The 144,179-nt window shown below is 41.8% G+C and overlaps 1 protein-coding gene across 2 annotated transcripts; it reads left to right on the plus strand.

Moving 5' to 3' along the window:
* Window positions 1-47,098: 47,098 nt before the first annotated feature.
* On the plus strand, window positions 47,099-108,778 carry SLC7A11 (solute carrier family 7 member 11). 2 transcript variants are annotated; one of them, XM_072862071.1, is made up of 13 exons: window positions 47,099-47,673; window positions 50,639-50,765; window positions 54,798-54,913; window positions 62,663-62,788; window positions 65,001-65,100; window positions 68,222-68,266; window positions 93,801-93,924; window positions 95,107-95,210; window positions 95,708-95,804; window positions 98,805-98,954; window positions 100,666-100,843; window positions 102,464-102,545; window positions 106,366-108,778. In XM_072862071.1, the coding sequence occupies exons 1-13, from the start codon at window positions 47,397-47,399 to the stop codon at window positions 106,508-106,510; spliced, it is 1,671 nt and encodes a 556-aa protein (XP_072718172.1). In that variant the 5' UTR covers window positions 47,099-47,396; the 3' UTR covers window positions 106,511-108,778. The 2 variants fall into 2 exon arrangements, with proteins under 2 accessions (XP_072718172.1, XP_072718173.1); XM_072862072.1 differs by lacking the exon at window positions 102,464-102,545.
* Window positions 108,779-144,179: the final 35,401 nt, after the last annotated feature.

Raw genomic sequence — 144,179 nt, forward strand, 5'->3', positions numbered from 1 at the left:
TTGGACAGTGTGGGACCTGAGCATGATGTAAATGGTATGGAATAAGGGGTGGAGAATGTGCTGGTTTTGCTGGGGTAGAGTTAATTTTCTTCACAGTAGCTAGTATGGGGCTAGATTTTGGATTTGTGCTGGAAACAGTGTTGATAACACAGGGATGTTTTCGTTATTGCTGAGCAGTGCTTACACAGGGTCAAGGCCTTTTCTGCTTCTCACCCCACCCCACCAGCGAGTACGCTGGGGGTGCGCAAGAAGCTGGGAGGGGGCACAGCCGGGACAGCTGAGCCCAACTGGCCAAAGGGCTATTCCAGACCATATGGCGTCATGCTCAGCAATAAAACTAGGGGGAGGTTGGCAGGGGGGCCGCTGCTCAGGGACTGGCTGGGCATTGGTTTGTTGGTGGTGAGCAATTGTTTTCATTTGCATCACTTGTCTTTCTTGGGTTTTATTTCTCTCTGTTACTTTCCTTTTCCTTATAATTTATTATTATTATTATTATTATTATATGTCAATTATTAAACTGTTCTTATCTCAACCCACAAGTTTTCTGACTTTTACCCTTCCAGTTCTCTTCCCCCCATCCTGTTGGGGGGGGAGTGAGCGAGCAGCTGTGTGGTGCTTAGTTGCTGGCTGGGGTTAAACCATGACAATAGATAAACAAACAGTTTCCCCTATAATTTAATTTGAAATTAAAGTTTTCAAACACAGCTACCTCAGCTTGTGCTGTTTCTCAATGAAGTGCTGCTTCTGTGCACATGTACAAACTCTTCAATGCATAAAAAATGGCTTCGGCCCAAATGAAATCCTACTGGTGTGTTCTACAACTTTATTTTCTATGTGTTTGCATGGGCCAGATTTTCGACTTTATTTTGCATTTGCTCAGCTGCAAAGTACGGGTTCAGAGAAGTTTTCAAGTTCAGAGGACCCTACAGAAATAAACTATAGCCACAGAACAGGGGACTGAGTTGGGATTACAGATGACTGAAATTTTCTAGTGAGTGGAGATAACAGGAATGCTCTGTACGTTTAGTTTCAACTAAGGATAATCAAAACTTCCTTGTCTGTTAATTTGTGAGCGATAGAATTATCTTTAAAAACCAAACAAACAAATAAACAAACCCAAAAAAACCCAAAACAAAAACCAAACGGTAAATCAGACAACTCTGCTGAAGTATCGTCTCAGTGCTGGAACTTCCTAAGCTAGTCTAAATGGAAAACATTAATTCGTATTTTTGTATTTATAAAACTGATATTTCAGGCCACAAGATTTACCCTTTGTGCCTAGAGTGAGCCCAATAGTTTATGCTTGAATTAGAGGCACCTGGTTTGGTACAAAAATCTGTTGTGGCTAGTTCTGACTGGCTTATGCCACACTCTTTTAAAGATGCAATTCTCTACAGTTTTTCTCTGTTGAAAATACATTTCTTGTGTTTTAATTGTATCATGGATTCATATAAAAACATTACAAAACTATAAGCCAATTTAATGCTTATTGTAAATGTCATTCATAATGATACTCGTGTCACAATTAGTTTCACCACTGGTTTCTCTCCACCACGTCAGAGAAGTATATGAGCTGTTGACAAGTGCCAACATTTAATCAGAGACCTTTGCAGCTTTCTGGAAGCCCTGACTTGTGGAGGGAAGACCCTCATTTTTTATTAGAAAGAGAGGAGAGTGTGTTTTAGATCTCTTGGCTCAGCTGTTCTGAAGGAAAAAGCCTGAAAATACGAGCTTAATTCCTCCTCAGTATCCAGACACCACAAGACAAAGGGATCCATCATGAGAGAGATATTTTTAAAAGGCATTTGAGGAAGGGAATTGTTTCAGGAGGGGTAAAGGCTGACTAATGAATTTATAATGCCAGGAACTGGCAAGACTGTCTGTGTTCTGGAACTGACTTCAGCCTGTGCAACTGGAGGCACAGAAATGACTTCTCCCTTTTATCTTGTGTGTGACAGCTAACAATTTAATCTGCTCTGTTTGTTCTGCAGGTTGGATGCTCTTCCTGGTTAGTGGATTACAGGAACAAAAAGCGCCTGTGCTTGCAAAACAATTACTCTGATCCTCTGATTGTTCCTGTGTTATAAAGCAAGATAATCTTTCAGATATTAAGCAGATGCATTTAGGTTCTGAATAATCTGACGCTCAGCAGTGTGCTAGGTGTTCTGATCACCCAGTTGCGGGCCCACGTTTCATTTGGAGGTCACCTTAACAAAAAGAGGTGTCATATGAACAATAACTTGGCATGCCTCTTTGACCAGTTGCTTACGCAAAGTTACTTTATTTCCCTTTCAAAGAAAATTCTTGCTGAAGTACGAGATGTGAGGTTTGCAGGGTCTTGGCTGATTCAGGGTTGGCTACTATGTAAAACAGTGTTGGGCATGACCACAGTCTCTTCTGATCCTTACATCTTTTACACCAATTTGTAAAACTTGAACAGGAATGCGTGAGCAGGGAGGAGTGGACTGGAAGGGACGGGAGCTGGATTTTCTTCAGTGCCTGTTTGTCCCTGGTGGGACGACTGTTTGCAAAATGAGCAGTATCTTCTCCCCTTTTTCAAAGGGGAGATGATAACTCCTTCTGTAATAAACGTTCGTTTCCTTTAACTCATCTTCTTTGTCACTTCAGTTGCCCCTTTCTCATGTCCATCGTTTTACAAGAGTTTTGTTTCAGTTTGGTTGTTGGTGGACAGAGGAGAGGAAATGAGCTCTCCTGTCAGGGAGGGAGGGCCAGGCTGGCAGATGTGCAGCACCACTGGTGGTGCAGGTTGTCTGGGCACCATCAGCCGCTGCTGCACTGCTGGAAGTTTGAGAGAGGCTGGTGCCTGTGGCATTTTACTTTAGTTCAGATGGAGGCCTAATCCTCATAGAGATGTGCATCAGGATGGCAGCTGAGGCTGTTCCTGGCCTGCCCTCCTCCTTCCCGAAGAGCCCTAAGGGCTGCCGCCATGTGAACCAAACCCTTCCCCAATTGCCCCCACTACTCCCTGATCCCCAGCACGGAACAGCTGCTCCCATTGGCTTCCACAGATCTGTGCTTGTGAAGGAGTACAGGCCTCCTTCGTACCCTGTCACACTCTTTGTTTGGGTTAGGTGCTGTAAAGGTAGGCGCTTCAGCATTCATTCACTGGCTTGTCCTCTCTGCATCTTTTTTTTAAGGGTATCAGCTTGTATGAGAAGAGGAAATGGACAACTGGCCCTGTTAGAATTGCCACACAAATTGGCACTGTATCATTTCCTTGTTTATGTTCAGATAAACTTTGTTTTCTGTCAGTTTTATTATTCAGACGGTGTGAATAAAATCTGACAGTGTAACAGAGCACTCGAGACATGAATAGTGTGCTTTAACACTAGCTTGAATTCACTGGTTCATTAAATAAAGGATTAAAAGAGCATGCCAGTCCAAAATCAGATTGTCATATTTGCAGTGACTTGGATGCTTTGTTGCCTCCGTCTCTCTGTGTGCTTTTCAGAGAGTCTTTAAGTCACAGGAAAACCACTTTTACTTGCCCACACTTTGGCTTCCCCATTGCTTTGGATTTTTAATCCCAAGGTAGCCGAAGCTCATACACTCCAAGTCTAGCAAAACTCATTGTCTTTGCACCCTCATTTGTTCTCATTAGTATGTCTCTGATATAGAGATTAGATATCCACATGATTAGAAAGTGGCTCAGCTTTATGCAAAACTATTCCTTCTCCTTGAAGGGTGGTAGATTAGTGTTGTCTAGCTCTTTGGCTGGAACCCTTTCCTTCTCCATCTTTTCTCCTCAGATATTCCACTGTCAGAAGAGGGAGTGCAGTGAGAACATCACCAGTTGAGAACACTTTGTCCAGATAATTTTGATTTTGTGGCTTAACATACAGCAGTTTTAGGACTATGTATAAAACCAATGAGGCATATAGACTGTTAGAGGTTCTGAAGGTCTCAGGATGTGGCTTAATTGTTTTAGAAACGAATCAGTTGGGATATGAGTGTAAATCTGTCTTCTTGTCAGTCTCTGTAGTATAGTCTTTGTGCTTCTGAGGAAAATGTTTGATGTTTCAGAGAATAAAGAGGTAAGACAAAATGCAGGAAAGCTTGTTCTTCATATTGACTGGGGGATGTCGCAGATAAAGCAGCAACACAATTTACTGATTTGTGCATGTTGTCATATTCATGTTAATTTGTTATCATTTCTGAAGTGGCAATATCCTTAAAATAAGTATAGTTGTTTCTAATTGGCTTCTTTTTAAAAAGCTGTGTTCAGTTCTTCTCTTCAGCTTTCATGCTTACACCTCAGACACGTTGCAGTGAAGAAACTTGGTTTGTTCTTCCAGACATCATAAATTATAGCCAGGATAGGCTTCTGACCTAATATAAACATATATGCTAGTTCTTGATGAAATAGGTAACACTTAGCTATTTTTAGTAAGCCCCACTCATAGTCCCATTAAGTCTTTATTTCAGTAGCCTGCAATGGGGATCATCTGAAATCACAAGACTGGGATCAGAATTAGAAAGAGTATTAGGAAACTGAAACTGTTGCTATCTCCCTCACTCCTACAGAGCTCACAAGGGAAGGATATCATGTTGAGGCTGCTTTTCCTACCTACCTCACCAAAAGCAGTTCTGAAATAATTTTTATTGTGTTGTACTTGAAGACAGTGATTGAAAGCCTCTTTGCAAGTATATTTTGTTAAGCAGGCAAAAGACAATGCAAGGACATTTTGGAACTGCTCTCCATTTTGCCATTGGTAGAAGATGGGGTTGTTTAGCAATAAAGGTTACTAAAGAGGCAACTTACCTACACACTGTCTCTGTCTTCTCTCTACAATTACATACTCTCACACACACACCATGTTGTCCAGAAGGACTGTCTGCATGCAAATAAACTGCAAAACCACTTCCAAAGCTATTGTAAGAAAGGAAAACAATGTTCATGTTTTATCTTGTAATTCCTTCATATCAATCACTGGCTTGCACCTCATGTTTATTATTCATATGAGGGGTTGTAAGGTGGATCATCTTTCCTTTTTTATGCAGGACAGATTCATTTTCTCGTCATGGATTATAGATACAAAGGGCTTTTGTTTATAAACCCGTTATGTAAACTCTTCACCCTGCTTGTAGTTTATAGAGCATAGACAGCATGATTCTCTTCCCACTTACCTAAGCCTTAGACTGCTGTAACTCACGGGAATTCACTTAAGTTATTCCTGGTTTACAGTACTGTAAGAGAAGAGTCTGAACATGCTTAGCTTTATGAAAATGGAACAGGTTTGCAGTTCACTGATACCTGGCATTATGCATTCTTGGAACCTTAAAATTACACGTGTCTTGTAGGAAGGCATTTTCTTTGTCAAAACACTGCTAATGGAATTTGTTTTGGAGATGAGGATCTACACCATTCAAATGGCAAGCTTCCAAGTCTCTGCCACATTGGGTTTGAAGTGCAGTGATGTCTGGAGAAGAGTACATTTATTTTTTCAGCCTGTACTGCTTGCTTTTGGAGCTTTTGGATTTCCACTACCAAGGTTTTCACCCCAGTGTTCATAGAAAGGAAACCTAGATGTGCAGGCTATATCCAAATTAGATGCAAAGTTGTTATGTGCCAATATTGCTTATGAGAATGCTGCTGTGAAATTGTATGTGTTTTGTACAGGACTGCATTCTTCATAGGTCTGGAGATGGTGGGATATGGAGTCTTTTCTCAGCTGCCTCTGAAGCTGACTTGGCTAGTGGACATTAGCTAGCTTCCTTCAGAAGCTTGGCTAGCTTCCCTCAGAAATCCTTCATGAATCTTTTTGGTAACATCAGTATCTATCTGTCAGACCAAAGGCTGAATTAGTGTGTAGACTGGAGAAACTGTTAGGGATGACTGTATGGGATGGGTGGCATCATCTACCTGACCTGCCACTGCTTGTGCTGTCACTGCCACGGGCAGAGAATCCTCTGCTCCAGATCTGCCTGAACGGCACCATTCATGTGCTTCCCTTCCTTTTCTCTTTTCCTTTGTCTTGAGTTGTCTGTTTTGACTGTGCAAGTCAGGGGTCCTTAAGGAAAGTCACCTACCAAGATCATCAAATCACTGACTTATGTTAATAATAACGTAAGAACATTAGTAGATCTGTATTTTCTATCTCTGAAGGAAATACATAGGGAACAGAAGTTACTGAACACTTGGAAGGACGTTTAGCTGAGAACATTGCATCCTTTTCAGAAAATCGCTTCTCTGACTAGCGTCGAGTCATTTCTTGCATGACCCCTGTATCCTACTGGTCGTCTTGGTATGTTTTTCCTACATTACTTGTCCACACAGTGCTCTTCTGTTGCATTATTAATGGCAACCTTTTCCCTGCATGCTGTCTTGTTAGTCAGCCATTGTTTTGACCTCCTGGCCTGAGTTATCCAGGAGGAAAATGTCAGTGGACAAACTTGTAGCTTGTTTGGTGCCCCTTCAAGAATGCTGCTGTTGTTTTGTGAGGTTTTTTTTCTACCTGTGGTAATTTATAGCAACTGCCACCCTTGAAAGTGCAGAGCACAAAGGTGAGCCTATAATTATGGCTAAAGGCAGATCCCTGAAATGTTGAGCTTTGCCCTAGTGCTGTGGTTTGCATCAGAATTTCAAATGAGGCAAGTCCGTCATCTAGGAGAAACAAAACAGAAGCCGGAGCCCATAACCAACTAACTGACCAACCAACCGACAAACACAACTCCCTGCTTGACCCAACACGTGATCAGAGAAATGTGAGCACAAAAGCTTCCTCTGGAGAAATGTTTGTGGATGGCAGCTAGCATTTGTCTTGTGCCGTGGTATCTAAGCACAACTGGATGATTAAGGTTTGCTTTTTTTCCACAGGAAGTGTATAATGATTGCCTGATGTTCACCAGTGTTTCTTGCAAGGTAGCTGTCAAGCTGCTGGGAATTCCAGATCGGAATAATAATTGCAGGATTTATCCTAGCTCTGCCGGACGATGGTACTTTCCTAATGCTTCCCCTGAGCTTTGTTTGAAGTCTTTTGAGAGTCTTTCTTAGACGGAGAAATGGAGAGAAATACTTGTTTTGCTCTTCTAGCAATCTCTAGATAGGAGAAGGGTTATGAATATTAAATTTTCTATCTGGACATATTTTTACCCATTTGCTGTTGCCATTTTCCAATAAACACTTCATTATAATGAATATTATTGAAGGCCCTGGCATATGATCACTAGAAGTGGCAATAAATATTTGGAGCTTAATGTTGAGCCTGTCTAACGGAACAGAGCATTTCTTTTTGACTCCAGTAACTTTGGATCATGCCATAAGTGCTCTCTCAGACTTTTGATTTCTGCTCATCTTTCTGATGAAATCTGATGATCTTAGTGTAGCTGAGATGCTGAGAGTGTTTGAAGAGTGAGAATAAAAGGAGGAACTGAGTTATTTGACAGTAGATCTGATAGAGAAGGAAAAGAATAATGTTGTAGGAAAGGAGATGTAATCTTAAATATTTACAGCTCTGTTGTCGATGTCTCTGGACTGATTTAATATGGCATTATAAAAAAAGTAAATTGTGCCAGACACACTTTCATTTTATATGAAAAAATAAATTTAGTTGCAATCCAGTAAATGTTTAGGAAAGTAACAGATATTGTCTTGTATAAAGAACCCAAGATCAATATCACTAACTTTTAAAAGGGACCTAAAGTTGTGCTTTTATTGTGTGTTATAAATAATATTGTCCTTAGTATTGTGTCCTCAGGCAAACAGATTGGGAACTCTTTAAGGAGCAGAATTTGAGCGCAGCGTGCTCAGGTTCTTGTTCCCTGTGTCCAAGTTCCACATACTTCCATATCCTTATTGTGTTTGGTTTTTTTTTCCCCTGAAAAAGTTTACCTCCTTTTTTTTGGGATGGCTGTATTTTCTAGGGTTACTTCTTTGGCCCTGGTTCAGATAGATATAGCTAAAGAACAAAATATCGCCTTCAGAATATTCCTTTTAGAGCTAAGCAGGGATACAGTGCCTGGGATATCTACAAAACTAATTTTTCGGTTCTTTTGGTGGAAGAACAAAGTGTAAAGTAACTCTTGTAGTTTTATGTGTAAAAGATATTGTTTTGTGAGTGGAGTTGAGGAAACCAGGCCTCTTCCTGCTAAGCACGCAGCTGTTGAAATGAATGGGTAGGTTGTAGTTTCTGTACTGCTCATATACAATTTGGAAGCACTTTTGTGTACCAGCACACTCGGTAGCTCAGTACAGGATTCGTACTGAGGTAGAAGTGGGTCCTGAGTGGTTTTATAGCCACCATGACCAGCGTTTTTCTTCTGGCCAGTGAGTGGTGAAGAGCCCACAGCTCTTACCACCTCCTCAGACCCAGAATCAGAAATTCTGGGCAAATGGTACCAGCCTGCCTGCTTAAGAGTGCGGGCAGTTTTCAGGCAGGGCAGAAGTGAAGAAGCTGTTGTTTGTTTCCACATAAACCCTGTTTCAGGTGTTGAAATGTTTCACCAGACAGTGGTCAGCCTAACCCAGGGTGGTGTCCCAAGAGCTACCAATGTCAAAAGGCTTGTAGAAAAAGTTGCAAAAACTACCCTGGATAACTTTTCCAGAGACAAAGCACAGCTTCTCATTAGCTGTTTTCTATACGTTCTTGTCTGTTGGGTATATTTTCACATTGATGTAAGGATCTATTTGGGATTTATATGTACACTGTTAGATCCATGTCCCCAAACCTTTGTCTTTGTGTTTTTAGTTTGTCAATTAGATTTAAATATAAAGCGCCCTGACTGCCAATTTAATTACATTTTATTATTGACTATTTTTCTGGTAGTATGCTGTCTCTAACTGTCCAGGCTGGCTTCTGAAGGCAGTAATTAGAAACATAGCTCCAAGGGCAAGGTTTAGAGAGGAAAGACTCTGAATGAAGGGTCCATGCTGAAGGAGGACAATAGTTGTCAATATAGGCAGAGCAAAGGAGTATGTTGTTTTTCCCTGACTTTTGTTTCAATTTTCTTCCACGGCACATTACCATGCAAAGTTTGCCCAAGCTCTCACACGTCTAAAGAAGACCTCATGTACATATATGCAAATGCAAATTGAAAAAAAAGCCGCTACTGAAGTAGTTAATTTAAATAGCCTAATAATAATTTAAATAACCTGTGAAGTTATAGTAGAAATATTATACAAAAATATGCATCTCTAGAAGATGCTTATTGGGCCTCAACTGATGTGTGGATACAGATCAGTAAACATTAAATTTGTTATTTCTGGTTAGTCTTAGAAACCCACCGAAACACTGAACTATAGCATAAAAGAACACATGTTTAGGGTCGAGTTTGTGCTTAAAGCAAGGGCTCAGCATCTGTGTAGAGCTTAAATCTCCCTGTCCCTGTGAATTCTTCCCCAAATCACTGTCCTTTTTAAAGCCTGGAGCAGATTTGCCGGCACAAGTCAGTCCTTGGGCAGAGAGAGCCGAACCACCGCCCTCCGCCGGGGCTTGCTTCCAGGAGGGACCACTGCCATCCTGGTCCTCGGGCACGGCTGGCCACTCAGTGGGGCCGGCGGCTTTGTCAGGAATGCAGCAGCGAATTAACATCAGATGGCTAAAGCTGTTGCTGCCCGTAGCTGTCTGTTCCACCCCGCCGGTGGTAAACCAACTTTGATGTCAGGTTACCTTAAAATGCCGGGCTGAAAATTGGGGTGAGTTAGGAGTTGATTCCTGAGTGGATCAGACATCCCTGCCTTGGGGGCAGCAACATCTGTTAGGCAGGTGGGGAGGAAGGCAGGGAGTGGTAGCGGCTTCAGCTGTCCAATTTTCATCTGCTGCGGCATGTCTATTGGAGCCCTGCGGTCACAGGTTGCCCTTGATTAAAATGTCCTTCCCAGGCTGAGAGTTGCTGCTCGTTGTTCTCAATGGGATTGAGGTTTACAGGATCAAAGGTTCTGGCTTTGCTTGACATATGGCCACAGGCCTATTGCAAAAGCGAACTCTTCCTACCAGATGAGCCTGAGCTGAGTGATTCTTTATCCAGCCCTCAGCATGGGGAGAGGGAGGACTGCAGTTTGAAACTCCAACAGCTGCCTTTTCTTCCTGCTTTTTCAGTTTTTCTGACATCTTCTCCACCTTACTGGATTTGTCAATACCTGCGTTTAATTTTACAAAGTTCAGTTGTTTTCTCTGCTGATGTTGCACTACAGTTTTCTAACATGTTTCAGGAAATTTTTTCCCTGTTCAGACCTTAAAGACAGTGCTCATGCAGCTGCAGGCAGTGGTTAGCCATCCAGATACCACAGGGTTAGCCGGGTCAACAGTGTACTCTCTTTTAGGATATCCCAGTTGCTTTCAATCTAAGGACCACCTATTATGGACAAAAATCCTTGGTCAGTCCTCAACATGGTAGCCAAAATGGTTAACTTTAAAAATTTGGGTGTAATTTGAATTTTTTTCTGCTTTGTTTGGTGGCTTGCTTTTATCTGTAGGAGTCGCTCTGTGGTATTATTAAAAATGATAACTGTCATTTATGAACGATTTCCTGATGTCTTGCAGACAACAGGCTGAGGAATGCCGCTCATCTGAAAAGCCTTGCCAGAGGCTGAGAAATTTCAGTCACAGCTGAAGTCTTTATTAGTAAACCAGAAGTTGCTGAAAGTTGTTAATTTTGCTTGTATTTTCTTGACCCACCTCCCAAACTCAAATAAGATGGAAGGAGTTGATTTACCTGATGAAATTTGTCTGGTGGCATACTGCAGGACTTTACCTAGGCTACACCTAGACTATATGCTGGGGTCAACTATAGCATATCCAGGTGTCCTCTGCATAGAAGCTAGATTTCAGGAGTCAAAGATCTCTTGGGACACGTGCAGATGCAGAACTGGAAGAGCGTATGCACTCCTGCCTTGGAGAGGAGTGCATGCTAAGCCTGGTAATACATATGTAGCTCAAACCTCTTCTGTTTCTGCTTATGATGACAAAAATAGCATTGCTAAATAGTACTGCCTTTCTTCCTGGCATGAAATCCATTAAAAAGAAAAGACAGACATTTGTTCTTGTCTTTTATGCCGAAGAAACTAATTGCATTGGATGTGGTGCTGAAAGAAGGAACCGCAGCATCAGGTGCTCTGGCAGTACTTATTCAGCAGAGACGAATAAGGAGGGAGAACATGAGAAAGCAGAGGTAAGCGACAAGCCTTTTCATGAGGGGTTTCATCAGAAACAAAAATGTTTCTCCTTGGTCCTCTTCCTAATTTTTTTTTAAATTGTTTTCCAGCCATTTCCTCTTATTTATATGTATTAGTTAGTGAGAAACAGAGGAGTAGTACTGCTGGTGCTCAACCCCTGCCAAAATGTAAAAGCTGGAGTGGAGCTCCTCTCAACTCCCATTCACTCTGAGCACTGGAAAAATAAAAATGTGGATACTCAGAACAGGCAAAAAAAAAGGAATAGTCCCAGTGAAACACATCTTTATACTCTCCAAAACTTTGTTCTCACAAAAGCCCCATGCTTTTCCTATAGCCAGTTCACATCCCATTATTTTACAGTTATGAGATTATTCTTCTTCTAAGATGCCGAATCAGATGCATACCTTAGAATAGGAAAATATTAGGCCTGATGTATCTATGCATTCATTTTTAGTCTGCCAATAATAAGCCAAGATTGACTTGGCTCTGTAGAAGTACAGGGCTAGATTCAGATTAGTTATACACTGATTACACTTGCATGATAGGAAAATTCTGTTCAAAGCTCCAAAAGAAGTTGCTAGTTCTCTGAAATAAAATGTTCCCCTTCTATATTTTCATCTGCTCACTTTCTGTTCTTCCTTTTGCAGATCCCCTAAATGAATGAAGGATTGTTTGTTTTCAGTTAATTGAAACTATTAACTAGATCATTTCATTATCCCAAGTTTATTGAATTACTCTGCTTCTAGAGTGAGTAAGAAAGATTTGATCAGGTAAATACGTATAGCTCAGGAAAGCATTCATTCAATGTGGGAGTTGGTATGGATTTGTGCCAAATTTTATTTTAGATTTTTTTTTTAGTACAAAAGGCAAGATGTGAATAAAGGTCATCAGATATTTAATCTGTTTCTATCTCTCTGAAGTGAGTGCTAGTGTTGCATTAGTCAGGTACGGTGTTGGGTGTGTTCTTACTCCTTCCATTGCTTCTTTACTCCTTTCCTTCTGATCAGGGCCTCTCTCTCTTCTTCTGCCTCAGTTTAATGGATGAAGATAACTAAAACAGGTGGTGTCTCCCGTGGGATTCCATATGGTTTAGGATGGAAAGGGCACCACAGCTGCAGACAGACTTGCACTAGACCCCTAGCAGACTCCCCCAAACCTCTTTTCCACATAGCCCTTGCTACACAGCACGTCCCAGCGTGTCTAATTGCACTGTAACGAGGGATTAAAATCCACAGCTATGACCTGCCTCAGCAGGAGAGCAGGGAAGGGGGAAGGTTTTGCCAGTCCCAAGTCCCGAAGTGCCAGGCATTTCTGACTCCTTTCCTCCTAGCCAGTCTTCCCCAACTCCTGTGTTCATATGTTCAGCTTCGTATTTTTCAGCTTCCACTGTAAGAACTGCTACTGAGGGGATGTAAGTAACATTGTCAACCAAATGTTTTCATTATCACCTTTGAAACTTTGCTATTACGCTCCATCACTTTTCTCATTCAGATCTGTTATTCTGAGGGCGTGCCTCAGGGAAGCGTTAAAACAACGTATTGACTTCTGGAGCTCCCGCCTCTCTTCTTTCTCTAACAAGCATGGACATGAGTTTGAGACCCAGGCAGGGTGCACGGAGCCATCACACCAACGGCTGTTGAGCTGGGCTCCCTGCTCTGACTTTTAACCATGTCTGCTAGAGCCTGCTCTCGGACTCTGCCTTGCCGGCACCCAGGGCGCAGGCAGTGTCAGATGGCTGCCCACACGCCTCTGCCTCACCTCTGGTCTTGGGTGGCCTTTTCCATCATGTTCTCAGTTTTCTTCCTAATAATTCCTGGTTTCAAACAATTTCTCTATCTTGTGATGCTAAGCCAGCGTTTTCTACAGTGGCTTCAGGACGTCCTAGTGGTACTACCTAGTTTAGAGCCACAACTGTGCATGTGCGTTGAGGATTACTGTTTCCAGGTGTACCACGAGGCACTTGCCAATGTAGAACTTACCACGCGACAGGGTTATAATACATTAACATGCAATTTTTTGCCATTCTTTGTAGCCAGCTTAGGTTTGATTCACCTGAACGATTTTGTGTCATGGACAGAGTTTGGCACTTTGCTGTCTTCTCTCTTCTCAGATTAATGATTTATGCAGACACTTGGGATGCAGAATGGGGTGTAGGACAGACCCTGCTGGTAGCCTCCCTCTGCTGCAAAAACTGGCCCTTTCTTTTCCTATCTTTTAACTGGTTATTAATCCAGGAAGGGATCTTCCCTTCTCCTGGGTACTTTTTATGAAGTTAACTGGAAGTTTGGGTGTAACTGAGGACAGAATGTAAACCTTTGGGTTCAGAGGGGGGCCACAAAAATGATCCGAGGGCTGGAGCACCTCTCCTATGAGGACAGGCTGAGAGAGTTGGGGTTGTTCACCCTGGAGAAGAGAAGGCTCCGGGGAGACCTTATTCTGGCCTTTCAATACTTAAGGGGGGCTTATAAGAAAGATGGGGACAGACTTTTTAGCAGGGCCTGTTGCAATAGGACGAGGGGTAATGGTTTTAAACTAAGAGAGGGTAGATTCAGACTAGATATAAGGAAGACATTTTTTACGATGAGGGTGGTGAAACACTGGAACCGGTTGCCCAGAGAGGTGGCAGATGCCCCATCCCTGGAGACATTCAAGGTCAGGTTGGACGGGGCTCTGAGCAACCTGATCTAATGGAAGATGTCCCTGCTCATTGCAGGGGGGTTGGACTAGATGACCTGTAAAGATGCCTTCCAACCCAAACTATTCTATGATTCTAAGTTAATTAAGCAGGAGGAATCTGGATTGTGTTTGTCTTTTCTTCTTCGGGAAAGAAGTTGTGAGTGGGGTAGAGATTTCAAAAATCATGAAGGAACAAGACAATATCCTGTGCAGGCAGAAAAGCATACCTCCTTCAGATGGTTCAGTCTTTGTTGTGGTGTCTTGGAAATAGCATGGGTATTTCTGCTAAGCACTCTGCATCATTAAATACTGTAAGCTCTTTGCATTATTAATTGTTCTCATGTTCTGTGAAGCAGGAAAACAGCCAAAGGTGCATAATCTTAATTCCCAGTTCCCTTATATAATTTAACTAGTATTCAGTGACCTTTAGTTGGAGAATGATTTTTCAAAAGCCTTTTCAAAACCTATTTTTTACATGACATCCATACTTTCAGCTATGCCTGAGATTTTGCCAAGCTTAGGGGAAGGTCAGGACATTATATAAAACAGATCATCTTGCTTCTAGCCACACTCCAATAAAGAAATAAAATAGATCAATAAACCATGTTGAAGCCATTATAATCCAGATTTTGGAAATTCCTGTTAGCAGAGCACTTGTGGGTATTAACAGAAAATATGTTTTCTTTAAGGATGAGTGGCGGCAATAGCTGCTGTCACTCGGTGACTGAGAGCTTTCTCTGCACGCAGATATCATGCCCAGCTCAAAAATGTGTCGTTCAGGTGGCAGTCTTGATATGTGCCTTATTATGGTCAGATTGGTAGAACGAGAAGTATGTTAATACTCTCATCACCCTTCAAACTAAGTTAACCCTTTTTTGGAAGCTTGGAAATTTTTCACAGAGAAGTTTGTATCTATGTAGTTCTGATTGGGAAACCACCTTTTTTTTCCCCCTGTTAAGATAAAAGGTCAAATTATTTAACCTCTGTTTGCTTGAAGGTACTGATGGACAAATAACAGAGACATAAATAATAACAAAATGATCAAATTCGGTAATATGTCATCAGTGATCCAAACAGCAGAATTCATTGCGCTTTTTAAATAAAAGCAAACCAAATTCTTTGTGTATTCCAGAGCAAGGCATTCGCCAGGGAAAAAGAAAATCCAGAAAGCGCTTAATGCTTGACTTGCTGTGGCATATTTCCTATTATAATAATGAATAATTCCAGCTGTCACCTGCTGTATTTTCTAGCTATTCACCTTTTATATGCATAAATCTTCAAGAGTAAGTTCAGGAAATTAAGATAGAAGCAATAATAAGAGAACAACATTCACTATCTTTTTTAAAAAAAGTTTTACTTGATTTGAATGGATCCTGTTATAAAAAACGGTCTGTATGTTGCACATTTTGAACTACATCCTAGGGTGATCATCCATATTTCAAAGAAATGGAGAAGAGCATAGAAATGTGAGCAAGAGTGATTGATTTATTAATTTTTAGGGAAACTGTTCTATCATACATTATTCATGTAAGAAAGAAAACCCCACGTGTGAAACAGTTGAAATACAGTGAAATGTCTTAATCTAAAAAATTTTCAGGTTTTAAATGAGCTTAATTTTTCTATAGAAGATATTCTTCCAATTCCTCTCCTTGTGATGCTCATAGAACTGTAGGCAAAACTTAATTACTCTGTCCTGAGAAGGCCAGGACTGAGTAGTCAGCAAAACAAGCGACTAATGTCTGATTCATTCTAAAGTAGTTGAGATAAAGCTCCTATAGGACTATGTATTTATTTGTTTATAATGTTCCTAGCCCAAAATGTTTTGCTGAGCACTGACATGTTGGGTAACTTGTGTTGTAAGGCATGTGTTAGTTTCCTATAGCTCTGGTAATTATAAGTGCAAGAGGTCTATAAAGCAGTAAAGTTACTCCTTCTGCCAGGTGAGGATTGTTTTCCAGGGCAGATGTTACACCTTGTTATGGTATTTAATATCTCATGGGTTCAAGTTTCCAGAAGAGCATGCGAGTAACTGTGGTCACCTCCAGCTTCTCTGTGAGAGCAGAAGAAACTCAGCAAAATGAAGGAGAAGTCAACCAGCCCCCCTTGAGCATGTGGGCCATGAGCAGGAAGTTTAATGTGTTTTCCTGTTCTCCATTTCAACCCATTATTCTCAGTCTTATCTCTCATTACTTCTTGAAATTTAATCCTTACACATATGAGTAGTTAATCCTAATGGATGTCTGAAGGGTGAAGCATTATATGCCAACGTGAGGTGTCAGTCCTTGAGGGTATAAAATGGGAGTATGATTCTGTCCTTCCTCAGGAGACAACAGGCACATGCAATCCTTTTTGGTGTTGTGCTGGGAACAAAATACATGACTTTTATGTTTGAGTTCTAAAGCCCAAGGCTAAATTTACAGGACTGACAATTGCTATAGATGTAGTGCTCTTTGTGGAGTGATCAGACTTGTTCTGGAAACTGCTGACATGGATCTCTAGCTCAACAGTTTCTGAACTTAATTTTCTGAGTAAAGTCTCAACATAACTGCTAGAGCCATTAAATAACTTCTGAAGAGATTTTGACTTGCAATGAATTTGTTACAGTTTGGAGACATTCCCAAAGTAAATGCCGTCTAGGTTTTACATGATGTCACATCCAAAGCATATTCCCCGAAAATGGACACACTCTAACTAGAGGAAGCAAATACAGAGAACGGACTTTTGTTTGCCAGTTATTAAGAAATTTAACTTCAAAACTCAAGTACTTTTTTAAAAAAGAAAAACATATGCTGCTCCAATAAAGATCCTCAAATAAGTCTTTCTTAATAACCATTGTTCCTACCCCCATTAGCACCTAGAGCAGATAGAAATGGAGCTTATAAGTGCTGGAGAGAGAAGATCAGCAAAACCTTTTCTGTCACCAGTTCCAAAATCTTTCCCTTTTAAAGCATATCCAAGCATAACAGCAGTCTCTTTCTCAATAGGTTAAGTAATCTTTTTTTATTTGAAAGACTTTATTTAATTGTGTACTGTTAGAGGGCGACTTGCTGTTTTCCAGTATTTGTTTATGGGGACTTTTATTGCAGGAAAGTTTTTAGTTGTTGGTTTTTTTGGTAGGATGATTTAAAAATTTTTTTTATTCACTTCCAGAAAACTTTAAATGTGAGGTCTTGTAAACTAACCTGTATTTTCATAAAGTGATAGGTAGGATTGCAGACCTCTATTTTAGAAGTGAGGTACAAAGATCTATAGCTGTGAAGTTAACAAGCTGTCAAGCATTAGGCATTTAAAAAAATGAAACTGTTGTTTACCATTAACTGTCCAGAGATACTGAAATACAGGCTTTGCACCAGTTTTTAAGAAGTCCAATTCTGCAGTACAAGGGGCATTTATTTACATTTTCTTGTCGCATATTTTTTAGTATTATGAATAATATCTTTTTCCTAGATATGTAAAATATAATTGAACCTTGAATATATGTCTGAAAGCATTCTGACAGCAAGTAGTCATTATAAATAGTGCATTAGTGGGCCTCACTTGAAGCTGAATAGTATTGGATTGTTTATACTCCACAAATAGGAATAAGATACTATTTGCTGATATAGAGGACCATTCCTCGTGAAGGTGACTTTGCAAGCAGAGCTGTCTGGAAAGCAGAACTTACTGTCCTGAGTGCAGCACTCTGCCGCTCCTAATTCCCGGACTAATTTTGCTGTGTGGCTCTCTGCTGCTGTCAGTCTGTATACCAGCTCGGTTACCACCGGCTCAGGAATCTCCACCCAGGCCTCCACTGGACAGTGGGAGTTTGCCCTTTGCCTCTTTGGCTGGGATTCATTTGCTCAAATGTAGACCTCTATGGTGTGTCTCCATCTGAGGAAACTGGTAGACTCCATTTGCAGTCAATAGAAAAAAGGACGAATGTCTGGGGCATAACTGATCTCATTCTGAAGGTAGATATATGAAACAGGTCACAGAATCACAGAGTCACAGAATCGTAGAGGTTGGAAAAGACCTTTAAGATCATCGAGTCCAACCGTAAACCTAACACTACCAAGTCCACCACTACACCATGTCCCTAAGCACCTCATCCAAACGTCTTTTAAATACTTCCAGGGATGGCGACTCAACCACTTCCCTGGGCAGCCTGTTCCAATGCTTGATAACCCTTTCAGTGAAGTAAAATTTCCTAATATCCAGTCTAAACCTCCCCTGGTGCAACTTGAGGCCATTTCTTCTTGTCCCATCACTTGTTACCTGGGAGAAGAGACCGACCCCCACCTCTCTACTACCTCCTTTCAGGTAGTTAGTAGAGAGCGATAAGGTCTCCCCTCAGCCTCCTTTTCTCCAGGCTGAACAACCCCAGTTCCATCAGCCGCTCCCCATCAGACTTGTGCTCCAGACCCTTCACCAGCTTCGTTGCCCTTCTCTGGACACGCTCCAGCCCCTCAATGTCTCTCTTGTAGTGAGGGGCCCAAAACTGAACACAGGATTCGAGGTGCGGCCTCACCAGTGCCGAGTACAGGGGCACGATCACTTCCCTAGTCCTGCTGGCCACGCTATTTTTGATACAAGCCAGGATGCCATTGGCTTTCTTGGCCACCTGGGCACACTGCTGGCTCATATTCAGGCGGCTGTCAACCAACACTCCCAGGTCCTTCTCTGCTGGGCAGCTTTCCAGCCACTCTTCCCCAAGCCTGTAGCATTGCATGGGGTTGTTGTGGCCCAAGTGCAGGACCTGGCACTTGGCCTTGTTGAACCTCATACAATTGGCCCCAGCCCATCGATCCAGCCTGTCCAGGTCCCTCTGTAGAGCTTTCCTCCCCTCAAGCAGATCAACACTCCCGCACAACTTGGTGTCATCTGCAAACTTACTGAGGGTGCACTCGATCCCTTCGTCCAGATCATTGATAAAGATATTAAACAGGACTGGCCCCAACACAGCGCCCTGGGGGACACCACTTGTGACCGGCCGCCAACTGAAGTAAACTCCATTCACCACCACTCTTTGGGCCCAGCCATCTAGCCAGGTCAGATGACCCTGGCCCTAAAAATGCCTTTTTCTCTGCTGTCTATTAACAGAGTCTATGGTGCAATCTAGAGTTGAATGTTATGAAGCCTACCTTACATAACCTGTCAAAGCTTAGTCATCTAAACCTAAATGTTGGCAGTTAAATATATGTTTGGGGGAAATTCAGAATGGCCATAAACCCAGGAGAAGTGTTAGCCTGCGAGGCAGAAAGCTGTGAATATGAATATTCACCTACTGGAGGTCAAACCTTGCTTGAAAATGTTGGCTTTTCTCAGTTTACCATCTTGTAAAGTATAGCAATACTGCTTTCTAATTGCAAATGATTTTGTGCTCTCCATAAGGTAAACCAAGCCTACAGCCACAGTCATAGAAGAAATAGACCATCAAGGTATGGCAAGTCTTACTCTCTTCACACTGGCCATTAAAGATAACTTGATACAAAACCTGATGTATTGATCCTGATTTTCATGTGTGTTACTGTCTATACCTACAGGACAATAGGATATTAATTACTGCAATTGCTATTTCTGAATGTAACCTTATTCTGTAAAAAGAATATTTGGTACCTCTTTCCCTTCACTTTCTTTGCAAGTGTGTGTATGGAATTGGTCATAAATAGCTCCACCTAAAGAAAAAGGCTGAGGGGTACTCTGTTTCAGGATGTGTCTGTGGAATAAGTTTTGCATCTGTAAGATATTTATCTTATAGTGCAGCTCTTATGCATTGACCTTTTGGCTCTGGGCAATGTTAAAAATGCTGAATTGCCTCTTAGATGCAAAACAGCAGCAGTGTCTCAAATACAAGCTAAAAGCACGTCACTAATAAACGATCAACTGTCCTCTGTTAACAGAAGCAGTCTGAAGCCCTTCATCCAATTTAAGTGATACCTGTAATAGAAGTTCTCAGTTTGGCCATTGGAATCTAAATCACGCAGGATGAAAGCACGTTAAAATGGTGAACTAACATAGCTGCTTGGGACTGCGAGAAGGAAAAATTAATAAGAGACCATGGGATCAAGGTTGGCTAGCTGTGATTGAAAATTAGAAGTGTTGAGCACTGTGTGATTTCTTTGGTGTAAATGGAATGAAAGCAATTTTGAAAGCTTAACAAGTCTGTCTCCCTGTTGCTGTTTGTAATTCAAAGCAAGTGTCTTTGCTGGTAATTTCTGCCAGAGTCTCCTGAAACCCCAATAGTTAGGGAGAACAATTCTGTTTGTTTTCTAAATTCTAATCTTTTTTTCTTCTTATTCCTTCTGAATGTGGGATTCAGGGTTAGAGAGGAAATGCAGTTTGAATGGTATGAGCAGGGGCATCTAGGTAACTTGCAGAGGAACTCTGCAGCATGCCCTGGAGTCACAGATCCCCTTTCGAGATGCCTGGGGGAATGTGCCACAGCTTCTGGCTAGTCTGGGTGCCTGGATTTCTTTTTGGTGGAGTTGGGATGCAGCTGGACCATGGGCATGGGCATGGAAGCTGCAGTTTGATTCTTTAAATTATGCCTTGTTCTGAAGTGTCTTGCAATGCGATCTGTCCCAGTCTTGTCCATTTGATATATAAATTTGAGAATTAAATATACTCAATCTCAAGGGCGGTCTAACTTCCATCTGCTTAAATGCGCATGCATTTGGTATATTGTATTATAGAAGTGCAAGAAGAGGAAATCTGACCTTTTTCTAAGATATTTTTCTAAGATATTGAGTGTCCCAGTGCCAATGGACTGTGATGGATGGTGCAGTATCAGGAGTAGTACTGCTACGAGGAATGTTTTTACAAGCTTAAGGTTTGCAGGCAGTGAAAGACAGATGAAAAAGAAGTGATTCAGGTGCTTAACTGTAGTAGACACCTATATCTGCTGATATAACCTCTGTATGGTTGGCAGATGTGATACAGGGTCTATGGGATACCTGTGCCCAGCTGGAACATCAGCTGAGGCAGGAAGATATCTGAAAGCATTGCAAATGGACTAGACATCAGTGTCTCGGCACGTGAATTCCTCTTGAAGTGGTGAGAATTTAACAGTGACCTCCTGGCCCTTCTTCTGCTTTATTAAGCTCTCCTTAGTATGACTGGTTCTGATCTCTTCTTCCCTTACTGGCAGAGTAGTACTTTATGTCTGCTAGCACTTGTTTTAAAAAGTCAGCAAGGCCAAATTTGGGGATAACATTTTGGCTATCACTGTTATAAGGGAAGGATAGCTGGGTTGACACATTTTAACTGGAGCATAATTCATACTCAGAACCCATAAGTTCTGTAATAAATAGAAGATTTTCATGTTGTATTGGTTTTCAGTTCACAAAGAGGGGCTATATGCTCTTTAAATTGCTCTGTGGCTTTTCTTAAGACGAGTGTAAGTGAATAAATAGGAAAACATCACAGTAAGGTTTCCAGAAGTTGTTTAAACAAGCTCCTCTTTGGTTCCATGGTATATCAAATCTGCCTTATAAAATGGCAGCTGCTACAGCTGATAAAAATATAAAAGCTATGGTACAGAAAAAAGGTCATAAGTTACCTTAGTGCCTATACAATAGTTAACTACTGACCAAGAACTATCTGCCACAGAGAGGTAGTAGTTTTTTAAGTGCATGGCCAACACAATCATTTACGCCTTTGTGTAGTCAAAGCAAATAATTCCATTTTATTTTCAGAGAGAACGTGTGAATTTATGCCTATTTTCAAATTAATTATTTTATATTGAAATAAAAACAGCAAACATATTGGTTCCCTAGATACAATACCGTTTTCCCCCTTAGGACAAGATGAATGTACAGAACTGAATGGGAGATGTGAGCTGCTAATGCACCACTTAATTTCCAGCAATGCCTTAAATGAAAAGGATTTAGTCTTGCAAGACTCTGTAAAGCTGGGTGAAATTTTTCAGTGAAAATGGGGGAAAGAGGGGAATCTGTGACATAAATAATTCCTGGTTTTGGACAAACTCTTATTGTGAGGACTCCTATAAGACACAATGTGGCCTAAAGTCATCACGCAGGAAATTTAGATGTGTGAGGGCCTTATGAAAATACAGTTAGAAATGCACTTCCAGACCTAGTAGGGAAAGGCAGAACTACTCAGGTAAGAGAATACTACTTGGAATAATACCTCCATAATTCTGCTTGCTGATTAGGTGTGCATTTATTGGCAATTGTTGTTGTGCTGTTTTCCACACCTCCCCCCCCCGCCTGCCCCGTACTTTCTTTGTACTTCCCAGTTCTTCTTTTTAATTAGCTCTCTTCTTTGGTCCTAACATGTAGGAGAATTAAACTAGGCTCTTCAGGCTGCTAGTAAGATCAAAATCTGTAAAATGAAATGGAAGGTGGAAACAAAACTTTGTTTGAACATTAAACAAAGAAAAATAATTATGATGAAGATTATAATAATAAGATGAGTCCTCAATTACTGCAGCGGTGTAGCCATGAAACTATACAAAGGAAAAAAAAATCCACCCTAGCATGTCTCATTTTAATTAAACTGTGTCATTTTTAAGTGCTGCCATAAATTTTACCACCAGGTCTATAAATCCTGACTTTGGGCCTAAGTCTGATTTCAGATCAGGAGGTGCTATGTCCACACAGGTTTCTGTGGATTTACTTCAGAATAACTTTGATGTAGGAAAGGACTTTTGCCTCTTGTATAGACCAAAACAAATATAATACAAAGAAAGCAGCAGTTGAAAGAAAGCAGCTGCAGAATGAGAGTATCAGTGAGCCTGTATTTTAGGTGCTACAATTAAACTTTTTCCCTTCATGTACCTTTCTTCAGTGTGTCTATGGTGATGTTTAGTTGCTAGATAGAAGGGGGTGTGTAGACATAAATAATCTGTGAAGCCCACTGGAACTGGGATGTGCTAGGAGCTCATAAACTCTTCTGCCTGGAGCCCAAGAAAGGCTGTCTGTAAAATAAGATAGGTGATATTAAGGAAAACATACAGTAAAATTTGATGCAAGTTATCCTATTGGGAATTTTTCTTCCTTGATTGAAAAGTTTTAAATTTAGAAAGAGAAAAGTTGTTCCCAGGACAGTCTAAAGATAATAAAGTCATTCCTTCAAGTGTTTACTGTGTCTTCTGAGAGAAAAACCTCATATTGGTGTGCTTATTTTAACTTACTGCATCTGCACAGCATATGGAAAGACTGAGCTATACAAAGCTACCTTTGACCACCCCTGAAATGCGATAGTCATTAACAGTCACTTAAGAGTGTGTGACTGCATTGACAGGTTTCACAGAGGACATGGAGAAGGTAGGAAGGGAGGGGAGCAGGGGGCCCGCAGGAGCTGCCAGTTGTTGAACCGCAATTACCTGAGTAGAAATCTAATTAGGGCGCTGTCACCGACACCGTTGATTTTATAAAGTTGCTACCCGATCTTTATTGATCCTAACTGGACTCTGAATTTATTGTTCCTTTGAAAGACCAGCTATTTTCTGTAAAGCCTGTGATGTGCTTTTTGGAATAATCTTAGGTGGTGGCTTTGGGATGGGGAAATGCTCCTAAAGCATATGATGATTTTGGATCGTTCATGTAGACAATAGACAGCTTCAGTTTTCTCTCTTGATAAGACACCGTCCTTTCTTATATTTTCATGGTAGAAAACTGCCTCTGTGATAGTGAAGAGATGCTATTGGTAACTCTGCAACAGGTTGGTGGAAGGCAGGAAGGTTATCTCTTGGCTCACCACATCCCGCAGGTATGCAGGCAGTATTTTTTCAAAAATTGCTCCTGTGCTGCAATCAGCATGTTTGTGACCTTGCAAAATGAAAGAAGACGTACATACTTGTTCATCTTCAACAGGCTTTCATTTTTGCGATAAGAACAGCAGTTTTGCTGGGTCCAAATTACCGTCTCTGGGCACCATGAAAACTCTAGGGGATTCACTTGTAAAATCAACCCTTCAATGAATATACATAGAGGTTGCTTTTTTTGTGCAGGTATGAGACTAGCACATCCATTTAGACCAGTGAGAGACCTTTGTTTTAGGAAAATTCTTATTCTCCACAGGGGTTTTGTTATATTTATGCAGTAATTTTTACTCACATAAAGCTACATTTAGTTTTATGCTTTTTTTAATTTTTGTCTTCTATTGTAAGCCTGCTAATAGAAACTTTGAACCTGTACAGCCTCCTCTATTTTTGTGCATTTGGGAATAATTGGAATTTTTCCATCTTTCTCTGTTGGATTTTAAAAGCAACACCATCTTTCCCTTGCATCAGTGCTGAAAAAGCATGTTATAACTGAGGTGCAACTGCAGACTTGAGTAATGACTTAATACCCACCCTCATCTCCTGTTATATGACCAGAAGAATAATGTAATTGGACTATAACATCATTTTGGAAACTTATCAGTGGGATTAAAGGGAGACCAGACATATTTTGGCTAGTGTGTGACTTTCAGAGATACTTCACACATTGCAGAAAGTTATTAACAGGTTATAGCAGCTATGAAATGTATTTTAAAGGAAAGCTAACTGTATAATTATTTGGCTTTGATGAAGCTGCTGCTGGTGTCAACTGTCTAGCACTAATCTCAACACTACTTTGAAGCAGAATGTAGATAGCTTTACAGTCTTCCATTGTCCTACAGCTAGAAGTACTGGTGCCAGTATTGCCTGATATCACTGTTAACACAAAAAATCACTGCCTGCCATGGTAAAAATAATAATAATTAAAAAAAAAAAAAGGCGCAGCCAAGCATATTAGAGACTTCATTGTCAAAAGCTATCCGCAGGACACAAGATAAGAAGTACTTACTGCCATGTCCTCATCACAAAGGTTGTGCTTTAGCAGTTTCCTATTCAGCAAAAAGCTAGCATTGGCATCCCCCGCCATAGCAGCAAGGTGACCGCACAGCTTAGCCTTTTGCTCTGGTCATTCACATGTGGCTAAAGATTCCCTTGCATGATGGATTTTTTCCATATCTTTTCTTACTGTAGTTATTACAATTTTAGAGTTGCTGAATGTTTTGGCCTCAGTTGCAGCCTAAGCTGATCCACTTTCTTTGCGTTCTATTCTGATATTATTTTCATCTTCTTTTGGCATACTACTGTGTTTGGGGAGACAACTTTAAGTACCAAAAGATCAAGAGCTGGGAATGTGACCGTGACAATTAAATGTTATTAAGATTTCCTCCTGCTATGCTATAAATTAGTGAAGATGTTTCTATGAAAAAGAAAATATTAATCTTAACATGAAGTGGAGGTAAAACTAAAAAAAACCACGTACGGTACTGTTTAATCACCTATAAAGATGATGAATAATTCCAGACATCTTCATTTTGATTTTAAGTATGCTTAAGTGTGTGATGGACAAAGAAGTGCTAGCAGCAAAGTCAGAACAGGTAGAAATGCTTCCTCATGGACCTCAAATCTTTTTGACCTGACATTCATGACATGCAGTGATATGCAATTTCCAGAAAGAAGACTTGAGTATGAGGCAGCTGTCAGGCGAGAGTGAGGAATGCACGCCTGTATCGTGTTATGCTCCAACCTTATAAAATGTCTGTCTCCCACACTTATTCATATAGAGAGTTTTCAGCAGAGGAGCAGTACAGACGCTATGCATTGAACTGTAGACTTTAAATGGAAAAAGTTGTCTGCTGGCCTGTTTTATGTGCTGTAGTTAAAGTAGACTTTAAACACAGGAAGAACCGAGCTTTAAACAGAAGACCTATTCTGCAAAGTAATACTGTAAAAACCTGAGGAATAAGGTGCTAGAGTTGTCTCAGCTTCTGTTAGGTATTCGGAGTCATACGTGCTGTCCTTAGAGGAAAATGAAACAGAAGTCCATTTTTAACATAAAATCCTGCTAGCCCTGACCCAGTGACACAACTCCGGAAGATGTGCTGTTTTGTGTGGTCAAAATGGTCAACAGGTTTGTTTAACTAAGTGCTATTTGCTGTCCACATACCACTGTTGTCTCAGATCCTATGTGTACTCATGTAACTCCTCTGAAGTCAGTGATGTTTGCATTGACTTCTGATGTAATTGGTGGCACGCTCTGAGGGCAGCGGTCTGGTGAGAGCAGAACTGTTGAAAGAAACAGAGCCAAGGACTCTTTGCAAAGCTGGGAGCTGGGCAATGTGTGATTGCGTATATGAGATCAAAACATTAGATGTAGAGTAGAAATGGAGCTCCAGGTCTTCATAAAGCTGCAAATGGTAATAAAAAGTGTATTTTTGGAGATGGTCAGGAAGGATATTCTAAAGCATGTCACTGAATATTCTTCCTCTGGCCTCTTTTATGCATTGAGTAGAAGTCCCCACTATTGCTCTTCCTCAGCACCTGTGTAATTTTTCTCATTTATTTTGTCCTGATTTGTTGCAACTGTAGTAATTCATAAGACATCTCTGTTCATAGGTGGCCTTTGCTTAGACTCAAGTGTTGTCTGGTACCGTATTGCCCCATACTTTAGTATTACTATGACTTAGAATCTTTTTTTCTCATAATTCTTACTACTTCTGTGCCATCAGCAACTTTTCCCTGTTTTACCCCATTTCCCACTTCGTCAATAAAAACAGCAAAGAGCATTAGTGTTATTACAATTCCATTGAGTGTATTGTAACTCAATGATCTTCTGGCTTAAAAAGCACTCTTTTTCAGTTTTTAATCTGTAACAAAACTGTCATTTTATTTTTCTTAATTACTGAACTTACTTTATTGCATTGAATGCAAAAAATCTGTAAAAATCTTTTTGAAACTGAATCTGAATCTATCTTCCAGCTTCTGTTTCTGTTTTAGGAATTTCTTGGAGTTATCCAGAGGAGGAGAACAAATCTCATGCTCAGAAATTTCTAGTGAAAATTCTCGTGTAGCGAGTGTCATGCTCAAATGGCTGTCATCCTACTCATCTCAAGTAGTGTAGAGTTATGCGTTTATATATACATATATATCCTATATAAAGTACCAAGAATCTAATGTTTTGGTAGAATTTTGTGCACACGTTGGGTTCATACTCTAAAACCAAACACACAGAGGAGACTAACTGCAACAAATTTATTGCCTCAGCATCTACCTACGGGGGTAAAAACTCTGCAGTTTTGTGATACATCACAATGTTTCTCACTGTCACCTCTTGTTTTTCTGAATACGTCTATGCACTATTGTGAAACTCATTAGAAAGCTGGGCTGTTTTTCAAAGCCAGCCGCTTCCTTGCTTGACTGGGGTGGAGGCATGCAGGACTAAGTTGTTTCTTCTGTGATTCCTTTTATGTTCCCAGGGTCTGCTAGTCCCAAGTATGAGCAAATTGTGCCTATCCATGCTTCTATGGGTAATGATATATTTTTTTCCATCCAAGGGCAGCTTTTTGCATTTTTCTGCCTTAAACAAGATTTTCTGCCAAATGTTGTCCATCACCATGTCATAATAATACATCTATGTCATAACAATACATAGTGTTACTTTTGTGTAGCTGGAGAGAAGCTTGCCGTAGATTGGATCTAGCATAATAATGTCTTGACATACACTAGAGTACACACAATTACTTCAACTGATAGGTAACATCCATGGGAAAAGCTTTTCCTAGAGAGATGGAGCTTAAAAATAACCAGTGACCTCTGACTTTCCATCTGGCTGCACTTGGTTTAAAGCTGGGCTGTGTAATGCTAGATAAGCAGAGGAACTACACCACCTTTTGTTGTGAGAGCCTTTTATAGCCCAGACGGATTATATGGATGTGTCTGAAAAGCAGAGGAGCTCAGGGACAGGTCCGAAAGACAAGCACAAGAGGGGGAAATGATGCAATTTTTTCACGTTCCTCTTTTCCCTGTAATAGGCATACCCTCCAAACCCTCTTTTCCATTTTTCCCAGTGTTGTTTCCTCAGTTATCAACGTTTTCTCTGCCCAAAGACATGCCCATGCCAGTGTATTTGGCAGACTACTGGCTTTACTTTAACGCCAGGTGTTACGTGGATGGGCGGTCCTGTTTCTTGTTTTTGTTATGCCACCATTATCTGACCGTGGAGCATTGTAAAGGGGCCTTGTAGCAGATATACTCTGCTGTTTACCTCACCTAGTTTACCTAAGTTTACCTCACCTAGATGACTCCTTTTACTCTCCTTGAGTGTTATGGGGTAGTTCATCTGGTAAAAACCTCATTCTGCCACCTCCTCTTCTGAAGGAGCTTGCAATTTATCCCTCTTGTTGATGCACATACGCACACGTCTTAAATGGGTTGGTAGGTAATCATTATCTTGAAGTGGCAGGCAGTAATTGCTGTATTAAAATTCTATGTAGCTTATTTGCCGTGCAGGACTGCAGGAGAATTATATGTACCTCTCCAGCAAGTTGATTAGACATGCCTTAGGCATCATCTTTTCCAATTTTTAAAAAATTAATCACGCATAGTTTTCATATTAACTTAGAACAGGGCAAGGAGTGAAAACGAGACAGTTCTTGCAGCATGCTCTGCATGTTCTGTGTCTTTTTATGAGCCCAGTCTAACCTCTGTCTGCCTCTGATGACCCATACCTGAAAGAAGAAAAGGAGACGTATTGTAATGAATCCACCTTCTCCAGGCAGGGTTTCTATTCCTTGTAGAAAAGATGCAAATGAAAAAAAAACATCGGAGTTGCTGAGCATTCGTGCTGACCTTGCCAGCACTGGAATGGCTATGGTAACATACGTTAGCGTATGTCACGACGTTAACACGGTGAAGGTGGAGATGCTGTCTAGCAGAAGTGCAGAGTATTTGCATAGTACAAAAAATGACAAATGACATAACCTAAGCCTGCAAAAGTACTCAGCTGTTAATGAATCTGTTTCTACACCAAGGATTTTGCTATCTGTATTTGGGTTGACAAAGTGATTCATTCTCCTCTCCTCTGCCGATGGATATAGTTGTAATGGCAAGCCTTGTGGTATAGACAGTGTCCTCTCAAAAGAATAGGAAGTCCTCTCAAAAGTATAGGAATTACAGCAGTCTAAAGAGCTGCTTTTTCACATCTAGCAATATCTGGGGGAAGAGACAGAGGCTAACATGGGCTTTAGTGCTCACCCATCTTTACATGGCTGATTGCAACAATTTTAGTGAAGCAGTGATGATCTTGCTCAGCTTCCCATGTTATGAGGAAGTCTTTGGTTCTGGTCCATCAGTAGAGCTGGACGAGGAAGCATGTTGTGCCATGTGGCTTTATTTTCCATAGCGTTGGGTCCAGCTGGGTTTCGAGAACTGACTGAGTCTTGTTGATGTGTTTATACTACAGATGGGAGAGATGCCTGCCACGTCAATGAACCGGTGTGGATGGACAGTGGCACTGGAGTAGCCACAGCAGCATGAATACCCAGGGTGAGAAGATGCCTCTGTGTGCCCATGGCATACACGGTAGTCTGGCATACAGAGTGTAGTCTGGCATACACAGTCTCATGTCATACGGAGTACTCTGAGGAATTTCTGTTGTGTAGGTTGGTTTACATTTGTAAAATAAAGGCCCAGTCCCTGCCTGAAAGGGTTTGCAGCCTAAATCCTACTGAAATACATGGGACTACTCAGCAGATTAAAGTTAAGCATAGGAGTCACTGGGTAGGCAGTGGGACTTGTGATGTTAGCTGTGAATACAAGAAAGGGGAAGTGGCAGGTGATGAAAAGAGAAGTCCCAGGATTCTCCCATGGTCCATGGTCATTTGGAGGCTATAAATTTTTTTCCTCATTTTAAAAGCAGAGTGAAAAATTCCCTCTTGTTTGTTACTCACATGGGGGAAGTTTTGAGAAAATTACCAAAATTTTACATCAGACAACCTGACATGCATCTAAAATAAGCCCATTTTGCTGTTTATAATTCATTAATGTGTAATGATTTTCACAGCAAACAGTGATGCCACAAGCACAAGATTATGATGAAAGTTATGAAAAAAGCAATAGAAGCAAATTACATATTAATAATGGGTATACTGAACCCAACAGACAAAGGAGGGTGGACTGCTTTCTATTTAAAACAAAACAAATTGCTTGATAGCCATGTAAAAAATAAAATGATCAGTACCATCAGCATCTCTGTGGTTACATGCTGATATTAGTCAGTGATTATTTCGTTGGACGAGATTCTGGAATAACCGTAGTTAAATCACATAGACTCAGCCATGCATTTCTTTCTGCACTGCTGTGCAGAAAGCAAATGTAACGATCGCTTCCCTTTTTCTTTCATGCAGCTTGTGTAGTATGATAAATAAATTTACTGTGTTCCTGATTACTACTGCCAGCTGGTAGAGTTACTTTCTCAGTGGAGGTGGTTTATATTATAAGGTTCAGCATTTTCTTGATGGTTCATGACAGAGGTTGTCGTGCAGCCAATGCACGTTTCTTGGAACAACTGCATGCAAGAAGCGGCTTATGGACCTTCATCCCTGTGTCCTCCCAAGAGAACATGAAGCTGAATCTTTCTTCCTTTTAATTTGGTTTCTCTGTTTTTCACATGTAACCTATGTACTGGGAGTAACAGTAGAGTGGCCAATTTCAGTGTACAAATGTTATTTGTTTCAAAATGAGGATCTGCCAAACTTACTTTGATCCATGAAATCTGTCTGAATGTGCTTTTTTTTTTATTAATTTGCTATTGGATATATATTGAAAAAGTTCATGGCTGATAATCTGCTGAAGTGGTGCTTTTTATGTCTAGAAAACTCTACCTGAATAAGCAGGAGTTTAAGATCTCTGTGAGAACTGAACAGCATTCAAATAGTTAATGTCTTAAACACAGCAAACAAGTATCTCTTGAAGGGTATTATTGCTCATTAAGGTCTTGTCGTGGTTTAGCCCCAGCCGGCAGCTAAGCCCCACGCAGCTGCTCGCTCGCTCCCCCCCGCTGGGATGAGGGAGAGAATCGGAAGAGCAAAAGTAAGAAAACTCGTGGGCTGAGATAAGAACAGTTTAATAATTGGAACAAAATAATAGTAATAATAATAATGAATTGTAATGAGAAGGAAACAACAAGAGAGAGAGAGGAACAAAACTCAAGGGACAGAAAAAAAAAAAAGATACAACAGCTCACCACCCGCCGACCGACGCCCAGCCCGTCCCCGAGCAGTGACCACTACCCCCCGGCCAACTCCCCCAGTTTCTATACTGAGCATGAGGCCATATGGTCTGGAATAGCCCTTGGGCCAGTTGGGGTCAGCTGTCCCGGCTGTGCCCCCTCCCAGCTTCTTGTGCACCCGGCAGAGCAGGGGAAGCTGCAAAGTCCTTGATCAGTGTAAGCACCGCTTAGCAACAGCCAAAACATCAGCGTGTTATCAATATTATTCTCATACTAAAATCCAAAACACAGCACTATACTAGCTACTAGGAAGAAAATTAACTCTATCCCAGCCGAAACCAGGACAGGTCTGAAACATAAATAGCCTCTCTGGTGTAAGGTAATTGAACAAAGAATATATGAATTATAAGAAATGAAATAACTACGGTGAAAAAAATCCTGCTTATTTTATTCTGATATCCAAATTACCCCATTTTTGGAGCCATATCTGAGAGGAGAGTTGGCCCAAATCAAGCTCACTTGCAAAAGGGCATGAGGGGAAGATATTGCACTAAAGCAGTAGTCTGTTGGTTCATAAGTATAGTGAGATCAGACTCTCACTGTACTAACGTACCACTTCTTCCTATCTACAGCTCAGATTGGCTCAGCCAACTTTGTACTTCGAGAGAGTTTTACTAAAAAAAGTGAAATACTATTTCTTTGAGGTTTTTCTGGGGGAATTAGTTTGAAATATTTAAGCACTACAAAGGTTTCTGACCTAAATGAACAGTATAAGAGGCCCAGGGGTCTCCTTTACCTTTGGCTTTTTTTCCACCTGGAGAAAACTTAATGTAATAGTTACAATGTGCTATAATCTGTCTCTCAGAGGTCCCATTCAGAAATTTATCTTCCTCATCTTTGACATTTAAATCTGACCACTACTTCCTGAGGAATTTAAAAGGGAAATGTTGAGATGTTCATAGTTTAAGTGAGTACAGATGTCAAATTGCTTTGTGAATGATATTTAACGATGTTAATGGAAAAAAAAATCCTATGACAGAAATTAGTGAAGATCAAGTTTTGTTGTTTTTTTTTCTTTGTTCATGTGTTTCCTTAAAGTTGTTGAAAAATACATCTTAGAAAACTTCCCTCTAAACTGAAAGCAAGGAATTTAAAGAGCACAGTGTGGGTTTTTGTTTTTATATGAGTGGATGGTCTAAAACAAAAGAAAACATTTCAAGCAAACATAAAGAAAACATCTTTTTTTCTCCAGAGTTGAAATACGTCTGAAAAGGGCTTATGCAAATTCATGGTGGAGATGTGTTCTGGCAATTAAAATAGTGATAATTCAGATGCAACTTTTGTGTCAAGAAATCTTGGAGCTGCAGCTGTAGTCAACTCTTCGTGGTCTGCAGGCGGATGGCGTTTGTTGGGGAACCCGATGTGCCAGGCCTTGAAGAACTGCTGCGGGGGTGGCATTGAGCAGCAGTTAATGAGGTAACCAGAAATGACTTCTTTGTTGTGAAAAGTAATGTTCCTAGAAGAGAAAGGTGGATAATACTGGCTCAGTATTAACCACAGACCTCTGGTCTCACTTTTTTCCCACTAGAAAAAAAACCTTTGTATTTTTTCTTTCCCTTAACTTTTAGTTGAGAGTGCACCAAGGGAACACATCAGGTTATCATGGAAAGGCTTCAACATGAAGAAGTATACAACTAATTGATTAAACCATTCAAACCTGGAAAAATGATGAGATCTGTTAGTTACAATGTTTGTTTCTCCAATTTTCTTGCCATTCGCAGCCAACCTACTGTGTGTGAATAGTAATGCTAGAACTGGGCCAAACTGGATGTCCTTAATGTTTTGGAGCAGTAGATGAAGGTGAAAGCTGGCCAGCCGATGGGACGAGGCTGCACAATGTCCAAAAGCAGCGGTGCTGTGTTCTGCCTCGGTGGAGGTGTCACTCTGAAGGCTGCCTTTTCGTGTGATTCACCCAAAGCATTTCTCTTTTATTTCTGTCTGCAATGGCTTTGGATACTAACCCAAAGGTGTTTTTCTGACTGAAAAGGTTTTGTTGATATACACACTGGGGACAGGAGAGAATGCAGAGATAAGCATGCAACAACTGAATTGTGTAAATGAACAGTTGTGACCCTGAGTTGTTCCAGTGGTTCTGTGATTTAATACTCTGCTTCGAGTGAGATTTACTATGCAGTCTGCATCCTCAGAGTCTGTAGCACAGAATTTCGTTGTGCTAGATGCATCTGTTAAATGACTTCCAGCTTCCTTTATGTGTTATTCCAAAAGGGGGAAAATAGATGGAATAGGAGGGAAAAAAAGAAAAGGTTTTATTGCAGGATAGAAAGAAAGGAGGATTAAAAAAATGGAAAGAAAGAAACTGGCATTTGCTAGTTGGCTGTTCATGTTAATCCTCTTTAACACACACGTGACTTCAGCTGGAAAACCTCTCACATTTTTCAATCCGTTGTGGAGCAGCGAGCTTAGTGACAGTCATAAGAACCTTTAAAAATCTCTAAGCAGTTTCTAGCCCCTCTCAGTGTCACTCTCTGACTGTAGGCTGGCAGACTGGCACTGCTCAGAGACCTAGGACCAAATGATAAATACTAGCCCTGCTTCTATATATTTCAAATAGTCTGTTGTACCATGACTAGTGGTTCAAAATGACATGTCAGAAATTGATGTGTGAATTTTAATGCCATTTTTTAAAAGAGACTGTATTGGGTTTGCGTGGCAAGGTTTTGGTAGTGGGGGGGCTACAGGGGTGGCTTCTGTGAGGAGCTGCTAGAAGCTTCCCCCATGTCTGATAGAGCCAATGCCAGCCGGCTCCAAGAGGGACCCGCTGCTGGCCAAGGCCGAGCCCATCAGCGACGGTGGTAGCGCCTCTGGGATAACGTATTTAAGAAGGGGGAAGAAAACTGCACAAATGCAGCTGGAGAGAGGAGTGAGAATATGTGAGAAAAACAACTCTGCAGACACCAAGGCCAGTGAAGAAGGAGGGGGAGGAGGTGCTCCAGGCGCCGGAGCAGAGATTCCCCTGCAGCCCCTGGTGAAGACCATGGTGAGGCAGGCTGTCCCCTGCAGCCCATGGAGGTTAATGGTGGAGCAGATCTCCACCTGCAGCCTGTGGAGGTTAACGGTGGAGCAGATCTCCACCTGCAGCCTGTGGAGGTTAATGGTGGAGCAGATATCCCCCTGCAGCCCGTGGAGGACCCCACACCAGAGCAGGTGGATGTGCCCAAAGGAGGCTGTGACCCCATGGGAAGCCCATGTTGGAGCAGGCTCCTGGCAGGACCTGTGGACCCGTGGAGAGAGAGGAGCCCATGCTGGAGCAGGTTTGCTGGCAGGACTTGTGACCCCACGGGGGGCCCATGCTGGAGCAGTCTGTTCCTGAAGGACTGCACCCCGTGGAAAGGACCCATGCCGGAGCAGTTCATGAAGAACTGCAGCCCATGGGAAGGACTCACGTTGGAGAAGTTCAGTGAGAACTGTCTCCCGTGGGAGGGACCCCACGCTGGAGCAGGGGAAGAGTGTGAGGAGTCCTCCCCCTGAGGAGGAAGGAGCGGCAGAGACAATGTGAGATGAACTGACCCCAACCCCCATTCCCCATCCCCCTGCGCTGCTGGGGGGGAGCAGGTAGAGAATTCGAGACTGAAGTTAAGCCTGGGAAGAAGGGAGGGGTGAGGGGAAGGTGTTTTTAAGATTTGGTTTTGTTTCTCATTATCCTACTCTGATTTGATTGGTAATAAATTAAGCTAAATTCCCCAAGCTGAGTCCATTTTGCTCATGACAGTAACTGGTGAGTGGTCTCTCCCTGTCCTTATCTCGACCCATGAGCCTTTTGTTGTATTTGCTCTCCCCTGTCCCCCTGAGGAGGGGGGTGACAGAGCAGCTTTGGTGGGCACCTGGCATCCAGCCAGGGTCAACCCACCACAGAGACTTAAACAGAATTTTTAGATTCAAAGTAGAATTTAATAATTTGTAGCATGTGCCATAAAAAACATACTCTGGAATTCCCTGATTTCAGTTGTTGAGATATTTCAGAAGAGCTACCACAAGTCCTGGAAGGACAAAGCAGAGCATAATTACAAAGGCTTTCCCTCTTGAATGACCACAGAGGTAATAAATAAATAAATAAATAAAAGATGTAGTACGATAGATCATTTTGTCTCTTGTGTTGTCAAAGTTGGAGTAGGTTCATACATCGTCATTTGCAGTACTTATCCAAATTATTTTTAGACGTCTCAAGGAGCTGGATTTTACTACCATATATGCCCAGAGCTACAGACACGGGGTTATTTCAGTTGTATTTTTCTTTACTGGGAGGTATCTTAAATGGATTATCAGGAAACATGGGCTGACTGAGAACACTTTAACAAATAATTATGGCTCACATAGCCTGACAATATGGAGAAACTGTATGACAATGGTTTTAGACCTTAAAATGAAACTTTTACCTTTGACAATTCAGAAGAAAGACCAAAAAGCTAGAAAAGAAAGAAAATGGTCAGGCTTGGGTTTTTTTTCCCATTAATTTTTCTGTATTATCTAAGCATAAGAACTGAAAAGAAGAGTGGACTGCCTGAAATGCTACTGTATGCTGAGCTTAAGTGGAGTTTATTTTTATCTCTTTGATGGTATCATACTGTTTTTATTTTGCCTAAATTTTTAACACAGCGATAGTGATGAACTTTACTGATGATTTCTTTCGTATTATGAGAAATGAGATATGTAAGTGTCTGGAAACACTAAACAAGTCATTTAACTCTCCACAGATCTCATCAGTTATGAGAGCCTGGATTTTGCTGTGTATATGTGCTTCAGTTGGATTGATTGCCAATAAACATTGTAAACCTATAGAAACTGAACGAAGGGTGAAACATGGAGAATATATCTGAAAAGATCTATTTTGCATGATGATTGTGGGATGACATGTCATGAAGATGTATGAGGATGTATTTTGTCATACCAAGGTATTATCGTTAAATCAAATTTTGATTAATTGATGCTGACAGACTCTTCTACCTACTTGATTTCCAGGTCCTAGCTAGTATTAATGAGTGCAATAGCAATTTTAATACTGTGTTTTATAAAGGTGTGTCAGTTATGGTTTCATGCACAGCTTCTTTGTGAACTCAAAAGGTCATCTGTAAAATTCACATGTGCATGTAAATTTAAAAGACATTTATTTTTTCCTTATAAAATGATGCAGTGAGAGTGATTAAAAAGCATCCTGGAAAGTGAGACATCATAAACAGAGGGAAAGCCCTTTGGGAATGTGACCCCGAGAAGTCTGGGAACCTGGTCCACAAATCCTACTGCCACTAAAATTCAGGTGGCAGGTAGTAAAACTCAGTGCAAATGTTGAATTGTATTTGAAATGATTTTTATTTTTTTTTAAATGAAGCAACAGTAAAGCAATGTATGACTGCACTTAGATAAACCTTCTGCCAGGTGATATTTTAAAGATAAAACTTATAAAGGGACAATATATGAACGGAAGCAGCTAGGCAGGGTGGGGGAGTGGCCATCAATTTATGCACACAACTGCATTTTCAACATAATTAGCTGTCTAATTGAGCATTATAATTTAACTGACACATTTAAACATGTAATTTATTTGAATGCACACTGCTTGTAATCTGTTTATAATGTTTTGCTCTTCAGGGTGGTGTCAGACTCTAGAAGATGAAAATATCCTTCTAATGAACAGAAAAAGAACCAAAAGGAATATATTGAGGAGCCCTGAATGCAAATCAATTTCTGTAATTTCAAATTGGAAGAGGGGTATGGAAACAGAAAAGCCATGCAGATAAAGTTAAGTACTGAGCATAACTGTATGCAGCATCTTAATTTTAAATACCAGAGGTGATGTACTGCATTTCATGTTATCAGGTTATCATGCAAAGCTGACTAGTTTAGCTGGCAGCTAGGTAGGAAGGAGATTTTTGTAACCGAGAGGTTTAAACTGTACCTCTGTCTTGTCTGGAGGAAAGAAGCGTCCCTTTCTCAACGTGATAGATGTTGCCAATAGGTCAATGTTTATGCAGGGGCAGATTCTGAACCTGAAGTTGACAGGCTACACTGCAAGGTGATCACTGAAGTAGAGGGTTTTTTTTTTTACTTCTGCACTGATCGTGCTGGAGTGGTGCTGGTGCCTGCCTGCCATTTTGGCTGCTGTTTCTGTCCTGCAGTCCTTATAGCAATGCCTCAGGTATGGCTGGCTCTTTTCATATCTGAACAGGGACAACGTCATATAATCCCTAGGCTCTGTTAAAATACACACAGAGAGTAGCCTGTCAACTGGTTGCAGAGAAAGGAGCCAAAAGTCCCTTCATTCACGCTTGCTTGCTTCCTGGTGTGCTCAAATATTCACTCTCTGGGTGATAGCTAAGCACCTGGACATTTATTTTCAAGGAAAAAACAAACCAATGCATATTTGGTTTTGTTCCCAGATTTTTTTTTTTTTACTTTCAGGCTTTATTTGCTGAACAAAATAGTTGCAGGTTTCCTTTTGACCCAGTAAACTTTTGTACTGTTACACCTCATTATATATTTTGTGGTGCTGAGTTTTGAATCTGCTGCTTCAATTACAGAAACTGCCAACATATGAAAATCCAGAATATAGAGGCTGAAGCATTCCTGCTTTTTAGCTTTGGAATTACTTTTGCATACTCTGACAGTTTCCCCTTATAAACTAAGTTGGTGATAGCTACAGTTATGGAATGCAAGAAAACTAATGCAAAATTTTACTGCCAAAATAAAGAAGAAAACAACTTTTTCAAACCAGAGGTTGGGACAATTCCTGGCTTTTCTCCCCACCTTTCTCTCTGCTCTCCACCCTCCCAAGTCAGTAATTATCAGAAGTGGAGGAGAGGAAGTAAATACAAGGCTGTGCGAGAGGAAATAAAGAGGTACGGGTCTTTTACCCCAAGGAGTTGCAGCTTTCTTTCTGACAAGACATATTGTGATTTCATGTCATCTGACTTTATTATGCTCCACGTAGCATAAGAGGTGATGGAAGAAGTTCTGCCCCTGGTGTAAGTGAGGTGAAGTGAGGTAGCTTCAGTCTTTAGCCTAAGTGACGGAAAATTGCATTTGTATTGTTTGTTTAAATCAAAAGAAAATGTACTGACTAAGCAGATGATGCATTGGACTGTTTGGAGTGGGAAGATTACTTCATTTTCAGATTGAACAAGATTAATTCACTTATTAGGAGATCCTGAAGCTTATAGAGGTGGATTTTGCACATCTGGATAGATAAGGCTGGGGTAGGATAAGCTCACAAGATAGAATTAAAACAGGGTATGTAAAAAGCTCTCCCAAATCTCAGAGAGACTCATCTGTCACTGTGGCTTCACTGTGTTGGTGCATAGGTTCCCAAATACCGGGTTGCATGTGTGTGCCATGCAGAAGACAAGAGGAGAGGGAACTCTTCCAGGAAAACTGGACTTTGTACCCTTCCTGGGGAGATGAAAGTAGAGTTAAGAAGATGGGCAGTGGCTCAGAGCATCGTTTCTCATTTCCAGTTCTCTGACAAAGTAATTGTCAGGAGGTTGAATTTCAATTTTGTCGCCCAGTGTGTTCAGAATAGCTTTTGTCAGGAGAAGCAATATTAGAAATATAATGCAAAATACATGCTATAAAATAAAATTCTTTACTACTTTGACCTTTCAGTCCTTTGCGCTGTGCTTCATGGTGATATCCTCCATTCTGTGGAGATTAGCAAGGCTGTCCGTACGAAGAGGAGAGCCCGTCAAAAAACTCTCTACTCTGGTTACTTTTTGACTGTTAGTGCCTCTTCTGTTCTTCCCTGATGATAAAGGAGAAATGAAGCCTTTCCCATTTGGAAGGGGAGGACCAGCGGAAGGGGAGGATCAGTGGAATTACTCCCAAATTACTTGCAATAGAGTAGTTCCTATTTTAACGATATTGCTCGTTCTTGCTGTGTTGTCTAGAGAAAAACAGAAATTCCTGTCTTTGCACCCTGAGTTGAGTTGACTCTGCACTGGAGGGAAGCAGATGTGGCAGCCCCCAGACTAGCTTAAGAAATGGCACCAATGGCAAAAGGCAATCGGTAACTGCTGTTTCCTCACTGAGATTTCTGCTTGGTTTGCACTAGTGTGGACACACAAGGCTGGCTCAGCTGGTTGGTCAAGTCCTCCTCCAACGTGCAAGGCTGGCATAGCCTGAGGGGCAGGCAGGACAATAAAAAGCTCTGGATTAAACTGCTTTGCTTGGTGCAGGCTTACCTGAGCTGTCTGGGATAATGATGGGTACCTGGATCAAAGAGTGAATTCTACATTATTCATGGAGATTCACTGAGACTTGGGCATTCATTGCCCCCTGGAAAGGGGCATGGAAAAATAAGAGGAAATTCTGAATGGCTCCTACTTTAGGTCAGAATTTAGAGAGTGTGCTTTAAGTGGGAGAAAAGGTGAGAAAGAAAGATGAAGAATGAAAATCAAGCAACAACTAATGGCAAGATATCCCTCATGTACCAAACTCACTACTGTCAGAGGAGGTGCCTTTAAATCTATATTGTTTTCAGAAAACCGAATTGGGATATTTTCCCTAGTTTCTCTGAAAGGGTTAAATAAATTGAAGTTAATTAATTATTAACAAAAAATATACTCAGATAATTAGGATGATCTCTCTGCTTAGACTATACTCCTATCCAAATAAATATTTATTCCAATTTTTTGTTTAAATTAAGAATAAATAAAAGCCTGCATTATGTAACCTGAATAGAAATTGATACAGGAGCAGGGCAAGTTTCCCCCGACTTAAATTTCTGTGGTACTTTGACCTATTCTCTGGTAAGTTTTCACATGATTTACAGTGCAGCATCCTTCTGTACTCCCTCTTCGAGCCTTCTGTATGCAGGAGGAGTACCTTTTACAGGGAGGTATTGTGCTACTTGAAAATGACCATAGTTAACTTCATGTACTGTTTTTACTCAAGTACAATTTGTACTTTGACTCATAAAGCTGATGGGGTACCCTGTAATGGAGATATTTATATACTCAGGATTGTATACTTAAGGGGAAGGTCTCTTCTGTGTGTGACAGGTTATGCAGTGGGCAGGATTTGCTTTTGCTATAGAGATGGCTGACTATGTACATTTTCTACTCTATATATTGGCTCCAAATTTCAGCAGTGTGTGTGTGTGAGAGAGGAGCGGGAGTCTTTTGTCCCACTGAACCCCTCTCTGCCACCCTCTGTACAGTGAGGGGCCTGGACCCTCTGGAAAAATATGAGCAATACTGATTATATCGATTTATTTTAAGGCAGGAGTCCTCAAAGGGTGCTCTTATAGAGTCCTCTCAACTCTCCTCCTTGAAGTGCAAGCAAGATAACAAAGATGAATAAAACACTGTAGTTAGTGTCTGTCTTCTTGTAAAAGAGGCTATGATAAAAGTGGAGGTATTTCGTAGAAGAGCATTCTCTCTTAATCTTTGGACTAGATTAAATGTGGGAGGGATGGAAAAAGGCTAGAATTGGTGCATTATATACAGAGGGGGTTGAGCTGTTGGCTGTTTGTAAGCTTATATGTGAAGCATGAATTTGAAATGTACTTAGAAATCCATGTCACTACTTTTTGTTGTCCTGGAGACTTGACTTCTGAGGCTCTGGATAACCTGTACCTCCCCACAAATGTGGTGAGGGGGAAGAGGGCAGATTTCTGACATGGTAGCTGTTTTGCACAAAATTTTAAAGTCTGGAGTAGACAAGACGGAGATACCCTCGTCATGCCCACAGCCTGCATGCGTGTTGTTGTACATTGACTTCATAATCTTCTTACTAAATGTCACAAAACATGATAAAATTACTAGGCTTGAATAGACAGTGTCTCTGAAGGATGTATTGTGAATGTGGAAAAGAGGAACTTTGCTTTCAAAGAAGAAACAGAGGCTGACTTCAGCACTAAGATGCTCCCCTCTGTTGAAATGTGGGATAATATATGGAGCTGCACTAGTACAAACTGCTGAAGCGCCTTGGCGGTGCTCCAAACGAGTGCCCTTTCTGATGGAGTTTTTAATACTTCAGGAAGACATAGTATGTGCATTTAGATGCCAATAAAATGATTCCCTGTAGGATCCATAGGCTGCATTTCAATGCTAAATTATGATGACAGTGTGAATGATTGACCACCAGTCACCAGTGAAGCATTTCTGCACACACGTGCTTTTGCTTTTCTGCAGTTTAATCCCTTCTTCTGGTAAACTCTGTGACTGCTTCAGCCCTTAATTGAGATGCTTCTGTCCATCTCTCTCGGTGCACATGTTGTGCCATTGCTCCTGATGCTAAAGAAGCCCTAACCACCTGGCAGTTTATTGACTGGAGCCTGACCTCATTGCGTTCATGACCTGCAAGAGGCCGCAGCCAAGACTTGTTTGGTCTCCAGACAAAAAGCTACATTAAATGAACCAAAAGAGAAATTCATAGATGCAACTATTGCTGCATCTGGCAATTGAGAGAGGAATGAGGAGGGAAATAAAAATCCCATTACAATTATTCTTGGGTAAGAGTGTGGTTTTCTGCTTCAGAAAAATCAAATAACTTTGAATGTATGCTCCATCTCGTCTAAGTTGTATGCAACAGGAGGGGAATGAGCTTGCTAAACCTGACAGGAAAGAAGGGTGACCTTCTGTTAAGGGTGAGAATAAGGAACTGGAGTTCAGATTAAGACAAGTGATCTGAAAGATTTCCCCATAGAGTGGTCAGTAAATTAAAACTTTGCTTAAGTTCTCAAAATTCCCTTTTCCAAGATTTTGGATAGATTATTTTGGTAACAGAATTCAGTGGCTCAGTCTGTCTGTCACACCTGTGAGTTAGGATAAGTATCATTAACTCTTTTAAAAAAAGGAAGATTTGATTCATAGTGGAAAAATATGATTCGTATAAAGTACAGCGCCTGGCCAAAGAGAGGAGTAAGGCAAATGCCCTAGGGTCCTGTTTCTTATATACATGATACTGTATAAATTTTATGAAGAATACAATAAAAGCGAATAAGGAGTAATTAAATAGCCAAGTCTAAATTTGATAATCTAGGCAGCTGTTGCATGATTGCTTCACATTATAAGCTTTTTATCTAGTGTGAAGAATTATTGTCAGAAAAACAGAAAATGAGGTAGGAAAGAAAACGTTCTTGGTGCTACTTCTGTCTCTATCTTGATTTTTGTAGAAATCCTAATTTTTTTCAGAAGTGCTGAGTAATTCTGTTCACATGCCCAGCCTAGCCTGAGACAGCTCAAGTAAAATCCTGACTCCCTGAAGCCGACAGCAATCTTGCCGTTGTGCCAGGTATGTGGCACATGCAGTTTTGACAGAAATTTACCCTGAGGTCTTGATTTCTTGAAAGCCATGGGGTATCTCAATGTTTGTATCCAAAAGCTGAGGAACAATAACATAGTGACTCTGCAAACTGTTGACTCATTCTGCTGATGAGAAATGCAAATGCAGAACACTCAAGAATAATATTTACATACAGCATTGCTTAGGTTATAATTGCATATATCCTGAATATGAAAAATGAGATGGTATAAAGCACAATCATATTTTCACATACACAGGGCTTCAGTAAGAACTGGCTTTCTCTCATGTGGAGCTTTCTTGCTTGGTACCAGGTCCTAATGGTTCTTGTCCGCTTAAAAAAAAAAATCATTAAAATGTCAAACTGTTCAGCCAAAATCATCGTGCTTTTTGAAATAAAGCTTTAATAGTGAGAAAAATAGGAAGGATTTCTGAAATCCCTTTTTTTTTCTTTTCCAGCTGAAAATTGACTGGCAGCTATCAGCAAATTGGAGATAGGGAAACTTTCAGAAGTATTTGCCCTCTAAACTGCTATCATTGTCTGCAGTCTTCTTGGAACCAGACTTCTATTTGCTGACTGCACAGGCATTTTGTTGGAAGCTTTTTACTGAAAATACAAGAAATAACATTTGAATTGCTTTTGGATTTCTTGTAGGATTTTGTCTTATTTTTAAAGCCTCTGAGCTGGATGTGCATTTCATTCCTTTTCATTTTTTGTTTTTCTTCTAAATATCTTCTTTGTAACCAGCACAAAGTGGAATGCAAAATAATTAAGCAAGTAGTTTGTGAGTCTCTAACTACAAAGTAACACTCCCCCAACATTCTTAGTAATTCCATTTTTAACTAAAGCTTTGACCTGTGGTAGAGACAATAACAAATTGTTCTAGTCTTCTTGCAGTCCAGGGTTGCATTATAACTTAAAAACATGTCCCAATCTACTGACATTTTTGTATACTTCATGGTGATACTATTCTTGCTTAATTCCCAATGACACCTTAGTTCTTAAATTGCTTACAGATTTTCCCCCCCCCCAATGTTAGTTAAACTGTTTCTCAACACTACAAAAGGAGCAGCAAATCGCCAGTCAAAACTTTTCAATGCTAGATTATCTACATGAAACAAATATTTTTAGGTGTTTTGCCCTCCTTTGACATTTGAAACCAGACTACCGCCTTCCTACAGGGCTGCTTTCCGAGGCTCACAAACAACTCGGCATTATACAGAAAAGACAGCTTGGTTTTTGAAACAAATTTTTCATGCCATGCCACCCACACAAAAGAGTTTGGGGCTTTCCTTGCCTCTTCAGTCTTGATATACTTCCTTTTTTATTCCCGTGTCTCCAGTCAGTGTGGCAATGTGTGGCCTGGAGGCTTGGCTTGTGTGACTCTCTGGATTTGCTCGATGCAATAAGCTGATATACAAATGCCTGGAAGGATTGTCAAGGTATGCTCACTACACCTAGAAATTAAGGAGTTTTTGTGGGTTTGAGAAGTGGAAACTCAAGCCCAGGCTTGAATTTTAGGTCCTTCACTTTGCTCTGTGTGTGTTGTAACGTTCCCATAAAGGGGAGTGCTGTGTGTGTGTGTGCATGTGCTTCGTAGCATTCCCCAGGGGAAATATCAAAATTGTAGCTTCTTTGGAATCAGAGATACAGCTGTGTCCAGGTATTTGGCACAAGCTCTACTAGTGTGAAAAATGGGGGTGCCCCTGTATCAGGCATGTTCAGCCTGTGAAACACTGTAGTATCGTTATTCCCTGTGATGCTCGAGTATTTAATTTGCTGGAGTAGCGTGGTGCAGGTGACAGAAAGGTTATGTTACACACACCGTGAAAGGTCCCAGCAGCGCAGCTGGTCCTGGTCGCCGGAGCCCACTGATGGCAGCAGGCAACCAGCACGGGGAGCTGACTCCTTCGGCTAGCGGTTTAGCTCTTTGCAGGGTGTAGGTGCAGGAGAACGCGCGGGCTCGGCAGGTAAGGATTTCTATTTGAAACAGACAGTGGATAGGTAGTTCAGGGCTGACGGTGAGATCCAAAAGGAAACCATTTCACAGTGATGATCTCGGTTATGCTTTAAAATGTTTGTTCAGGAGAAAATGTTTATGGACTGGGGAAAAAAAACAACCAGAGAGAAACAATAAAAGGCTGTGCACAATGCCAGCTGCCATTAGAAGTTGAAGGTTTATTTTCAGAGCATCGTTTTTAGAAACATTGCTTCAAATAATGTCATCGGTCTAAAGAAAATTGCACCTTATACCTTTTTGTTCTCTTTTCAGAGTGGGTTTTTATGGAAGAACAGGGCTGTTCTGAGTGTTGGACAGGTTAAGCCCTGCGCTTTCAGAAGAGCTCTCTGAAAAGACACTGAGCCTTGTGTGTTGCGGTTGCATAGTGATACCATGGTCCTTGCTCTCTGATGAATAATTCAAATGAAAGTGGCTGGTGGGCTACAAATAATCGGAACAGATTTTGTGAGTATACTGTATAACAGGGAGCAGCAGACAGTAATGGGCTTTTTCCAGCTTCATGCCCTCCTCAGGACTGGGCTCAGGTGATGGAGAATTCTCATGAAATTTCCAGAATATAACAAATAATACCCCAACACCAAGTAAGTATTCCCTATCCTGGGTGGAACTGATAATTGGAAGTAAGGCTTGAACTCAAAGGAGAAAAAGTGCTCCTATTTTTTTGTTTATTTTTAGTGGATAGCATTGAGAAGCGGTGTACGCAACAATACTCACTGGGAAGGCTACAAATAACGTGATCACTAGCAAGCTGCCAGGATTTACGAACGAGTTTTCTGCATCCAGCCTTCCTTAGTTCCCACCTTAGAAATTTCACTGGGAATTTCACATGGTCCTAAGCTTTGCGTGCAAGTTATCCCTATACCACAGAAGAAGCAAGCACCCTTTTCTCTGTGTGGGAGAGTGTTAATAGCTATGTCCAACGGGCAAACATGCATTCTTCTGGCTAGTGGTCAAATGAAATTTGAAAGCCATTATACTGTCCAGTGTTTTTACTGAATACTGATGCAGACGGCTGGATTGCTGGGAGCTGCCTCGGGATCATCTGGGGGGTTACTGAGCTTTTGGTTTGATCTTGAAACCGTCTTCCTGTGTAAATAAAGGGTAAGCATTAGTCAAGAATTATTACCTTAAAGTATTAGATATTTTAAGATGTCATGTGTTTCTTCATTAAACAGCCTTTAAAAAGAAAAATAAAGGTCATCAGCCCAACCTAGTTCTGCGGTTAATGCTTTTTCCTGGTTTATCTAGGTTTGATCTAGTTACTTACTTCAGGCATTTATAATCTTATTGGGGGGCAGCCTATGAAATATACATCAGGGGAAAACAATTCTGCATAGCACACCACCTACTCGTGGCGTTGCACGTAACTGGCGCCATGAAAATCGGCTTGGTTTGGACAGCGTGGTGCCCAGAGGAGGTCCTGCCCACGGCTGGTCTGTGCAGTCGCCTACGGCACACGCGGGAGGGGCGGCCGCCCGCTGCCCCGAAAGGTCGGGCACACGGCGCAGCGACAACGGGAGCGTGGGCTGTGCGCAGAAGGGAGGGACCAGCTGCTGTGCACATCAGCAGATGGAGGGAGAAGTAAGATGCGCTCAGAAAATAGGCAAGCACTACCAGTATGTAGTCAAAAGCTACAGTCGCTGTGGTGGTTACCTGTGTGCATTTAAACCAGATAAGCTTTTTTGATGCTTTCTTTTATCTCGGTGCAAATTATTGCAGGGGAGTTATAACTGACAATATGAGGCTTTAAACACACTGAAGTTTTACAGGGTGTTGATACTCCAGGATCTCCTCTTTCTCACATAAATATGAAAGCACAGTAATGCTCTGAGCTCAGTGCCTGCTTTTCAAATGATAAAATATTTTAACTGCTATCTTTTTTTTCCCCTCGATCCTAGGTCCTAATTAAGCAGTAACTGTACGAGCAGTAACTGCAGTAATCATTTCACTTTGCACTGATCTAATCTGAAGCCACGAGCAGCTGCAATAGTTATGCCACGAAGGATTTTTCCCCTTTGGCATATGTTGCACAGGCTGTCCCTCGATTAGGTTACAAGTGCTTGAAGGCTATTGATTTTTGCTCTGTTTTATGAGAATGCTCCTCTTTTTAACAGTTTACTTTCTCAGGTTTGGATTTGAATGATCAGGTCGTGAAACAAAAGTATTTATGCATCTGATTACCTGTTTATCTGGGCAGGGAAGCTCTGTGACAATAACACAACCCCCCTTCCCTGATTCCTGAGCCGCTGGAGATCCCGTGCTCTGGGGTGTTGTCCTCCCCTGCCAGATCACACGCACACGAGGTGGCTGTAAACGTTAACGGTGTTTCTCAAGAGGAAGCGGCGTTGCGGCGTTGCTTGCTGACATCCCAGAAACGCGCTGCCTGTATGAAAATGACTGTACTGAGGAAACCACCCCAGGTTTTCCTTAGGCTGATTTGGGTGTGTTGCTAGGCAACCCAGGGTGACAAGGGGGCTGTATGTATTCTTTGGGTAGGTGCAGGTCCCTATAGAGATTTCCAGGTAAGTAACATAGAGGCGAGAGAGGCTGCTCAACCGTGACACAAGAAGTTAAGCCCCGCAAACTTAACTTTCGTTAAGAGGACTTTTTTGAGAAAGAAATTGGATTAGACCCAGGGATGACGTATCCTGTTTGATTTCTTTTCCCCTTGCACTCTGACGAGCTTTGTGTTTAGGCAGGCTTTTGTTTCTGGCTCGGAGTCGCTTTAAAAAAATTTGGGAGTGTGTCTCGGGGTGTCGAGGGTGATGTGCTTAGCTCAATTGGCTCGGTTTGCTTGCGAGTGCTTTGTTCTTCCCACCACCCTCAGGTCAGTTGTGCAACATGCCCCTACCGTTTAAAAAGCAAAAAAAAAAAAAAAAAAAAAAGAGAAACGCTGAGTAATGCCAGAGGTTTCTCAAATGGCTGATGCAAACCTGGAGAATTTGCATCATCATTCAGCTGGAGTAACTTGGTATGACAAGAGCTTAAATACAAGTCCACGCGGAAGCTGAGCTGGTTTCCAATGATAGGGCAGTACCAACTCGCAGTGTGAAAGCGCAGGTGTTCCTGAGCAGTGCTCAGATCGCAGCAAAGGCTCAGATAGACTTTAGGAGCTTGCTACCTGTGCAGAGGAGCAGCTGGAAAGATAAGAGAGGGCAGAGGAAGAGACTAAGTAGTTGCTACACAGAGAGGAAAAAACCCTTGAGTTTCTGCTGCAAACTTTTTTGCTGGTGCTTGCCGTCGGCGTGCTGGTGGCACTGTAGCATGTTTAGGAAAGCTGCTGTAACCACGGTCTCTAATGGAAGCTACTTGCAGGGGCAAGCTAATGGCAGGTTGCCCTCTGTGGACAGCGGACAGCCAGCCCAGGAGGGAAAAGTTGTGCTGAAGAAGAAAGTGACACTTTTGAGGGGAATATCCATCATAATTGGCACTATCATTGGAGCTGGCATCTTCATCTCTCCCAAAGGCATCCTGAAGAACACGGGCAGCGTGGGCATGTCCTTGACCGTCTGGACAGCGTGTGGTATCCTGTCGCTCTTCGGTAAGTCCCTTAACAGTTTCCAGCTGGCCCGGAGGGGCGGCCGGTGGATTACCGCTGCCACTTGCCTGATTTTGCCATTGGATAGCAAGGCACGGCGTGGAGCCTGAGGACCAATAGGGCTACAGAAGGCTTTTGCTGCCTGATAGGTTGCGTGCCGGGCACAGAGCGATGCAACCCCTGTCCCCCCGGCGCCCGGTCGGTAAAGACTGGAAGTGTAAATTATTGTTTGTTTCTCGAGGGTCCCTAAATGGACGAGAAAAGTAACCGTCCATTTTACGCCATGCAGCGTGCTGTATGTATAAGGTTTTTCTTCTGGCTGTGAGAGGTAGTTTATGGTTTGCTTGTAAGGCCCCCGGCAGCTGGGGATGCGGGTCAGTCCGCTCAAACACCGGCGAAATGTTTAGACAGCTCGACTCAGTTCCCTAGAGGCTAGAGCGAGGTCTGAGAGGAATAATTCCCAGTGGACATAAGCTGTATTGGCATGAAAGGGAGCAAAATAGTAACACTAATAACCCCTCTCCCCAGTCCTGTATTACTGCTCTTTACTTCATTCATCGCTCACGATGTTGCTTTGAAAGATTGCGCTGCAAAAAACCAGTGTGATGGAAACAAATTTGTAACGCAAGTTTTATTGCTGGCCTGCCTATCAATCATGACAGTTTTTACTAATTTTGTGTATTTTTAAAGAGTATTAAATTCTGAAGAATGCCACTTTGTTTGTTCTGTACACAAAGCCCCCATTCAGAGTGGAAAACCCCACCCTGGCCTCTGCGGGACAGAGGGTCCATTGACCTACTTAATGAGTTAATCTCAAAGAAGCTGAAGAACTAACATGAGTATTGGCTTTATTTAAAACAGAAATGACTTGTTTTCTGGCAGGAGGTAAAGAGGACAAACACGGACTAACACGTGTCTGCTTAATAGGTGGAACATGCAAATGCCTCCCTGTGTAAATTGGCTCTGAGCTTAAAAGAAATACGGACTCTTTACAGGCTAAGCCCACCCAAGCCAAACAGACAGTGCAAGCAAGTTAGGACCCGTTTTGGTCAAATGTTAAATGTTGTGGTGCAATGTGCAGCATAATCTGTTGTACAAATGTGGAAGTCCTGCCTGTAACCAAAACTCCCCTATAAAGACAGACCTCAGATACAATTTGTAACCCTGTCAGAAGACCTTGGTCTTTTGCTTTAGTCAAAACAGACTTTGCTTAAGCATTGCATTTTTGGCTTTAACTTTAATAGTAGTAATTTTCTGGCTGTGAAGTAAAGTCTGTACAAAAAAAAAAAAAAATCTCTTTTATCAGACGGATTTGCTAGGTCATTGTCCAGATCTCAAGATATGAAGAACTGTGTAATTTGGCCCAGCAAAAGACACTACCTCTTTCTCTGAATGGACCTGTTACAGTTATTTCTTCATATTTTTTTTGCCATGGGTGTTCTTAATTCTCTGCATGGCTTAATTATAGCAAAACCACATGCAAAGATCACTTAAGGTCTTGCTGAGGCTGTGTGTGTAACATGTATCGAAACACCATTTCATTTCATTCTGAACCTCAACAGAAGAGGCTGGCAAGAGAAAACCTATCCATAGCTTTTTGTTAATGTGGCTGTAAGAATTCCTTTAAGTACATTTTCAGGTAAGCTGAAGAATAGCAGATAAAAGCTGCCACATTTTTGCAAAGCCCCAAACAAAGCAAATGAATAAGGATGGAATTTGTCATAATGTGGTACAGCTTTAATGGGCTTGTACATGTTACGTGGTTTTGACAACTGTAGTTTTCACCTTAAAGTGCTGCAGCATAAAAGCATGCAGGGAACAGAGCTGAAATGAGTTAATATATGATGCTGGTCTTAACTCTCTGTGATGCGGTGTTTACAAACAAACTTTGTTACTGTTTTCATCTGGCTTCTCAGACTCTTCTAAAAGGGCTGCCCACATTTATTGGATGTGGTACACTTCTCTACTGATGTGGTCCACCCATGGAGCTGAGAATCCACTGGCTTTGTGACTGGGTGATGGCTCATTAAGCCCTGCACAGCAGCAGATGGTGCAGGGGTGAAGAAGGCTTCACGCAGGTCCTCATAGTTGCAGCGTGCTGTTGCCTGCTCCGCAATGGCAGAAGCCACGCGTTGTGCCGGCAGCAGCCTCGGCGAGCTCTCTGAGAGCTGCCTCTTGCTGGGAATGCCACTAGCCCTTGCTCCAAAGGGGCCTGAACCACTTCTGCGTGAACTAATGCAGCAATGTGATGATGATTTGGGTTTTATTTTAGTCGGCACCAAAGGATGAAATGAGCCTCCTGCTACGAAAACGTGGTGTGTATTTAAGGCAATGCAGAAATGAACCGAGCTTTCATTGCATCAGTAGTACACAACAGCACTGCACCAGTGTTGAAAAGCCAGGGCTAAGCCATCCCCCGAGTTTTGTACAAAAGATGTTGGAAGTACTATTGAGGAAAATTCTTAATCTGCAATTCTTGCTTCCGTATTTTGGCCAGTCAATTCCTTTGCTTGTGGCTGAGGAGGGAAAATAGTTTTCAGGCTTTTCTTCAGAGGCTGAGCCAGGCATCTCTGAGGCTGGAAGGAGGTGATCCTCATTTGATAACAAGCAAATGTGTCAGAAGGCTTTCACTTGGCGGCGCAGTCAGCCTGGCTGGGGAGCCGGGGTAGCTGGTGTGACACGGCGTTTTGTTGTCCCTCTTCACGAGATACGGATGAGTAATGAAACACGTTGATAGCAACTAGTTTGTTCAGTGGCTTACATGTAAATGTAACTGGATATATGTACAGTTTGGTTAACTGCAGGTCTAGCTGAATGAACTAAAATTACAAAATTACTTGAAAAAAATGATTAAAGTGTATCAAAAGTAGTTGTGATACCACAGCAATGTAAACGATGGTTTAGCTTATAAATGTTTTGAAAGATATTTTTGGATATCTCTCGTGATGCCACAGTTTAATTCTCACAGGTGCCCTTTGCTATGCTGAACTAGGAACATGCATTAAGAAATCTGGTGGTCACTACACCTATATCCTGGAGGCCTTTGGCCCATTACCTGCTTTTGTGAGAGTCTGGGTTGAATTACTCATCATTCGGTAAGTGTTTCGTGGCTTTTCTGTGTTTCTTTTCTGATGGCAATATGCTTTTCAGTCATAAAGAAAAATCTTCAATACATGATGTGCAAAATGAATCAAATATATCTTGATCAATGAGCTGTGTTCTTTTAGTATGGTTTCTTCAGAGAATTTAACAATGCTATTTTGCTCGTCAGCATTGAAACATTCAAAAAGACATATGTGTATGTATAGGGGGAAAAAAACAAAAGAAAACTGCCTGCCACACAAATTCAGTTACTTGCTTTCGTGCTACTAAGCTTACTGTATCCATTAATGCCACTAATAATGCTAATACCCATGCCTATATATAGTATAGTGGAAGAGGAAAGTCACCTTTACCTTTTTCTCAGTCTTGATACTAGCTTTTGGAGCAGTTGCTGTTGTCTGTGGATACAGGAATAACTCCTGGTGAAGCTATTGCCCAGTAGTTTTCAGACTTAGGGGCACCATGTGTTCTTTATATGTCAATCCAGGTGTCCCCCCCCCCCTTTTTTTTGTGGGGTGTTGGAGAACTTAAGCCTTGATAACTGTGAAAAGCACTAACTGGCCAAATAAAGCAACACTAAGTCCTTACATATCTAAAATGTCCAAAGTATTGTTTTGCTGTGTAAGCCTGTGGCTCGTGCAGCCCTTGACAGCGTATAGGTGAATTACAATATGAAGATGCTGAATCATTAAATCATATCAAATGTGGCCCTTGGAATTTTTTAATTTTTTTTTTTTTTTTTTACAGTATCATTGAGACCAGAGAGCTTGTTACACATAGAACAGGGCAACTCACTTATGCAAAGTGACTTCGGGAATGCTCCATTCTTGCCTCGGGCTAGTTAGCACTCCTTTCCCCTCTCTTCTGCAATCAGCAAATTAGTCACAAAAGCGCAAGCCTCATTTCAAATCACAACTATGTTTACATAATACTAACAAGTTCTAGCATCGGCTGTTGAGTTTAAAAGCACTGACAGTGATGAGTCTTTATGAATCCATAAATCCTTATCTTGTTTCCGGAGGAAATCATTGTGTATCTCAGATGGTCCCTCACATCCTCCCCACCCATAGGTAACCTTTGAATTAGCTGGTTAATTTCCACCAAATGTGGTGAAAGAGCAGATGTCTTACCCGTATTAACTTTTTGCCAAAAAGGAAAACCAGATAGAGGAAACAGACCTATGTTTTCACTGTGAGCAGCACAGTGCTGTGAATGTAGCTGTATCATTGCACATCACAGAATCAACAGAAGAGAGCAGTGTTAGAAATCCCCCTCTTAACCTGCACCTGACTAGGCAGGGGAACCTTATTAACCTAGGCACAAATACCCAGAGGAAACCAGGCTTCGTAAAGTTCTCTCCTCACAAAATTATTATTTTTTTACTTATAACAGTGTCCCAGGAGTGTCATGAAAACACTCTTAGTCATCGTGATCTGCCCCACACCCAGAAAATAATCATCTTGCATGGGAAGGAACATCAGTGGATTCTTTAATCATCAAATCTGAGAGGCAGCAAGGGAGGCGTACTTGTTATAACTTGCGATGATCAGAGTGGCACTGCTGAAACTCTGTAGAGTTTTGTATCTGCCTCCTGCATCGGTAAACTAATTGGCTGCTGCTTTCAAAGAAGTTGAGACCTAATATGTATCTAGGTTTTTTTCAGTAGATGAAGTTGCACACACAATTCTCAGCTAAGCTGTTTTTTCTTCTGAAAGACGGCAGGATTATCATACCCACGGGCTGGCGGAGCAGCCGCAACAAAAATAAACATTTCCTGCTCTCGTCTACCTTTTCAGCCACTATTTTACAGTCTAGGACACACTTAAACTCTGCCCACATCCTGGTTAAACCGTGCCAGCATCACCTGCTATTTAGATGTGCCTTACACTGCGCTGCTCCTCATCCAGTACAAGTAGCAACGTTTTTCTTCCCCAGAAGTCAGGTTGCAGGTATCTTACATACCTTTAAAAAAAAAAAAAAAAAGCTAGTTTTCAAACAAGTGAAGATGACTGTGTGAATGTATTGTCTGTAATGCCTAATGACGGTGGTTGCTAAACACGGGCTGGGTGAGCATGCGCTGCCCAGGGACTCGCTCACCGGCGGTATGTGCTGGGGCTCTATACCTGCTCCTCTCCTGCTGCCTTTTTGTGCTCCTTGCCCTTCGGTGAAAGCTGCTGACGCGCTTTCCGTCCGCTCCTGAGCACACAGCTGTTAGAGGGCTGCCAGTCTGTCTTTAGGATTGCAATCAAAAGGAAAACGCCCCATTCCTTCAACTTCCACCTCCATTGAGCGACTACACTGCCAGCAACGTCTCCCTCCAAATGTGGGACTATGAGACAGCTATTTATTAGAGGTATAATTTAGCAGCTATGTTTTTAAAAGCATAGTGGTGTGGATAGCAGCGACTACCTCTTTAAAAAGGCCTTCTTAAAATGAGAGGGAAAAATCCACGTTCTGGAAAAAGGAGCCAGGACTGAGCAAAGAGGTCTGGGAAAGCTCCAAAGATCTTATCTTTCATCTGATCTAGGACACTTCAAACTACTTTTGGCAGGCTGCAGTATTCAAAAGCCGGAAGCCTGGTGTGATCATCTTACGTAAATTAGAAATATTGCACCGAGGTAAAGTCAGTAAATGTACGTGTAAATCCAGCACAGAGGACATTCGGTCCCTGAGTGAAGACAAAAGTTGCAAAGCCAATTGTTGGCCAACGAAAGGAACAGTCCTCGTGTGTGGGGGACGCTCAAGCAGCAGCCCTCACTCGTCCATGCAGAAACTTTCCGAGGAAGATACTTCTGTTCTGTGCTCCTCTGCAGTTTGGTCCAACGCAATGTGTGACATTTTGGTTGAGTCATAACACTAAGAAAGTGGGGTTTGTTTTAAGGGTGACACTCTCTTGTGGAAAATTCCTTTATCGTTCGATGGAGAATGATAACGTCTCTGCAGAATTTTTACACTGTTCCATAGCATTTTTAGCAACTGTATTTTTATTAAGATTCTGTAACGTGACGCATTCTTTTATTAACTGCTGTAGATTTTTTCACAAGAAATTTGCATGGAATCTTGTTTAACTCAAAAATCCTTTGGGGCAGAATCATATGCCCTTTTGTCCTTATTGTGAGTGAGTGTGCGATGAAGCATAGATGCCACCAGCTGTCCTAAGAAGGGTGAAAGTGTCCTCCTGAACCAAAAGTGAACAGACCACTGGAACTGTAATATGCAGACAGTGTCTGATCTGAGGCACAGGGTAATTTGCTGTTCATATGTGCCAGTGCTAAGGCTTCTGGCAAATATTTAGCTTGTCTTAAAGAGAAAGGCTGTATGAATATTATGAGTATTTCAAATTTGTAAATGCAACAACTGCTTGCTTGCCTTTCTTCACATTCCTCTGTTTCATGGTAGGTGATTTCTGTACTTCGAGAATTTTTTGTCTCACTTGCAGTGCTAGGATGTTGTTAGTCAATAAAAGGAGAAAGTTTTGTTTGCATTTTAGGAAATCCTATTTTCATTCATTTTTTGCATTGTCTCAGATTTTAATAACAGACTTGGGTTGGTTTTGGATACTTAGTAAAGCAGAATTCTCAGCTTGATTGAAATTAATTTGCTTGCATTTCTGAGGGGTGAGATATACCTGGCCACTAAAATTCAGTCCTCAATGACTTTTACGCAGGGCTTTGCCCATGTAATCTATTTCTGGCCATGTTCACTTCAAGTGAGTGAATGACAACTTCTATTGATACCTTTCCTTTCTGTTTATGGCTACTTCACAACATGGAAGTTGTAAGAGCAATCCTGGTAAGAAGCGTTGCTGTCAAGATCAGAACCCCTGAGCAAAGCTAAACTGCTCGTGGTTTCTGCTACAATCAGAAATCATGGTACATGGCATCATAGTTACAAGCAGGCACTACAATTAAGTACGGTTCACAGTCCTGTGATAGTAAAGTTACAGCACGATCCCATAAGAATATTATCTATGTACTATTGCAGATTAATTCTGTGATTTTTTGTTGTTGTTGTTTTTACTCCAGCCCTGCTGCCACAGCAGTGATATCATTGGCATTTGGACGTTACATTTTGGAACCTTTCTTTATGCAGTGTGAAATCCCAGAACTTGCGATTAAACTTGTTACAGCTGTTGGCATCAGTAAGTATCCAATTTTAGGTTTCGGGAAAGGGTAAAGATGATGTGAATTGGAAAAAAAAAGTAATCGCACACTGAACAGGTAGTCGTTTGATGTGAATCATGTGAGTCACAAAATGACTGTGCATCCAATGCCAAGGGCATCCGTGTGACTTTTTGTCTGGGTATGTGTGTTTGTGAACATATGCAGTAGTAAAAGGAATAGCAGACTTTATTAATAGCAGGGAAAATCTATTGCCAAGGCTGATTCTGTTGCCACTTGAATTAATAGCAGAACTCTCATTACTTTTGTGGAAGCAATTTCAGTCCCTAAGAGGTGGTGAGCCACTGCCAGAGATATGGAAGAATGATTACCTGATTTTAAGTGCTTTGCTCTACCTCTGTTCTAGGAGGCAGTTGAGTGCCAAGTATGATGCCACGAAGAAATGTAGTTCTCTGGAGTGGAGCACAAGCAACATGAGATCAGCTTCCCTAGTCCCGCTCTGTCCTTCATAGCAATAAAACTTATTGAGGCACTTGCGATTCAGGAAGCAGGAACCCCACTGATGACTTTGGGAGCAGGGTGTACAGCTTGGTGAAAATGCCTGTCTGTTACCAGCAACTTGTCCTACTCTTGCTGACTTTGCAATCAGTGTAAAAGGGACCATTTAGGGCTACAGAGAACCAGTAATTGCCAGTGGAAGGGGAGAGGCTACCCTGAGACCAGGAGCTTTACAGTGTTCCTGAGTTGGTGTGGGAGGCTGCATGAAATGGGAAGGCAAAATCCTGACGCGAATGGGACTCTGGAGCCCTGTGCCTGTAGCGCTAGAGGCTTGTTTCCAGTTCTGTCTGGTCACTGGTGATGATGCTCCTTGCGCACACATATTCGCATTCAGCTGTGCTGGGAGGAGAGTGCAGAGTAGACCTGAGTAATTCGTAACAGATTGTTCCTTTCAATTTGGTCAGTGCACATATCGGAACCAAAAGGACCGGAAAAAGGAATTAAGACATGCAAAATGATCAAAGGCACACAGGAGACCCCTTTAGTTTTGCACAATAATAGGTTCAGATGACTTTTTCTTTCTTTGGGGTAGGGAGTTCAACTGACATTGAAATTTCCCATCTCCGGGTTACTGTGGCTTTTTGTAGGAGCTCTCTTGATAAGAGTTCCCTTCTGCCAGGAGTGTTAAAAAAATCAGTATGTGACTCCATTTCTTTCTAACTTAATTATGCACAAACTATAGGTTTCATAGGAATAATTGAGTTAAGGGCTTGAATTTTGAGGTCAATGACTTTTTATAGCTACATCTGTCTAAAATATTTCAGTGCAAGGTAAGGGTGAAACAGATGTTCAGTAACTTCAAGGTCACTGAGACAGAAGGAATGTTAAGTGAGGACTCCATCAAAGCATTTTGTTAAGTGCATGTGATTCAAGCACAATAAGTGAACAATTTGACATAGGTTTTTATTGCTTTTAATTTAATTGAAAATCTGCGTGATAAGCCAGGGCTTCGCAAAGTAATTAAACAAAGAGGTAGCATTGCAGGGGAGGTGGAGTTACGCTGAAATAATTACAGCCTAAAGGGAGAGAGGAGCTCACAGCAGACTGCTCCTATGGTGAGCGCAGGTCCGTACAGCGCAGGTGGGATGAGCTGTCATTTCCCCAAAAGAAGGGATTCTTGTAGAAGGTTTGTAACGGTGAATGGGACAATGCTGAGGAAAACAGTGACATGTCAGACTGAGGCTTTATCTTTATTCTTGGCAGCATGCTCTACAGTGGAGTTTCATTTGTAGTAGGTTTTGATCGTATGCTACACTTAAGCTCAGGAATCCCAGAGTGTATGACTGTTATTCTTGTATGGTAAGAATTAGCTGTTGTGGTGGTAACTGTTATGAATGTTCTGTATTGTGCACGGAGGCAGAGTGATAGGTAAGATTAAGGCGTTGTTGAGCTGAACAGGCACATTAGAACCCTGAAGATCTTATAATCCAATTTAATGGTGCCAAAGGTAGTGTTTGCTTCCACTGAAAATTTTAAGTTAATCAGAAAGTGAACTGACGTGTCTTTTGTCTTCTTATCCACCCCTGGTCCCTTCTCCCTCTTGTGCCTGATGCTTACTGCGTATCTGTCTTTATTGCATGGAGAGAAAGGTAGTGGGAAGCACCATTAAACTCTGTCCTTGGGTGAGCCTTTGTTCTGTAGTTTTACCTTGTCTTTTCTGATCATGCTAGAAAGGGCAGGAAGAGATTTTGAAAAATCTCCAGGTCATCCCCTGCCCCCAAACACAGTTGGCGTATCTAAACAATTTCTGACAGTTGTTTGTCTAAACTGGTCTTAAAACCTCCAGTGAGGGAGTTTCTAAAGCCTCACCTAATACTGTAGCCCAGTTTTTTCTATCCTTGTCACAAGACAGCTTTTCTCATTTTTTTTTCCACCTAAACCTCCTTTTCTGCAATTTAAGCATATTATTAAAAGGTTGCCTGATATGGATGCAACCAGGATTATGATGGGGAGTGGCAAATACTGTTGCTCCTCTAGCAGCTACAAACAAGTACCCCTCACAGAGGGGCTACAGCCCATTCTGCTCCCCACCATTCAACCTCAGTGCCTCTGCAATGCAAAAGCAATGATGGTGCTGTGCAGAAGATGTAGATTAGATGAGAGCTAAAATGGAACTACTGGGGATGGTGACCTTTAAAAAACCCCTCATTCTTGGTTTATTATTTATAGGAAAAAAGCATGTGCTAGGCACAAAATTCCCCTCAAAATCACATCTGTTGTGAGCAATTTTGAACAATCTGTAGAAGCAAATTTTCTGTTCCACAATATGGTGCTTTCTTTTTTTAATTTTATTTTTTTAAAAAAAAAGCAGCCAACCAAAAAGTCCAAACATTTCAATGGCTCGGTAGAGAGAAGGATGCTTGTGTGGAGGTTCTCTTCAGATACCCCAGCTTTCTGAACCTCTGAAGCAAAGGCTGCCTGTTCTTTTCAAATTTACAAATCACTTTAATTCACTTGGCATTTCTCAAGCGAATCTCTGCAAGGAGAAAAAACTGGGCAAACACTGGATATGTATCTCAGTCTATCTGTCAGTCTGCCATAAACTTTTTCGAAACTCAGTCAATTTAACTGCACCTGAGAGAAGAGCAGACATCTCAAAGATATCTAATTCCTACAATTTTTATGAAAATAAGTGGACAGGTAGAGGAGAGAGAACCTGGACGTGCCCCAGCATAGGGAAGGACAGCTGCCTTCTAAACGCCCAACTTCGCTTGAGTTGGACACAACAGCCCCAGGACACAAAGCAGTCCGCCTTTGTTCTGATGCTGAAGATGGTCTTTTTAGGAGAAAGTGTTAAAAATTCCTTTCTCTCTTTAAATGAAAGCTAGTAGACTCCATATTTATTGTTTCTTCCAATGAAGAAACATCCTATCACCATGCCTATCACCATTGCAAAGCATAATGATAGACAGTGCAACCCCCCCCTCTATTCATATATTGCTTTATTTGTATCTTTTAATTCTTCTCCTAATGGTAAGCTTAAATATATTGGTAGCAGGAATAAATTATACTGTGCGAAGGTATTGGACTGTACTATCAACATGTAACCTGAATAGATACGCAATCTTAACTGAACCTGTTCCAATCTTTTCACTTGGCCTCCATATCAGAAAGCAGATAAACAGGTTTCAGGTATTAAAAACTGTGAGACTGAAAGCAGGTTACCAACTCGCACATGTTTTTAAAGTTTTTACACCCATTCATGCGTATTTTGGGCATTTTATGCTGCAATAATGTATAATTTCACCCTTTTTTTGGAGGTCTGCCAAAAACCACAAATACACCAAACTAAGGCTGTTAAAGGCAATATTATGCTTGAAAACCAAGGTCAGCTCTACAGATCTGTCAGCGCTTGCTGGCAAATACTCCAGCCCAAAGCTTTATTGGCATAAATTTGGTGTGTATGTGAGTCTATATTTAGTTGCTTTTTTTTTTTCCCATCATGGCAGATGTTACAGACATCATTCTCTACCGCTGACAGTTTTCAGACAAGCAGTTTAAATTAAGACATCGCTTGGCTTGCAGGGGTAGCAAAAGCTGTTCTGATGGGTGCTTTTGTGCCTCCTGTGACTTCGTTTTAATTGACGCATTAGGATCTGCAAATTGAGGGTATTTTTTGCTTTCCGTGAATGCCTTGACCCTAAAAGCCTGACAAGTTAGGGGAGGGCAGTTTCCTTGCTTTCCTGCTGAGGCAATGGTATATATATTCTTGAAAAGTAGGCCAGGATGTAATGCTTACTGCTGCTTCTCCCATTAGATTTTGTTATCCATCTATAGCTGTGGCTGTGTGAAGGAAAGAGATTGTGAAAAGCAACATGATTTGTGTTACCATTGTGTTTGATGGTTCATGAACCCTGTTTTGTTCTCCCTCCGTATTCCCCTTGGTTAGGATTCATCTTGCTTTTAGTTAGGTGTTTAGCTTAAGGTAATTGTCTGTGCTCCCCATAGAGTTAGTGGAGAAAGAGGGAAAGAGACACTTCCTGAAGGCAACTCATCTCATCTGAGACAGGGATCTGAAAGAGGTGTTATTATTCATCCTCTGGAGGTAACTGTCTCTTCATTGAGGATGCAGCCACACTAGATACCTGACTTTTAGTTAGTAAAGTTAGAGATGGGTCCTCCTTTCACTGTCCTTTTGTCTGGGGAGTTGCTGCTTCCTTCTGATCTTTGCTGTGATCTTGTATCAAAGCGTCTGCAATCAGTTTCTTCAAGTATCTCCATAAGGCCCTATTCATAGAAGAGACGTGCTGAATAATGACCATAGTCCCAAGATATAATTTCCTTCTTGAATTCTGGCACAGTTGTCATATTCCTTTCCTGCTCTTTAGCAGCTTTCTTCATGGCTCCTCTTCTCTATTGCCTTTCGCTATCCAGTTGCTAACACAACCAGTATGGTGCTGATACGCAATAGCAGTGTAAGCCCCACAACCCCATATGTCTGTTATGCACATAGAACCGCTAAGACTAAATATTATAAGAAGACTGTAAATTCTTATAGCCTCTTAAGTCCAATAAAATGAAATTCCAAAAAATAGCAAATTGGTCTCAAATCTTCTATGAACTTAGGTCTCAGCCCTGCAACCTGAACCACTGTATTTATGCAGTTGTCCAACTCTGCAAGGGCCTTACTCTTATAAAGGACCATCAAAACTAACGGCACGTGCAGGTGTAGCATCCCTTCAGCTTCCTGATTAAATGCAGGTCCTTGCAGTGTCCGTCTTGCTTTTGCTATTTGATTAGAAAGCCTCAGATGAAACATTTGCCTGGCTTGAACTCACAGCTGGGGACAGAGAAGGTTTTAACACAGCCTGCTCACAAGCAGGCTGTCTTCATGAAAATACCAGCCTTCATTTTGTTCTTTCAAGCCAGTGTAGCTCTTATACAGATCTGGGGCTTGTGACTTGTGTGTGGCTGGCCAGCAAGGAAGGTTATGAGCTTCCATGTGAGTTCACATTAGTGTCTGTACTAGTTTGCCATCCAGTGACATTCTCATATGTGTATCAAGAAGGTGAAACCGATGCATTAGAAAACCTTGAGGAGGGCTCTCTGCAGGGAGGATGCTCACATTACCTATTCTGACCTGTGTAAGGTAACAGACCGACTGCTGCAGTCAGCTTGAACTCTGAATAAGCTGGAGGTCAAATTGCAGATACTTTCTTACACAAAACTCTTCCTTGACATTTTCTTGTGGCCTCGTCCTTGCTTCGGCTTCTGGGAAAGAAAAGTATGATATCCTGAACTTTCTAGGAAATTTGAAATAAGCCAGTGCTTGTTTATGGCACTGGATTTTCTTTATAACTTAAACACTATTGGTCAAATGAATATTTTACATATATTTTGCTTAAATGACAGTTGTTAACCTTCCTGGTAGTCAAGCCCTAGGAAAAGAGGGGGAGCCCCAATCAGCGCTAATGTTCAGCAGCAACCTAAAGGGATCTTTCAACATTTAAATAAGTGAAGATATCTCAGGGTTGTATTAGGACAATAGAGTAATGAATCAGGCCCCTGGGATTTTCTGTTTCGTGCCAAGTATAGGTATACATGGAAGTAATAAAGCAAAAAATAAGTATTTGTATCTCAAATGATACTTTGCAGAAGTCCAGGTGATTTCTTTGTGACTTAGAAAAGAATGCCTCAGTTCTGAAATATGGCAAAATACAGAACTGGAAAAAACATTTTGACCTTTAAGATCTTTTTTTGGTGAAAAATTCACATTAAGTGATGTTGCAAGTTTATGTTGACTTTGGTAAATTGTTCATTTGAGAGTGGGGCCCTCTCTTTCCCAAATAAAAATTCCAGAAAATAGTCTTTATGTTTTTAGCTGGAATTTTTATTTTATTAAAAATAACTAAAAAATACATTGGAATCCAGATTACTTGGAATTTTCTCCCTTTTCCATTAAACCAAAACTACTTTTAGTTTAAACTAAGAAGAAATTTTCATGATATATTTTTTGGCCTTTCCAGTGAACAGAATCTGTATAAAAGACTTGGGGTAAATCAGCAGGTTTTGCTGCCAGAAAGCTTGTACCGTGCCAGATTTCCAATGCCAGCTTATACAAACTAGCTCTCAGACTCTGGTGGGAGATAGCAACTTGTGTTTTTATGCGTCCCAAGATGTGTGATATGGCTGATGATACAGGCAAACCAGTGCTCTTGAAAAGAGATTGAAGTACGGGAGGACTGTGATGAGGAGCTAATTCATTAGCTCCATATGATGGCAAGAAAGAGAAGATGAGTGAGGAGCCTTTTTTGACTATGTTCGCCTTTCCCTGAAGCAGAGGGGGAAGGGGGCTTTTTATCTAGTGAAATGACTCACATTTTCCATTCTTTAGGTAATTTTTTTTTTTTTACTATCTAAACTCCTTTATTGATTCTGTTTTGCCAGGGTGATTGTTTAAATAAGCTAGAATAACTGGCACTTGAATGATAAGACCTACTGTCCTCCTGTCGGTCAGTGCTGTAGTAAAGGCCAGAGGATGCCCTCCCCAACCCAGAAGGAGATGCGAGCCGAGCAGGCAGGACGTAAAAGCCCTTCTCGCTTATCCCTCTATGTGTTGGTGAGGCGCAGACCTGGGCTTCGTTTTCAAGAAGTAAAAAGTCTCTCTTTCTTCACCAACTCCCAACAAGGACAGGGACATTACTTGCACTCTGCCTCTCCTGCGTCTCCAGGGGTACGGCCGTAAGGGAGGAGAAAGAGTGGAAAAGAGGAGTGGGGGTAAATAAGGTAGTGAGTAACAAATTATGCGGGGCCTAAATGGGGGTGAGAAAGTTTAATACGATTATTAATTGTTATTGTTTTCTCAAAATGCAAATCTCTACTCAAACTGGTACTGATACAGAAATCTGGACAGGGGTTGGGCAATTAATCTTCCATGCCAGGCAGGGTCCTGCCAGCCCATCGTCTACCAACAGCTAACAATTCTGGGTAAACGAAGCTGTAACGTGGTGAGGAGGGAGCCAGGCAGGGAACGGAGAGACGGATGGGCCGCGCAGTGGGTCAGACAGAGGGGCTCAGCTCAAGCCTTTTGTGCGGCGTCTGGAAGGGGAATGTGAGAAGTGGGAGGGCAGCAGCTGGAGAAGATTATCGGGGTGTATTTCCTCTAATGCGTCAGGATCTACTGTGTGGGTGGCCTCTCTGCTGGCAAAGAGTTTTGTGGCGATTTCAGCAGCATGAGTATTTCTTTCTGACTTTTCTTTTTCCCCTTGCAGCGCTGGTGATGGTCCTGAATAGCACGAGTGTCAGCTGGAGTGCCCGCATTCAGATTTTCCTTACCTTTTGCAAGCTTGTAGCAATTCTGATAATTATAGTCCCTGGAGTTATCCAGCTAATTAAAGGTATGAAATGAAAAGTAAATGCTTTAAAGTGCTTTTATCTTTACCCTCCCCAGTCTTTCCCCACCTGTCTCCACCAAATAATGCTTATAGCAGCAAAATCTCTTAATTAGTCTGTGCTTGTTTAACTGAAGGTCTGTACTGTCATATAATTGATTAGAAGTGGAACTACACTGGGATGAACTGGTATTTCCTTCAGCATGCCAATGAGTCTATTCAGATCAGACTCGTTTTTCAAATGAGCGAGAGGATTGCTCTTCTCTGTAATTTGCCTTTGGCATGAACTTTGTGAAAGGGGCAGGATGGGTTTTAATGACAGATGAGCATACCCCTCCCCAAAGCGCGTGCCTAGTCCAGGCAGAATATGTCTCCTTTAAGTGGGCTAGTGCCTAGTCCTGTTCGGTACTGGGTATGTGGTGGCAGAGGGGGCTCAGAACTGGGGAACATATGAAAGGAGCAGTATCATGGATGCTGTTCTTCCACTTTGGTGATGTAAATTGTGAAGTTAAAGATACTGTACGGGCAAGAGAAACTGTAGTTAGCTGTTGCTTTCATGGGCTTCCTGCCTGTAAGTACTGAATGCTCATGCTGCATGCATGCTATACTTCTTCCAAGTGAAAAACTAAAGCATACAGCTAAAGGCAATAGTCTGAGGCTAACCCAAGCGTAGGAAAGGAAAGCAGAAGTGTTTTGAGGGCCAGAATTACTCCACAGACTTTATCGACATTGCTGCATAAGCAAGGAGTGTGAGAACACATTTGTTCTCCCCAGCAGCACCCATCCCGGACACGACTGCACAGGCCTTTCCTTGGCTCTCCGGAAGTCGTTTGGGTAAAGCCATGCTGGCAGAGAAACCCTTTTCACTGACATATGCCCAGCGACCTGAAGAGGCTTTTCCATGACAGCCCTCTCAGCAGCGGGCGTGAGAGGGTGTCAAGCCCCAGCTCCCTCTCCTTGCAGTAACGCTAGACAATGGCTACACAAAGCACCAGGAGCCATTCAGCGCAGAGGGGCGGAAAGGGGAGCGCTTTTTAATGAATTGGTGGCAGATTTTATCTGACAAAAATTATCACAGTTGTTGGCTCTGTCCCTGGGGATGCTCTTTTATGATGCTTCACAAAGCCTCCCATCTGAGTCAACAGCACCGCATTAGGCTCTGCCGTGAGCTGTTTCTCAGGGACAGGCGGTTCTCTGTGGTTAGCAATAGGCTCTGAAATAAAAGTTTTCCTGTGTAGCACTCTGATTCACTATTTCTGTTTTCATGTTTTTCACTTCCTTTCTGGCAGTTGCAATGCCTCTTCCCTCACCTCCTTTCATGTGCAAAATTTCTCTCTGTTCCCATCCGACCCATTTTTCCTAGACCTTTGAAGCAGGCCAGACCCAGGTTTGGATGGGTTTTGCTGCCCTTAAGTAGCTCAAATAATGTCCCTGATTCCCCACTGGGACCTTCCTCTGGCCACAGCTCTTCCCTCACCCAAAAAGCCTCCACTTCAGTGGGCATTTTGACTGACGACTCAGTAAAAACTGAGTAAAGGGTAGAGGATTTGACCCATTGCTAATTTAAGTCTGAATGAGTTGTGCTTCTTCCCGCTCCTTTTCTTTGGAGGGTCATTGCTTCTCAGGAAATTTGGGATATTGTAGGGAGGTCTTACATACCATAGAGTACCTTGTAAATGAATAAGAGCATAACACAACTCTTACATGTTGGCATTTATAGATATGTAATTCTTACTTCGTGACTTTAATGTGGTAGGGAGTTACTAAATTTTTCAGTGGTAGAAATGTTTAAGATATTGGGTTTGTTTACCTTAAAAATGTTTCTTGTGAGTGAAATGCTATCAATGTTCCTTCTGATTAAAATGTTAAACAAGTGAGATTTTCCACAGCAAAAACTACAGACCTCATTCTGCTCTTTCATGTTATGTAAGTCACTGCTGGAGATGACAGTGCAGTGAGTGTCACCAAGCTCAGAATGCTTTGAAAAAACCTAATAGGTCAAATTTTGTTATTGCATGACTAGGAACGCCACAAAACCTTTTACAATTGCTGGTAGATTACAGCTGCAAGGGTTGGGTCAGAAATTAAGGTCAAGGGCAGAACTTGAAGTCAGTAAAATGGGTGATCAAATGCTCCATGGTGTGATTTATTTATTTGTTTTAAAGTAGTAGGTGACCAAAGAGCTTATTTCTCAATATTGTTTTTGTTGATGTTGCAGGAGAAACAGAGCACTTTAAAAATGCTTTTGCGGGGAATGATGCCAGTGTTATGGGACTACCACTTGCTTTTTATTCAGGAATGTATGCCTATTCAGGCTGGTAAGTTGTTGAAACGTATAAGTATTTGTCCTGAAAACAAACACTAATATGCTCTAACAAAGACATTCATTTATATGAAGAAATGAGTAGCACGTTCTGCATCTTTTGCCAAACTACATAATGTAGTAAGGGTAGATCTCACTACTGTTCCATATGCTCAGTAGTTATTCTGCAAGCAGCTCTACAAAGGAAAGATTTTCCTTCTCCAGTGTACAGTAGGTAAACACACACTGAACACTAAAAAAATCAAACTTTTATTTCTGTTCTGAAGACTAGAAATAAAGGCAACAAGAAAGGAACTTTCTTAAATTTTCATTAGGTATTTTGATAAAAGCATAAAAGGGATAATGAAGCTTTAATTGTTGTTGAACAAGTCAGTAATTACATGAAAAACAAATCTATGAACTGTTACAAAGGTGTGTGGACCTCAGCCTTTGCTTTGTAAAAGCAGTATTTGAGGAATAAGAAGAGAACCACAATAACATCAGTATAGACCACTAAGCAAGGTAAAAATCTAGATTCTTATGCCTCTTGCTCTGAGACAATTGGACCTCACTTAACCAGAAGTGCAACTGGGTTCCATAGAAGTCAAGTGCTATTGACTGTGAGCAAAGATATGAGAATCTGCCTTCAAGTATCCTGCTCAGAACTTTCTTTCAAGTTCGTTCCTTCTCCCCCACCAAAGTACACAGCAGCTGGTTTGAAAGGTGCCACCGCTCTTCGAATCTGCCTTACAATTTATTCCTGCTTAGCGAGGGCTCCGCATTGCACAGTGCCAACGTGCTTTGCAGCAGCAGTGTGGGGCAGGGGAGGAAAAGACTACAATGCACAGAGTGGGCTTATTTTGAGATAGCTTTGTCTGCAGGTCTTCCCTTTCCTTTCCGTAGCCTCACAGGCAGCCACGTTCTTTACCTCGCACAAAAGGCAAGGGCTGAGAGATAAGGGTTTTATTTATTTAATTCGGAGGGACAATGGGCTGAGCATTTGAGTTCTCTGCCTGTCCGTAACTCCCCGGCTGCAGGAGCATTATAAACATGCACACTGAAGTAGTGAACAGAACTTTTATATTAAATGGTGGGGGGGGAAACCCAAGAGAGTCCAAAGCCTTTATCTGTGATAGACATATAAGAAAAGAGCCTGGCATTTTGAAGCCTCAAAGAAATGGAACTCATTATGCAGAAAGTCTCTACCTTCTTCCCTCTCTCTCATATAACGGTCTCTGACTCTCATATCCATACATGTGATGGTTTCTCACTTTTCAAATTTTAACCTAACTGTATGTTTTTGTATGAAGGCAATTTCAAAAGCTCTTTAATATTATTCATCACTGATGCACAGTTTGTTTACTGTAAAATACTACGTCAAAAATACTGTTATTCTGTTGCTTCTTTCCTATTTCTTTCCATTTTCCACCTAACGTTCCAAACCCCAACAATAAAAATCATCTCTGTTTTTCCTTTATAGCTTCTGACTTTTATTTCAAGGTCCTTATTTGCCACTTATAAAAGAAATTAGTAGGAGAAGACCTAATTTGGCTAGTGGTTCTTCCCAGCTGCCGATTTATCTTTGTCACCAGCTCAAATTGATTGCCTCAGAGCACAGAAGAGCAGACCATTAAGTGGAGTGTCAATACCCTTGCACTATCAGTTTCATGGGGCTAAATCAATCCAATAAGCTGAATGTGAAGGAGTGTTGCAAGTGTTGGTGTTGCATCCCAGGACGCAGGCAGAATTTTATGCATAGCCTATGAGACTATTAACTTTTAATGATACAGTTTTAAAGAACAAAACAAAGGTGCTATCTCTTATATGTGTGGGTTCATCCTGCGAAGCGCAAGCGTAGACTATTGGGTATATAAAATGCTGGATGAAAAAGGACAAGTAGAGAAAAGAATGCAAGGAAGCATGTCTTTGCATCAATAAAAGGACTGATGCAGGGCTGTCAAATTACTTCTGTCTAGAAGCAGGACTAAGACCAGAAAGAAGCAGCTGAACGTCTTGCTCGTCAGAAGCCACCTCTCCTTTGAACCGTCCCAACCTCCTCTTTTGTGCTCTGTGCACTAGCAAGTTTAGAAACAAGTACTGCGGTTGTTGTATAAGATGGCAAATCTAGTTTTACAGAATTTCATGCTTGGTCACAAAATCATGTTTTTTAAAACTGTGAGCCAGCACTAACTTGTTCTGCTAACCCAGATCTGGTCCAAGACTTGTGATGGAGAAAAGTTCCCAGACTTTCTGCCAGATCAGGTACCATTTGTTTATTCACTGTAGCACTGCTGGGTCAGATATCATTTGTCTTCTTGTACCTGTCCTAAAAGTAGGAAGCCAGCATAAGCATAAGCACTGTATTGACTGCTCTGTTTAATTAGCCAGGGTGTGACTTTGTGCCCGTATCTGAGCCAGGCACATCTGTGTGATCCGATGATGCACAGACCTAGTGCTAATAAATGCAGAACAGAGGGTTCAGTGACCTTGAGGCTTCCAGTTGCTTTGTATGCAGGGCTGCGCCCGGTGAGAAGTTCCTATGAATTCCCATACGTAGCTGTCTCTTGCACGCTGCTGGAATATGACCAAAGTGCAACCTGTACTGGAGGTTGTGCAAGAGCACGCAGGATTAGCAGCCTGGGTTTGTGATCGTGTATGACACACCCGTGTCAAAATCCTGCTTTTAGGAGGGTTTTTTGGAGGCTTCATTCATTTTATTGTTAAGAAGTCCTTGCTGAGTACCCTATGAGAATTTTTGCCAATATAACCTGAAATTGTAAAAGCCTACAGCCACAAATGGAATATGAGGCTTGAGGGTGCGTGTGCGTTTGCATATAGGATTAGGGTAAGCCATAATTTGCCTAGTTTGCCGGGGAAAAAAAATTCATTTCATTCCACACCATTACATAGCTTTTGTCTTTTTTCTGCTTTGCTGTCTTTTCTGAGAATTCCCTTCCTGAGTGTGGGGATGAGGGAAGGTTAAATCTCTGACTCTCCTTAATCCAAACATGGGTCTGCAAAGTCCACTATAATTAACAGCAGTGCTTAACTAAAAGCATCTTCTTGATTCTTTGGGAAAGAAATAAAGAATCAAAATCTACCAAGCCCTTATAATATATCTTATAATTCTTTTTTAGGTTTTACCTCAATTTTGTTACTGAAGAAGTGGAAAACCCTGAAAAGTATGTACCTAATGTTTTTCTTGACTTTTGAAAAATGGTCATAAAATTTAAAATGTTATAAAAGTAGCGATCTTCAGAAATTCTGCATGCTGGTCAAGTTGCTTGCTTTCCAGCAGATCTGATATCTATTTGAATTGCAACTGCTTGAAGATTTGCTATTTTTGGCCTGTCGTGACCTTGTTATGTATTCTGCTTTTATGTGCACAGAAAGCAGAAAACTAAGTAGATCTCCAGGGCTCTGATTCTCCCTCTCAAGATACAAGTAACTATCAGTGGCTCCTTTCAGTGGAAGTTACTGGTATCCTGTCAAGGAAATCTTGCCCAAGAAACTTATCTACTGCAATGTATGGCAGTTTTGCTATGTTTAAATATTAATCAAATACTTAGTTCTACTTGTTTTAGATGTCTCAGAGTTGCAGGATCTTGAATACACATAGCACAGCATCCTATCCAATTAAGCCTAACAGGGGATATTGGTGGGAGTCTGTTTCAAACCAGAGACGAGTACTCTCACAGCGCCTGTCTGTAAAATATGGAAAGAAAAGCTGTCCTCTTATGGAGAGTTTGATTTGGCAGATCTATTTTGGTACATGCAACCTGTAATAAAACAATATTAACCTTTTTTAAAAATTAAAGAAAATATGCCTTGTCAAATCAAATTTTGTTCTTTGAGGAAATTAACAATTTACTTGATTAAAAAGAAATGGGTAGATATCATATTCTTTGGTTTTTAAAATAAGATACCTGGCTGGGTACCAAATAACTTACTGTTTAAAAAGACCCCCAGCACTGTACACTCAGAGAATATAAAGCTCCATATCTGAGACATGTAAAGAAAGAAAGAAAAAAAAACAAACAGCCATCAGTGGGGAGCATGTGGAAGGTTTTTAGTTGGTTTCTTCAAAGTCTGAACCAAGCCTGGTGCTGTTTGGAATTTTCATCAGAGGCCTGAAAACAATTATAAAGAAATTGATGATAAAACATGAGGATGGCAGAAAGACTGGCAGATTTCCATTGTTTCAGTGCCTTTGAGGGGTCTTGGGTGTTAACGGGCTCTTCAAAGTGATCAGGATATGTATACCGAGGAAGGTATGACTGGAAGCTGAAACCAGACAAATGCAGGTAGAAAATACAGCATTAATATTTAACAAGGTGGTTGACTAATCATTAGCACAGACACCTACGTAAAACTGGGTTTTTCACTGGTAGTCTTCAGTTCAGACAGAACACCTTTTTAGAAGCCGTGCGTTAGTAAAACACAAGTCATTTGGCTCAGTGGAGAGCAGCTGGCCAACACTTCCCAGGCCTGGGACACACAAGAACGGAGGCTAGATGATCTAGTAGCAAATCTGGGTTTAAATACCAAGGAGCTGTGTGCTTTATAAAGTCAGGGGAGGAAGACATTTAAAAAACCCTACATTTTTTTACTTTTGAAAAATCATTGTGTGGCAGACTGACTTGAAAAGAAATGTGAAACTAAACAAAGGAGTGAAGTGATTCTGGTCCAAGACTTTGACTGCTTCAGGAAATTCTGGGGAGATGGATTAGGAGCCGGAGTCTTGGTGATGTGATCAAAAGCACTTGCTAGAAGCAATATAATTTGTAAGCTATCATGTGGTTACCATCAATACTGTGTGATGTTTTTAAACATGCACGTGCCTACCACCCTTTGGGACTTTTCATACACTTAGGTGTCTCTGCAGTCCTTTTAACTGTATAGTGATTAACTGAAATTATTGGTAATTTTCATTACAGCTATTTTGGTTTCTGTTGACTTTTTTTTCTTGTGGTCTTAGTCAGAGGGCATATTTTTGAACATATTGCCCTTTGCTGCATAGGACAGAAAGGCATACTTCCTTTTTTTTTTTTTAACGCCCATTGAAGCATGTTGTATCACATAAGAAAAGTGGTGTGAGTTAGATTTGGGGGTTTTCTTCATTGCGGTTGGGGTGTGAGGCAGGGAGACACTCTTTTCTGCCCCCATCTCGGGAGAGCTTCTCTGTTCTCCAGATTACCCTTCAAGAGCTGCTGACGCCAATTGTGCTGCCAGTGGGGATGCAGGACCGGGGGGCAAGCCACGTAGCCTGGCTGGTTTGGGGTATTCCAGGATGGCTCTGGAAAAACCAGCTCGGTGTTATACGTGCAATGTTGTTGCAAAGCTGTTAAAGCTTCTCTTCATCACTCTTCTTCTTGGGGTTGCACTTTGAGAGGATGAGAAGGGAAGATGCCCCAGTATTTACAGCGGGGTGCCTGGGATCACAATCTCCACGCACAGGTACAAACATACAGTAGAAGAGATTGGGATTTTAAACATTGCTAAATAAGTGGCAGGAGATGGCAGGGCAAGTGGATTGCTGCCTGCTGTGCTGATGGAGACCTCTGCACCACCTGTAAATGGGGCTTCTGGACTCCGCTAACCTGAAACAAGCAATTAAATGAAGGAGTTGGAATCTTTTTTTATCCAGTTGCCACCTGTGAATGGCTCTGTTGGAAAGACGTCCTGCTGAACGGGGGCCTGTGCCAGCACCGTTCCCAAAGATACAGGGCAAGGGAACAGCATGGACTAATCCCAGGGGCAACTGTCTCAGCTCCCACCAAACTCAGTGTAGGCATTAGGTGAGCCACAAGTCGTGCTGCTATTGTAGGTGCTTTTTTTTTGTATTTTTTGGGGTTTTTTTCCCCAGAAAATGCTCTCTTTCCTTTCATTCTGGTTGTAAGCCTTATGTTAAAGGTTGCATATAGTGCTGTGGAGGTATTATGTAGCTGTTTTTAAAAGGGAGGAGGGAAGTATAGGCTTGGACCACTTGGAGTCTGTAACAGCTCCAGGTGTGCAGTTTGCAATGTTTGTCAATGGTTAGGGATGCAAATTACTTACAGCGACAGAGGTGAACATGGTGATGCCTTCTGCACTGTGCATGCCAAGGTAAATGTTTGTCCGAGAATCAGTCACAGTTGTATATTTCCAGGTGTGCAGCAGCTTTTAAAGTAACTGACAGCTGGTGCTGAGAGGAATGATCAGCACCGTCCCCACGTGAACCAGCCTGCTGCAAACCCTCAGTGAAGCGTACCGAAAGCGTTGTGGGGGAGGACAGCACAGCTCCAGCATGGGGAATGCAGAAATGCTCTATCAGAGAGAGGAGTTGCAGCAGAGCTGCCAAGGGCCCACGTTTGTGGAGAGCTGGCTTTAAGCCCCTCTTTATGGGGTGAGTCCTGGCCTCCCACTCCGCTCTTGTGGTATTGTGGAGGGTGAGGGGGAGAGAGAGAGGGGTCAGGGCCCTAGGATATACCCTGAAAAGCACAGGAAGGTGGAAACATCTGCTTTTAGACCTTAAAGTTTTCCAGATAGGGATTGCTTTGTTTGCTGTGGTGTGTGCGGCACCAGGAAAGCTTGCTGGAGCACAGCAAGTGCCATTGGAAATGTAGGAGAGAGGCAGGAGAAGGGGGGATGCTCATGACCTCACCCAGCTGAAAGCCGCCTTTGTGCTCCCTCGGAGTGGCTGTTTGTACAGGCAGCAAGGGCTCCTGAAGGCTGTGGGAGTCTGGGTAGGTGCAGCAGCCTGCCCAGGTGCAATAAATTGCAGATTTAGGTCTATAAATAGGATAAATACTACGAGCCTGAGGCACCGAGATACCTAGACGATATGAAATCCTAGATAGAGCGAGCTGACACAGAGACAGTGGAAAGGAGCTAAGTGGAGAGGAAGCGCCCTTTAAATTACAGAAGGGAAAATGGAAAAAGGAAGAAAAAAATCTGAAAGTGAATGCCATTACTTTTTGAACAGATTTTTGGAAGTCGTGCTGAATTCTCACTTTGAAAATGTCACAGTCCCTTCTTTTGTATGAGAAAAAGGACATTATTATAACACCAGTTATAATAGGATGTAAAGGTAGCTGCTTCTGTCTCCTGCTAAACCCCCTTTTGATGTCTCATTTTTAAGCCTGGACTCATTTCTTTATTCCTCTTTGTTAAAAGTCCTTCGCTCATACAGCATTAGTAGGACCTGAAGCAACATGAAGTTGATGTTTGTTTTACAAGGAGCTGTGGTTGCAGTGTTCAGCTGCTTTAAGGTACAATTTTTTTTGAAAGAGCTTGAAATAATTTTATTATCAAGAATATGTGGAACAACGTTGAAGTGTAATAATAAATTTCTTTTACTTTTGAAAATTATGCTTTGCATACGTGTGCTGGGTCAATAGTGATTGCTGTTTGAAATGAAATATCTGAATAATCCTTGAAGCAGAGCTTCACTAAAATAACCTCATGTAGCCACGTCACATGCAGCTTTGATCTTTTGGATTTTCTTACATTATAAGGATCAGCCCTACTCAAACTGAGGTCATATTGTATTGTCTAAATAATAAGTGAATGAAGGAACAGCCGTGTCTCTGGGAGAGAATTTGTCACCTGAAAATTGACAGGAGCCGTGTTGCCTGGAGCAGTAAATTTAGAGGACTGGAAATCAAGCATGTTGAACTTTCAAACTCATTTCTTATACATAGTCTTTGAGCTCATCTCTATTCTTGAGCATCCACTCTCTACTCTCAAGAAACACACCAAGCTTCTTCAACGCGTACCCTAAAAGCAGCTTGGGCCCAAACGGCGCTTCCCTCCTCCCTTCCCAGGCAGAGCCGAGTCCAGGATCAGCACTCTAGTTTGTCAGAAATTTTGACGGACTCCAGATGAGAAAATAACACAGGAGTGTTTTTACATTACAGCAATGTCTTCAGAGCCCCCTCAAAGTCAGGGCCAGATTGTGTCAGATACTGGCCAAAGAGAGTCCTGCTTTAAAAAAAATTATGTTATGTTCTATGTCCTCAGTATGAGCAGATGATGAGCCCGAATGCTTCTCGTTGTAAGGATTAGGCTCTTGTTGGAAGAGAAAGAAAATATTATTTCACTTTAAGGGAAGGAAAACTAAGACTTGAATTCCTTAATGACTTCAAGGAAGTCTGTGATCAAGGGGGCAACTAGAGGTATTGAATCACAGTCCTCCTTTAACTCAAAATCATATTATTACTTTGGCAGTGTAAGTTTTTGTTAGTGTTGTTGAACTTAGGAAATATTTTTCCTTTAGTGGTCTTCAGTTTCAGTTGTATAAAATGATAGATAGGAGATTTTTAAAGGACGTGGATTCTGAAAATATTTTACAGCAAAAAGTTAGAGTCCTTTGCAGTTCAATATAGCTGCTATTTGGCATAATCCTTTCTTCTTTTTTTTCTTTTTTTTTCCTTCCCTTATTGGGCCATTTCATTTGCAAATATTCTGTTTCTGTTTGTAAAATAACTTTGGTCCAGCCCAGGCAATCTATCATTGTTTAAAAAGTTACACAGTGCAAAGAACATATTATTGAGATGTATAGTGTTTATAAGCCTGGTCTCAGATTGATAAATCATGTCTTGTGCTGTTGAAAAGCCAAGAAATGAATTGCTTTGCTATGACCTTGGGGTCTGAGATTAGTCAGTTTGTCTATTAGATTTTTCCAGTGCTCTTCTCACTTCATTTATTCCTTCTTTTCTAAGAAACCAAGAAGCAGTAGATGTATAGCGAGTCACCAAGGCTTGATGTCATCAGACATTTTGTAAAATCAGGATATCAAAATGTTTGATGTGATCTGTTTTTATATTGGGTTTAAATAATGTGAGTGTCATGTCTAATTAATCTAATATGTACCACCCCTTTGTATTAATTAATGTTTGAAGTCACACTTTGCATCTATGAGGACTGAGTGAGAGAAATGTGGTATTAGAGTGTTTTTCCAGGGTGTCTAACCATCATAGAAATGCAGATAGATGGGAGGGGAATGGTGGCTAGGACACTAAAACTCTTCCAGCTCCCTAGTTGTTGGTAGCCATCCGATTTTTGGCACTTCACATTAGGATGCACCCCCCCACCCCTTCCAAAATCAAACAGAAACTTGAATTGCCCTGTTGCTCGCTACCAGTCTAGACCCTGACTAGTTATTCCTAGTAATATTCCTAGTAATCATAACAATGAATTTAACGTTAATTGAGAGGATGCAAGCCTTTGCCATTTCTGCCTCTCTGCTTCTTTGTTCATTTTTGTTATTTTTAATTTCATGACAAGCTCTACTCTAAAGAGTAATATTAATATTGATATTGATTATATTAGGTACCGGAAAATGAATAAAGTCAGAAGTTTATCTCCCTGCAGCTATGCTGTCTATCACTTCAAACACACCTCATCACTGCTTTTTATTCAGGAAAGACAGGCGATGTAGTTGAAGCACTGAACTGGGACTCAGGAGAACTGTCTCAGGCAGAAACTTGCTGTGAAAATGGGGGGTGGGTTACTTCATCTCTTCTCCTCCTGTTTCCCCCTTTTCTCTCCTCCCCTTCTTTTCTCTATCCACTTTATGGAGTGGGAGGTGTCACCTCCTGGCTTCATTTTCGGAGTATTTATGTCCTTCCAAGGTTGAAGGTAAGCCATGGGCTATGGGGAACCAAAACCAGTTTATCTGGATTTAAAAATCTAAGAAGTGCCTCCTCCTTGAACTGAAGGCTTTAGCAGATTTGTTAAACCCTGGATGTGGCTTCTGGAGGTCCCAGTCCTGTAAAGGCTCTTACGATATCAGTGGAACAAGGAAGCCTATGGGAGTAGGTCCCTATGGGAGTAACTAGCACCTGGGGGTGTTCCCATGGGGATACAATCTTATTTTTAAATACTTTGGACAAGCCCTTCTCACAAAGTAGCTGGGCATAAATACAGTTCCTTCCTTTTAAGTCTGACACTGGATGCAGGTATCCTGCTGAGATATAAGCAGCATAGCTTCGGTATCTGGAGTTTGAAATCTTTCTTGCGTTATTCTGTTCCACTTACTCGTACAAGATACATTTGACTCCAATTCATTTTCTTCGTGTCAGGCTACACTGCCAAATGTTCAGTGCAGAAGTTATAGGATTACATTGTGATATTTTATCTGAAGATAATAAAAAGAGACAAATGCTAATCTTTCAAATATTTTGCAAAGCCCATTTGCTCATGTGAATTCATCGGATTACCTTAAAGGGAAAGCCAGGTCAGTTAAGTGAGCATTTGCATTTTTTCTTTGATATATTGTTCGTGTCTTGGGTTATTTTTCTATTTGAATACTTATTCTCCATCACAGAATGAGAATGTTCTAATTGCACTCCCCCCAGCTATTTTTATGTGTCACTTCAACAGAAATCTTATTCTTTCTAAATTTTACTCTATCTAACAGCATAACAGGCTACCTAAATTCCCTCAGTTTTCTGCTAAGCATCTCAGAAGATGAGGTGTCCGAACACTGGTGAATCCAACATCACTTCCCACAGTTTAATTGAGCCCTGTGTGAAGGATAAAATGATAGATTCACAATCGCGTCTTCAGAACTATAAAATCCTTTAATGGGGAGCTGAATCTGCCAAATAAAGAAAACAAATTAATTTACTAGATCAAATATATTTAAACAAAACCGAGCATGGGTTTTGCTATTTGTAACTTGTATGAAAAAGCATTGAACTGAGATATAATTCAGTAGTATTTGTGTGTCTATTTCTCCCTCTCAAACACAATTACTAGCTCATAGGGGAGCTGGCTCACCAGCATGAAGCCGTTCTTGATGAAATGGACTTTCCTTTACTTTCGCTCTCTCACTAACCTTATTAACTACTTACTGCTTGCATGCCTTGCATCGTCAACTCATTCATTATAGTTTTTTATACATGACTGGTAATTCATTTCTGAAACTAAGTATTTCAGTCTTGGGTGCATGTTTTTTGATGGGTTCAGATTTCTGAAGTCTCAGTATAGGCACTAGTTTTTTGCACTTCACAAAAAGTTGTGGGTTTTTTTTAATTAAAGGATGCTGCTGCTTCTCTTGCTGCAGGCTGGAAATTCTTTTATGATTGGGATACAAATGTTCTGAGTTGCTTTGCTCTTATTTATAATATTTTTTCACTAAAACTCCTAGTTTGGGAGACTTTAATTGTCCTATAGTTTGGCACACAGGGGTTTTGCAAACTGTGTCACTTGAAGACCATGGGTACAACATCAGGCTGAGAATTTCTTGACAAAATATTACGTGGGAGGCAATGCCGTCATTAGCTGTGACATGATATGCTTCATAAACACAACTTGCTGGTAGGAAGGAGTAATTATTACTTAATTTTGCACCTGATCTCAGATAATTTTTGGTGATAGTTTTGGGGCAGCTTGGATTCAAAACCAATTGCAAAGCCACGGAGGGAAGTATTGAAAGTAGTCTTTGGCCAGCTATGATCTCAGCTTAGACATAGTAGTATTGCAGTCAGATTTTCTTGCAATGCCTCCTAATTCCTAATGGGGATGCCAGTAAATCAATAAAGAATAATAAGCTTTTATAAAAAGCTACCAGACTTCCTTCAGGACATATTGCTTTAGCTGCTGCACTGTCCTGCATGTCAGTGAGTGGAACTTTTAGTGTCACAAGCAAAAGGAGCTCGAAGGAAAAGTCCATGCTGGAGCAGCAGATGCTGTGGCAGGTTCAGCTGTGTTCTGGCTCCAGCTTCTCCTTCTCTCTCCCCTCTCCATCCCACCCCCTGTGAGACACGCTCGCTGTAAATGCCCTAACCTTACCAATCTGCTGGTCCTGCTGATGGATGCAATTAAGCGAGGCACACGTGAGACCCGTGAAACAAATGTTTCAAGGGCTGCAACTTGCTTGTGGGCCATACTTGGGGCCTGTCTGTGATAGAATTTGGTGAGGGTCACTGAACCCACCAAGTGTTTCCAACCAGCTGGAGTGAACAAGGAAAACTGTGATTTTAACTGTGTCAGCAGCTTGAGTTAAGACGGGGAAAAGGTCAGGATAGAACTGAAATTGGTAACCCAAATTAAAATCCAGGTAGTTAGGTTCTTTTTTTTTTTTTTTAACTTCAATTACATTGAACTGGATTTTTGGATTTGATAATGTGGATTATCCCGTACTCTTGTAGCACAGAGTTTTCTTTGGCCCTGCAATTTTTGAGAGTTGCAGCACACTAGCTACCATATATAATAACTCACAATTAACTGAGGATGCGGATTCAGTCCTTTAGTTTTTATTTTCCCTGTTCTAGGCTGTGGAACACAAATTCCTCCTACCACAGCCGGGTGTCCCTTGCCCCACGGGTGCAGTGGGTCCTCCTCAACAGCAGTGCTGTGGCATAAGAGAGGAAACAGAGAGCACAGCTGGAAAACACGGTGTGCCACGCAGTTTGAGCCTGGAGTGATCCAGATGTACGCAGAAAGACACTCTGCAAACCTGAATCCCCTGCCTTGTCTTTGACACACGCACTTTGTGTCTGAGCGGTGCTTTGAATTCACCAGAGCAATATATGCAGACAGCAGAGGGGCTGGGCAGATGACACACCGCATGAAATCACCTTTCATCTGGAATAGCGATCACAGAGAGCAAAGGCTTCAGCAGCAGGGATAACAAAAAGGCTGCAGATTTCACTGGGCACTATTCCCTCTTCCTTACCTCTGCAGACAGTCGGAGGTAGCTGCTCTGTGTGTACTGCTTTCCAGAGGTTGCATGTTTGCCTTACGCTTTTAGTTAGGGACTGACTTAATGGATACTATCACAATCTGTAATGTTCAGGAATGTGTACGTGACACACATTCAACATATGTTATTATTTCCTTTCCCTCGTGCAGTTCCTTTTTTTTCCCCATCTCACGTTTTTTGGTGCTTATATCAGTGCTGAGTCCTGTGGTGCAATTCTACACCATGAGAGAGAGAGACGATCCCCTGGTGCAATTTTCAGGCACCAGTATCTTTGTCATTGGCAGCTGCTTTCTAGATACCAATTTAGCATTTGAATTGGTTCAGCTGACTTCCAGTCTTTCTGTCTCCTACTTCCACTTTATTATCTTTCTATTTTAATGTTAAAAAAAAAAAAAGTGATGTTCTGTTTAGAAATTGACTGCGGTGAAGAGCGACCTGTGACAGGGTTTAAACTGATATGCCAGTCAATATATGTAAATTAGAAAAGAGACTGATGTAATCTATAGAGTCTGTAAAGGTTTCAAAGATGTACCTTGATCATTAATTAAGACAATAAGGATGTCTTATAAAATTACAGTTGAGGAGACTAATAATTCACTATCATCGAATGAAGAAAGGCAAGGTCACTTGTATAATTACCTGTTCTAACATTTATATTCCTTGTACAAAATGCTCCTACTCACACAAAAGTCAAGCTGATGGCCATGGAAATATTCAGGACTGGGAAATGCAGATTTCCTACCTAAGCTTTAAGGGAATACTAACAAAGAAAAGTGTATTTGTCTTTTTCTATCTCTTTGTTCTGTTTGACTTTTGTAGTATGATTTACTATTCCATACAAAGGTAACTTATAGCACATGCCTGGCATGGGTGTTTAAGGAAGAGTGAGTGGAAAAACAGAAGAACAAAAATGAATGCTGTAAATGCAGTGTTAGATCAGTATTGCTGTGCTGGGTTTTAGCTGTGGATATGTGTATTGAAATTAATAGTGCTATCACTATTCTTTTTCTCCTGACTTTCTGATGTAGGCTCTGATTCCAATTCCTTTTATGTCTCAAGAATGTAATAAAGATATTGCAAAGATGTTAGCACAGAAATCGGGAAGGTAGTCAGCTACCTGAAAAATCAAAGATATTCAGCAAACATAGCTGGAGGGTGGAAGGAAAAAGGGGGGAAAAGATAAATTGCAAAGGCAGAGGCCATAATACCACCATGATATATGCCAGAACACAGGGTTGGTAGTGGTTCTGTTCCTGTGCGTGCTGTTAGGAAGGAGGAGGGTGAGGCAGGATGGGAGAGCAGGCTGCCTGCGTGATGGTCGCCCTGCTAAGACGGCGTCTACATTAAGGCAATACTTCAGGAGCCATTGCTTTGATATGTTTGTTTCTGTTTACGTAGACTGTGTGGTTTAAGATAAAAGGCCCAACTTGAAATGAAAATGACTGAACGAAAACTCTCAGAATTCTGGAAACACTCAAAACTTTTTGAAGATTACTTGGAGCTCTGAAAATGCGTGGTTCGGGCAGGCTCCTGCTGCAGGCGAGGTGTCTGCTGGATGGGAGAGGTTCCTGCGGGCTGACCGCTGGGATGAGCGGACAAGCAGGTGTGTGGGCTGCCACGGTGTATAGCCTTATTTTCTCTCATCCAAGAGTAGTGGACCCCCAAGAAAGGGGGTCTGGGCTAATCTCTTCCGCGGGGGATGAGGATATTTCAACATTTTGCTTTTTACAAGTGACTGCCTTTGTCAATTTAATGCTGATGATGTAAGCTGTCATGACCGGGTACGGGTGACGTTATTGCCCGGAGCATACACAGGAGAGGCAAACATCTACAGAGAAGTGGATACTTAAGAGGCAAACCTTCAGCCAGGTTTCTCATCTTCCGCCAAGTCTGTGGCACCTCTTTTGAGGAAGCAAAGTTCAGGGAACTCAGCTGGAGCTTCCTGCCCTCCCTTCTCCTCCGCAGCGGTGGAGGTGTCTCGCCGGGTGCCGAGCGCCCTGCAGGTTCGTGGGAGCTGGCTGGCTGTCGCGGGGAGTCTTGCAGCGCCTCTGGCTCTGAGTTTCACAGAGCTTTGGTGGCTCCAAGGCATAAGGGTGCAATAAGCCGAGGTGCTGGCTTCGGCTCGGGTGGTGCCGCCCCGGCTGGCTCTGCGGCGGCTGTTCAGTTTGCGGTGCGCAGCGTCGCGTCGCTGCAGAGCGAGTCGCTCCTTTCCAGCCCTTGTGGCTTGGTTTGCTTGCTGATGTGATAACCTGCTGAGTGCAAGGTGTGTTTGCTTTCCTTTTTTGTTTTTTTTCTTTTTTGTGTTTGTTTATGTGAATCATTGTTACTATGAATCAGCCCTGCTAAGGAAGTAAAACAAATGTTTATTCACAGTCTCCCCAGGTAGTTGGCAAAATCCTAATCTGCGTTACCAGCAGGCTAATGTAATGGAACAACAAAGCAATGTAACCTTCGAAGTTTCCACTGCCCTGCGTTTTCCTTCATTTTCACCACCTGAAATACATGCGAGACTATGTTAACATCTCTTTCTCTTGCACTGAGGGACATAGCAATACCTGTACAGAAGGGTGATTGTATCCTCTTTATGGGAACCCCGAGCTGCTCAGCAGAATATTCATTGCAGGAATAAAAATCTCTTGCAAGACTGATGTACTGCTAAAGGTCCAGAGCTGTAAAACATACTGTATTTTACTGGAGAGATCATGGGTCTCTCAGGGCTAAGCTAGCTCCTCTCTTGGCCGCAGTGAAGGTCCCAGGCTCTCACTAGACATTTTCATTCTCTTCTGGTGGTTCATAAGCAGGTGGCCTGACTGAATTTACTGGAAAAGAGGTGAGAGAGCAATGCATTAGTGGTAGGTAGAGAAGTGAGCAAACTCACCAGATCAGTGATAACCAGATGAGGCAAAAAAAAAATTGTCCAAGTAGGGATTAGGTAGGTAAAGCTGTATCTATACACATACAATGTCAGCCATGGCACTGCGTCCTTTGTGCCAAACATACTGGGCCAAATCAGCAAACGTTTTGTCTACGTAAGAATTACTGGCTTGAGAAGCAGTTTTTCATTTAATTATGATGTATTGCCTCTTTGTATGCTAACACAAAGCCTGAAAACCCTGATTGCGCTCGGCTGATAACCGCTATCAGACTGTCCTTTGGGCTAACAGCTGGGTAAGGTGACAAAGCGTGAGTCCACGTGAGGTGGTTCAGAGCCTGCCTTTGGATATGAGCACAGCCACAGCAGCTCCCCCACGGCCTCCCCATTTATCACCTCGGGCCCTGTGGGGGTTATACTCTTTGTGAAAGAAAGCACGTGTGGTTTATACAACTTTTGGTGTTGAAGCTGCTCTGCAGTGTAGGCGAACCCCTGCCACCCTCCCGGGTTTTCCCCTTCCCACTTCAAAACAGGAGCCTGGTTTCCTCTGAGGCTGGTGCTTTTATTTCCCTATTTACCAATGGCATTAGCTGTGGGGGAGGCGATTATGAGCAATTCCCTTAATGTTTTGGTCTGAGATTTAAATCTGGGTTTCAAATAGCGCTGAAATCTCACTGTGTAAAACCCAGCAGAAGCCAAGAAATTCCTTACGAGATTGCATAGGCATAGAGCAGTCTTTGCTCATGGGTACTGTCAGTGTCAGTTACATCCTGTGTGTAGAAAAAAGGGAGTCTCACAGCTGTTTTTCCTGTTATTTGTAAAGCAAGCCAACACCCACTGCCTGTGGGTAGTTCTATATGGCAGAGACTGCTAGCTTAATTCAGTGTGATGTTCCGATCTGTACTGTGGTGCATCCTTTCCTGGCTGCAGAAGAGGATGAGCCTCTTCGTGCCCCTTTTGTTTCCTTTTCCCTTTAATGCTGAGCCTCAAAAATGACAAAGCGCAGAGTGCTAAGGCAGTGTTAGGTGAGCACAGTGTTATACCAGAAGCTGTAGCAGCATCTTGCATGCCATTAACAGTAACCTTTTATTAGAGCCCCATCTAAAACTTCTATAGGCTGATGCTGGCAACTAACTGATAGAGAAAGCGAGAGCATTTTTTACTGGCATAAAATACAAAATGGGAGAATAAAACACAAATAAAGGAACGGACTACTAAAATTGCAAGGGTAGTGTCTTGTTTATTGTACTCGCGTGCATCAGATCGGAGTTTTATAACTGCACAAACAGTTATTATCACGTGCCATGTCATCAAGAGTACTTGTTCTTTAGAACAGTGGGGTCAAAATATCAATATCAATGGCATTATCATACACAAGAAAAGGAATATATTCCACTTGGCTCAGCTAGCAGAATAACTTACTCAACTTTGACACAGTCTCTTTGGATGAGACATTCAATGGGGTTGTCTTATTTGATTGTTCAGCTTTAATAAGTAGTGAAATTGCTGACTTGTATTTAAGATATGTAATAGTCGTATCAAAACAAGACAACGTGGCTTTGTGCATCTTTCCTTTTGAGGAAAATGAGCATATCCCTTTCTGTGTGATCGCAGAATTTCCATCAGAGGAGGCTGTAGGTTCTTCTTAGCCAGCAAGTGCTCAGATTCCTATTCCCCTGCACACCCCTTCCCCGCATGGTAGCTGTTTTATGTGTGCGCTTATAGGTTTACTGGTGTTCTGGAAGCGGGTCGCTTACAGTGTAGCTTATACTTTGATATTTGGCTGTGAGCATGTTGGAATTTTAAATACACGGTGACAGTGATATTTTATTTAAGAAAAGAATATTGTTAACTAACAACCCATAAGGGTTTTCAATCATTTAAATTACAGTACAGCCTATATCCATGAACTGTAAACTAAGAGGATTTATACAAGATTATAATGGCTCCAGAGGAGCTGTGAAGTGAATAATCTGCATTTTACAAGTTGCACTGCTGTGGTCTATTATGTCAATCCTCATTCACTTGTCACACTTGTTGTTGAGCAAGTACTGTTCTTTGCATCTTCACCTTGTCATTACGTTTTGTTCACTGCAAAAAAATGGACTATGCAATAACAGTATTTAATTTTTTGAAGTAGGATGGAATGAAATGTCTGTTAGAAGAGTAGTTTTGATATCATCATTTGGAAAGATCTAACAGCAATGGAGAGACCTCCTCCATAGATCATGAGAATGGATAAAGAATAGGAGCACTCTAATCTGACAAGAAGTTTAACTTCTGTGTGTGGTTATTTTAGAGAAAAGAATTAGATTCATCCTACAGTGAAGGAATGACAGGCGCTTATATTGTTTCATACGTGTTTATTACAGGAAAAAAACAACAGCGAAGCAAAACCAGATAAAAGTAAAGATTTATCCACAAAGAGCATAGAAGACCATGAAATTCCTTTTCCTTGGGCAAAGCTTCATTAGAGGATGAGCTTCTCGTGGGTCTAAGGACAAAATATTTCTAGAGATCTGAAAAATAAGCAGAATCACTTTAGGATTCTTGCGTGGTGCTTGTGAAGGCCATGAGAACTCTTTTTCTTAGTTGCAGGCTCTCCCAGACACAGGTAGGTCCCAACTGTAGGCCACTTGGGCATGGTGTTGACCGTTGCCAGAGTCAGGATGCTGTCCTAGAGAAGCTACCTTGGAGCGTAATGAATTACATGTTTTCTCTGCTCCTAAGAAGATAATTTCTCCCACAGTGGCCCAAATCCTGCCATCTGCTTTGTGCTTATTTTGGTTACTGAAACAAGCCTTGCAAGCACTTTTGCTTAACTAACACATAAATTTGTCCTGTTCCACAGAGCTGGTGTGTTCTCTAGGCTTTCTCTAGGCTGTTTTCTCTAGGCTTTTCTCTAGGTGCAGATGTCCGGGAGGCTGGTACTGGACAGTGTGCTATGGAGTGCCAGGATGTAGGGCTTTTTGATGGCATCAGTCCATGGTTCTTAATAGGTTGATTTTGAGTCAGAATAAGAGACAGTGCAGTAAGTTCTGTATAAACCACCATTATCACTTTCATTTTGAGATTTTAGCTTGGAAGAGTAGCGCGTCATTGACAGAGGGTACACTGAACAGTGTGCAATTGCAAAGATGAGTCAGTCTTAAAATCCTAAGTCTCATTGACCATACTGTCCAAGATAATTGAAAAAGATTAATAATTCTGGCTATTTCATGTCACTGTCCAAACCAGAAGGAACTTGCTTTGCAGAGGGTTTTCAGTACTAACTCTCTAAGGGTTATGTTTAAGATTGCTCAGCTTGGACACAGAAAAAGGAAAATCCAGCCTTACTGGTGATTTTGAAAATTTTGTATATTTCTCTTCATGACATCACTTCATCATGTCTTAAGAAAAAAAAGGATGTGCTCTTCTCCTATGCATGTGATTGTAGTTCAAGTATTATGAAGTTTTAGCGAGAGAGGATTTCAGCTTACCGATATTTCCTTTCTCAAAGCACTGAAGGTAATAAAAGAGAAAAAGTTGATATTTGAAGTCCATTCAAGCACCTCCAGTTACTGCATGCTACAAAGGCCTATTTCAGCTCACACTTGGAGTTTTCTGGATTTCTCTTCTGTGTCAGAACTTAGTCATTTCTTACAGAGTTATTTCAGTGTGCTATACGGGCTGTCCCACATCTGTAGCCAGTCTGCGAGGCTGTCCTTAGCAAGAGCCTCATTTCTTTGCTGTCTGCAGAGAAAACTATCTATCTGCCAGACAGCCCCCTTCATGGCAGTGCAGTATTGTTAAGACATCTCCTTTTAATTTCATTTAAACCCTTTTATATCTTTTAAAAGGCTAATGCTTCAAGGCACCCACAGTTACCATTTTTCTCATTTTGAATTCCTTCAAAAGAAGAGCCTTTCTTGGTAAATGATATTTCGGTTTCCATGGTGCTCCTCATTACAAGTAGCTGCACTTTTCATCACCGAATTTTCATTCATGCCGAAATATCAATGGTAACATACAGCAGCAAATTGTTCCTTTATGATCCTTAGCATTGTGGAAACTCTCCTGCTCAAAATTAAATGTCAAGGAATTTAACAAGTATGAAAAATCTGACTCCTTTTGTGCGCGCGCACACAGACACACACTCCTCCCTCCATCCCTCTGTGCACCTCAGCGTTTGCCTTCCCTTGTTACCATAAGGAGTCATTAACATGCTACCGGCGATGCTTCCTAAAAAGCTGAGCTGCAGGGCCGAGGGGGCGGCGTTCCCTCCTGTACCCTCCGCCGGAGCTGAGCGAGGTGTTTTGTATTCAGGCTGCTTGTTCCCAGGCTCTGAACTTGAGCGGCTTGTTTTGGGAATGACAGCAGCCTCACCAGCCTGCTCCCTTGCATTACTCAAAGTGTTGCTTTGCCATTTGCCATGCAATGAATCAGAACCATGTGTCCCCAGTATAGACAATAGAAATACACACAGATCAAGGCAGGGCTCCCTTTCCACCCCAACCCTGCTGCCTACAAATGCTCAGGTACCTGCGGTAGTACGGGAAGGGTGCTGTGACAGGCACCATGGTTTTTAGTGGGATTCCTTTTGTAACCACCATAATCTCCTTCCCTGGCCATTGCATTATTGTCATGTGGTAGCCGCCTTAGGTTTCCCAGCCATGAAGCCTGATCCCCTCATTTCCCACCTCGGGTTCCCTTGTTTATGCTGATAAATATTCCCCCCAGCTACTGCCAGTACTCCGCTGACTGCTGCCTTTGTGCTTCATGGGAAAGAAGCCATGCAGGACGGCAGCTCTGCCTGCTTGTAAGTCTGCAGGGAACTTTGGGAGACTCTGTCTTTCCTACAAAAAGTGATTCTGCCTGGGAAAAGTAGACCCTGTTCATAAATCCCTGTTCAGGGAATTAATAATTTCAAATTCCTAGGAGAGCCTCCTGTAATAAATAAACCTACTTTTAATATGCAATTTCATCACGTCCTTCTTTTTACATTTATTTTAAGTGTGGCGGTGAGGTACGTATCTGTTTGGAGCTGTTAAGAGGAAGTTAAACCCGCGTTCCCGTGCTAGATAAGGCAGCTTGGAGCTGCCTTAATTCAAGCACTTCCGTGCTTTGAATTGCGTCTCTGCCCCACTCCCTTCATTTCCATACGTGAGCTTGGTGCAGGCAGGTGTTTTGTTTTTACAACCCCATGTCAGGTTTGTGGTTATAGCTTCCTCGCCTCCAGCAAGCACCGTGATTTACGATTGCTTCTCACCATAATCTACGCTACCAGCAGTGCTGTAAGCACTTCCAGCAAATAGGCCTCAGAAGAAAATAAAATGCTGGAGCTTGTGAAAGAGCAGAGGTGCTCCCTTCATCTCCTGGTTGAGCGGGAGCTAGGCAATAAAAGTCAAATCAGAGTTTTTGCGTCTCTGGTGGAAAAGGTCACAAACTTCCTAGAGTACATGAAAGTTTCCCACAAATGAAATAAAGGGAGGATGTCAAAATGCTGGTGTTAGGTAGAAGCACGCAAGTCATTCATCAAACCCAGGAGTGACAGTATATTTGTATTTGAATCCTCTGAATTTAGACTATGCTGCTTTTTAAAAGGCAAGCTTTTGTGAAAGAGAGTGGCAGACACTGTTTTAATTACAGGTCCAACCTAAACCACAATTGCAATACCTTACATAAATGAGCATCTTCATCCAAGCGTCTTCACTGTCATTTTAAGTTCTGAAATGCTAAATGCAGATCGTTTACCAGAGGTCCTGCTCAGCTGCTGCCCACATTTCCAGGCACCTGGCTTTTCTCCAGTTAAGCCTCCCAGGCTCTCCGAGGACAAGCACGGGTGAGTTTCCAGGGCAAGCCTAGCTCCATGCAGGGGTGGCTAGGCCTGACTATTACAATGGGAAAGAAAGGCCAGCTTAGGTCCTTGGGACGTTTAGGTCCTCGGAAGGGATGTGACTTGGGGTCCAGTTACAGTGCAAAATAAAAGCCAGGTCTGATTATTCATACCTCTCCTGGCAACAGTCGTAAACTTTGTACAATAAGTTTGCAGATGAGGTAACGTGAAGGTGTTGGATACGGGCACTTGATGGACGTATGGAAATGGTTTATCAAAGAGGTGACTGAGAAGTCACAGGGGATGATTTATATCTTATGTTTCCAGTCTGTGTTCTGTTTCTTTTTTTAAAGAGATATTTTTTAAAATTAAACCACCATTTTACTTGCATTTCATATTATTTCAGCAGCTCTGTGTCCTGCCTCTTGCGCTCGCTTTCTGGCTCCTAACAGTGCTCACGCACTTGCTGTGCAAGAAACGTGCATGGCTAAGCAGAGACAGTGTGGCTAATATTTAGTGTGGTAACCTCGAAAGTCCTTTGTGGATTTAGCTGTCATCTTTAATATCTGCTGCCTGGGCTTATTTTTCTTTGGGAATGCCAGGAACGCTACCCACTCCACGTGAAAAGATTCAGGATCCTGCTTGAACGTGAGAGGTCTCTCTACCTGGTAGTTCAAGTTTCAGAGGAATCCATTTCACTCTTCAAAGAAAGGTGTTTCATAAAAGGCATTGGCTTGACAAATTAGGGCTTGGGCCGCGATATAAATGACTACGGCACTCTGGTGAGATCTGGCTTGCCAGCCTGAGTCAGTACAGGATGTGAGCACAGCCAGGTTCAAATCTCCATTAAAATAAAGTAAATCACCTCGTGAGCATTACTATTATCCTCAGTCTCTCCAGGGCTGTTGGCAGATCTGCTTCTGCTTGGGATTCCAGCTGGGAGGGTTTGCCTAGAAGGAGATGCTACGGAGAACAGCGTTACCCTGTGCAGTTGGTACCTTTCTAGGTCTTAAGTTTTAGCCAAGAGAGTATTTATGCTAACTGACTTTTTAGGAAAGCCTGCTGGAAAGGGTATTGAAAACATTTGAAAGTTAATGAAATCTACTGCCCTTCCCAGCACACTTGTAGCACAGTTTGACCCTTTGTCAGCTGGTGATAGAAGACCCCTTTTATGAACTGTAACCAGTTATAATCTAAACCTGTGAAGTCAAACACCGGGAAGAAAACAAGTAATTAGATGCAGCAGAAGCTCTTTTCTTCTCTTGCCAACTGATAGAAAGCAAGAAGGTTTTTAAATGCAGACTGAGGCCTGATTCTTCACCCTATTATCCCAGTGTCGTGCTTGCTGTGTCTCTGCAGGAGTCAGAGGTACAGAACCACTGCACAGGCATGGAGAAGGGAGCCCTTTAACTCTTGCTCCAGCAGTAACATCCATGGAGCGTGTGGTGGCGTAAGTGAGAGCGCAGCTTAATAGCTAGTCTTTCCTTTTTTTCATTTCTCCCCTGGAAAATCACAATCAAAAGAAGATAAAGAGAAGTCATGTAATTTAATAGTGTCTGAGCTGCAAGCCCACAGACAGCAGCTCCAGTCTGGAACATAAGGCTGGAACATATTGGGAGGCAGCGAAGAGGGAGAAGCGGTGATCTGCTGAGGAGAAATTTTGCTACGATAAACAAAATATAATAGCTCGTTGCTAAAGTCAGTCGTTGCTGAGACCTGTATTAGCTTTTACAAATATGTGGATTCAAGAGGTGCTGTGATGATTACTGTCCCTTTTGTCTCTCTATTCCTGGCTTTGATCTGTCCTGGGGAGTGGCCTCCTTTGAAGTTTTGCATCCTCCTTTTCTCCTAACAGATGGGTGAGAGTGTAATTTTTTCACATGCTGACATGGTGAGAACCATTTGATCCCTTCAGTGTAACGGGCTGTCTTGTAGGCTGCTTTTCACATGAAAAACATGCATCAGAGATAAGTAGGTTTATATCAAAACATACTTCTTTGCTGTCCAGGGTTCAGGATTGCCACAGCTCACAGAATGACTACCCGGGAATGGCGAGAGATATAGGTCGGGCTCTGGAACATGACACTTACTAAGCCAAGCCTATACGTCTTCTGGTCTGGTACTGAAGTCCTGGGAATATTAAATTACCAGGGCTCTCTTGCTGCTTTCTGTATTGTATTTGGTTATCTTTTCCAGTGTCAGGTTATTTGGATAAATTTGCACTTGTGACTTCTGCCAAGCTTTGGCCCTACGGATGGTGCAATGGATGATTAGATTTTTTTAAGACTGCCAAAATCTGGAAACAGTTCATTTGGAAAATTGCTTAACAGATTGCAAATGGTGAATAAATTATTGCACAAGGGAACTTTTGAAAAGGATCTTGAAACTCCTGTGGTGGTAAATTTTCAGCTAAAGAAATACAGCATATACAGGCTCATGTGTGCGAAAGCCAAGCAAATGCCTGCGTGGAAACCATGTGAAGGAATTAGGACTTTTCCTCTCTCCTTTCTCCCTTTTTTTTTAAAAATTTAAATGTAACAGGAAGTATCTTTCACAATTTTCATAGCACAGTAAAGATGTGGTTTATCTCACCTAACTTTACCAGTAATTGATTTGTTTAGACTTTCTTATTTACGTTTCCCAGCTGGGTCCCACTGGTGCAGCTTTTTCCAGGACAGTTGACTCAGACTGAGCATTTGTAAAACCTGGCTTTGAAATGGACACAAGGAAATGATTTTGGTACGGTCTCTAAACAACAAAGGATGTGGTGACAATGTGTTTCATAGCTGTGAACGCAGCTGACTTGGTGGGGCATATTTGATTGTGTGCTTGTTGTTTCATAGAAAGAACAGCCCACAGCGGTCACAGCTCTTAGCGCTCACTGCTTGTTGTTATAAAAGTTGTCATTAAGCTGGGATATGAGCTGTAGACTTCTGGGAATGTTCCTCGGCTGATTTATTGACATTGTTCTTCTCATCCCTAGGTTCTCGCTCTGCCTTTCTTTTTCTTTTTCCTCCCCCCCCCCCCTTCTTACTCAGTCTGCTCTGTGTTTTTTCTCTCAAAAATATTTGTAGGAGGTAGTGCAGTACCAGAGCAGATTATCAGAAGATCTATGAATCTGCAACACCAAAGGTCAAATCCAAAACCCAGTGGATATCCTGATTCACTGAACCCTGTGCCCTGGCTCCAGGGCCCTTTACAGGCTCTAGGAGGAGGAAGTTTGCTTCCAAGCTATATACAGCATAGCTTGGCAATGCATTTCAGCCCTATATAGCCACAGGATGGACTCACTGTATTACTAATGCTGAATTTCTCTGTGATGCTAGACTCCTCAGTGACTTTTTTTCTGGGAAGCGCAAGGTAGATGTGCTCTTCGTTTAAGCTGTTGTGATTCTTCATTACAACTCCTTTGTATATAGGGCAGAAGGGGAATATTTGGCTTTGAGTAGTAGCTAGGGATGGGTAAATCTTAAAATGTGTGGAGATTCAATTCAGTTTTCATCACCATTCAGATGCTTAGAAACTACCCTAATTGTCTCTCATCTGATTTTAGAAAGATTTTTTAATTATATTGTCAATATTTTCCTGATTCAGGTTTCCTCAGATTATTTTTTTTTTCCTTTGGATACTGTTTTTCTTCAAAGTTCTAGGAGAAGAGATTAATATTGCAAAAGACTTTGCTGGCAGCAGCTTCCCCTTCTACCTGAGGAGCAGCTTGAATATCGTCTTGGCAGTAATGCACGAGACACTTTCAAATCATTGTATAGGTTTGGGGCTAATGTCAGCACCTGAAGGTCTACTCAGAAAAACAGCTGATTGGAAAATAGTTTTTCTTGATTTTGAAATCGGTTGAGATATCACCCTGAGATGAAATGCAAAAGGAAAGCACTGCCCCACAGTAACCACAAGCCAATTCAATGCAAGTTCAAGTCCTGGGCCTGCTTTAAGTAAATAAAATATTGTATCTGAGCACACACAATACTTTGGTTTTTAAGCCATTGGCCATTCTGAGGTCTTTACTGGTTGGGCGAGATTTCTGTCTTGGTTCTAAGATTTTTTTCCTAAGAAATGTCATACTGAAATGGTCAAGTTTCTCATCCAAAGTTTTAGCTTCAATGAATCAAAGTCTTAAAGTGAAAAATATTTTTTTCTTTAATTTTCTGACTCCCTCTAGTCCAAAACTCTCAGCTAGCTGTGTGGCAGTTGTGAATTTGCATTATATCAGAAACACAGCTTATCTGTGTGCTAACACCCTGTGTTGTGTTTGATTCATAGGATGCAGAAGTGAAAAGGTGAAATCTGCATCGATAGAGGCAATTTAACAGAGAATAGAACTTAGGTATGATTTTTTCCTGATTCGGAGAGAATATTTGGAAGTCTAGGAGAATATCTAAAATATAAGAACATTAGTACAGTGTTCCTCCAAGGAGAGGAGGTAGTCTTTAATGCTAATGGCATTACAGTTTTTATTCCGGTGCAGTGACTGTAGTTCATAGCAGAGAGTTTGCTAATGGTATCCTGTTGCAAATTGGGAACTGCCTTTTAAATAGGATGGATAGAAAAGACACGATTAAAGCTCTCACGTAGTGGTTTTACATATGGTTCGTACCTGTCTGTCTGTGCTTTCAGATGATTCGAGGACCAAGTGTAAATCTGAACTGAGGTGTCAGTGAGAAATGAACCGTACTGTATTACTCATTCCCGAAATCTTGAAACTGGCCTTTCATTTTTGTCTAAATCACCGAAAGCAGCGCCTAATAAGCAGCACTCGGAGGGGTTGTGTGCAAACGTACGGCAGCCCTCTGAAGGCCTGCTCCTGCCGGGAGACAAAAGGAGGTGCAACCTGAGTGCTCGCTGCGCTCAGAAGATGAGGACTCGGGAGCTTAGAAGTCACAGCATCCCTTGTGCTGCTCCAGGCGTGAGTTATGATCTGCCGGCTTTTTAATGAGTAGTGCTTGCTGACTAGTTCTGGCTTGTTTTTTGGGTTTTATTCTTCTCCTGAGTTGTTTTTTGTTGTTGGTGGTATTACTATCCAAGGGGGTTAGTGCTCTTCAGCGTAACAAGGCAGGACCTGCAGTGCTAAGAAAACGGTCGTATTTGGAAGCATGCTTTTTTTCCCCTTAGTTTTGAACTGCCATTTTGTTTTAGAGGAAATTAGACTCGGATTTAAATTAGAAGTGAATACAGCAAGCAGGTGTTGGGTAAGAGTTAGAATGGACAAAGATAGTTTGTTAAGCTTAACAACGTGGTTTCAGTCATTCAAATGGTATTGGTGAAAATAGTACAAATTTGCTATCTTTGGCTGGAAACTTTTTTTTAAGGTTGGAGTAAGTGCTGATTTATCCAATAGCTTGGTAGTTGAAGCATTTATCTGTGATGCAGAAGATATAATTAAAATCTCTGTTCTGAGAGGCTTTGAAACCATGTATCCCTACCTTGAATCGGATGCTAAGTGGATTGAATTCAATTTACACCCAAGTCAGGTAAGAAGCTTAACCAAACTGGTTGCAAAATACCTGGCAACTGACGTACAAAACATTTTTTGCACGGACATATTATCAACATACAGTTCTGCAGTGTTTCTTGAGTCAGTAACTTTGTGGTTTTTCCAGCCATACAGCACTTGTATTCTGGGCTGTTTGCTCCGGTCCTTGCCGTTGCCTTCTCCAGCACAAGCACATCCTACAAGCTGACTGACTCCCCTTCTTCCAGCTTCTTCCCCGAGACCGTGTGTGCGAGGTAGCAGCGGGTTAGTGCAGTATCGTCCTGTGCACCCCGATGTGGTGCTGCAACACAGCGTGATCAGACTCTTACCTGCCCATGTGTCGGGCTTACTGACGGTATTTGACACCATAGTTTCTAAGGTGGGCAAGTTGTGCAACAGTGGTACTGTCCCGCTTTATTCATTTATTTAGTCTCAGCTTAGAGCTGCTTTTCAGCTCTATACAGCCATAGCGATGTCAAGGATTTCTTTGTGGAATAAGGACTGGTAGTGAAGAGGATCCTTAAATTCTGACCCAGCTGTGTTTCTTTGAGAAAAAAAAATCAGAAAATGATGAATCTTTGTGTTGATTTTCAAAACACTTCTTCCTTTGAGGTAATTGTAATAGTCCTGTAGGACTGTGCTGTGGTCTCTTTTGGGATACCAGAATTCCTCATTCTGTCTCTCCTTTCTCCCACCTGATGGGGTGACCTTCACAACAAAGTTCTCTAAATGTGGCAACCTTTGCATCTCTTCAAAAGCAATCTTAATATAGACGGCTGGAGGGACCGGCCGTGAAGCAGGAGCTCTCAGCTCTCCTCAGAGGGAGCGCACATACTGCGTCTTTCCAACGGCAACTCTCGGCCTTGGAATTAAAGGGCCAAACATTTGTTTCAGATCTGAGTCTCTTCTTGGTGTGATGCAGATATCAATGATATCCAGCAATGATATCAAGTGGAAAGAGACTAGAGTAACACTTGAAGCATCTGGGTTTTGTTCCTAACTCGAACATTTGCCTGCAGTGTGGCTTTGGACAAGTTCACTGTACCTCTGTTCCTCTTCTTCAAAATAGAAATAATTCTGCTTTTCTGTGCTGCTGACTGGGAGGACATGCTATACAAAAGTTCAGCGTTCTTATTTATTTGTGTGTTATTGTTCTGTCTTTTAGCTAAGATGTCAGGGGGTTTGTACTGTTCAGTACTATTTGTGCGGTGCTAACAGTACAAATTTGTGCTGTACCTATTTCTGTGTCATATTCTGCCCTCACATATCCCTGAATAGTGAGTGAGATAACTGGGATACGGTAAGGTGCGCGAGGGAAGAATTGCACAGAAGAGGAGAGGGCAGAATTTCACATGCTAGACATTTTGGCATCCAGGGAAAGATGTCGAACCACCTCCAGGTGGGCAGTCACTGAGTGCCAGGAGGTCATGCCACTGTGATTGCTCTCCTGATAGACAGAGAGCTGAATCACCTGCGTCTGTCATCTGCCTTATTGCTGGTTCAAGCACTGATACCTGCTGCCTTCCTGTTGGGTTCAGCTTGAAAGTCAATATGGGTAGCAGCTCAAATGGGCCATACTTCTTGTATGGGAAGCATGGGGACCACAGCCTCTTGGCGTCCCCAAAGGACTCCTCCCTCAAATGGTTTCTCACCTCTTCATTGTAAACCTATTTGCTTTGTCTAGATGGTTTTGTTTAGATGTGTTATTTTTTACTGGTAGTTTCTAATTATGATATTTCAGGTTCACCAAATGTGCATTCACCATCATTAGTGGCTTCTTCTCATGTTATTTGTTTCATGTTCAGGGAATAGCAACCAGATTGCAAAATAATGAGCTACCTTGTGTATTTCAGAAACATACCCCTCGCAATATGCATTTCAATGATTATCGTCACAGTTGGCTATGTGTTAACAAACGTGGCTTATTTCACTACAATCAGTGCTGGGGAATTGCTGCTTTCAAAAGCTGTAGCAGTGGTAAGTTACAGAAGAAAAATACAAAGCTATATCCCTGCTGCAGTTGTGTTTGTTGATATATTCTTATTTCCAGGGGAAAAAATCGGGGGGACACATCCAATCAGGCTTTTCTATGGCTCCTCTTTTATACCACATACTAGCATCCCGGTGAGCTTAGTCTGATTTTTGACTGATGAGTGGGATTGCACTTAAGACCATCGATAGCATTTGTAATGTCATGTGAGACCGTATTTATTGACCTGATAAAACAAAGTCAATAGGACTTAAATTTTATAGCCAGGTACATGCTTGAAAAATTCTTTGCTAAATTGTAGGCCAAACTGCTGGGAAGCAGGAAACATAGATATTTGTGGAAGTGGGAGCTCTGAACTATTTTTTGTAGCAAGAAGCAGTAACTCTGTCTCTGCACAACATGCGTCCCGAGTACTTAGGAAGGGGGTTGCTGTGAATACTGGAGTTCATTTGGGAAGGAGTTGCAAGGCAACCTGGCTTGGAAATACTGCTTTGATTGTTCTTGCTGAATTGTGGTGATGACACTGATTTTTATATTTATGGTATCTGACTTGCAATGAGGAAATAAAAATTTCCGTTTACTTTCCAGTAGTGACACTGCCTGTGGCTATTTCAATTGATGTGGCATTTAAAAAATGACCAATTCTGTAGCTCATGGGAGGCTTAGAAACAAAACATTTTGCAAACCTGAAGAAAATTGTGCATGCCTCCTGTGGTGCCCAAAACTCCAATTTAGGTTCTTCTGGTAACCTAGAACAATAAAGTGTGATTGGATGGACTGTACCACGGGGTAGCATCATCTAAGTAAAATGAAGGCTGTAGAAAAGAAATACTAGGTATACAGATCAGACCTTGATCCAGTCAGACTGGGTCTTTTTTGGAGTCATAATGGTCTAAACTGACAGAAATCAGGGCCTGATTCCACCTCCACAGCATCGCCTCAACTGGCGATCTTCCACACGCAGTCAGGAGTAAGGGTGGGAGACCTCATCTGCGGGAGCCTTGGTGTCACAAAATAAGAGGTAACAAATGCACAGCGCAACTTTCAGTGAGGGATGCAGAAAGGGGGTCTAAATAAAACTTACCATACTTATTGATAATTTGTTAATAGAGTAAAATTACTTTCACATTTTATGAAAAATCACTGTACGTTTCTCTCTCCTCTAACAGACCTTTGCTGAACGACTAATGGGAAACTTTTCTTTAGCTGTACCGGTATTTGTTGCTCTCTCCTGCTTTGGATCTATGAATGGCGGCATTTTTGCGGTCTCCAGGTGAGCATTGCTGATATTACTGGGGGTGAAGGGCATGGCATATACACTGAAAGTGAGGAAGCAGGGGGAAGGGAGAGTAGGATCCATTCCTTTAGCAGGAAATGAAAAATGACTACAATGTTACCAGGTGTGGGGCTTTTTCTCACTTCGTTCCCGTTGCATTTAGTATCTTATTGTTAAAACCTTTTGAATGGTTTGGAAATGGATCCCTCTGAGCATAGCACTTAATTAATGGCTGCTTTGTTTCATGTGAAGGAGGGAAATTGGAGGGAAAATATTAACTAATTCCAAACACCCATCATAGTGTAAGGTAAGGAGGGGACATGTTCAGAGATGACTTTGATTTCTGCGTATGGGCTTCTCCTGCTAGTGTTTTCATTCAGAATACCTCAAAGAAGCCTAAGAAGTGCCGCTGTGCTCTGTGACTTTCATGAGCCACTTTGCCTACTCACAGTAATGAGCACATTTAAAGTCTGTCCACATTTATTTCCCACCAGGATGTTCTTCGTTGCATCCCGCGAGGGTCACCTTCCGGAAATTCTCTCCATGATTCATGTCCGCAAGCACACTCCTCTGCCAGCTGTCATTGTTTTGGTAAATCACACAAACAAATGTTCCTGCACAAGAATTCATATTACAGGCTTGCTCTGGAGGGTTTGAACAGAATTTGGGCACTGCTTGAGTCTCATTTATTAATGTGTACGTGGGCTTTGGGCAGGGCAGAGGACAGTAAAGAGAGGAATGAGATTTGGGAGTTGTTCTTATTCTATCGTCTTCTTGCTCTCTTGTTGGTAGCACTTGACTGCCTATCGCTGCAGCCTAATTCATGTCTTATTGCCCTTTATTTCTAAGGACCTGCTAGTGATGAGCTAGTTCCCTTTCAGAGAAACAAATTCCAGTTAAACAAACAAACAAAAAAGGGATTCATTTAACTGAAAGTGCAGCTAAACACCAGCATCTGGGAGCACCCTAAAGGCTCATTATACCACCTTATAGTGAAAAATGCAAACAATTATGCACTAAGATAATGGAAGGGGAACCCTCAGCAGTGCAGTGTAGCGGTGATTAAAAAATGAGAGAACGTGTGCCTGGGCAATAGTCTGTGAATTGTCTAAGGAAAACCACCAGTATTATAGTGGAAATCCCATTACTGACTTCTAAAAGCAACATTTAGCAGCTAAATGTTGACCATGTGTTTGCAATGCAGGCTAATTGATATGGTAAAATGTTAGTATGGTAAAAAAAAAAAGTCCAAATACTGACCTCAAACCTCAGTTTACATAGCGCAAAGAAGATTTCCACTTAACTTGCAGTATTCATAACCGTGGGTGTTCAGCCCCTCTTTTGGGACCAATGACTGTAATGTATCTGCACAGACCTCTGCATCTGCGGGGAGTTCTACCCACAGCAGAAGGTGTGTGTGCATCTACGAGTGTACGCTAGTGAGATCAGATGCTTGTCCTGGAATTTAAATCAGTTTTTGCTATAGATGCCTATAAGCTTACTTCTGAAGTGCCAGCTGAAGTGTTGAATTTTATATGTGCACACACAACTGTAGGCATCCACATTTTGAAAATTAGGCCATGTGATTATGGTGAAAAGTTTTAATGGAATGCATTTTACATAAGCATTTACTTTGCATTTTATTTTTGGGCTGAAGTAGTCATACCTTTTGGGTAAATTGCATTGACTGTTTTCTGTAGAATGAAATGCACAAAATGTATTAATATATAATTTTTTTATGAAAGATGTTTTCTGCGATTGCATCTAGTCCTATTACACCAGTGCACTGATTTCCTTTGAAAAAGTCAGATTCTCATATGAAGATGGCTTTCCTTCAGAGATTGTATTTTTTTTTCTTGCCTTATTGCAACTAGAGTAGTTGCAGGATATATTCTGCATCAATAGTCTGCATTTTAGCATTTTCCTATTTTATTTCTCCTGCCAAGGTCTACACACTGTAAGGACGGAAAGAGCTTTTGAAGAGAAACTGAGAGAATGAGCTCAGTGTTTGAGGCCTGTTAAATAAAAAAGCATTTTTAGGAATTAAGGAATCTGTTTATGTATGTATGTCCTGGTATTTGATAGATGTGCGTGTAGCAACTCCAAGAAATCATGCAATCTCATTGTAACCCTACTTTATTTTTTTTTCTTGATAGCTCTCCTTCACTGTCCATGGCCCTTTCTTGCATTATCGTGCTTATAACTGAGATTTTAAACTTTTAGGGGCTGAGGCTATATAGAAGAAATCTTGCCCCATATAATTCAGTGGTAAAATCTCCTTTGACCTTTACAGAGAAGGAGTTTGCTTAATATCTGTGTGTAAAGAACCAAGCACTTTGTAAGTCATTAGAGGTTGGAAGCCAGAGACCCATATTTGAAATATTGATCCTTCTGGTTCAAATCCATGCTGTCTTCACTGCTTTTTAAAAAAAAAAAAAGAGAGAGAGAGAGGCTGTGAGTCTAGATAACTAATACAAGTTAGTTTTCCTTACATAAAGATTTAGCCCAGCATTTTACTGCATCTGCAGTTGATTTCACCTGTTGCCTCACGATGAAGCTAGAGAGGCTGTCGCTGCCAGGATCTTCCCTCTGGCTGAGCAATAAGGGCTACAGTGCAGTTGGCTCATTCCTTCATCCCCGAATGGAAGGACCGTCTCAGTGCAGGCATAGGGCGTCTCACGTGGGAAGCGCGGACTGCCCTGCGGGGTTGATCCAAGCTACAAATATTCTGCTTTTGTCCAGAGATTACCCTGAAGTAGATCCCTGGAGCCTACACTAATCATCTAACCCAAGGCGCAACACTCTAGTTTATACATAAGCTTTCGCCTGCCTCACAGAAGCCTTGTATCTCAGAACAGCTTTTTAATGAGGAAATGTATTTATTCTAGTGTCCCCTCTCCTTCTTGCTGTTCAGTAGCCGCCTGAGTGACAGCTAAATGCTTCTCTCTGCTCAGAAATGTTTGCATTTCTGACATGCAGTGAGTCCGCACCCTGTGAGCCTGAAAGGCATACTGCAAATGCAAGCTGGTGGCAACCCGGCGTGCCCAGCTGGCATCCCGTGGTGTGTAGCTACCCCTTACCATGCCCTCTTTGCTGAGTTCCCCTGTTGCAGCCTGGGGGACTATAAGACTTTTTCCTTCCACAAGACATCTAGAAACCTCCACTTTCATATGATCAGATGTGACCAAAATTTAACTGCTCTTATCATTTGCATCAGTGATGAGCGAGTAAAACTGCAGTGGGCTAATATATTTGTCAGGTCCCGTGAGAACGGTGCCCGGGATGCTCAAGCGTTTTGGTGATGCGGTGGGCTGTGTGCCTGTGTATTTGTCTGGGTCACAGGGGACAGATATGTATTGATCACGTGTGGCCACCTGGGACAGATATATATTGATCATGACCTCGGGGGACAGCTAGGTATCAATCACACACCTGATTGGCATGAGAAAGGCAGAACCAAAGTCTGTGGCCCTCAGGTACCTCTGCAAAGAGCTGTGCTGCTTGTCCCCATGGAAAAATTTGGCATCACTGCTGTAAAATAACAGAGATCAATCCACTAAACCCCTCTTATGCTCTGAATTTCTTTTGCAGCATCCTCTCACAATGATAATGTTATTCAACGGGGATCTCTACAGCCTCCTGAATTTCCTCAGTTTTGCCAGGTGGCTTTTTATTGGACTGGTAGTTGCTGGGTTGATTTATCTCAGATATAAACGTCCTGATATGCCTCGTCCTTTCAAGGTAACCTCCGCTCTCTACTGTTTTACATGAATCCTTCTCCCTCCTATCTATCCTGTAGTCAGACAGTAAAGGAGCATTTTCTGAGGTAGAAAGCTAACCTATTTTCCAAGAAAAACAGTTAATAGAAAATAGCCTCTTGCACTGAAGGGTCTCCGAATGTTTTCCTGCAAGCTCCCCAGCACTACCCCAGCTGCGGTCCCTTCTGGAAGACAACTCTTGCCTGTTCCCTGGTGCTTGTGGGGCAGCGACTGAAGCTGCTGTGCCAACGTGAAGGTGTTTGCTCAGTTTTGCCTGTCTGTCGCGCTGAGGCAGCGTGATGCAAGCTGTGTGAAAATACCTCTAGTCCTGTGTCACATAGGGTTCAAACTGCAAATATTGGGGTTACATGTGCCAACCTGATTTTCAGTCAGTCCTCTATTTAATGTCGCCTTTGATAAAGTCCTGAATAGTTTTGCCACCGGAATTCACGTCAGGCTTAAGCATTGATATTAAACATTTATTTCATTGCCTATCCAATATCGAATATGCCAATTTGATGTGCAAATAAGTTAGTAGTGCTATTATTATGATATTTGGGACTTGCAATGGATTTGCAGATGCAGTTATTGTGAACCCGGAAAGAAAATGTTAATAGTCTGGCCCATTGAACAGTAGCTGTTTTGGCCTTGGTTCTGCCACTCTTCTTGCTTCTTTTAGGTAACATCTTACAAAGTAAGTTGTCCCATTGTGTATCCAGAAAGATAACGTCCATCATGAAAAAAATGGAGGAATCTATCCCTGTTTATATATTGCCAAGAAGCCTATTTTGTGAAGAACTAAGAATGTGCGCTGTTGCATTCTTGTAGGTATATCTGTAAATAAGAAGGTCAACAGCACAACCTATTTTGCTTTGATTAAAAAAAAAGGCTTTGACAGTGCACAAAAGTGGAACAGTAATGCTTCAAGGCATGAAAGGAAGAGAATAATCTCCAAGGAATTCTCCAATTCTCTGTTACACCAAACATCTCACAAGCCATGCCTGTAGGCGTTTCCTTCAGAGAGGTGCTAACATAGTGATTGTAGTGGTGTTCTTGAAAATTGAGAGAATTTAGTTGATATTGTTATTTTTTTGTACTTTCAGCAGTGACACTGATAATGCTATCAGTCATACAGTCAGAAAGTGCTTTTTCAGTAGCTATCAGTGGCATAATGCTATCAAATATCTTTATCACTAGTCAAATTGGTGTTTAATTTGCTCTCTTCCTGCCAGATTTTGATTTTTACCTTAGGAAGAAAATCAATAAGTTCTTAATAGTTTTAAAAGGTGACTTGAGCTCCTGGTTGTGTTTTAAAATGTTTTCTAATAGGTAATTATCAGAGAGGAAATCTTTACTGCAGTTAGTGCTGCTTACTTATCTACTGGAGGATTAGAGAAAGGACTTTCACAATGTAACTTATTTACAGCCCCTACATTTTAAGGGACATAAAACACTGTAGTGTTTTAGTGTGTAATTAAAAGACTTTTATGGTACTTACTGCATAGCACTCTGCGTAGCTTGGTTTCTGAAGTCACTGACATTTTGTGTGCATGTTCTAGATACCCGTATTTCTCCAGAACTATCCTGTACTGCGGGGTTTTATCCAATTTACGTTTCATGGAACATTAAATGTCATAGTCATTCAATAACAAGGTCAATGTAAAGTAATGATTCTTTGTGTGGTTATGTTTCAGGTGCCTCTATTTATTCCAGCGTTGTTTTCCTTCACCTGCCTCTTCATGGTTGCACTGTCACTTTACTCCGACCCAGTGAATACAGGGATTGGATTTGCCATAACCCTGACTGGAGTTCCTGCCTACTACCTCTTTATTGTATGGGACAAGAAGCCAAAGTGGTTCAGAAAGCTCCTAGGTAAGTGTGCTGGGAATCCTCTCCTTCGTGCTGACTCCGGGAATTTCTCAGGGCTCCCCTTGTTGTGAAATCCTTCCGATTGATCCTCTCAGCTGCTCTGAGCCGGGGATGACAATGCAAGTTTCCTTTCGGTGCATGCTATAGCATTGCTCTGCTGGTTACAGGCAATGTCCATTAACTAACGAGACACGTTTATGGCAAGCCTATTCTTCAGGTAGTGATTGACTTTACATGACTGGATGTCTCTCCCCCCACCCCCTTCTCCCCTCCCTCCCCTACAAACATCTGATTCCTTTTAAATCACCCATCTCCCTCCCCTGGCCGCTGGCCTAGGCTAATAGAGAAAGTATTTCACTCCTAGGAGAACCAGTTTGGAAACTTAAACATCGTAGTTGTGATGACAGGATGGGCTCAGTGCTCCCTGCTGAGACCACGCGTCTGTGGAGCATTTGGAATGGGACAGGCTCCGTCGGGCTTGGCATGGAGATATTGTCCTTAGTGGTGGCTCCCAACAAAATGATAGCAAAATATACTGTGCCTGACACACCTCTGTGGAAATTGTTTCTGTGCTTCATGAAAAATGACTTCCGAGTGACTTGGCTGCAGTATTTCACACACCTGAAATACACTGAGAATCATTTTTATACCATTTCTGAAAGTTTTTGAAAGCACTTGTGGAAGTTCTGATATGTTGGAGAAGGGTTATTTGGAGCATTTCAATTAGAAAGAAGTCAGTATAATTTATTACAGCTCCCCATTCTTCTCTTTTCTGTTACTGAGCACGATAGGAGATTTTCAAAACATGAAACAAGAATATAGGCAAAATATTTGAGGAATGATGGATAATTTATTAAACAAAACTGAAAGAAAACCTCTTCTGCCACAAAAGAAAAATGCAACCATGAAAGATTTCAATTAAAAATAGTTTATTTGTATAGTTGCCGAATCAAAAATGCATATTGTCTTCTGTGCTTCAGTCTTAAGGGATGATTTAAAATGAGCTGCTCACAATAAAAGAATGAGGTTTTTATATGTATGTTATTATACTATAACCTTTTAGGTGTATTTTCTCTATATAAATATAGGTTATATAGTTATATCCTATCTGTTGTAGAATCTATGAATTTCCCTCTCAGTTCATGCTGGGAAGTCCATAGACAACAGGGCAGAAAGTATTTACAGAAAAAGATGTTAGTTTAAGGCTAGCACACTCTGGTCTTCATAATTTTATATCCATAAAGTTATAAATTACTTGCAATGTCCTGGGAATGGGTAGAAACCACCAGTGCAAATGAAAACAGTTGTATGCAAAAGGACATTCTATTAAATAGTTGGGTTTTTGTCTGTTTATAATTTCTCAGCCTTGACATTTAGGGACTAGGAAATTTTCCCTTATCAAACCCAGGAGATTTTTGGCATTTTCTGTGAAGTCTCAGAGGTTTTGGAATGCAGTTACTTGAATCTCTGGCCACAGGATGCCAGTGTTGAACTACATTACTTGGGTGAGAGAAAAAATATTCTCTTTAAGGTAGACTGGGTAGATGCGAAGCTTTTTCTGCCAGCTGTGACAATGAAGGTGAATCTTCTAGCTTTTCAGATAACGCAAAATTCTCCTCGTAGAAAGAAGGCCTGGTGCCTGTGTAATACCTATGGATGGACACAGTGTACTGGCTCGGAGGGGAAAGCAGTGGACGCCAGTCAAGTGGGTAAAACAGCTTGTTTGCTTTGTGATTATTATTCCCAAAATAACAACAGTAATGACGGAAAACTGATGCTGACAGTTTTGGGGTGGAGCAGAGTGGAGATTTACTTGTTAAATAAAAAGACTTTTTTTTTCCTTCCTCAGAAGAAGCAATAAACCTTCTGTGTGGAGTCATTAAACTGGCATTATTTTGTGAGCGTTAAGGGAGCTCCATTGTATAGCCTGAGAGCATTTTTCAAAGGCATTGAATGAGGATAAATTCACTTAAGGTACCTCTGTGAGATATAGAAAAGAAAAGTCATTGGGCAGCTGCAAGGTTGATATTCTAACCTTGAAACAATGTGCATTAGGGGTACATAGGCATGAAAGAGTAATTCCAGACACGACATAAATGGACAACATAAAAAAAAATGTGATTGTCATTTAAGAGGTAGATTTTTGCCAGATTAACTGGGCAACTTTCTTTGAGAAGATAGCTGATTTTCCTAGACAAAGAAGAACGTGATAGATGCAATCTATGTAGACTTCAACAAAGCATTTCGTGTAGCACCACAGGGGAGTCAAAGCCTGTTAGGCTGAACATAGCGTCGTGCTAACAAGACTGTTCCCGGGCTGCTTCCTCTGCGCAGCTCAGCGCACGAACAGAGTGGTGTGGGGCTGTCTTTACCCGTTTGCAAAATCACCTTGTTGGGGAACTTGACTTGTTCAGCTCCCCAGATATGCTTTGGAGATGAGAGATGACTGCTGCTCATAAACCCTACGTGGAACATGTGCTATTTAAGTAAAGGACAGCACCGGTGCAAAAACACATGGGTACGGACCAGCCCCACGTAAGATTAGACTGGATATTCAGAATAGGTTTTGTGAGGATCAGAGGAGAGGGATGTTGAACAGCCAGAATGAGTAGTGGGGTGAAAGACCCAGCCTGAAGATGAGTATGTTTATGAAAGGGGTTTCAGGCTGGTTACAGTAGCAGAGCCCTCGAACGGATTACCCAAGAAATCCTCTCCAAGGCTGAATGTCTTTGTTCTGTACGTTTTCACTGTCCTTAATGGCATTTACATTGCCCATTCTCCTTACCAAATTGTTGTATTGAACAACAGGTCGCTTCACAGTTTGTGGGGTTAATAGGGTCTGGGTGGTATTTTGCAGTGCGAATAACATTTTGTTCTCTCCTCTTCCGAATAAATTTTGCTGTAGCACCAGATGTGCTGGGACAAATCATTTTCAGCTAGTACAGGCTTCATTTGACCTCTGCTTTCTTGCTTTTTGTAGAACTAATGTGAAAATGAAAAAAGTCAAGCCTAGAAAATCCTGCGAAGCAGATCAGCATGTAAAAGCATGTGGCACCAGCACCAGAACACTTCAATTTGGGCTTCCTCAGTTGAAACTCCAACCTTAGACTCATATTTAAAACATCTGTTTCTTTACAGTGGATTGAATTGTGAGGAGCTTAAAAGTTGAATCCTGCTTTCTTCATAGCCTGAGCCCATGCTGGCAAAGAGATCTGCTTATATAACAAAATGTCTTTTTCAGGGTTATTTACCAATACCAGAGGATGACACTTGCTCATTGAGGACCTAGTGAATGCTTTGGGTTGGAAGGGACCTTTACAGGTCATCAGGTCCAACCCCCCCTGCAAGAGCAGGGACATCTTCCACTAGATCAGGTTGCTCAGAGCCCCATCCAGCCTGACTTTGAATGTTTCCAGGCATGGGGCATCTGCCACCTCTCTGGGCAACTGGTTCCAGTGCCTCACCACCCTCATGGTAAACAATTTCTTTCCTAAATCCAGTCTAAATCTGCCCTCCCTCAGTTCAAAACCATTGCTCCTTGTCCTGTCACAACAGGCCTTGCTAAAAAGTCTGTCCCCGTCTTTCTTATAAGCCCCCTTTAAGTATTGAAAGGCTGCAATAAGGTCTCCCCGCAGCCTTCTCTTCTCCAGGCTGAACAACCCCAACTCCCTCAGCCTGTCCTCGCAGGAGAGGTGCTCCAGTTTGCTTCTCAGTCATATGCTCAGTTTGCTTCTCTTTGTCAAGTTTGTGATGTTGGTATCCACAGGAAATCATCTCAACATTTTGCTGTTGCAGATTTCATGTCCAGTCTTATACATACGCAGTAAATTACTGCTTTCTTTTCTCACCCAAGCTTTATGTGGTGCTTATATAGATACCAGGTCTGGGTTTTTTATAAAGGTTGTCCTCTGGGACCTATTTACAGTGAATTCTCCTCTTGAAAGGGAAAATCAGGGTTTAGAGGGTGGGGTGGGTGGGAGTTCTCTTTACTGTCATGGTATGTTATAAGTTGTCTTGTTACAAATGTGAAGCTGGTCCTGTAACTCCAGGTACTGCTCAAAGCAGACAATATAGAGACACTGACTGGAGACAGACTGGAACATTTTTTGGGGAAAATACTCCTTACACTGTCTTATCCTGAGTACATTGCAACCAAAAAAAACCAAGCAAGCACCCCAGCCCCACCAACTTGTCTGATTGCTCCTCCATGGCTTCATCCCAGCACAGAGCAGAACTACCCCGTGGAAATGGAAGAGTGGCAGCCGCCTCCTGCCACAGCGAGGGCAAGGTCTTGCTGCAGGTGGCTCTGTCCAGTGTGTCGAACGGGCCATTAAGCTCTCGAGGCACCCAGGCTTTCCCTCTGCTGCCGTGCCCTTTTCCAAGAGCTGTTACACCATAGCTTAGCTTGGCAGAAAGTCCGTTTTTCTTTTTCTTCCTTTGCTCAGCCTCAAACCTGGAAGGGGTGGGATGGCAGGGGCGAAGCCCTGCTGGCTTCCTCCTGCCGGCTCTCCTCCTGCCGGCTTTCCTCCTGCCCTTCACCCCAGCCACGCTCAGCCCAGCTCTGAAGTCCCCGCTGCGGGTAGGGAAGGGAGACGGGAGGAAAATGCAGTCCCTGTTGACTCTCAGCCTCTCTGACCCCATCAGTTTATAGTCTAAGGGCAGCCCGGCTTTGCACTGAACTGGTGACCTCCAGAGAGAAGAGCAAAAGATGGTAGAGTCTGCCTTAGACAGGAGAGCAGGAAAGTAGTTTCGGTTCATATCTTCTGTGAGTTGCACTGTCTTACCCTCCTCGCTTTACACTGGTACAAATGCCGACGTGTTGTGCTAGACAAGGAAAATCAGAACTTTCTCTTGCAACAACTTCTGTGTGTTTAAAATGGGTTAGTAAAAAAAAGTGACAAGCAAAAGGAGTGGTAAGAGAATGCTTTTTCACTATTCTACACGTAAACTAACTGTGCCATTTATGAATCGGTACCCTAAAAAGAAAACCACCAAAAACACCAGAAGAAAATAAATATCCAGAGTGACAAAAAGACAGCGTGAAGTTGCTTTAGATGTGTGACATTCTTAGACCTGTGAAGCTTTGTAATCATTGTTTCTTTTTATTTTAATTTTTTTCTTTTTTTGCTTAGGCAGGTCTTGGCACAGCTGAACTAACTTGTTTGAACTCTTTCAGGCTTTTATTTCAACATTGCAACTTTGTTAAAACTAAGCAGTTGTGCAGAGTAGTCATGCTTTAAGATAGCCTTTAAATGCATGCACAGCTGTGTTGAACAAGTTCATACCTCCGTACCCTTCCATTATTACTCTATACGCATAGCCTTGGATCAGAGGCAAAGAAAACATAATTAAAAAGAAAAAAAAAATTGAATCAAACATTTAAATGCTATATGCACCTGCTATATATGACTGCTACAAACTGTATGTGCAAGTAGGCTGTATAGCAGCTAAGATAATTTTCCTGGCTGCTTCTGCCTTCTCCATCCCCACCAAAATTTCCCATGTGTATGCTTTTATTTTTGCAGATCGGGTAACTGTAACATTGCAAATCCTCTTGGAAGTCATCCCATCAGAGGAAGACCAGAAATCATGATCTTCATGTACAGCTTTTGGCTTGGTGTTTCGTTTCAACCTGAGGAAGGAGGTAGGGAGATTTCTCCCCCTACCTAACGTTCTGCAAACTGGAGGAAAAAGTCACGGCTGAGATGGATACCGAGCAAGTCAGTTACCAGAACTGTATTTTACGATGTTGCAAATTTTTTTTCATGTGGTTGGTTTATATGTAGAAAGCAAGAACTTGTGCTATGAGGGAACTCATCTCTTCACTATTTCTTTTGTTACAGTGTCATATTTTAACAAACCGTAGGTTCGTCAAACTAGGATTTTGGTTGCATTGTCACTGAAAATAGGTTTAAGCAATGTGTATGTAATAGTCAGGTGTACTGTGAAGAACGTATCCTGCTTGCTGTCCCTGAAGAACCCAACTCTCACCAGAGAAAGGGTGAGATAAAGCTGCTGAGTTTCACTTACTGATGTTCTTCCCGTCACTCCCTTTGGCAGCCTGCTTTGACTTCTTTTGGCTCGCTGGGAGCACCAGCACACTGATGCAGAAGCACAGCGGTTTCCACACCTTTGTGGTGGCAAGTTCAAGGTTTCTTCGTTCCAGAGTTGTTACACTATAGCCGATAGGAACACCTTCTGAGAATTAATATTTCTGCCAGCGGGGCAGGAAGATTTTAGCCTGAGGGCAGTAATTTCATACATGTTAAAGTTTCTACCAGTCTGGAAATGATTAATGTTTTTACCAGTGTTTCTTTGTGTACATATGTATGGGAAATACAGCAACTGAGTACTCACCTTCAAATCAGTCAAAACATTTGAATGCGACCTCCGTTGCTGTATGAGTATTTTCTATCTGGAAGCATATGGACCTGCAGTTATCAGTCAGGCAAACCTGATTTTAAAGTTTTATATCATTGTTGGTGGGCAGAAATGAATAATAGTCACTGGTGGGAATGCTGTATAGACATGGCAATAAACACAATACCATTTTATGAATAAGGTATAAGGCAAGCTACAACAGATTTGTTGACTTGAGTAGGATATGTGCCTAATCTGTGGGCTTTTCATCGAAGCACACTCCAATTAACTGGGCTTTGAAACACCAAGGAACAGGTGCTCTGCCAATGCCTTCTTCCCTGTTTTATCTCAGCTGAAACAGAGAAAGGCCATCAAAACTGATAAAATCAAACTAAATTTGTCTTCAGAGTGATGTCTGAGCTGAGATTTGGCTCAAATATGAGCTGAAGTTTTGTCCTTTTTTTTAAGATAGTTGTAGATAAAGAAATTTTTTCATGCTTAGAAATTCAGTTTTATATTGTTAGTCGAAGACTACTCAACCTTAAGATTAAGGTTTGTTATCACTCTGTTAAGAATATAATGCTTAAATATTGAATGCACTAATTTTTGAGCTGTTTGCTATCAGCAAGTCCTATGTTTCATGAAAAATTTTATGGAACTAAGCAACATTAAACTTCCTAAATTGGGAGAAAAGCACAACTAGTAGCCAGACCACTACAGTAAAGGGAGACTGTATATTGTATATGTGTTGTATATATCGAGAATATCTACCGTTTTAAGGGTGTACAGTAAAATGTCTTAAATTTATACATGGTTTTCGTTCTTGTATTTCTATGGTGGAATTTTATAGAAGTAGGGAAATGGGAGTAACTGATTATATAGAAAAGCAGTAATTTAAGACACAGAAAACATTTTGCAAACAATTTTTTCTTTAAATGTTTTCTGTTTACAGTAACTTAAGGTGTTATTTGAAACTATTTTAGGCAGACATTTTGAGAGAGATTTTTATGTTGACAGTGCATGTGTTTAATTTGTATTTACATTTGGGTCAGAATTCTGCTTTTGAGGCCATCTCCTGCCATCCCAGTTCACCAGGGTATGGCCCGTGCCATCGTGGAGCATCTTCAGAGTACACAAACTGCATTTCTCTCTGATTAAAATAACCCGCCTGACGCCCTCCAGGAGCGCACCCAACACGCGCCTCCGCTGATGGATGCCGAGGGCGTGGGATCCCACCAGAGCTAGTCCAAAGCAAAACCTCCTGAACGTTGACAGTGTGGATGCCGGGTCTTCAGCACCAACTGTTTCATGCCATGTATTCACTCCTATTGTGCCACATTACTTGAAAGTTTAAATGTAGGCAGTGTTAACTTGTAGAAATAAACGGGCTCTGTAAATATAACGGAATGTTGCTTTATTTTCCCGTCGTGGACTTTAAAGTTTAGAAATGTTTCTGAAGGCTGATTCAATGACCACATTTTACTAGGTTTATTTTGTGTAAGGTGTTAATTTTCCCAAGGGAAATCCTATGACTCGTTGATTGTGAAGTTGTATATTTTAGGAAGAAAAAAAAATTTACCTGCAAAATAAAAAACTATTTTTTTGAAAATGCACAGGAATTCTAATTTCAGGTTGAGTTTCTTTAGCACATACAATCGCAATACAAAATACTGTAACTGGGTTTCCACTGTGTTATAAAAGTCAGTATTAAGGACTTTTATCACACTGGAAGTGATGCATATCCTCACAAATGGAGGAAAAACAGGTTACAAAATTGTTTTTTAAAAGCATCGAGTTATTTTTTGAGACTTTTTTAAACTATTGTCTTCAGAGTCATGAATGAAATTCTTCTAGAATAAAGGATAAACTTTATATATAATTTTTCTTAGTAGGGCCTGTGGTAGTCAGACCAATGAGACTACTTCTGTGGAGAATTTTATTGATCCTTAATTTTTTTCTTTTTTTTTTCCCCATTGCATCTTTTTATCAACTGGACTCTGTCAAAAGATTTCTTTCTTTTTGTTTAGGCGGGTGCTGCTGTTTTTCTTCTTTGACCTTGTTGCTTTTCTGGGGTATAGCAGAAGTGTCACCAAAGGCAAGAGAAACGAACATTTTATGTGAGTAGCAAATACTGACGAGGTTTACACAACACCTCTCAGAGAAACAGTTCAGCATCTGAAGGCTCTGAAGACGCTGACCGTTCTTTGCGCCTCCCGATCTGGACCGCTATGTGGCCTAAGGCATAATTTTATCAGAGGGGCACGTTTTGATTTCTGAAGCCTGCTGCCAGCTCCGCATGGGCACAGCGTGGCCGACCTTTTCTCTGGTGCTACAGACCTGTCCCTGCCATCCACTCCCAGGCCAGGAGACTGCCTCGGCTTTTGAGGGGCTATGGGATGGGAGCCAGAGGGTCCCCTCTTCTTCCCCTACATCAGCAATACGTTCCTTGTCTAGACCTAGAGTTTTCACAATTTGTTTCTGCTACTTCAGATAATCTCCTTTATACACAGGAATCAAAGCAGGTGAGAGAGTATCTCATTTTTTAAACGAAGTGCCTGTGGTCTGATAAAATCTGAATTGTGTATGTGTGAAATGCTTCCAGATCCACGCTACAGAGCTTTTGATAGGTATCGTGCCCTTTTTGCATTGTTGTACGTGGACATTTTTGGTACAAGACAAAATACACTGAGGTCTTTGATGTGACTGGCAGCTGCAAAGTTTTAGGGATGCTTTTTGTCACGACGGTGTGGGGTGTGCGAAGCAGTAGTGCCGACATACCGCCGACGGGCAGCACCTTCCCAGGGACACTACGGCCTCCGGCTGTGGCCGAGGAGCAAGGATGCATTAGCGCGATGCCTGTCCCCAGCTCCTTGCCTTGTCAATCAGCTCCCAGGCTGCAGCAGTTTGCTGTGTAGTGTTTTAAGTTAACCTGCATTGATTTTGGTCTGCCTTAAAATACTGCTCCATCAATCACGGTGTTTTAGGAGCTGGCTCTGGAGCCTCTCCACAGTGGAGAGAGGTAGGTAGCTCAGAGCTGCGGCTTCAGCAGCTAAACATCTAATATCTCGTAGGAGTGTGTATATATATGTGTCTGTAGATACTGCCATAACATGTGTTCAGGTTACATTTTTATGAGAAAACTTCTAAGTACTTTTGGAAAAGCCATTCAAAATGAAGCAACTGTCATAACTTTTATGCCACATTTTTTTCATTTTTGGTACATTTTTTACTTTATACAGAAATTGTTGCTTATTTTTATTCTCACTTGTGCATTTCAAAAGCTGTCTTCTAATGCTAGTGTACAGTAACAAAGGCATTTAATCAGTTTTGATACAAATATGCATCTGATTGACATCATAAACTAAGGGCCACGCTGGCTTAGAGAAAGACAAGCCTGAGAAAACTAAGCTGCCCCAGGATGCGATGCATGCCATGCTAAGACAGGTATTTGAGGTAGGTGAGATGAACTGATCTCTGGAATTGCTCATAGCTTTGTTTTTCTTGAAGGAGGGGAGGGGATGACTAGTTTAGGCATGCTTAACATGTTAGCTAGCTGAGCGGGAGTGAAATGAACCCTAAGTTACTGCAGCCGGTATAATAAAATTGCTAAAAGCCTTTGTGTTCTACACTGATTGATCCTGAGGATCGCAATTACCCCCTAAGAATTACTTATTTTCAATTCAAATTGCAACAGAGGTTTTTTTTGACTAGAACACACTACATTTTCCAGATCTACCAAGTTGAATTAAAACCAAACCAAAAAACTTTGCTTGCAAGAAGTTTGTCTGCCTTTGACTATGTATATAGAAATGTAACTCTTTGGCTGAATGTGTATGCTCCTGCTTTTTGGTTTTCAGAGGAAAATCAGCCTTCAATTTAAGAATATTTTTCAAACATTATTCTACAGAAAAAGATATATGTTACCTATATCCACAAGGTAGGTAGCTAATTGTGTTGATGCAACAAGACAAAAAGGACTTTCCATAAAGTTCAGTATCTCTGGAATTTTTGGTTCAAGCATTATACATATATTAAGATCCAGACAGATTTTAATCAATATAGGTCTTAGAAAAATGGGTGTTGATCTTTCTTCAGGAGGAAGTAGATATTTCATTTTTCCAACATACCTATCAAACACTGTGTTTAATGACCAGCAGAGCACAGATGGCTCATATAGGAGAGCCTGCAGCAGGGAACACACTGAAATCCAGTGCAAAAGGTGTATTTATGTCTGGGAAGGATGCGAATGACAAAGTCCGGCATTTTGAACCCAGGAAAAAGTGGTCAGGGGGACGTGCAGGGCAATGGGTGATAACCCCTGTTTAGTTATAGGGCTGCTTCCTAAGACTGGGGTCTTTTCTGCAGCGACTGTGGTGTCCGTACGGCTGCTGGCACACATAAGGCCGGTAAAAAACATCAGTTCAGGAACATCACTGGACCTTCAGACATTTGAACTGGCTTGCTCTCTTAAACTTACACTCTATATATAGTCTGCAAAGGCGTTTTTTGTGCAAGCCTCCTAACAGCAGCAAGAACAACCATCCTAAGAAAGTGTGCTTGTGCCCATGCCAGTTTGTGTCCTGCCTAAGGTGCCATGGACTCCCCCTCAGCCTGGCTTTCCCCCTGGCCAGATCAGTCCCCAGGGAAGGCTGGTGCTGCCAAAGGGAGATGGCAGGGTTGAGATATCCCTGTGCCCAGACAGGAGCTCTTGTCTGCAGAAGATGGCAGTTGTGATTTTTTTTCCCCTCGGACATCCCCCCTGCACTCTCTTATCCACTTCTCTGTGATGAGGAGTCTGGAGTAACTCAGGGGAGTAACTGGAGTAACTCCTCGCCTTAAACACCTACTGGTGCCTTGTGGAGACTTGGCAAACTGATGTTGAATTTCCTGCTTGCCTTCAGAAGTCCATATATTTTTCTTGCGTGTTAGTCCATGTTTAATTTGATTTCTGTTATTGTCTTTTTGCCAAGGAACTGCTGGGGAGCTTGTCTACAATTGACACACCAATTCTGTTTACATTTACTGCTGTCTTGTTTCCTTTCTACTCAAAGGAACTTTTGAAATATTTTTTTCCTTGAAGTGCAAAGGCCCAAATGGATAAAACACCTTTTTCAACAAAGGCTTGACTTTATCAAGAGAGAGTTTGGATCCCCTTTACATTCCCTGTAACAGGAACGTCTACAGTGTTGTGATCTAAACCAAAGCTTTGATATTTTCTAAATATTCTATTGATGATCATCCAGCATGGTTATAAAAGTGCTGTGGCTACAGTCAGTTTTATGCTTCCGTAGCTCATTCTCTTCTCACAACGTAAGCTACAAAACTTTCCCGCTGCTAAGCTTTTCTGCAGGCCTTTTTCTGCTCCCAAGACTTCAGCTAGATCTCCTTTGAAAGGGAAATGCCATCCCTTCCTTTGGGGTGCACCTCACTACCTAGAGTCGGTGCTTTGGACGTTAACAAGTGGCCGTAGCTGCAGACAGGCGCCTGGCTGAGCCCAGAGCTTGTTCTGTCCAAGGGGAGCTGGAGCCCTGGGTTTTATAGAGCAGCTAGCTTTTGCAGTCACCGCTCGTACTTACAGTGTTTTATAAAATTGTTACCTAGGAATTTTAGTGGTTTTTTTTTCCCCCTCCTTATTTGTTATGAGAAGTGTGAATGTTACGGGACAGTTTTCTAATTCTAACAGCCCGTACTGTTGGCTCTGCCTCAAGAAACCCATTTGATGCAGTTTTAGCTACCAATATCTCTTTACCACTCGGTCATTACAGTGTAATTGGATCTAAAGTACGTGTATAATTTGCTGCCGGCAATGCTGGCTTGTCTTAATTATGACATCCAGCTGATTTCTAAGGATACTAATCAATGACTATGCATAGCATAGTATTCAGACTTGTACAGATGAACGAGTAAGTCTTCACGAGAACTTGAGCTTTCACGGTACCTGCGTATCAAGCTGTTTAAAAGCATCAAGGCAGGATCTCTGGCTTAAAGTGGATGGGGGCTTCCAAAAGAGCTTGTGACACAGCCCAGGACATGGTGTGTGCAAAGCCTGGGGTGTTTTAGACTGTGTACATGTGCGCGTTCTGCCGCACTTGGCAAAATTTCTAGGAGAAAATGAGGAAAATCTTAGAGGTATAAATATAAACTCCTAGACAGATGATTCTTCTTACTGTTTCCCCAGTGCTTTCTCCTACATTCACCCTGACTGAAGGTTACAAATAACTCTTCACTGAAAGCATTTCCTTTCAGTGTCTCCTCTGCAAGCCAGCTTTTTGAGACATCTGTATTTAATTTTAAGCTGGGTGCTATTCCTGCCCATCCACTTTCGATTTTTTTAAGCCTCATATTTTTCCTCATCTGAAAACTGTCATGTCATAGAGAACCAGTTTTCCAGGCTGTAACAGTACTTTTAAAAAGTAACATGATCACAAGTTATGGTCACATAAAGATCTGAGGCCTTTCCAAGCAGCTCCTCCCTTACAGGCTCATATAGTTTTGCTTGCAGATTGCAACCAGAGGATCTTAAAGCTTGTCACATCAAATACTCAGCTCCTCTAGGGTATCTCAGATGTGCTGCAGTGTTTTAATAGAATCCTTGCACTTGCACTCCAACACCCCATTAGAGGTCCTCACACGGCCAACTTGTGTTAGAAAATTTGGACGCATGACAAACCCTGCTAGAGGTTATGAAAACGCTGTGGGGTTATGGATAGATTTGGACAAACTGAAACACTATGGGCACAGCAGTGAATTTTATGGTTAACCATCTATGTATACTTAATTACTCGCATATTTTCAATTACCAACAGCTTCATTTTAAAAAAATCTGTTATCCATTTCTAGGGGGACATTTCAGATTTCCTGGGTTTGTTTTCTTTTTTTCTTTCTTAAAATTTTTTTATTATTATTTAGAGATTTGGAGCACTACATTCAGCACAGTTCTCTCAGGTGTTCTGATTACCAGAAAGCTGGGACAGGCAAAGAAGCTTTTAAGGGAGTTCTTGCTGTATTTTTACTTGACGCACTGCACAGTGCAATTCAATATTCATAAATTACTTTTGCTGCTGTTAGTATTTCACAGCTCTGTTTGCTAATTCATGTGCCAGATATATTTAAAATGAATCATTAAATGTCAGGAGATTTGATGCTTGTTCCACATGCAATAGCTCACTATTGAACAAAACTCCAGCACTTTGTACTGATGCTAAACTCTAGCTACCTTTGATTTTATAATAAATATATGAGTCAGAGGCAGGATAAATCAGTTCCTATACTGTCAGTTTGGCAGAGATGATTGATCATACCTTTCTGACAGCACTGCATTTGACTGCAAGCCCTACTTTAGATCATACAAAGGCATCTGGATGATGAAAAGCATGCTAGCTTAGAAGATAGCATACAGTGCTGCACCAGTGTCATATTTATCTAGCGGCATGTGTACTCTAAAATGCTTCAGGCTGTAGCTCATGCTAATAATTATGTCTTGTGTTGAATACACCTTGACACATTTTTATTCCTTTACCCATATTTTAAACAAAAATTGTTTTCAAAATCCTTTCCAAAATGGATATGTAAAGCCTTTATCTAAAGCAGACACATGTGGGTAATAAAATACCTAGCCTCCACACTCACTTAGAGTTGCTATTTTAGAAATGAAATCATTATACGTTAGTCAAAAGGTTAGGTGGTTACCCAAACACTCCCCTTATTCCTGCTTTAGAAAAAGCTGTCTAATCGGGTATCAGGAACAATCTAGTCCTACAGATTCAGGTTTGATTTGTTGCTGTTTGGCTCTTGACGGTGGATGTCTGCACCGAAACTCTGTGCTTGAAATACGGTCTGAAACCCACCAACTTCCCCGTGCAGATGGGGCGAGGGGGAGCAGCGTGTGGCTGCCTCCCCTTCCCGGGCTTGGTGGTGAGCAGTTTCTGTAGCCATTCGAACAGCCTGGCTCACTTGGAAGCTGTGCTCGTGGAGAAATTGTATTATTTCCTTCGTGTTATGAATGTGCCTGCATAAAAAACACAGACTGGTGCGGTACAATGGGGTTTTTTTCTGACAATTTTTCAAGATGTCGTTTGAGATGTATTTATGTTCAACTTGTATGGCTTTCATCTGGCTTTCTCTTACATTATACATGTGGTTTTCTGTATATACATATACACGTATGCATGGTTTAGGGCTAGCGATGCAGAGGTGCATTCCTGTGTTGCAGGTTTAAGAAAATCCATAAAGTATTATTTAATGCATGTCAACTTCATTTTTAATACTATTTCTAAAGTAAATTGCAGAAAGCATATAACGATCCACCGTGGAATAATAAATTGATATAGAATGTGTGGGGAAAAGGCAATAAGCCAGAATCATTAGAAAGCTCAGTGCACCACTCCAGCAACACAAAGCAGTCGTAAACCCGAGGCTGGAATTGCACACAGCAAATGGTGTACACCAGTAAATCTGGCCCTAGTAATTTTATTGCAAATGACATACAAGCCAGAAAAACATTTAGATAATTGAAATTAACACTTTTAACAATGATCTATAAAGCAGTGAATAATAATTAGGAGGTTCTTTCAAGCTCTCTGTAATAAATCTACAGTACTTCAGAATCTATTTTTCCCCAATATAAATGAGACAAAATAAGATGGACCCTCTTTTCCTTACGCGTGGAACATCTTTATTGGTAAGGTATCATACCAGCCCCCTCTTTGCCAAACGCTACAACTGTGCGTGAAGCGAAGGCTTGTTATTTTGAACTTGGAACAAAGCTAGATGGAAATGGAAAAGATAATAAAAGGGAGCTACCGGAAAAACATAACACAGATTTTTTTTTTTTTGATTGATGCAAATCTGCACCTGTGTTTACTCATATCAAAGTGGCTGTGCATATCAGGTCATGTGAACACAGCTCTTGGATAGATACAAATGCTGCTGCAAACTTTGAAGTCCTTTCGAGGATGTCAGCACTAGTGTAAGGTTCTGGGTAGTCTTTTCCCATATGCTAAGAAAGAAAAATTTTCTGTTTCATATTTCATCCGTACCATATTTTTCAATATTGTTCTAAAATACAACCATTGCCATTCTTTCTAACTAAATTGATGAAAGAGAAGATTGAATCTGTCACATAATAAATCAGCTTTTTGATGGTGGATCACTTGTTTGAATCACTGTTTGACCGTATTATTGGTCACTGTCTTTCGTTATGCTGCTTCCCAAAGGCACCAAATGCGGAGCCTGCTATCCGACAGAGCCCAATCCAGGCACCAAGCCTTTAAAGTGAGCCTGGGAAGAAGTCTGGGTGTCAGTGGGAACACCGCCTTGCATGACTTTGTGCACAGGGGTGAAACGTTTCTCTGTGGACTAGAACCAAAACCCCAGCTGAACCCCTTTAAAAACTGAGCTTCTTCAAGCAGTCATTGCAGCAGGTCTGAAATCAGTTTTGCTGCCTGGGTTCTGCGTGGAAATCTGGCCATCACTTTCCAAGCTATCAATCTGAGCTCTTTCATGAATACCAAATTCATTTCAAAAAAATCAGATTCAGTAAAACAATTTCTGTAGGGGAAGCAGCAGTGTTAGGAGACCGACTGAAACATGGTTTTACATTAAATTCCCTTTTTTGCCAGATGATAGGGATGCTTCAGAAGTACTACTGCAAACATTTTAAAAATAAAACCCAATCCTCCAGACTTACATAAAACCTTTTCGCTCTAATAAAAGTGGATAGGTGTGTGCGTATGAGTGTGTGTGAGAGAAGGAATAAAGCACTATGGGTGGAAGCAGCGCATAAGAGCAATGCTCTGTGGAGTAACGCTGCGCTGTCGGCCACCGGCCACGGGGAAGGAGCAAGTGTTGCAGCAGGAGAGTTATGCTGCCGCAATTTTGGGACGCCGCTCCGATATTCACGTCTCTCCTCCCGGACACCTCCAGCACCAGCCTTTCAGGTGCTGATGCCATGGAGAAATTTGGCTGGAGTGGTTTTTCTCCGGCTGGGCGGAGGAAATGGGAGGCATGAGCTGAAGAGCATCAGCAGAAGCAACGCGCCTGGGAAAGCCATCGGCCCCCGTGGAGAGGTGGCCCGTGACCTACACCTCTTGGCTCCTGCTCTCTCCATACCCGGAGGACTGTTGAATTTAATGAGAGCAAAGTCCGGGGAAGAACAGGTGGCTTTTGAGAGCCCACCCAGAAACCGGTGTTTGTGACAAACGTAAGCTACTGGAAGCCTGCAAACCATAAAGTCTTTTATACCAAGCTACAATAGGCCATATAAAAGAAATAGGCCCCAAAACCAAACATATCAGTGCTGCCAGTGCTGTGCGTAGTTCTGTGCTCCTGTCTCCATGGGGGATAATTAATTCAACCCCCTGGAGAAGCAAACGCATCTCGGGGGAAAAAAAAAAAGCCTCATTTCCTGAGGGCAGTTGCAAAAGCTGGCTTATTTTAGGAGGCTGGAGAAAAGAAGAAAGTTAACAGTAGGGAGACAGGCTAAATGGAGGATCAGGGCAATACACTGACAGAGTCGTTGCCTGTAAGAAAGAATGGGCAGAGTTTTGTCTCCATGAATTTCAAGTCATGGTGACTCGAAGAGGCAACTACAGGCTTAAAGTCCTCCTAAAGGAGGATGCCAGAGAGACAGACGTATCTCTCCTTGCCAGAGAAAACCGATGGCTGATGGATGAAACCTGAGGGCAGGTAAGAGATGCCTGGGACAAGTTATATTGACTAGGAATGAGCTGAAACGAGGTCAAAGCTGTTGTGGCATTCATTTGTACGAATACAGAATGAACATTCATATAAACCTTTCAAGTTATCTGATTTGCCTTCTGTCTTTTTCCCCTGTTTATGTTCAGGCAACAAATGTATTGGAGTTTGGGTCGCTTCCACTACGAGGCCTGGTTTGGCTCTATGTGTGTGCCCCAAGAGCCTCCAGCCATCAGATGGGACTGAAACAAGCAAGAAATTGAGACCCAGGAGTTTCTTTGTATTCTGTGAAATCTAAATTTATTATTATTTTTTTTTAATAATGTGAATGGATGATACAGGGCTGAATATAAAAGTTGCTGTATTGGCTGAGAGCAAAAGTCCATATAAGCTAGTGGCCTGTCCTTGCCTGTGGCTTTTCTTCTGAGAACAAAAAAGTATCAGAAAGAGGGACAGCCATAGCTTCCCGGACTTACCTCCCAGCGGCCGGGGGGAAAGGACTCCCTGAGCCAGCGGCTGCATCCGGACCAGGGTGTTCAATAGCTGTGAGGAACATGGCCTCAAGAAATGTGCTCTCTCTCCCTTTTGAAACCTACCTAGGAAGAAAGTTAGCTAGCCATTTTTGTTTGTGCTGTTACTGTGTAGTTTAAAGAATAGTAGTTTGGGGGTTTGGGTTGGTTTTTTTTTCCCGTTTTGGTTTCTTTAATTTTCTTCCAGGTCAGAACTAATCATTAGGACAAGCCACATATTTCCAAGTTTCAGTAGAGGCAGCAATGCTTTTTAACAAGTTGTGTAACAGTTGTTATTTTGGCCCTGGCTAAGGGAGAGACACCTAACAGATAGCTGTGCCATATGCAAAGCGCTTTAAAGAAATAACCAAACATTAACGAGTTCCCACCGAAACGTTCCCACCGAAACGTTCCCACCGAAATGTTCCTCTTCAGACTCTGAAATGACTGAGCTGAACTTCACAAAATGCCCATTGGCAGCAGGTCCCTCTGCCCACAGCCATGACCAGAGTCAGTCTCTTCATCTTGTGAAACGTTCAGGCAAGAGGTGAAGAAAGAAGCAACGCCCTCACAGGTGGACCCGGTGGACAGGAACCTTTGGCAGGTACTCACACAAATCCCGCTGAGTTCAGATGACAAAGGTGACACACAGCCCAAGACGGCTTGTTCGCCGGTCGGGCACCCACCGTATTCCTCTGCAGGTGCTTCTGAAGTGGTGCACAAATCACCTCCCTCTTCACTTGTAGAAGTGCACTGCCTTCCCTGGGGTTAACTCTCCCTGCAGTACTGCGTTTTTGAAGTTGCTTCTGTCTTGCCTTTCTTCACCATGAAAATTTAGTCTGGTAAGATTTTTGGCTCCCCATCCTGCCCTCAACGTGCATGCATCTAATACAAATTAATTTCTTGATGTTGTTTGTTAGTAATACACGGACAATGCATTTTCTAATGATTGTTTTGACAGTTGCATCTCCTTTTTCTGCTAACATCATATCGATTAACAAATTGTGGTTCCTTGAGAGTCATCTGATATTCAAGCATATTCGAGAAATATTGTTTTGAATTCTTTAGTCTACGGTTGAGGAATTAAATCCATAAAACAATTGTGATTGGTTAAGACAGGTACATAGTATTGTTTCTGTTCTGCTAGGGCACCTATTCCAAACTTCAGTTCAAATGATAATGGAAAGGGCATGCACAAAGTGCTTCAGTTACAATTATGCCTTTTAAGTAATAAAAAAATATATTAAAAGACAGCAACAGATTTTGGTTTTCTGTGTTTTGGAGCATCTAATTTGTTATATTTTGAACTTAATTTTAAAACTTAAGAGGAACTTCCAGAGCCTTAATTTAGAAGTTGTGGACTCTATTTGGAGCAGTAATTTTTTTTTTTTCCCTCTGAACAGTGTGCATATTGCTCATTGGGTTCCAAAAGTTCTTTGAAATTTTTGCCTGCAAAGCCTGCAATTCAAGTCCATTACTAAAAGATTTTGTTCATTAAAAAAAAAAAAAAAGGCGTTGTTTTTATTGTCTGCAGTCTGGATACAGTTTCTATTATTGTATTCTTGGCAATGCTAGGAGCAGACCAGGAGCTATCGTTCCAGAGACAGCTATCTGAAGTCTAGGCACAGATATGGATTTTACATTAACAGCCTATTTTGCAGAAATCCTTTACTCCTCATTAACAAAATACAGGTCCGATGGGTATCATGATACTGCTGCTCTTTTATTTATGTTTCCATTATTTCAAAAATTGATTGTAACTCCACTTTAGTTGGTTTTCCCGTCTATCATAATATGCCATATTCAACATGCTTCTTTCAGACAACAATTCATGTTCAGAAGTTCTGGTCCAGGAAATCTTATCTTTCTTCAGTTCTGTCTGGTTTTCATTAAGTTCATTTGTAGTAATTGGTAATGCTAAGAGTCCTGCATTTGGTCTCCAGTTGACTTACTGTCAGAAATCTTCAGTATCGTTCCGCTTTCCTCTGTAGACAGTGTTCGTTCCTGTACACCGCTCCAGGGTTTCCTTACAAAGAGATTATTATCTCAGTAGAATACTTTTATAAATGCATTTATCTATGAATTCCATTTTCTTAATGATATATAGCTGGTTCTACAATTAAAAAGCACAAACGATCCTGTTAAATATCGCTTCATAAAAAAACATCAGGAAAGGCCTGTTATTATGCTGTGTTATAATTTCATCCCTATTTTTCCTGTAAGTTGTTCTAAATGTGATACCTCGGGATATAAATATCCAGCCATCTTCCCTCTGTGGTGCTGAAAGTCTTCTGGATCCTCTAATCCCAGAGCATACCAAACCCCTTACTGAATGTCTCTGTATCAAAATGATTGCTATCACTTCACAGACAGGACGCTAGCTTCAGACTGGGCTACAACAAAACTCTGCATCCTATGTGCAATGCGTCAGAAATTGCTGGTACAGAGAGTACCTCTTAACATTACCAAAACTTTACATAGTCAAAATTCAGGTTTGTTTTTTCATCTACATACTTTATTGTGTCTTCCCCCCCCCATGTCCTATAGCACAAGAAGACTTCTCTTGGCAATTCCTTTTATTTTCTCTCCTTGTATTTTAGGAGTCAGACAGAGAAAGGTAAAGCTGTGCAAGGGCTGTATCCTTTATGAATACATTTATTTACACGTACATAACTAAAAATGGGAAGGGCAGTACTTACTCTTGCCCCTCATTTTTTTCTCCTTTAAATGGATTAACCTGCAGCAAACAAGTTATATTCCAGCTGCATGAACAGCCTTCCAGAAAAAAAATAGGATCAGATTAAGAGCTAACTTCACAGCTGTGGATGCTGGATATACTTGCTTCTAACCATCTGAGAACTAAGCATTTAGTCAGTGCAAGCGTTGAAGATCTCTGCAGTCACTGGAGAGAAACTGGTCCTTCCAGGAGGTGATGTGAGCTATTCCGGTGTATGCGGGATGAATTTCTATCTTCCTGCCTTCTGCTTTTAGTGGAGTTGTACTTTCTTGTCTCTCCAGTACTGTTGGGCTTTGCTGCCTTTCACACCAATACTCTTTGACACATCTCAGCTCACAGCCACTTGAGTATGGTGGCTTTTCTCATCACCCTCTCTGGAGGAGTCTGTTTTTCCCCATTGACCATGGAGACTAGCCTTAGGCTACAGAAGAACATAAGCTACACATCGGACTTTAGGGCGGCTGAAAATAGACGAGGTAAATCCCACTCTTTGGAGCAGCAGTGATAAACACAGTGAGATTATCCATCCAACTAGCACTGCATATGCCTGGGTAAGCAGCCAGGATAATGTGCTGAGGGAGGAAAGCATCTCGTAGCCGGGGGGAAGGCAGAGAAGGGGTGCTTCAGCCCCACTCCAAAAGGTGGCTTGGTGCCTGTCACTGGGGCAGAGGGAGAGCCCTGCCTTTTGCAGATTTCATAGTCAAGAAGTTAGGGAAAAAGGAGGCTTTTCTTTCTTGCAGACAACCTCAAACCTTTTATTCCCATACTCTTTCTCTCAGGTACCATTCAGTGCAAAATGGTGCAGGCGCTGAACCGATAGTTTGTTTTCTGAAACAAATAAGCACTTCAGAGAGAAACCTACTGTTTTGTGCAGAAGAAAGACAGCATTAAAAACATGCAATCAGCAAGGATAAGAGGAAAATCTACTGTTCTTATAGAAAAAGAATGCTTTACAGCCCTAATCCGTTACTAAAAGTTCCCATTCATCCTTGGCAATGAGATCAATTTGTGCTGAAAATTTAGTCCTATATGTGTGAATTGGAAGTGATCTTATTAGTGTTTTACTACATCAGGTCTGATAAACTCCCCTATATATTTCAGTTAAGCTTCTATTGATCCACTTAGGAGATCAATTTGGCTTTCGTTATTTTTGGGGGGGCGATCTCATTTGTCTTAGACCGAAGTTATGAAAAAAAGTGTAATTTAGCAATTTGGGTGTGTGCGTGTGTGTGCATGCATTCTCTCACGTGCTCACACAGACACATGCACACATACATATTTATGTAGTGGAGCTGCCTATATGATGCTTTGAATTTGCCCTGTTGGTTCTTCAATTCCTGATACTGTAGTTGGATCTTCGGTGGCTGAACTGCAATATAGCTATGGAAAGAAAAAGTTAATGGGTCACAGAGACTTTTCTAAGTTCAGCTGCAGTCAAAGCTCCATCCGCAAGTCAGAAAGGGCAGTATAAGTGGAAGGTTTCATGTTTCCAAAAGAGAGCGGAGGGTGGCTGGAGAAGACAACAGATAAGTGTGGTGTCTAAACCCTGGATAAACGTCAACTGCAAATAAAGTCATTGCTGTCAGGAAGGAGGATGCTTTCTTCTTTCTATATAAAAATGATCCGAGGGCTGGAGCACCTCTCCTGCGAGGACAGGCTGAGAGAGTTGGGGTTGTTCACCCTGGAGAAGAGAAGGCTCCAGGGAGACCTTATTGCAGCCTTTCAATACTTAAAGGGGGCTTATAAGAAAGATGGGGACAAACTTTTTAGCAGGGCCTGTTGCGATAGGACAAGGGGTAATGGTTTTAAACTAAAAGAGGGTAGATTTAGACTAGATATAAGGAAGACATTTTTTACGATGAGGGTGGCGAAACACTGGAACCGGTTGCCCAGAGAGGTGGCAGATGCCCCATCCCTGGAGACATTCAAGGTCAGGTTGGACGGGGCTCCGAGCAACCTGATCTAATGGAAGATGTCCCTGCTCATTGCAGGGGGGGTTGGACTGGATGATCTTTAAAGGTCCCTTCCACCTCAAGCTATTCTGTGATTCTGTGATTCTTACCATGTATATTAGGCAATGCCCATAAGTGGAGGGGAACAGGGAGGCAAGGGCTGTGAGAAAAGCCCCTTTCTCCAAAGTATCTGCCAGTGGTTTTCAGTCTGCCTTACACCAGTGAAAAGAAATGGCTCCTGCAGGTGTGGAATAGAGACAAGATCTTGGCCCACATGAGGGTTCGCATCTTGCACTCATATGGGATAAATACTCTCCATTTCCCATCAGCAATGCATGGATCAGGACTGTGCCTCTTGTGGCCGCCAATACCAGGAGAAAAAAATTGTACAGGCAAGAGACTCCACTCATGGTGAATTTGAAACAGTTCTTTAGTACTGCTATGGCAACTAGGCATCCCTGCACTTCTTCTCTGAAGTGCATGATGTTGAAGTCATTGAATAATCACAGAAAGAGGTGTGAGAAAGGCCGTAAGAAGTACCCCTGCTGTGTTATTTTTCTCTGTAGAGTTGTCATAGACTAGTTCCATTTATTTATAGCTGCATTAGCATAAATTCAACTTCAATTTTTCCAAAGCTGTTTTGCTATAAGACTACTCTGTGTCTTTACCATTGTTGTTCGCACTCCATAGTCAGCTGAAGTTATTAGCAGAAGGCCCATAAATTCAAGTCATTAAACTGAGTATCTCAGAGAAAAAAGTAACTCAGAGTAATAAATTGAAAACACAAAAAATCCTTCCAAATTGAGAGATAGACCTCTTGATCAGAGATTTGAAGACTCTGAGTCACCTAGCAAAGACAACTGGCAGTCTCCGTGCACTGTCTCGCTTTGTGAAGTAAAAGCTGTAAACACATTTGTCATGGTTTCCACTGAGGCAAAAGAAGACTGGTGGGAATGGTGGAACTGACGGGATGTGCAAGACTCTCAAAAATTTCTAAGTGACTCCTTATGGTCAGATCTCAACATTTCCATGGATGCAAGTATCCTGCCTGTGCAATACAGCTGAGCTGATTAGCTAGTATCATCATCCTATTTCTAAAAGGCAGCAGATGTTACAGTCTTGCAAGCTGTCTTCTCGTCAGAGGGAAGTTGAGGATATAAAGGCCAGAGTTTCCTTGTGAAACAAACTTGTTTATTGCTACAATCTCCGCTGCAAAGCTTGTAAAACAGCATACAGAAACCTCCCTTTTCAGGAGAGCCTGACGCTGACGCAGATGCTAAATTCTTTGGAAGCTACTTTTTCTCCTCGATAGCTGTCAATAGACAAAGAGTCTAAAGCAGAGCATGAAACACCTTGCCTTTCCAACACCCTCGTTCCCCTTGGAGAGACCCTTAGTAGCAGACCTGAGCGCAGTCAGTACTGCTGCAAGGACCGGTCACGGGTGCACAGGGAGCAGGAGACCTCCTGGCGTGGGATCTAGCAGTGACAACTTGTGACGCCCTGCAAAATCATGCTTGGACAAGCCTGAACTGTTCAGAACTCTTTAAAACATGGCATTAAGCCTGCCTTCCTTCTTAAAATATTGCCCTTTATAATGCAAACTTTTGTGAAACTCCTAATCTCAGAAAAAAACTTTCAAATCAAAACACTGGGGTACATTATTACCAGTTACTCATAATTTCCATTGATTAAAATACTAATAATAGTGATTATCATTACCATTCTGTAGATTTCCTTTCTGGTGGGATGGCAAGTTCTGCACCATATGTGTGCTATTGAGACGGTTCCTCTTATAATACTTACTCAGATTTGCTGATAAACGTGCAATTTGCAAATGCAGTCCCCAGCTGAGTAGTCCCTTCCTAGTTAGCAAACTGCTTCTGCCACCTATAAATAGGTATGTGCTGAAGTGCTTTTCCAGATGTGACTTAGACACACAATATTGGACAGAGTGTGGACCTAGTAGAAGGCAAAACATTTTAACATGCTGTACAGGAAGCCACCCTTTATCTTTCTTGTGTGTAACCTTTCTTCTGAGGGCAGATTTTTTGTTTAGCATAAGTGACAAACCATGTTAATAACAAGCAAAAGAATAATGTTTCCATCTTGCACTGCTGCTACATTTAAACTTTGCAAAATTGGCTTTTTGGTTATGAAAAAAAGCACAGATTAGGAAAAGGAAAGGGAAGAAAGAATTGTTGTAGGACTACGCAAAGATAAGTCACACAGCTGCTATGAAAGAAGAGCTCTCTTGCTGGAATGTCAAATAAAAAAAGAAAAAAAAAAGAAAATCAATGGAATCGATTCTAAAAGCCATCTGGTCCCTATATGGGAGGAATTAGAGTATAAATGCAACTATCTCCCTCAACCTTTCATCTCTGGGAAAGGTGAAATTTTAAGCCATGATATCCTCCATTACTCATCTCATTAGTCATCTTACTATTATAATTGGTATTGCTAGGCTAGATGCCTGCATTCCAGCTTCTAACCTACCCCCGGTGAACAGGGAGTGGAATTAATCAGCTCTCTCAGGGCTGGCTGTCCCTCTGCGAAATCTCATCAAAAATCCGAGCACATTTTGTGAGAGGGGGAAGGATGTTGTTCTGGAAGACTCCTTTCGATGTCAGTGCATTTTATAAATGGGCCTCAGGAACTGGACATTTTCCTAGTTATGTTATGAAATCATTTACCATTTCAAATGGCAGAGGAATTCAGCTCCGGATTAAAATTGCCCTGGTTTCCTCCCTTTCTATATACATCTGCACATTGCTCCATTTCTTTGTAGGACTTTTAGGTTTGCAGAGCACAATCACAGAAAAAATTGGATTGGAAGGGACCTCTACAGCTTGTTTGGTCCAGCCTCCTTATCTAAGCTGGGCAACTTCTATTCTGGACCAGGCTCTGCTAGGGCCATGCCCAGTGGAGTTTTGAATGCCTCTAAGGATGGAGATGGCACAGCCTTTCTGGGCAGCCTGCTCCTGTGTTTGACCACCCTTGTGGTGAAATTCTGTTCCTTGGCTCAAACAATGACTTTTGTCTCTTGTCCTTTCACTGTTCTTCCTCCAGGAAGAATCTGGCTTTCTCTTCTGTAAAACCACCCACTGGACAGCTGAGGACTTCTTGCCTTCTCCACACTGAGTGGCTCCCTCGGCCTCTCCTCACAGATCCCCAGCCATCTTCACAGCCCTTTGCTGGACTTGCTCCAGTATGTCCATGTCCTGCTGGTATTGGGGAACCCAAAACTGGGCACACTACTCCAGACGTTGTCTCAGAAGTGCTAAAAAGAGGAGAATAATCACTTCCTTGAGTTGCTGCCTCCAGTCTTACCAGTACAGCCCAGTTTGTGGTCAACCTTCGTCACCACAAGAGCATACTGATAACTCGCATTGGAAGAGAAGTTAATATTTTGGAGATAAATCAAATTGGAACTACTAGAGAGGAAGAAACATAATGCTGAACGAAGGAATGGTTTCCAGTACAACATCCTCATTTCAGTTGTCTGCAATTGTTTGAAGCTTCTACTTTAGGCTGAGACCTTGGAATAGTCACAAAGATTAACTTTAGACACTAACTGTAGACTTCTACACTTAGGGGATATTTCCAGCGGTGGGGTTCAGAACAAGCAAGCAACCCCACCTACAGGGCTTGAGATACAATATAGAGGGGCATTCGCAACCTTTGAGCTGAATCAGTGCCTTTGGGCTCGGTCCTTCATTATATTTACAGACAAAACAAAGATAACCTCTCCCCATGAAGTTAAATGTAAGATTCAACATACCCATTCACACCTTCAGATATCTTATGTGAAACTGGGTATGTATTTTCTTCAAAATGTGTGTTTTGATTCTCACACTTTCCTCCAAGGCACTACAGTGTTTCCTCCAAGGTGGTACAGTCCTTTCCTCTGCAGGGCAGATATTCATGAACAAAGGTAAATTTAGCCTTAAATCAGATATTTTCAGATAGTTTCCTGTCTACAAGTCTAACTCCACAAATGACATTTTAAGAGGAAAAACAAAGGGAAGGAAGGGGCAGGATGCATTTAATATTTGCTCAAATATGTTAGAAATGCGGGAATCAGCTGATCCCTATCACAGACAACTGTACTATTGATGTCTGGGTTAGAAGGGTCTACAAAACATCTATTCCACTTGTCACCAACCTCCCCAGGTTGCAAATCACCCTGATACCCAATAATCAACATAAGACTTGTGGTAAGTGAATCAAAGGCAAAAATAATAATGAACCACAGGAAGCGGCACTGGAGAGAAGCCAGAGACAAAAACAGAGAAAGACTGAGATTAGGTCCTATGTATATGTAGGTGTATGTATATGTACATAAACACCAGTGCCCTGTGTCCCTATGGCACAGCATTTTGCCAGGTAGAACACCCATCTGAGCCTGGGGATCACTTTGTACTCCACCCAACAGAGAGCTAAAGCCCCCATCTTTTTGTCCTTGCCAAGCCAACAGGATATAAAAGCTGTCTAGACATGAAAGCTGGCTTACAGGCTGATACTGGGTGTGAGAGTAGGACAGGGAACTGGGGACATTAGAAATTATTACCACTAAGAGTCTGTGAACCTTTAGACAGTGTTTGCAGCGCTCCAGGGGAAAGCAAACCTCTCCCCCTGCGTGGCATGACAGCACACATGCCAGGCAATGTGGCCAGCAAATAAGAGGATTAAAATGGCAGAAATAGCAACCCAGGCCCCTATCAGACTCGGGATAACAGTAAAATAAAATCTTACTTTTAGGATGTGGCACATATAAGTGATCTTCTAGAAAAAAAGCAGGTGCTACTGCTAATGGAACAGTTAAGGCAAGTTTGGATCTTAAAACCAAAAGAGTGCGTAGTTTCATTTGTAAATAGGGCTGTCAGCACCACCGCCCTGCCCCCAACTATAAGGCAAATTATCACTTCTCTTGAATTTTTGGCTTGTTTAAGAGCTTTTTTTCTGACACAGATACATGTGTGTTTATATAGACAAACGGTGAATTGTTTTTATGGAAAAGTATTGGTCAGGAACGATTAATTACTTTTAACCCCACGCACCACTGTAATGACCAAACCCAGCTCCAGGGTTAGAGAAATGTAGGTCTTAAACTCCTGGTGCTCCTAAGCAAGAAAAAGTATATATTTTATCACCAGCTCTTGAAATTTATGGCATTGAAATAAAGAGCTAGCTAAAGGCTGACTCAGCAAAACGTACTTGCGGCATGGGCAGAAGAATGCTTAAGTTATTTTTGAGGGGGAGAGCATGTCATCTAAATTAATATAGAGGAATTGCCTCATAAGTCATCTCTACAGTTGCGCTGTACTACACTAGTGAGAAGACCAGAGTTCAATGCTATACTCATTTTGCAGATGTAGTACTGATTCATCTGTTTTGGATCTTCATGTCATTTCACACAGGCAAGTTGTAATGACACTCAGATTAAGAAGAGAAGTACACTAGCTAGACCATTAAACCCACCATTAAATCCAAGCTAACTCTTCAAGGAGCTTAATTCCCGTCCTAAGAGGCTCTACAGTGTTGCTCATGACTCCAGTGAAAATTTTGAAATATAGTGTATTTCACTAAAAGAGAAAGAAATATGAGAAACACATAAGAGCAGGCAACACTGCGCCATTATTAGTGTGTTTTTCCTCTACCTGCAGAGAAACAAAAGCAATTACATTTTAAAGCATCTGCTCACCCTGAGTATTGCATTATGTCGACCTGCATCTCACACTTACTATGAGCTCTCTGAAGAAGTCACTATTGGAGAGCAGAGCCAGTGGAAAACAGAGATTTCTTTTCACAGTCCTGAGGTATTTAGAAGCCCAGAAGCTTTGGATTTTTCTTTTTTTTTTTTTATTTTTAGAGAAAAAAGAATTATGTGTGTGCAACTTCCAATGAAAAAACTAGGGAAAACTAGGGAAAAATCTCCTTGAGAAATTCATGGAGCCCCTTGCCTGTGGCAGCCTGCAAGTGGGATCTGCTCCTGGGCTACGAATCACAGAGTAACTGCGGGGCTCTTGTCAGCAAAGATGCTTCCAGGACAGACCGTGGGTTCCAGAGGGTTGCTCCACCTGGCTGGAAACCAGTCATACTTCTCAGGGCCCCTCTCACCGAAATCAGCATGTTTCTATTTAGTATTTTGTGTTTGAGGAACCTGATGCATTTCAATGAAAACTTATTTTGCTGGAAATTTTCTGGCTCACTCTGTTTGCGATATTCTCTCGGACAAGCTTTGGCATTTATTAAGACACTTCTCTGGTCTGGCTTTGTTCCAGCAAGGCATGGCCTCGTTCCAGTCTGCTGTTAATGACAGTATAGGAGTGACACATACCAGTCTGCTCATTATTGTGCAGAAGAAACAAACTGCACAAAATAGTCCATTTAACAATAGGGAAAATGTAAACTTGACAGGGTTTAGAAGCAGACTAAATATAGTCAGGCACTGGCAACTGTAAGAAGCATAATGTAATCACATGTTCATGCTTTTATTGAGCACAAAATTCATTTGAGAAAGCAAAGTGGAGAATGCTTCACTTGTAAGTGGTATTGCTTGTAAGGAGATAGCTGATTTCTCCAGAGGATTGCTTGATGAGGGATTGGTATTTTGTTCGCTCAGTTTTATTTTATTTTTTTTTAGAATAGAAACTCTTGCTTTTACAAATTATAACCTTCCTTTCCTAAGCAGATGTTTGATTCTTTCTGATAGGTATTCAAGGTTTTAGCACTTTGTGACAACACTTTGAAAACTAAGAAAATGCCCTTTAGCTCCCAGCATATCTATTTTGAAATTCATTGCTTGAATTCATTGCACTGTTTGTGTGCTGGCTGTAACAGTACCAGAACAGAATCAAGATTCTGGTGACACGCTTGAGCAAAAGGAAATCATATAACCCAGCATACTCAGTACAGCCCTGAAAATGACTGAAGTGCACCAGAGAAAGCAACAAGCTGTAGCTCTCTTTTAGAAATGGCTTGCTTTTGAGGCTCCTTTTCTCAAAGGACTGAGCTGCCAGAAGACCAGGAAAAGCACTGTTATGAGTCAAAGAAAAGAAAACACCTCTACCTCTCCAAAAAAATTGGACTAATTCCTGTGTGCTGTTTTGTTGGCTAGTCTCATAACAAAAGTTTGAAGATGGTACTTAAATACTGTAAGAAGTGCAGAGAAGGGCAAAAAGCATCCTGCGGGGAATTAAATGAATGTGTTATGTATGAGAAGAGGTTTGGAAAGTACAATATCTCCAGGCCTAGAAAGAAGGTGACAGAAGGGGATCTAATTGCATTATATAGTCCCTAAGGAGCTTCATGTAATAATGTATGACAGAATGTGTTCACACTTGAAGGGAGCGGATAAATAATCCATAGACCTTGTTTGAAAGGAAGGAATGCAAAGTTCAGACTATCCATGAAATCCCTAGTATTTCTCCCAGGAGGGTCTCGACAGCATAAAAACAGGCTAACAAATGAACTAATTATACCAGGAAATATATATATATATATATATATATACACACACACATATATATATGTGTGTATCACACACAACCATAGAATCATAGAATGGTTTGGGTTGGAAAGGACCTTTACAGGTCACGTGGTCCAACCCCCCTGCAAGAGCAGGGACATGTTGCACTAGATCAGGTTGCTCAGAGCCCCGTCCAACCTGACCTCGAGTGTTTCCAGGGGTGGGGCATCTGCCACCTCTCTGGGCAACCGGTTCCAGTGCTTCACCACCCTCATTGTAAAAAATGTCTTCCTTATATCTAGTCTAAATCTACCCTCTTTTAGTTTAAAACCATTACCCTTTGTCCTATCGCTACAGGCCCTACTAAAAAGTAGGTATATTTCAAGAACTGGATGTCTTAGATGACCAGAGATGAAAAACATTTGTTAATCTATCATAAATAATGCACAAGTATAGGTACTTCTGCCCAGTTTTTAATCTACATTTTTTTTACTTCTATTGTGCATGTGCATGTCTTTCCTTCTTTCCCTTCTTTAACTTTCTTAAGCAAGGAAAAGGGCATAGGACATCGCCCTTTCCACATGACACGAGGTTTCATGGCCTGATGCTACCTAAGCCCTTTTTCTGTTCTGGTGCCTCGGAAATGCTGCGGGACTGCGAGAGAGAGGTGGCCCTTTCTGCCTCTGGGGAGAGGAACCATGTACAGTGGCCCCAAAAACTCTCAAGAGGAAGGTCACTGTTGCCTGGGGCAGGAAGGAAGACCTCCTAGTCAATGGTGATGGTTTTCTTCATAATGAGTGAGTGTATGTGCTGTTCTTCCAGTGGTCCCAGGTGAAGGCCAGGCTGGCCTGAACAGGGAAGTCTATGGGGAGAAACCAGACCTGTCCTTTTGGGGCTGGTCCCTCTGAAGAGAGGCAGATATTAGTTGAGCTTTAAAGGCGTGTTTGCCTGAGTAAAGATTAAGGGCCTCAGGACTGGCAAAGGTTTTGTTAAGTGCTTTTTTTGTTTATCCTGCCCAAGAGGAAAATAAAACCCAAACATGTGGCAAAGATGCTGTATAGAGGAGAACAACGGAGCCAAGACAGTCCGTGACAGCGGGGTCACACCACTACAAAATACACATTTTTTTCAAAGTGTAGACAAATTGCTGTTGTGATTATGTTCAGCTGCAACAATGACAGATATGCTTACAGAAGAGATAACAACGATTGCTGCAGGCAAAGCAGTAACAAAGTTGAGATATTTTTTTTCCACTGTGAGGTTACCCTGACTTTGTTCATATCGATGTATCCCCCAAAGTCCAGCTGAGCCCAGGTGACCCACCAGTACAGTGTGTTTCAGGCAAACCAATTCCTGTAGCCAGAGGCACACAAGGGCGTGACTGCACTTGGCGCGGCATTTGCCTGCATTTACCTTCTGTCTTAAGTCACCTTTTAAGCATAAAGCAGGTGAACCTGCACACTGCAGCTGTGATGCCTGCCCCTCCAGCAAAGCTCCTCAGCAGAGTCCAGCTGCCCAGGCTGCGCTAAGGGGCCACGCTTGCTCAGCTGCTCTGGTGGCCAGCCTCTGGTGGCTCAAACTTCTTGCTGCTTGTGAGACTTGCACTTCAGCAACGCTTTTCATCGAGAATCTCAAAACACTTGACTGGTGTTAGTAAGATAGTACTCATCAGCCTTCTCTGAGGGCTTGTCGGTAGAGGAAAGGTAGACTAACAATACAACCAGAAAGCATTGGTATTCTTCCCTGAGTGTTTTCCTAGGATATTTTAAGACGACACCTGTGGCACGGTGACTCAGCTTACGCAGACCTCCAGCCTCCCAAAGCAATAGGAATTCACCAGTCAACAGTCCTCCTCAGATTTTGCTCCTATGTTGTAGATTGCTGTGAATGGGGAGATACGTGGGGAAAAAGAATGGGGAAAGATCGCTGGTCCAGTTATTTGGGTATCTCGTATGTAGAGGTTGCACACCCATAGGACTCCATTATAGGCATTCTGTATATTGATCACATTTAGCAAAATGAAAATGGTTGAGCAGAGACGTTTGCGTTAGCAAATTTATTCCAATATTATAAGGTTATTTATGTAGGCACTTCGAAATATCTTGAATCTACAGCTGAATTTTCTGTGCTAATAGGCAATCTATTTTTTTCTCTTTAAGAGGTTTAATTGGTCCAAGCAGGAGAAATGACCTTGTCAGAACAATGAGTTGTTCTCAAATATCTTGAGAAGTCCACAGAGTATGCTGCTAACTGTTGCACTTCATTAGATAGCACATCTAAATCTGGAAAGCTCAGAACTTGTTGACTGTGAATCATAGAGGATGGCTCTTCCTATGCTTCCTGGTTGTATAATACCAGCAGGCATTATAATGGCAGAAAATTAATTTTCCATCACAAAGCTTTAAATGTTGCTTTGAACTACATATCAAAAGAAACTGTATATCATCTGTCGCTGGTGTCCCTTTCCATTCAGTAGCTCTTGTTCCTCAGAACTGTCACTGCCAAAATGTTCCTGTGCTGCACAAAGAGGAACCCAGTGCCTGGCCAGTGGTCCACTGATGGGACTTGAAGGATGGCACAAGCACCACGTGTTAGACAGGTCGCTGCCAGGCTACGGGATTGTTTGGCAAAACTGGAAACTTTCTAGGGGACTTCTAATATTTTTTGGTGTTAAATCTGAGCTGATGCACTGATTGAAGGTGGTTGGCAGTGCAGTGATTATTCTGAGTAACAAAAAGGAGGGACCGGTTCTCACTCTGAAAACACAATTCCCGCATGCATAAGGTCTGCTTTACCCCTGATTACATGTTCCTGGAGGTGAAAACCATCCCTGTTTAGACGCTGAAATCTTCAAATACTGACTTTTTGAAAAAGTGTGAGGTAACTGAAGTGTCTGAGCACGTGCAGAGTAGAAGCACAACAAAAACAAGGGTGTATTTTATGGGTTTTTTTGAGAGGTGTATTCCTGGCATCAATTTTATGCCTTTATGTTTGTTCTTTGCACAGTAGGGATCTACACCATCTTGAGCAGAAACTTGGCATGGGAAAGGTCAGCAAGATGACTAGAAATGAACTGATAGGAGTGCCTGCTCATCATGGCAAACCCAAGTCCCTGTACGGACCTGCTCTGACAGGACCTTCTCTATCCCAGTGCCCCTGTGTGCTGAGAGAGCCCAAAGTGGACGATGACTTCCAATGGTTCTAGTGGATGGAGTAACCACTGGAGGGGATTTGTGTGGTGTGTCAGATGGCTAAGGTCACTCCCAGTGTGTTAGCAGGCTGTCTGTCTTCAGTACTGGGAGGTTCTTGGGATCTGTGATGGCCATAAAGACGAGCAGAGAGAATCCCCTGAAAGGACACAGCCCAGTATCTGTCATAGCCTCCGTCCTACAGGCAGCTACGTCCTCCTGCCTGCCCTCTGCCCCTAATTGCCTCTGGGGTCCCTGAGCCAGAACGCACTAACTCCCTCACGTATTTTTATATGACAGCATAGCTGAAAAACACACTAGAGCGTATGTTTGAAACCCAGATAACAGAAAGCCAGATTGTGCTGGGAAAAAGTCCATTTCAATATACTTTAGAGAGCCACGCTGCTGTAAGGTTCCATCACTCAAAGTCACATGATACAAAAAAAAGTACAGAATATTTAATTTTAAATTAGTGGAAGTAATTTTGATTTGAGGTAGGCTGCATACTGTCTACTGAAAAAATAATTTATAGACTTTAATTGTAAAAAAGAGAGAAGCCTTTTGCTTCAAAGAGCCCATCAGCAAGCTGTCTTTCCTGTTTTATCAGTAGGCAAAGCTGAGAGCAAATAACAGATGGGTATGTCCCTTGGCGTCAGCAACGAATGTTCATGAAATATAGCACAATCTCCCTCTAGTGTGTTATGTTTTTTAACAGTAGTAGTAGGTGTGGGGCAGGATGAATAGCTAACTCAGATCAAAGATCCTTTTTTTCCTACTGAGAAGATGGCAGTGACTGGCGTTTGGGCAATGCCCGTATTGTTTTGGTGCGATTGTTGAAGCAGAGACAAACAGCTTCGGCAGACACGTGGAACGGATTTTAGGGGGTGATAGGAGTGTGAGGAAGGTTTTTAGGTCTGGATTCAGGTCCCCAAAAGAGAACAAATATTTCTTATCAAAATTATCTTACCTTACAAAAATTATCTTATCTTTCTTATTCAGATCCCCAAAAGAGAACAAGTTTTCTTACTGCCACGTCAACAGGCAAATAAGCCTGTTCTTAGCCACGGAAAAACTAAGATTAGATTCCCAAGTGGGCTTAGCGTTGCGATATGAAACTTGCATGCCCGGGGCGATGCAGAGCGAGACGCAGCTTGCATTGCCCAGGTAGCCGGATGGAGTGCTGGAGAGCATGGCCATGTCGGATCAACAGCCTCCCTGGGCTTTGTAGATATACCTTAAAGGACTAAGACCGGGGTTTGTAAAAGCCAGCATGTTGAGTAGGGAGCTGTTTAGCCTGACCGGCAGAAAGGAAGAGAGGGGTTGAGATGCCTTACTCAGATACGAGGGAGGGAAAGGTCTCTGTGCACGTTCAGGGTGCGCAGCTGTGAAGGCTGGCTAGGAGGTAAGGGTGAAGGCTGGTCAATGCCTCCCCCCTCCAAACAAGCAAACAAACAGAAAAGTCCAATGAATATTTGAGAGGCCACCAGCGTCGCTCTGAGCTCTCTGAGGGTTTGAGGGGATTTTGGTTTCTACCACTACTCTGAAAAAGAGAGATGCTAACTCCCTGAGCCTCGGGCTGGGGTTCCTCATTGATTAAATATTGAATCCATTTTTGCAAGTGGAGCCACTTCAGCGGGAGCAATTCAGCGTGTCCCTAGGTGGTGAGGGAAACGCCTGCTGGCGAATGCTCCAGGGGATTTGCCATGGCACAGATGCTGGGTAGCTCTGTGTGTGTCCAGCCTGCAATAGTTCTGTGTATTACCAACATAGCTCAGTATTTTCAGCATCTAAATTTCAGGTGAAGGCACTTTCTGTGCCAGACAGAGAGCTAAGTCTTATCTGGAAAATCTGTTTCTTACTTTCCAGTTACAAAATGTACAACTATTTTGCATACGTTCACTATCTGCTAGTTTATGCTTAGCTACTCGGCTGTTATTCTAGCTGCATTTGACAGAAAATGCCAGAGGGCCAGATGGTTAAATGGTGTAAATTAACCGATTCCACTGACATCAACTGATTTTCATAAGCAGGGATTCCGGGACCTTCAAGTTACCATGTCCGTGTTCACACACCTGGGTGGGTTTAATAGAAAAGCAATGTGATGATATATTTGCAAACAAATGGAAACATGCAAATTCCAGCGGTGCTTCAACTGTGATGGTTCAGACTTGGACTGTGAAATAAGTTTCAGAGGCATGGGACTTACTCTGGCCTGCTATTCAAGTTATCATACAGCTTACAGGTACAAGTGAAGTTGTGCTTGTTTCAGCATTATAAGAGCTTCCCAAACACTTCAGATGACTGTGCACTGATGTTAGGTTGGATATGAGTTGAGTTTCACTTGGTTTAAAATTTGGTCTACTATATCTGGGGGAAAAAAAAGGAGTTTGGATAGAGGTGATGTGAATTCAGATTAAACTCAAGTTCAGATAGAATTTCACTAGGGTGAGATCCCTTATGTGCTTGGGAACAGTAAAATTCAGGGATACCACAGTCATTCAGATTAGAGTTGAAGGAACATTTTAGATAAAACTCTGTGAAACCAAGCCAAAACTCTGTGAAACCAAAAGCACAGGATTTTTAGCACTCCTGCAATGGAAAAATGAAGAATATTCTATGGAGCTCATGCATCCATAGAAATGTAAACAAGACAACGTATTTCTAAAAGTGAGATTGCGGCATGTTTTGAAGCATAATGCTATAAAGAAGCCATTGTGGAAGTACCAAAATAAGAACCAAAACCCAAAAAACAAAGCAAGATTCAGTATCAAAAGATCTAAATATGTCACATACTTTATTCTGGACTGAAAATACTGCTCTGGGAAATAAACATGAGATGCTTGAGTGACAACAACCAAATACAGAAACAACAACAAAAAAGCCAGCCAGAAAAAGATGAGACAACAGCACAAAAGATGCAAAAAGTTTTGGGGAATTTGATAAACAGATATACACAAAAATTTCTTTGGCCTTTGTTTTTGCATCAGTTTTTACACTTGCATTGTTGAATGCATATCAGAACAGCTCTAAAATTCCTGTATGTATGTAGAACTGGGTTCCTTGGAATATTTATCATCCTGTTAGGGGGAAATCCTTCCAAATTTATTTTAGTAGCTATGTGGTTTACTTTGATTTTTTTGTTCATTCAAAGGAATATAAAGTTCTCATGGATGCGTGCCAAAGAGTATCCTGGATTAAAAAACAGTTCCCCTGAAGAAGAAATAAAATCTGAGTATTTAGGTTACCAGTACTACATAACTGAATACTACACCACTACCTATAAGAGTTATTTGTATCCATTACATATAAAGAACCAACTGAGGAAAAACTGGTGATAAAACACTATGGAGGCATTATGGGGTTCTGATAGTAAAAAGAGAAAAAGCATGAGTGGTTTATGATATCTTCAGACTCCCAAGACACTTATATACCTGTATCATATTTTTCTAGTTTCAACACTTTCATTATCCTATACCACTGTGAGGAGCAACATAATTTTCCTGCATTTATGGCTTGTAGTGGCCAGTTTAGACACAGGTTTCCAAGGAAGAAGGTCCCCATCAGTGCAATATTTTGCATATTTTGCCCATAAAAATGTCTTCTCCCTGCGTCCTAAATCCTAGTGCTGTGAGGGACCGGAGAGCCTGAAGATATTTCTTCCAGAATGGCAACCCTCCTGAAGTTTAACTTCAGGAAAAATAAAGAGAAACGCTCTTTTTATTTATTTATATTTTTTAAAAAAATTAATTTAGATTTGATGCCAATAAAGTGAGTTCATATTGTTTTCATTTGCAATTGTAGCGATAACGTTTCGGAATTTTAGTGGGAGCTTCAATACTAAGAAATACTGAGTTTTCAGTTTGCAGACTTGGGGCTGTTTCTCATGGTCCAAAGACACAGAGCATGGATCACCCTTTGCTATCCGTGGATGACAGAGTCCTGGCTGCTTTTCAAGTGCCCGGACTCGCTTTTTGCTCAGAGAAAACATTTTCCCGCAAGTCTTACTGCTGGGTTGGAGACCTCCCTGAGAACGAGCAAACACCAGGAGACTACTAATTTGTAGCCCCCTTTTTTTCCCCCCTTCTCACCGTGGTTGCAGTCAAATCGCGGGCTCGTTAGAGAGCTGCGGTGATTTGCTGCCCAGCTGGACTCACGGCAGCCACGTTTCCCTCCCGCCGCGGGTTCGTGCTCCCAGCGACACCCACTAGGTGGTAGCATCGACCCAGCTGCAAATTCCAGCTCCTGGGCATTCCTGGGTGTGCCTTCAAAATGTCGCCGCCGTGGCGATGTGCCTTTTTGGGGGCAGGAATCGGTGTTCTTGCCGTTCTGCCGTGCTTCGTGCTGCTTCTGGGGAGGGGTCTCACCGTGCAAGGTGATATTAGCATTTATTAGGGGTGGACTGGCTCTCGGGACGAGGGATGCGCCCACGGGGACTTCATGCAGATCAGGCTGAAGACTGTTGCGAGAAGTAAAGGAGCTACGAATGATCTCTGCAACAGATTTTTTTTTTACCCTCAGCTTAGAGATTCATTACCTTGTATCTTTTGCATACCCTAATTGTGCACTGCGATACTTAAGACAGACCGCAGCTAGGAGGAGGGTCGTCAATGTCTCAGGATGAGCTACATCTTAGCAGTTAGAGTTTGCAACATGCAATCCTTACTGGTGTTTAAATTTACTGTTTGCTCAGATGCATCATGGGGTACAGAAAACCTGGCCCTTGCTCCGCATTTGATTTATACTTTTATCACCATAACTACTCAAAATCAGTATTCTTTCAGAAAGTACAATTTTAAAATGGAACCAGGAGTGCAAGCTCCTGCTTTTCTTCTCGGGATTTAGAGAATGCCTAGAACAATAGAAAAATGGACTTCAGTTTCCCAAGCCAAATGTTGCCTGTTGTGTCTTAAAAGACATTTTTCTTTAAAAACTCCTTACCATTTTTGCTGTCCTCCTGACCTTTTTAGGTCATTTAGAGTGGCAGGTATAGCAAAACAGTCCGATGAGAAGGGTTTTGAAGATGTGTAGTAAATTGAGCAGCAACTGTTAAATATTCAGAGGGGAAGGCAGGTTTTTTTTGGTCCCTGAATAAATGAGAAAAGGCAATAATTTACTGAAGATTAGTGAGGAATAAGGAAGGATTCTTGTTTGCGCAGTCTGTACGTTGCACAGAGCATAGTGAGTGAAACATGGGTCAATGTGCGTTTTTCCAGTCATGTCTTGCTGAAGTGTTTCAAATTATGGGATCTTCTTGTTTTCAGTCATACTCTTCTTAAGATAGCTAGGAAATTACATAAAGACTAACAGTGAGAGTATGTTAAAAACCCAGATATTTTGCTCAGAAGGCAGGTAGTGACAAAATTAAAGCTTTATCTCAGCCATACTAATGAGATGCAATTGCACTGCAGTCTTTAATTACATGATCACTCGGACCAGATCTTCAATGCATATAAATTGCTGTAGCTTTATTAAAGCCAATGCCAGTATACTCTAACAGAGAATGTGACTCCCTTTCTTGAACAGAGCAATTTTCTGGAGAAGTACGTTCATTTGCTTGAATTAAAAGTACTATGTGTAAAGTATTTTAATGGCTACTTACCCACTGGTGTAGGGGGTTACCCAAACTTACCGAGAGCAGTGCACCAGGAAGTGTGGTGTTATTATATTTCACCATTAAAGACTGATCATATACTTAAAGACTGTATCATCACCCATATGCACAAGGGGCAGAGCCCTGGAACCCATTTTTGGCTGGCGGCTGCCTAACCGTGCAGCTTCCCCGTTCCCTTAATGTGTAATTTTATAGGGCTGCCCTGGAGCCCTCTTCGAATATTATTGCAGCATTTCTTTCATATACCTCTAACATGCCAGGATGCAAATATAGCGCTACTAATGCCTCAGCCTATTTTTGTTTCGCATCAGCAGTTAAGGGGAAAGAAGCTAAATCTAATATTTCCAGCCCTCCCCATACAATTACGTTGATTATAAATACATAATGGTTTTGGATTCCCTGTGCAAATTTGATGCAGGTTCCCTGTGAGCATTAAAGGTTGCTATTAAATATCCCAGTAGGCGGTAGCCTGGCACAAAGCTACCGACTCGGTCACATCTGTCTGACAGTGAGGCTGCGGTGCTGGGTTTAAGTAGCAGACACTGCAGAGGGGACCCAGGTAAACCCTGCGCTTGCTGCCATATGCATGCTCCTCCTGTGTGTCTTGATTTTTTCATGGAAACTTTTGGGTTTTTTAAACTTCCTGGAGCTTAATTAATAAACATGACAACTAAGTGAGAGTTGGCACAAAGCCCCTTTCCCATCCAGCACATGGGCAGAGTAGGGTAATTGTAGTTATTTACATTTGGCATCCAGCTGACTGAACTAACTGCACAGTATCCTTTTTTTTTTCCCTCTTGGAATAGAGAGGCTATTAAATTAAACAGGTTAATGTGGCTGCAGCATTTCACCCCCTGCTATCCCTGCAGCCATAGTAAATCTGCCACCTGTTTATTTCCATAAAAATTCAATTACAGCACTGCCAGTTTACTCTTCTTATGTGAGCTGTTAACTTCAGGCAGTTTCAGACTCAAAGAAGTGCGTGGCCCATTCCTTTCCAAAGCTATTCTTTCTGATGCTCCTCTTCAGCTGGTAGCTTTTTTTTTTTTTTGTGAAGTATCCCAGCCCCACACCACTTGAAAATGAGAACAGATTTCTGCCACGGTGCCTTGCCCCCGTGGTGCAAAAGGTGAAGCTATGTGCACATACACACACACACACACACACGTGCACACCTCGTCCCAAGCAGTCGGCGTGCGCTGCAGGGCACCAGCAAAGAACCGGCTGTAAGACCACAGCTGCAGCAGTCAAAGGAGGTTAGCAAAACAGGCTAATGACTGCTACGGTAAACCAGCAATCTTTTAAAATCATGCTTTTATGATCTCCCTCTCTTCCTCTTTCCCAACTTTCTCCTCTGAGAGATACAAACCCATCTGACTATAACAGTGAGGTATTGACTGATGTCCCCCTTTGTGTTTGGGCCACGATAGGTAAAACACAATCTTTACAAGATCATCCTTGACACTCTTGTCATTGAATCAGATGCAGTCAGGAGATGACAAGGCTGGAATAAGGCATTACCTAGAGCTATGTATTTTACTTGCAGAAGGCAGCCCTGCTGCTGGGGGAAGTCCTGGTGAGCCGGGAAGGCACTGTGCAGGGGTGAGGGACCCGGGCTGGCCGCCGTGCTGTTTGGAGGTGCTCACCTGGCTGCGACAAGAACCGGAGGTGGGTGGCAGGACAAGGAGGGGAAGGGGAAGACATAAAGGAAAGTCACCTGGCAGACTTGTTTCATGATACCACTTCGTCCCCTCAGTATCCCCAAGGGAATGGTAACACTTCTCCGTTTTATACAAAGTTTAGAGAGCGCTGGACGAAATATGAGTACCGCTGTTTTTAAGGTTTTTGCCACAAATCCCACCATTCCTGCAGCTCACAGTTTCAAAAACTATCATGGCCTTTCTCTCCCTTATTTCTGGTGGGAAAAATGACTTGGAAATGTTATTCTTCCAACAGTCTAAACTCTGGTCAGATGCCTGATTTTTTCCATTTCATCACTGCTCCCTCCTCTCCCTCCTCCTCCTTATTTTGTGGTCAAGAGTTTTTGCTTCTGCCAAAAGCAACAGTTCTAATGGGGAGCTTGAAGGTCAAAACTCAGAGAAAGAAACAGCATGTGACTCAGAAACGAAGTACATATGCTATCATCATTGGTTCTGGTATTGCTGCTAGTACAAGCATTGTGGAAATTAAGGACCCTTTGGTATACGCTGTTTGCTGGGGGAGCATTTAAGGCATTAAGGGGATAAGAAGCAGGGTGCTCTGACTGCAGACAAGGGAAAACCACTGGGTTAGGTCTCAAGGCCAGAGGATGGGACAGCTTCATTTTAAAAGTCACAGTAGTTGGAAGTGCCTCTTTCGGGATTTAACCAGAGATTCAGGGGCTGAATTTCTCCTGCCTCGTGTCTTGCTGTGCCCTGGGACACTGCAAGTGGTCACCAAGCCTGTGATTTCTCTGTTACATCCCCTGTGGCAGCATTTGGCAGAGGTATGGGCTATTCTGCACTGAGGAAGACTTGGGCTTGTGGAGCTCTTGAGAGAGACTGGATTTAGTAACCATGCTGCTGTAGCAAAAAGGCAAGTGTTTTCCTCAAAAAAAATAACACGCTACCAAAAGAACGCTGGCTTATAAAAACATTGACTACTATTGTTGCCTGTTGCATTATTCTTTTTGATTTTTTACAAATGTAGACCCACCCACCTTGAAAATGTTTCAGACTGACTCCTTCAGCCTGAGGTCAGTCAGGAGAACATGCTCTGAGGCTGCCTTCTCATTCTGCAGTGGCCCGAAGGGTGCCCTGATGGGGGTACCTCCCCATTGCACCTGTCTGAAAGGGAGGATGCACTTGCTTCATCCTATTTTCCATTAAAATACTACTTATAAATCAACCGTGCTACATTTGTAAAGGGAAATCTGGAGCACAGGGAAATTCTGCTAATACCAAATTATATGGGTTTTAGCTCGCGTGTTCAGTAGCCTTTGAGACAAAGACTGTGTCTACTTTCATGTACTTTTTCTGAGTTTTGCATAATTATTTATTATGTATAACCAATGCATTGCTCAGGTTGTGTTATGTAAGCTAACAGTCTTTGGAAATCTCCATATTTTTTTAGTTTACTAAAAAATTTCCCCTCCAGAGTTATGTCCTTAGGAGAAGAATTCTATTGTAGAACTTTGTGAAACTATTTAAATTTGGAATTACAATGATATTTTCAAAGGATAGTTAAGAGATGGGGAATGGGTTTCATATCTATCTTACAGTATTTTGTCAGAACCAGATGCAGGTGCATTGTCTTTGGATACCAAATTATTCATCTTAAACGCAGTATAAACAGTAAGATTTTTTTCCTTCTGGCTGGTTAGATTCTTCCAAATAAAATTCTAATGAATTTCTTCAGTCCTGACTATCATCTTAAGCAAAATTCAACAAGCAATTTATGCCTATGCTTGCACTAAAGAATGGCAATTGACTTGAGTGGGGTTTCTTTACATGCCAGAGTTCAAGTTTGCCTGCTGGTTTAAGGATTTGCATAGCCACACTTAAGTCAGAGTAAATGTTTGTGCAGGAAGGAGTTCTTGGCAGGAGTCAGAGCATCAGAATCTAGCCTTTCTGCAAAATATGAGATAGCAAACTTTTTGCTGGTTTTGTTGTTGAACAATAAGGGCTTATTTAAAAAAGAAAATCACGACTATGTGTTTGCTCTTGCTGCAGGTGATCTGACGTGGCATGGACTGTTATGAAACTACTGGAATCCTAAGGCTATGTTATTTGTATTAATTTACCACGAGATATATTAGAAAGATTGTTGAGGAAATGATTTAAAAAAAACAAAGAACATTGGACAGCTTCCAAACCTTTCCCATTTGGGGGATTTTAAGGTTTAATTGGCAGTTTTAACATCAGTCCTTCATAAGAATGAATAACTAACTTCTTATTTTACCATTATATAGCAATGGTCATTGTGGTGGAGGGGACATTTCCCACAAGATCCCTGAGTAAAGAAAGTATATCTTATATATGTTCCTTCTATCCTTTATAAGGAACAAATGACCGGGTAGCCCTGTGAAGCTTCAAAAACTCAAAATGATTTGCAAGCAATACACAGGTACTATTCACCCCTGTTGAAAGGCGGCCTTCTGCAGGATAAAACATGACAACTCTTCGATACAAAAGTGAGTGACCATCTAGTGAACATAGATTCCACGGGCTATAGTGAGGCAGTATGTAATTACCCAAATTAATACATGGTCAAAGAAGCCAGAGTCCCACTTTATTCTAGAGAAACTCTTCTTCATTATGAAGAGTGATACAACTTTGGGCTGTTTTTTATTTTATTTATTGTATTTATTGTGTTTTGGTTTGGTTGGTTCCTTTTTGCCATAGAACAACATCATTTTAGTCTCTTTTTATGTTCTTTTATAGACATTTATTTTTCTCAGCTATTATCCTTTCATGTGATCTAATCACCTACAGAAAGTATTAACACATTTAGTAAAAGTCCAGACTCAGGTACTGTTTTTATGTGAATTCAAACAGGAACTGTGTAAAAAAGGACACTGGATTCAGATGATCTGAGTTTTACCGATTCCTCTCAGAGGTTTCTAGAAAAGGGGAATGTTAATTTATCATGCCTAACTTCCTGGGGGAGTATTAATAGACGTTACAGCATGGAAATATGCTACTATTTATTGACACTAACATTCCTCAGGCTGCCTGTAGGAAACCTTCCTTCCCATTATCTTCCACTCAAATTTATTTATTTTCAGCCTACCAGATACATTTATTATTTGCTGTCTGCAGCTTCTTCACAAGCAAAAATT

The sequence above is a fragment of the Ciconia boyciana genome, chromosome 5 (genome assembly GCF_034638445.1).
Source record: "Ciconia boyciana chromosome 5, ASM3463844v1, whole genome shotgun sequence".
NCBI classification, from domain to species: Eukaryota; Metazoa; Chordata; class Aves; order Ciconiiformes; family Ciconiidae; genus Ciconia; species Ciconia boyciana.

Coding starts and splice junctions, on each gene's coding strand:
- SLC7A11 (XM_072862071.1), top strand. CDS start 47,397: ATGTTTAGGAAAGCTGCTGTAACCACGGTCTCTAATGGAAGCTACTTG. Junction 98,955..100,665: donor ATATGCCTCGTCCTTTCAAG/GTAACCTCCGCT, acceptor GTTATGTTTCAG/GTGCCTCTATTTATTCCAGC. Junction 102,546..106,365: donor AAGCAGTGGACGCCAGTCAA/GTGGGTAAAACA, acceptor TTATTTTTGCAG/ATCGGGTAACTGTAACATTG.